Here is a 144,179-nt window from a genome sequence, read left to right as displayed (position 1 = left end):
ATATATGTTTGTATGCATGCATTCATGCAGTTATCTACAAATGGTAAATGGATATATGTTTGTATGTCTGCATACATGCATTTATCTACAAATGGTAAATGGATATATGTTTGTATGTCTGCATACATGCATTTATCTACAAATGGTAAATGGATATATGTTTGTATGCATGCATTCATGCAGTTATCTACAAATGGTAAATGGATATATGTTTGTATGCATGCATTCATGCAGTTATCTACAAATGGTAAATGGATATATGTTTGTATGCATGCATTCATGCATTTATTTACAAATGGTAAATGGATATATGTTTGTATGCATGCATTCATGCAGTTATCTACAAATGGTAAATGGATATATGTTTGTATGCATGCTACATGCATTTATCTACAAATGGTAAATGGATATATGTTTGTATGTCTGCATACATGAATTTATCTACAAATTATAAATGGATATATGTTTGTATGTCTGCATACATGCATTTATCTACAAATGGTAAATGGATATATGTTTGTATGCATGCATTCATGCAGTTATCTACAAATGGTAAATGGATATATGTTTGTATGCATGCATTCATGCAGTTATCTACAAATGGTAAATGGATATATGTTTGTATGTCTGCATTCATGCATTTATCTACAAATGGTAAATGGATATATGTTTGTATGCATGCATTCATGCAGTTATCTACAAATGGTAAATGGATATATGTTTGCATGTCTGCATTCATGCATTTATCTACAAATGGTAAATGGATATATGTTTGTATGTCTGCATACATGCATTTATCTACAAATGGTAAATGGATATATGTTTGTATGTCTGCATACATGCATTTATCTACAAATGGTAAATGGATATATGTTTGTATGTCTGCATTCATGCAGTTATCTACAAATGGTAAATGGATATATGTTTGTATGCATGCATTCATGCAGTTATCTACAAATGGTAAATGGATATATGTTTGTATGTCTGCATACATGCATTTATCTACAAATGGTAAATGGATATATGTTTGTATGCATGCATACATGCATTTATCTACAAATGGTAAATGGATATATGTTTGTATGCATGCATTCAAGCAGTTATCTACAAATGGTAAATTGATATATATTTGTAGGTCTGCATTCATGCATTTATCTACAAATGGTAAATGGATATATGTTTGTATGCATGCATTCATGCAGTTATCTACAAATGGTAAATGGATATATGTTTGTATGCATGCATTCATGCAGTTATCTACAAATGGTAAATGGATATATGTTTGTATGCATGCATTCATGCAGTTATCTACAAATGGTAAATGGATATATGTTTGTATGTCTGCATACATGCATTTATCTACAAATGGTAAATGGATATATGTTTGTATGCATGCATTCATGCAGTTATCTACAAATGGTAAATGGATATATGTTTGTATGCATGCATTCATGCATTTATCTACAAATGGTAAATGGATATATGTTTGTATGCATGCATTCATGCATTTATCTACAAATGGTAAATGGATATATGTTTGTATGCATGCTACATGCATTTATCTACAAATGGTAAATGGAAATATGTTTGTATGCATGCATACATGCATTTATCTACAAATGGTAAATGGATATATGTTTGTATGCATGCATACATGCATTTATCTACAAATGGTAAATGGATATATGTTTGTATGTCTGCATACATGCATTTATCTACAAATGGTAAATGGATATATGTTTGTATGCATGCATTCATGCATTTATCTACAAATGGTAAATGGATATATGTTTGTATGCATGCATACATGCATTTATCTACAAATGGTAAATGGATATATGTTTGTATGTCTGCATACATGCATTTATCTACAAATGGTAAATGGATATATGTTTGTATGTCTGCATACATGCATTTATCTACAAATGGTAAATGGATATATGTTTGTATGCATGCATACATGCATTTATCTACAAATGGTAAATGGATATATGTTTGTATGTCTGCATACATGCATTTATCTACAAATGGTAAATGGATATATGTTTGTATGCATGCATTCATGCATTTATCTACAAATGGTAAATGGATATATGTTTGTATGCATGCATTCATGCAGTTATCTACAAATGGTAAATGGATATATGTTTGTATGTCTGCATTCATGCATTTATCTACAAATGGTAAATGGATATATGTTTGTATGCATGCATTCATGCAGTTATCTACAAATGGTAAATGGATATATGTTTGTATGCATGCATTCATGCAGTTATCTACAAATGGTAAATGGATATATGTTTGTATGTCTGCATTCATGCAGTTATCTACAAATGGTAAATGGATATATGTTTGTATGCATGCATTCATGCAGTTATCTACAAATGGTAAATGGATATATGTTTGTATGCATGCATTCATGCAGTTATCTACAAATGGTAAATGGATATATGTTTGTATGTCTGCATTCATGCAGTTATCTACAAATGGTAAATGGATATATGTTTGCATGTCTGCATTCATGCAGTTATCTACAAATGGTAAATGGATATATGTTTGCATGTCTGCATTCATGCAGTTATCTACAAGTGGTAAATGGATATATGTTTGTATGCATGCATTCATGCAGTTATCTACAAATGGTAAATTGATATATGTTTGTATGCCTGCATTCATGCATTTATCTACAAATGGTAAATGGATATATGTTTGTATGCATGCATTCATGCGTTTATCTACAAATGGTAAATGGATATATGTTTGTATGTATGCATACATGCAGTTATCTACAAATGGTAAATGGATATATGTTTGTATGCATGCATTCATGCAGTTATCTACAAATGGTAAATGGATATATGTTTGTATGTCTGCATTCATGCAGTTATCTACAAATGGTAAATGGATATATGTTTGTATGCATGCATTCATGCAGTTATCTACAAATGGTAAATGGATATATGTTTGTATGCATGCATTCATGCAGTTATCTACAAATGGTAAATGGATATATGTTTGTATGCATGCATTCATGCAGTTATCTACAAATGGTAAATGGATATATGTTTGTATGTCTGCATTCATGCAGTTATCTACAAATGGTAAATGGATATATGTTTGTATGCATGCATTCATGCAGTTATCTACAAATGGTAAATGGATATATGTTTGTATGCATGCATTCATGCAGTTATCTACAAATGGTAAATGGATATATGTTTGTATGTCTGCATTCATGCAGTTATCTACAAATGGTAAATGGATATATGTTTGTATGTCTGCATTCATGCAGTTATCTACAAATGGTAAATGGATATATGTTTGTATGCATGCATTCATGCAGTTATCTACAAATGGTAAATGGATATATGTTTGTATGTCTGCATTCATGCAGTTATCTGCAAATGGTAAATGGATATATGTTTGCATGTCTGCATTCATGCATTTATCTACAAATGGTAAATGGATATATGTTTGCATGTCTGCATTCATGCATTTATCTACAAATGGTAAATGGATATATGTTTGTATGTCTGCATACATGCATTTATCTACAAATGGTAAATGGATATATGTTTGTATGCATGCATTCATGCAGTTATCTACAAATGGTAAATGGATATATGTTTGTATGTCTGCATTCATGCATTTATCTACAAATGGTAAATGGATATATGTTTGTATGCATGCATTCATGCAGTTATCTACAAATGGTAAATGGATATATGTTTGTATGCATGCATTCATGCAGTTATCTACAAATGGTAAATGGATATATGTTTGTATGCATGCATTCATGCAGTTATCTACAAATGGTAAATGGATATATGTTTGTATGTCTGCATTCATGCAGTTATCTACAAATGGTAAATGGATATATGTTTGCATGTCTGCATTCATGCATTTATCTACAAATGGTAAATGGATATATGTTTGTATGTCTGCATTCATGCATTTATCTACAAATGGTAAATGGATATATGTTTGTATGTCTGCATTCATGCATTTATCTACAAATGGTAAATGGATATATGTTTGTATGCATGCATTCATGCAGTTATCTACAAATGGTAAATGGATATATGTTTGTATGTCTGCATTCATGCAGTTATCTACAAATGGTAAATGGATATATGTTTGTATGCATGCATTCATGCAGTTATCTACAAATGGTAAATGGATATATGTTTGTATGTCTGCATTCATGCAGTTATCTACAAATGGTAAATGGATATATGTTTGCATGTCTGCATTCATGCAGTTATCTACAAATGGTAAATGGATATATGTTTGCATGTCTGCATTCATGCAGTTATCTACAAATGGTAAATGGATATATGTTTGTATGCATGCATTCATGCAGTTATCTACAAATGGTAAATGGATATATGTTTGTATGTCTGCATTCATGCAGTTATCTACAAATGGTAAATGGATATATGTTTGCATGTCTGCATTCATGCAGTTATCTACAAATGGTAAATGGATATATGTTTGTATGCATGCATTCATGCAGTTATCTACAAATGGTAAATGGATATATGTTTGTATGTCTGCATTCATGCAGTTATCTACAAATGGTAAATGGATATATGTTTGCATGTCTGCATTCATGCAGTTATCTACAAATGGTAAATGGATATATGTTTGCATGTCTGCATTCATGCATTTATCTACAAATGGTAAATGGATATATGTTTGTATGCATGCATACATGCATTTATCTACAAATGGTAAATGGATATATGTTTGTATGCATGCATTCATGCAGTTATCTACAAATGGTAAATGGATATATGTTTGTATGTCTGCATTCATGCAGTTATCTACAAATGGTAAATGGATATATGTTTGTATGCATGCATTCATGCAGTTATCTACAAATGGTAAATGGATATATGTTTGTATGCATGCATACATGCAGTTATCTACAAATGGTAAATGGATATATGTTTGTATGTCTGCATTCATGCAGTTATCTACAAATGGTAAATGGATATATGTTTGCATGTCTGCATTCATGCAGTTATCTACAAATGGTAAATGGATATATGTTTGTATGCATGCATTCATGCAGTTATCTACAAATGGTAAATGGATATATGTTTGTATGTCTGCATTCATGCAGTTATCTACAAATGGTAAATGGATATATGTTTGTATGCATGCATTCATGCAGTTATCTACAAATGGTAAATGGATATATGTTTGTATGTCTGCATACATGCATTTATCTACAAATGGTAAATGGATATATGTTTGTATGCATGCATACATGCATTTATCTACAAATGGTAAATGGATATATGTTTGTATGCATGCATTCATGCAGTTATCTACAAATGGTAAATGGATATATGTTTGTATGTCTGCATACATGCATTTATCTACAAATGGTAAATGGATATATGTTTGTATGCATGCATACATGCATTTATCTACAAATGGTAAATGGATATATGTTTGTATGCATGCATACATGCGTTTATCTACAAATGGTAAATGGATATATGTTTGCATGTATGCATTCATGCAGTTATCTACAAATGGTAAATGGATATATGTTTGTATGTCTGCATACATGCATTTATCTACAAATGGTAAATGGATATATGTTTGTATGTCTGCATTCATGCATTTATCTACAAATGGTAAATGGATATATGTTTGTATGTCTGCATACATGCAGTTATCTACAAATGGTAAATGGATATATGTTTGTATGTCTGCATTCTTGCAGTTATCTGCAAATGGTAAATGGATATATGTTTGCATGTCTGCATTCATGCATTTATCTACAAATGCTAAATGGATATATGTTTGTATGTCTTCATACATGCATTTATCTACAAATGGTAAATGGAAATATGTTTGTGTGTATGCATACATGCATTTATCTACATGTGGTAAATGGATATATGTTTGTATGCATGCATACATGCATTTATCTACAAATGGTAAATGGATATATGTTTGTATGTCTGCATTCATGCAGTTATCTACAAATGGTAAATGGATATATGTTTGTATGCATGCATTCATGCATTTATCTATATTTGGGAAAAAGGAAAGTAAAACGGCTCAGTTATCCTTTTCAGCCATGGCCCAGGTGACACAGGCAGATGCAATAAATAAAACAGACATAGATAGATAGATAGATAGATAGATAGATAGATAGATAGATAGATAGATACATAGATAAATTGTGTTACAAATATAAGAATACAACAAACAGCAGGATATAATCATCACTAATGCATGGTAGTAATATGAAATGCAGCAGTTTTCCATGGTATGCATCTACAATACATAATTAGAGGCAGAAAAAGAACAAACCTCACGGTGATATTAGGTTTTACAAACTCTTAAGTTGGAAAGAGGTGTAGAAATAGAAATTCCCATAACTTGCTGTATTGCACATCGCATGTGAACAGTACATATTTATATACTCGAGAAACATTAAAAATATTATTTAGATGTTGATGTTCTTTTCAATATGCTTTGACCTGAGCTGAACAAACTGCCCACGGTATGTGCCTTAGAATTTCAAATGCTAGATACTTCTGTAAAAATAAGCTGCACAGCAGAATCACTCTCCATAAACATGCACATGAAAAATATCAAATGTAGGAAAGGCCAGGGCATCTCACCCATTAAGCACTGCAATAACAGTGCCAAATTCAATACAGTCAAAAATACAAGCTTTGTCAATTCTACAGATGTAGTGCAGAAAAAGTCTTTGCAGAACAAAATGTACTGCATCTGAGGCCAACTATTATGAGGACAGATTTTTAACATTCTACAACTGCAGAAAGACAAACCGAGTATACAAATCCTTGTTACTCTTACTATGGAGAAGAACTGAGCAGCAGCAAATTCTAGCATTACTGCTTATGACAAGAAATCGTAAACATAAATTAGGAACCGTAACACATATTAAATGTGAACTACAATAATTCATTCATTAATGAAAACTGCTTGTAACTTTTATTAAAGTTAAACTGCATTCATTAATGAAAACTGTTTTGCCTGCTGGTAGGAAATGAAATAGAAATTCCCGTAACTTGCTGTATTGCACTTCGCATGTGAACAGTACATATTTATATACTCGAGAAACATTAAAAATACTATTTAGATGTTGATGTTCTTTTCAGTATGCTTTGACCTGAGCTGAACAAACTGTCCTCATAATAGTTGGCCTCAGATGCAGTACATTTTGTTATGCTCCACACCGGAAGTATATCCCTCATTGGTGAGATCAGACCATAAATTAATCTCACTGGAGATCCACATCCCGCCCCCAACCCCAGCAAAAAAGACCACAGTGAAGAACTTCTCAAAAGCAAACTTCACACTTCTTAAGACTGGAGTGGTATCCTTCAAGGCCCCCGAGCGAGTGAAAACCACAACCCACGCTGCTGAAACCCTTACAAATGCCTTCTACGAGCACCTCCAGGAATGTATGGATCAAGCAATCCCTAATAAAATCAAGACCCTTTCCACCAAAGGCAGGCGCCTGGTCTGGTGGACCCCAGCCATAAACAAACTCTACAACAAGAGGAGAAAGCTACTACATGACAGAGCAAAACCCCTAAAAGGGAAGGCATCTCTGATCAATACTAGCAAAAAACTACGATCACTCATAAAATCATCCAAGGCCAACTTTGAGAAAAAAAATCGCTAAAGACACAAAAGACAATCATAAGGCCTTCTTTAGCTATGTTAGAAACCTGGGTGGAAACTCCCAGATATGCTCAGAATTAGTCCAAAATGATACAAAAATCACTGAACCCACAGACATTGCCAACATACTGGCAGACAAGTTCAGTGCAAATTTTTCCCCTCCCTCCCCCCCAAAAGGAGAAATATCTATCCCACCAGAGTCTAGCCTCCCAAACATTTCAGATGCCCAGGTGAGAGCTGCTCTCTCTAAAGCAAAAAACACAGCATCAATGGGACTGGACGGTGTCCACGGCTGTGTGCTACACGAACTCAATGAGGAACTAAACCCACACATAAGGCTGCTGTTTAATCTTAGTCTTACTACAGGATACGTACCCAAAGAATGGCGTACGGCAACTGTGGTCCCACTCCACACCGGCCGTGCTTCTACGGACCCTGGAAATTACCACCCCATAAGCTTGACGAGCCTTGTCTGCAAGGCTATGGAGAGGATCATAATGGAACTCATAAATAAAGACATTGGGGACCTACAGACACTGGATCCTACCCAATTTGGCTTTGTCAAGGGCAGATCCTGCCTCTTGAACTTGGTCGACTTTTTCGAAACAGTCACTAAGGCCATTGATGAGGGTAAGGCAGTTCACACAGCCTACCTTGACCTAGCAAAAGCGTTTGACACAATACCCCACTCGGGCATCATAGAAAAGCTCACCAGCTTAGATGTAAACCCCTATGTCACAAGATGGGTTGCAAACTGGCTCAAGGACAGAACCCACAGGGTTAGAGTTGCTGGTGCCATGTCAGAGTCTAAGCCGGTCACGAGTGGTGTCCCACAGGGCTCAGTCCTGGGCCCCCTATTGTTCGGCATTTATTTTTCTGAAGTGCAGGCAAACATAGGGGGATTGTGGCTGACAAAATTTGCAGATGACTGCAAACTGGGCACCATAATTGACACTCCATCAGACACAGACATCCTCCAGAGAGGTCTCATAGAAATGGATAACTGGTGCCAGAGCCATGGCCTTAAGCTAAATGCCAAAAAATGTATAGTCATACCCTTTGGGAAAAACAAGGTAACCCCTAATTACCACATAGGTGGTAATCCATTAAACACGGAAGAAGTTATTAGGGACCTGGGGACCCAAGTTGACAGTAACCTCTCTTTTGACACTCACATTGCCAAAGTGGTTAGGAAGACCTTCTACATTGCCCACCTGATCATGAAGGGATTCACATCCAGATCAGGAGAGGTCATTGTACCCCTGTACTCTTCACTTATCAGACCAATGATTGAGTACAACGCCCCATTCGGAATGTACCTTACCCGACACCTGCAGCAGTTGGAAAGACCCCAAAAGTTTCTCACCAAAAGGATAAAGGGACTCAAACATATGTCATACGCTGCCCGACTGAAGAAACTCCAGCTCTATTCAGTTGCATACCGTCTGCTCAGAGGTGATCTGTGCCTGACATACAAGGCCATGTCCAACCCGGAATTAATGAACATGCTCCACCTCAAAAAATCCAAATCCACCAGAGCCACGAGAGCAAGAGACTTAAACCTCAACACGGATATAAATAGGACATGCTGGAGGGACAGATTCATCACCCAGAGACTCCCTACACTATGGAACAGAATCCCAGTCCATGTGAGGCAGAGCCCCTCACTGACTCTGTTCAAGAGAAATCTTGACGAGTGGATGGGAGATCGTAGGTTTACCCCAGGAATCATCTCTGTGTCACTGCTGGACAGAGGCACAGCAAACTAATGAGTATAGTATTCTCATCCTAAAGGGTGGTGAAAGCCACACACACTCTGGCTAGGCTTATAAATGCCCTAGGGCAGATAGCCTAGTATGAACCTATGAACCTAATAACAGTCATTTTGAAACAATGAAAAAAAAAATGAAATAGTAGTAAAAAGAATCGTAAAAGAGCTAACCCACCAGCTTCTTATAAACTGCAGCTAGTTATAGTACAGAAACAAATATGCAAAATTATACACACATGCACATAAATAACAAGGGAAGCGCTGCACAATGAGTCCTGCTTAAAAGATCTACCCACAAAATCTAACGGGACTATCTAATAGCAAAGAATAAACAGTTATACCAGTGTCTGGTAGAATAAACAATACATATCAATCAGAGATTTTCATTACAAATTAAACTTTATGGACCATCTTTATGAAATATATATCTGTATAGGGTTCCCCTTCATAATATCGAATTAATGAATGCTCGAAAGTCAGTAACTTGAAATTATAAAGTTGAACCAACAGAAATCCTGAAACCCACAGGCACAGAAACAAAAAATCCTGAACATACAGAACACATACACCATACAACACACACACCATACAACCCACATAACATAAACTACAAGAACTGCACTACATGTACACAGGGGGGAAAACCCCCCTGCACCCCGCACGTGGGGGGCTGTGCCCCCACACCCCCCTACTTATATATTCTAACTCCGAGATCGCACTAATACACAAAAAAAAACACCACCCAGACAATTTAATCTACCTCGCACACACACAAACACATCACACATACACAAACACATCCAACACTCACACTCATACTCCCACCTCCCTACCCTAACCCAAACGCACAACTTACAAAACACACACTTACACTCACTTACCTTCACTTCTGTAAAACATCCCAACTCACACACTTCCTGTCCCGTAGCTAACATGCATAAGTGAGAATTTGAGATATTTGAATTCGAGCTTATGCAGATTCGCGCTTCTGCATTTTCAACTTTACAGTCTCGAGTTACTGAATTTCATGCATTCAGTAATTCGGGATTGTGAAGGGGAACCCTGTATAGATAGATAGATGCTATAGATACACACACACACACACACACACACACACACACACACACACACACACACACACACACACACACACACACACACACACACACACACATATATATATATATATATATATAGAGAGAGAGAGAGAGAGAGACAGAGAAAGTTTGATACAAAGCCCAGGGCACCTCTACCATTAACACTGCAATAACAGATATATAAATGTATATATGCAACTGTAATACCATGCCAAACATCCAGAACATCCCACTGCAGTGTCAGTAGTTCTTCACAGATAGCAAATATAAGACAGTGTTATTATCTCATTGTAATATTAACAGAATTCATATTGTGCCACTCACTGCCCATGCATAGTATACTTCACTCTGAGAAACTACTAATTCAAGTACTGTAGACAATACTTCTGTAAATGAAAGAAGAAAAAAAAACTGCCTAAATCACCTGTCATAAAAAGTGTGGAGCTGACTGCAGCCATGCAGCCATCTGACTTTAACATGAAAGGATAAAACAGCATATGTTCTAAAGACCCTGTTGCATTATGTTTTCAATGGCTGCCATCCCAATATCATTCCTTTGCAACCCTGTTATAGGCATACACCATTAGGGATATTGTTTGTGACAGCTATAGTTTACGAAAGTCATGCAAATCATATGAAGTGGCAATGCTGCATTAAAAATGTATGTATTCTATTGAGTTTGTATTGCTTATAAATATACCCTAAATGTTTAAAAGTAAACAGAAGGCTTGGACAATAAGTTGGCCTCATGGCCACCCATAATATATGTTAGCGTTACTCCAGCAAGAACTAAATCAGAACAATGCGTCTAAGTTTCACACCTACTTGCCGTGAGTTAAATTAGACTGACACTGCTAAGGTTCACATCAACATTGTCTTCTGTCACCTTAGAAAATCTTGTGGAATATTAGAAGCATGCCGAAAAGCTGTCACATTAAATAAGAAGAAATGCAGCAACACAGACCATATCTCAGGAGTACAGATGTAAGTTGCTTGATCCTTCAGTAACACAGTTTGACTCCTGCCTACAAATTTTAACAAGCACCAGAAATGTGTCTAATTACTTATCTGCAGATTACCTTCTCTTACTGACCTCCTCTGTCTACAGGACTTTTGCATCTGCACTCATTTCCTTATAACACAATATTAAATTAATCTTATATTAGACTAGGTACCCTTTCAATTTCCCTTGGCAAAAATCCACATGACTGGTCTTGCTGTCAGTTTGTTCAGCCCACTCAAGTTTATTTCAACCAGTGTAGCTGTATAAAAAATATTACAGAACACAAACAGAGAGACACTGGAATCATTTAATTTTGCTGTGTTCCATTTCCCCAGGCATGTTAATTTGTTTGATTGTAGATCCTTACTACTATACCTTTGATCATTCTGACTTATACAAAAACATACTTGTCTTTTAAAAGGCAGGCCCTGGGATTCACTAATCCTCCGTGTAAGACTAAATAAGTCTTACACGGAAACGGCAGCCTAAGAGTATGACATCAGTGTGCCATGCATATTCATGAGGGTGTGCTGACTCAACTATAAGGCTAACGCGGAGCATGCATAAGTGCAGGGGGCATATCAGACTGCCGAGCAGTCCAAAAATCCACGCCCCTGCAAGTCCCACAATCGTCAAATGTAAATGACATGAGCGAGTCCGCTCAAATGTGTATATACACAACACTACACTCCCCCACATTCTAAACCCCTGTACAATTATAAAATGTAAAACTGTTATATATTTTTTTTATTATTCCCAATATAGCTGCCCGTATTTGCGCGTGTTTGCATGGGTTTGCCCATTGCTTAGCTACAGTTAGCAGTTTAGACATCGAAGAGGATAATAAGACACTTATATGCAAATTAAGCCAAATAGCAATAGCGTAGTGGTAGAGCGTTCGCACAAAGAAGAGGCATTCCCGGTTCGAGTCCCTCCACTCCCCTTTCTATTTTCTGTATGAAATCTGTATAGAAAAATAATTCCTGACATTTATCTTTTAAAATTTAGTAAAAAGCATTGAAATGGCCTATGTAGTAGTGAACGATATTTTATACATATATAAGAAGGTGAATTGGTTATGCATACTGATGAATGCATAAGTAACGTATCTTAAGCAATGTGAAGCACTGCTAAGCAAAGATTACCAGTATTAAGCACATTTAAGTATAATTGCTCATAGCTTAGCACTGCTTTAACTAGCACAATAGCTTTGCGCAGAGCTGCGCATCATGTCAACTAGCGCAAACAAAACATGTTTGCGTGAAGCTGTGCACCGCAACACCGGGCAATGTAGAGCAACATTGGGCAAAGTTGAGCAAAGTCGGCTAAACACAGCCACACCTCCTAGCCGGTCAGGCCAGTCGTAAAATAAAAAGCAATGACAGGCTTCGAACCCGGGATAGTGTGCACCATAATCACACTACTGAACCACTAAGCCATGACAGAATTTGATGTTCATGCACTGTCAACACACATATACATATTAATCAAAGTTTACCCAGTGCTAAGCAGGTGTGCACTCAGCTGAGAATTTTCAAATCTGGCCAATCAAAAATAAGTGTGGGAAATGAGGCATATTTAGGCTCCATAGGTGAGAATATTTGCCATAACTGGTTGTAGCTCTCATCTGCAGGCAGCATGGCTGGTGTTAGAGAGGGCTCTCGCTTTCGAGCGCAACGGTGGGGCATTGAGGAGTCAAAAGTGATGGTTTGCCTCCTCGTCCATAATCATGATGCCAGACTCCTGCAGGGCCAGTTCCAGGGCACTGAATACAAAGCAAAAGCCTGGAACCGTCTCGCACATGATCTCACCAGTGCCACAGGAGTCCCTCGGACTGGTGAGCAGGTCAGACACCAGCACGTAGACCTGAAGAGATGCAAGCAGGACCAACTGAACCAGTGGATACAGGAGGCCCATGGGATGCAAAATGCCCCACTACTGTGTAGGTAACCATGGAATGTAGTATGTAAGAATTGCTATTGTAGTCGATATTATGGATAGGTATATGTCTCAATATCACTTCATTTACTTCACAGCTGCAGGTGTCCGTGCTGCGAATCAGCAAGCCTATGCAGATAGGCTGCTAAGGCTGTGCCACCAGGCAGGTTAGTAATTATTCTGCATGTATTGTTATATAAAATAAGTGAGAGAGCCTGAAAAAAAGTGTTGTAGCCCAATAATAAATGTCTAATAAGTCTTGAATAACCTTTCTTCATGTACTGTTATGTAAAATAAGTGAGAGAGCCTAAAAAAGAGTGTTGTAACCCATTAATAAAGGTATAATAGGTCCTGAATAATTCCTCTGCATGTATTGTTATATATAATAAGTGAGATAGCCTGAAAAAGAGTGTTTCAACCCATAAATAAAGGTATAATGCATCTTGAATAAGTCGTCTGCATGCACTGTAATATCAAATAAATGAGAGAGCCTCTAGAAAAGTGTGTAATGTAATTAATAAAGGTATAACTCCTGGAGTGTGTCCGTGTCACTTTCTTCTAAATGTTGTTGTACTCTTGCAGTATAGAAATAGTAGTGTTGTATTAAGTGCTGTCAACCCACACTTGGGTAGGCCCATAGAAAGTGGATGAAGGGAGTGCCAGTAGCTGTTAAACATATATACAGTCCTCAACTGTTGTTTCATGGCTGGAATGTATAGGTAAATCTGGCACATGAGTAGCTTTTTATTGTGTTCCCCAGAAATGTCAGTGTGCTGCCAGAAATGTAGGGGGCTGTTAAAATATAACTGATAATGTCACCTGAACACATCCAGAGATATATATATATATATATATATATATATATATATATATATATATATATACATATATATATATATATATATATATATATATATATATATATATATATATATATATATATATATATATATATATAAATAAAATATATAAATACATAGCAGTAACATCTGCATACTGGACAGTTTGCATGTCAGATACAGGTCAGGTATATAAGGAACTAGCAAAACCCATTTCCCAACTTAATGGAAATTGCCTAGTGTAATAATACATGTAGGGGATATATACCTGTAGTCAATAGTAATGCAGTGTAAACTATAAGTACATATAAGTTGTTAATGGAGGTATCTTTTTACACCCTACTGTATGTGCATAAACAATGCAATTCCACACCTCAATGGGTATGTCTAATCTCAAAACATTTGTTGGGCATATGTCCTATTGGTTTATAAATATTTGCATTTACTTTGATGCATGTGCCCTGTTCAAACACCACAATCATGGTGGCCTGTTGCCAACAATCAATCCTGCATGCTGTTGGAATGTCCATTGTTGTTCTATATATGCATGTGTTATGCTTGCTGTTCAACTGTTGGAACTCTGGTGTGTTGGGTTAATGGGAATATTACTGCATGCTGTTACAATTAATTTGGAATGCTGTTGGCTGTTACCAACCCATAATGTCATTAAATCCTCCTAAACATAGAATGTATGGGAAGGCTGGTTCCAGCGGACCCACCTGTCCCACCTCAGCTGGCGATGGCACCTGGCACCAGCAGGTCCGGTGCCCAGCCCGGGACCTCCTCCTCCATTGGCCCTGTGCCACCTTCAGGTGGAAGCGCTGCAGGGGATGGGGCTCATCCCCCCCACAAGCATGGCCAGAAGAGGGCCACCTATCACCCTCCGAATGGTCCGGGCTGTGGTGTGTAGGGAGAATGAACGTTCAGTCGCTGATCCTCTATGCCAGCTTGAGGCATGTGTGACATGACTCACGGGTGAGCCTGCCCCACCTATGCAGCCCCCAGCCCAGCCACCCTCTGGGCTGTGAAGGTACAGTGGTGACTGCCCATGGGTGGGGATCTCAGTTCCACTGTTTCCATCTGTGGGCTCATGGGCTTGCGATTTCCAGACATCCTTCCCCGTCAATGGTGTTCACCCACCACATGTGTCATATTCCACCCCTGTATGTGTCTTGTTTGTCTTGTCTGTTTACCTCCTCAACCTTCCTCCCCAAATATACCTACTTCCTTTACCCCACATTCTACTCTCACCTGAAAAAAAAAGGGCAATCTGCTCCCACAAACAAATTGCGCCCCATACATAGCTGCCCATTTTGCACACATGTCCGCTGGACACATAAACTGATATTTAATTGGCAGTACAACATACTTTGTTGTCCTCACCCCTCTCTCAGGGGTGGAAAGTTTCAAATTTCCCTCCAAATGTCTAGCATATGCACAGCTGTTTCTGTTAAAGAAATGGGCAGCTATGGACCTTCCCTACACCTGCCCTGCACATCCAGAGCTGTTTTCCCTACTGTCTTTCCCTCTTTGTGCCCCTTTTTCACCACTTTCCTATCTCGCCATTTTCTTTTCTTTCAAAGAAATGAACGCGGGGGTTAGAGGGAGTAAGCACTATTAAGCAGTAGTTAGCGGGAGTGTGCGCTTATGTGCACTTAGCTAAGTATTGCTAAGCTTCACACAAACCCACGCAAACCCGCTTACAACTGCTTAAAAGTGCCTTAGTCACCCTGCAAGTGAGGGCCCTTGTTCTGCTCAGCAGCAAAATAAAACACCACTGTCAGTCTCAAACCCTGAACCTTAGACACACTAGACTGCATGAAGTACCACTAAGCCACAGTAGATATACAGCAGGTTGTTGCTGAAATATATATATATTCCACAGAACAGGTTTTGTGTTATGGCATTCCTATCTTTCATTTACATTCACTCATTCTGATGCATGATATATATATATATATATATATATATATATATATATATATATATATATATATATATATATATATATCATGCATCAGAATGAGTGAATGTAAATGAAAGATATGAATGCCATAACACAAAACCTGTTCTGTGGAACTTTACCAACAGTTGTTGTGGAATTGCATTACATGACTGTGATAACAGAACCAGACATTCTAGCAGTAAATGATGTTACAGCAGCACTTTACAACCCCCACACAGTATCATAGCAGGACAATCCCCACCCAAACGTACAAAATGCCTGTGTGTTCAGGGTCCAGCAAGGATGTGGGGGGGGTAGCTTAATGGTTAAGGTGTTTGCCTTACAAACACAAGGTGCAGGGTTTGAGTCTCACAAGGGATAATTGGCTAAGCTTAAAATAGCTCGGAAAAGCAGTTAGCTTAGTACTAATCTAGGAACCTATGAACCTATGTAGGTAGGCATACTCAGTACTGGATTTGTCCAGTTTTCATGAGCATCCTGTGCTAATGTCAACAATAAAAAAGCACCAACTGTGCAGAAGTGAGTACATTAATATTCTCAGTATAGCAGTTCACAAACAGTTCATGTGCCAAATGAATACATTTCAATAACTAAGTATGTATGACAGCTAAATGTATAAGTAGAAAAGAAACTACATGCTCCCATGTATCTTGTGTTAGCATTTGTAGGGGTGAGTACAATTCTACACTGACAACTGTGTACTGGAAGTGGCAACATTCAGGTCTGAGTACAACATTCAAATCACTGGCTACACCCCTAGCTTCAGATATAAGAAGTATACCAACCTTCTGACTTACACAACGATGTCCACAGCAAACAAGCATGGGCCCCACTTTGGAAAGCTGAAAGGGCTACGCCTACCTGACCTAGCAATTTATAGCATTAGGTTGCTATGACAGTGAGTACTACAATTACCACACAGCAGGCTGTATGCAATTACCAAATGGTGGCCACCAATTGGCGCAGAGGCCATCACATGCACATGTGCAGATACCTATAAAAGCAGGCTGTGTGTGGCTCTGGACAGTCCCAGCAGGGACCTGGGTCCAGTGTACATCTGTCCACCTCTGAGGATAGTACCCTGTCTGGCTTAGTACCTGATACTCTCAGTAGCACACCTGCCAGGCACAGGTACCATGTCTGTGGCCAGAGATGGTGATCTGTAAAGCCTGGCAGGTACAGTCTGTGGCTGTCCCACAAATCCCCATATATGGCAGCCACATGGTGGAACTGTGTGCATGCAGACACACACACACACACACACACACACACACACACACACACACACACACACACATAAAACAGACACCTAGGGCAAACACATACCCGCACACATTACATCAACATTGGCCCATAGCAGTACTCTTGGCCCTCACACACACACACACACAAACACACACACACATATACATGTTGATTGTATGGCTCATTGTAGGCCTCTGGCAAACCAATAACACACCCTGTGCATATGATGAAACCTGTGCCACCTCCTGTCATCTGTAACATTGATGCAGGAACAGGCTACCATGGTGCTGATGCACAGGGTGACTTTACAGCAGTATAGTCATTTTAGCATGTTGTCAGCAGTAGAGTGTAATGGTATCCTTGAAGATGTAGCTGAGCAGGCATGATGCATTAAAGCTATGATTGTCAATGTAGTATTGTTTACACCAGTGTTAGTTCCAAGAGTGTATTGTCCGCCCACGTGCCACTTGGCTGATGTGTGTAGTATTGTCAGCATGTGTTAGAGAGTGGACAGTACGTGTGGGATGTGTGTAGCACAGATTTGCAGGTGTACATTTGTGAACGTGGTGGAGGTGCACTGTCTGCATGCACATGCATAGTGGACACATGGGCAGGGTGACATGCCCTGTGTTACACAGTAACACTCCATAGTTTCTATTGGTGGCCAGTATGCATTGTACTACACACATTTTGGAACTTGGGTACATGTGTGTATGACATGGTTTGACACTGTGCTGTAGGTGATACTGTTACTATCTGTCATTGATTTGCATTCTGGTAGTATACATAACCTCAACAGCCTGACCATAAACAATCGATAGATGATGTCTTGACAACTGACACACAGATGTAGGACACACAGTAACATTTGGATCTTTCAGGTACTGTACTATGCCTGTAACCAGTGGTATTCACCTGCATCCATTCCTCAGACCACTCCTGTTTGCCATATAGCTCTCTTAGGTACAAGCAATCACAGTAGGGATATGTCCATCCATGTCTGGAAATGCATACTGTGGCCTATAATGCATTTTCCAGATGACACACACATCCTCCACAAGGGTATCATACAGATAGATACCTGTTGTCAAACCCATACTGTAAAGCTATAAGCCTACCAGAGCATAGTCATCCACCTTTACGAAACATAGTATCCCCACAGTACCACATAGGTAGTAGCCACCAACATGTTGAACAGGTACCGATGTGTACATGCAGCCAAGTGTTACATCATCTCTACTTTGGTAATCACATTTCCAAAGGTATTTAGAAATCCCTTGCTGGATCACATAAACAATAAGGGGTCTGCATGCATATCCACAAAGGTTGTTGTACACCTATAATGAATAGCCATCATTAACAGACTTTGCTGCATTTGAACAGGTCTGTAATATACCTCAGCCATAAACCCTCACTCACACAGTTCAATAGAAACAGTAATGAGTGTGTGTGCCATGGATGACCTAGGCCAGGGATCTCTGCAGTGGCTGGCCTTGTCACAGGCATACAGATGTGACCTAAGGTCTGGAAAGTGGCAGCACACTCTGGCAAAGATGACAGATGTGTTCATAGAGAAAGCAGGGTTCCCACCTATGAAATAATTGAGGTCACATGTACGTATATGTATTTGCCACACAGCTACCTGACATGTGCAATGCACATACTGTTGTCATACTGATATGTCATACAGTAGTAAAAACAAAACCCACAACACATTGACAAACAGTGTCACACACACACTCATCAAGTGCAGGATTCAAACCCCTACCTAACTACTTCATGATACTAGAGAAGTACGCATTAGGATGACGTGCTATACACATTACTGGGAGGTCTCTTTTCCACAGGTATATATGTAGGATGGTGACATCATCAGACTTGACAAAGATAAGCATACCACTTTTAAGGTGTTCTATTACTCTCCAAAGAGGTTGTTTCTCTCCAAGGTGATTACACATGCACACAGTTGTCAAGTGGAGGATTCAAACCCCTATCTAACTACTTCATGATACTAGAGAAGTACACGTTAACATAACGCGCTATACACATTATTGGGAGGTCTTTTTTCCACAGGTATATTTGTAGGATGTTGACATCATCAGACATGACAAAGATAAGTATACCACTTTTAAGGTGTTCTACTACTCTCCAAAAAGGTTGTTCCTCCCCAAGGAGATCACACACAAACACACACACTTGTCAAGTGCAGGATTCAAACCCCTACCTAACTACTTCATGATAATAGAGAAGTACATATTAACACAACGCACTATACACATTACTGGGACGTCTCTTTTCCAAAGGTATATTTGTAGGATGGTGACATCATCAGACTTGACAAAGATAAGTATACCACTTTTAAGGTGTTCTACTACTCTCCAAAAAGGTTGCATTTCTCCAAGGAGATCACACACACTTGGCAAGTGCAGGATTCAAACCCCTACATAATTACTTTATAATACTACAGGAGTACGAATTTACACAACATGCTATACACATTACTGTGAGTTCCTTTTTCCACAGGTATATTTGTAGGATGGTGACATCATCAGACTAGACAAAATGGGTTACATTAGATGACATTAGGTGGGCTACATAGAAGGAATGTCTAAACACTTTGGCCATGTGATCATCAAAGGAGAGTTTACTATCTACCCGTGTCCCCAGGGCCATAATGACTTTCTCCGTACATACTGGATTGCCACCTATGTGGTAATTTGTGTGCAGTTTGTTTTATCCAAAGGGGATGACTATGCATTCTTTTGCATTCTGCTTGAGGGCATTGTTTTGACACCAGGTATCTGTCTCTGTAAGACCCTTCTGGAGGATGTCTGTGTCAGCCATAGAGTTGATTATGGACCACAGTTAGCAGTCATCTGCAAACCTGTTCTGCCATACTCCTCCCATGCTTGCCTGTACCTCTGAGCAGTATCTACTGAACAGGTGGGGTCCCAGGACCAAGACCTGTGTGATGCCATTTGTGACTGGTTTAGAGTCGGACATGGCACCCACAACCCTGAACATGTGTGTTTGATCTGTGAGCCACTTGGCCACCCATCCTGTGACATAGCTGTTAATGTTCAAGCTGGTAAGCTTGTCCATGATGACAGAGTGAGGAATGGTGTAGAAAGTCCTTAGAGAGGTCTAGGTGGACTGTGTGGACTACTTTCACCTCCATCTATGTCCTTGGTAACTGTTTCAAATAAGTCAACTAGGTTTAGGAGGCAGGATCTGCCTTTAACAAGGTCAAGTTGGGTAGAGTCCAGTGTCTGGAGGTCCTCAATGTCTCTGTTTATGGGTTCCATGATAATTTGCTCCATAGCTTGGCAGACCAGGCTGAGTAGGCCTATAGGGCAATGGTTTCCAGGTTCTGTTGTGGCACCCCCTTTGTGGAGCTGGATGACTGTTGGTGTATGCCATTCTTTGGGTACACAGCCTGTGGTACGATTGAGTCTGGACAGTGAATGCAGGTGAGGGTGTAGTTCCTTTTGGGGCTGGTTTAAGACACAGCCTGGGACACCATCCAGTCCCATTGATGCTGTATTCTTACCTTTGGAGAGGATTGTCTTTACCTGCATGTCCATGAAGTTGGGGCTCTGCATTCTTCTGGGATGGACACAGGCCCTTTTGGGGGTGATGGGGGGGAGTTTGCACTGAACCTGTTCCCCAGGATGTGGGCAATGTAAGTTGGTTCAGTGTATTTCTTACCATTTTTCAGTAGCTGACAGCATATTTGGAAGTTGCCACCTACATGTTTGGTATAGCTAACAAAGGCTTTGTGGTTGTTATTCTCACATTCCTTGGCGATTTGTCTTTAGAAGCTGGCCTTGGATTATTTTATGAGCGATCATTGTTTCTTCCTAATAATGATCAGTGATGCCTTTCCTTTTGTGAAGTTTTCTCTATCATGTGTTTGTTTCCTCCTGCTGTTGTCTAGCTTATTTATGGGTGACGACCACCAGATTGGTTTCTTATTTTTGGAGGAGTGCATCTTGGTTTTATTTGGGATATGTCTTGATCAATGCATCCCTGTAGATGCTCATAGGATGCACTTGTAAATGATTCAGCAGATTGTATAGCATTAGCCTATAGCAAGGGGGCTTTGAAACTTTACACTTTGGTCTTGGGAAGTGTGAAGTTTGCTTTTGAAAATGTCTTCACAGTGGTTTCATTGACTGGGGGGGGGGGTAGGATGTGGATGTTCAGTGTGATTACCTTATAATCTGATATTACCAGTGAGGGGTTTATCTCTGTTGTGGCACACTGGTACCCCATGTTGGTGATGATCAGGTCCAGTATGTTGTCACCTCTAGTGGGTGTGGTGACCAGCTGTTCCACGGTGTTAGAGTTTTTAAACTCTAGGAAACATTGGGCAAAGGACGTTGTACACGAGTAATTCTCCCACTCAATGTTTGGCTAGTTGTAATCTCCTCATATAATGGTGTTTGATAAGACCTTTGTATTTTCCACTGTTCTCAGGAATACTGAGTGAGGTTCCTGAGACAAGGTAGGTGATCTGTCACAGGCTACAATCCCATAAGCAGCTTTGCCCAAGTTTAGTTGCACTTGCCTGGTCTCCAAGGCCTCATGCTGTGCCACTAACCTAAAGGTGTGGGTATCCATAAGGTAAATAGATACACCCCTTCCTTTGGTATTTCACTCATGGTTTTGGGTCTGAAGATCAGAGGAAATGTGAGTGTTTTACGTGGAGCATGTCCAACAGCTCTGTGTTTGACATAGCTTTGTCTGTTAGGCAGAGAACACCTCTGAGTAGGCGATATGTAAGGGAGTATGGTTGGATCATTTTGAGATTGTTTGTGTATGGCATGTATTTCAGGCCGCTAATGCTCTTTGTGAGGTATTGCTGCAGGCTTTCCAGTTGTTGTAGTTGTCTTGTGAGGTACATATCAAAAGGGGTGTTGTACTCTATTATGGTTCTAGTTAGTGATGAGTAGAGGGGAACAATGTCCTCTTCTATTCTGCATGAGACATTTTTTGTGATCAGGTGTGCCACATAGGAAGATTTCCTGACTACTGTGGGGATGTGATTATCACAGTTGTGTCCACTGTCCACCTGTTCATAGGTTCATAGGTTGATACTAGGCTATCTGCCCTAGGGCATTTATAAGCCTAGCCAAAGTGTGTTTGGCTTTTGCCACCCTTTAGATTTGTAGACTGTGCCTATGAATAGTAGGTCACAGAATATAGTCCCTTTACAGTTAGTTTATTGTGCCTCTGTCTAACAGCGACCCAGAAGAAATCTCTGGGGTATGCTTATGATCTCCCATCCACTCATCAAGATTTCTCTTGAAGAGGGTCAGCGAGGGGCTCTGCCTAACCTGGAGTGGGATTTTGTTCCAGAGTGATGGGAGTCTCTGGGATATGAATCTGTCCCTCCAGCATGTCCTATTTATTTCTGTGCTCAGGGTTAAGTCTCTAGAATGTGTAGCTCTAAGGGATTTGGATTTCTTGAGGTGGAGCATGTCCATTAATTCTGGGTTGGACATGGCTTTATTTGTCAGGCACAGATCGCCTCTGAGTAGGCGGTACGCAACTGAGTAGAGCTGGAGTTTCTTTAGCCTAACTGCATAGGGCATAAGTTTGAGTCCCTTTATTCTCTTGGTGAGGTACTTTTGGGGTCTTTCCAGTTGCTGCAGGTGTCGGGTAAGGTACATCCCAAATGGGGCATTGTATTCAATTATGGGCTTGATGAGTGATGAATAGAGTGGCACAAAGACCTCTCTTGATCTAGATGAGAAACCTTTCGTGATGAGGTGGGCTATATAGAAGGTCTTTCTAACCACTTTGGCAATGTGATTGTCAAAGGAGAGATTACTATCTATTTGGGTCCCCAAATCCCTAATTACTTCCTCCGTACTTAATGTGTTACCTCCTATGTGGAAGTCTGTTGGCACTTTGTTTTTCCCAAAGGGGATGACTATGCATTTTTTAGCATTTAGCCTCAGGCCATGACTTTGGCACCAGTTATCTGTCTCTGTGAGACCCTTTTGGAATATGTTTGTGTCAGCCGGAGAGTCTATTATGGCACCTAGCTTGCAGTGATCTGCGAACTTGGTCAGCCATAGTCCTCCCATGTTTGCCTGTACCTCAGAGAAATAAATACCGAACAAGAGTGGTCCCAGGACTGAACCTTGTGGAACTCCACTTGTAACTGGTTTAGAGTCTGACAAGGTGCCTGCAATTCTGACCATGTGGGTTCTTTCCCTGAGCCAGTTTGCAATCCATCTTGTGACATAGGGGTTGATATTTAAGCTAGTGAGCTTATTTATGATACCTGAGTGGGGTATTGTGTCGAAGGCTTTTGCGAGGTCCAGGTAGGCTGTGTGGACTACTTTCCCTTTGTCTATGGCCCTGGCAACTGTTTCAAAGAAGTCAACCAGGTTCAAGAGGCAAACTGGGTAGGATCCAGTGTCTGAAGGTTTCCGATATCATTGTTTATGAGTTCCATGATGATACACTCCATAGCTTTGCAGACCAGGCTAGTCAGGCTTATAGGGTGATAGTTGCAGGGGTCTGTTGTGGCACATCTCTTGTGGAGCGGGACCACCGTTGCTGTATGCCATTCCTTGGGTACATATCCTGTGGTAAGACTGAGCTTGAACAGGGACTTAATGTGAGGATTAAGTTCATCTTGTAGCTCGTGTAAGATGCATCCCGGGACATCGTCAGGTTCCATTGATGCTTTGTTGTTTGCTTTGGAGAGGGCAGCTCTCATCTGATCATCTGTGATGTCTGGGAGATTACAATCTGGTGGGATGGAGATTTGCTCTTTTGGGGGGATGGGGGGAGAAATTTGCATTGAATCTGTCTGCCAGGATTTTGGCAATGTCTGTTGGTTCAGTGTATTTTTTGTCATTTTGCACTAACTCGGAGCATATCTGGGAGTTGCCGCCCAGGTTCCTGACATAACTAAAGAAGGCCTTGTGATTGTCTTTAGTATCTTGTGCAATTTTTCTTTTGAAGCTGGCCTTAGATGATTTTATGAGGGATCGTAGCTTCTTGCTAGTACTGATCAGAGATGCCTTCCCTTTTTGTGATTTTGCTTTATCATGTAGTAGCTTCCTCCTTTTGTTGTATAGCTTATTTATGGCCGGGGTCCACCAGACAGGTCTCCTGCCTTTGGAGGAGTGAGTCTTGGTTTTATTTGGGATGGCATGATCCATACATTCCTGTAGGTGTCCATAGAATGCATTTGTGAAGGATTCTGCGGTTTGAGCCGTGTTTTCCACTGGCCCCAGGGACTTTGAAGGATAGCACCTCAGTTCTGAGAACTATGAAGTTTGCTTTTGAGAAGTTCTTCACCGTGGTTACCTTGGCTGGGGGTGGGGATGGGATATGGATGTCCAGTGAGATTAATTTGTGGTATGACCTTACCAGTGAGGGGTATACCTCTGGTGTGGAACATAGAGTCCCTATGTTTGTGATGACCAGATCCAATATGTTTTCCCCTCTTGTGGGGGTGGTGACCAGTTGTTCCATAGTGTTTGAGTTTATAAATTCTAGGAACCATTGGGCGAGGGTGTGTGGGCTTGAGTAGTTAACCCAGTCAATGTTTGGGTAGTTGAAGTCACCCAATATGATGGTGTTTGGAGAGACCTTCATGTTCTCCAGTGTTTTCAGGAAGGCCGAGTGGGGTTCCTGAGTTTGGGAGGGTGGTCTGTAGCAGGCTATAAACTGAAAGGCAGTTTTGCCTACTGTTAGTTGCACGTGGATGGTTTCCGTTGCTTTGTGCAGTGTTACTAACCTGGAGGTGTGGATATATTTTATGTATATGGATACTCCCCCTCCTTTTGTGGTTCGGTCTGAGTTTTGTGGCCGAAAAGCATGGTATGAAGTATAACCTGGTAGTGCTGGGGTGCTTTTGGGAGCCTTGAACCAGGTCTCTGTTACTGCACAGACATTGATGTTCTCCATACTTAAGAGAGTCTCGAGTGCGTGCATTTTGAGGTTTAGACTTCTGGCATTGAGCAGCATTACCCTTAGTTTCTTTTTCGCTGTATTGTCTATGAAGGTGGGTTTGTCTTTTGAGCCTTGCCTAAAAAAGGCACTATGGGGGTGGCAAGAGCCTTAGCCAGTAGTCAAAAGCCCAGGGGTGACAGGTGCAAGCCATCCCTAGTGAAGCAGCATGGCTTGTCGAGCATGTCATCCCAGGCTGACAGACACTGGATCCCCCTTGAATGACACCAATGTTTTAACCAATTGTTAAACTTATCATTTTGTCTTTATACTGTGGCATCATTCTTGGTGAGTGTAAGATGCTACTCAAGGTCAGGGTCATACCAGCCTGGGCTAGATGATCAGAGAGCTCCTCTGTCTCTTTTCATGTAGTCCAGGGAGGTACGTCTCAGGTCATTCACACCAGCATGGACAATGATGGAGTCATATTTGTACTTGCTTTGGAGTGACCTGAGTGCATGTGTTATGTGGTGGATCCTGGCACCCGACAGACAGCTTACAGTGACCCTCTCCTTGTTCAGCCTGGTGAGTGGGACGTCAGTGTGTCTGACTATAGAGTCACCTATTATAAGTGTATTTGGTTTGTTGTTTAGCCTTAAGGGCTGTGACTGTGTGGCACACTGACTTGTGGACTATGTGATACATGGGTATTGTTGTGGGGTAGCAGTTGTTTGGGTGTCTGCTTTGGAGGTCTCTGCTGCTTAGGCAGATTTTTATTTAGAGCCTCCTAGTGTGTTTTTGTGTGTTTATGTGCTTGGTTCGTTGTTGATATAGGTCTATGTGAGACTGGATTTGTGATGTGTGCGTTTACCTTCTTCTCCTGATTGACTGTGCCAGTCATGGGTCGAGAGAGCTCAGCCTCCAGTTTGGCAATATAATTGCATCTCTCACATATATTTGAGCTTGTTGGGAGGAGAAGACATCCCTTGTCACACTTTCAGTGTTAAGTATACTACCGTCTATGTTGTAGTTCATGGTTACAGAGTTTTTAACAAAGGGGATGACAATGCACTTTTTGGCACTGAGTTTGTGCCCATGGCTTTGACAACAGCCATCTGTCTCAATGAGGCCTTTTTGTAGGATGTCCACATCTTTAGTGTTTACAGTTATAGCTCCTAGTTTGCACTCATCTGGAAACTTCAGTAGCCACAGACCTTCCATGTTAAAGTTTACTTCAGGGAAGTAGATACTAAACAGGACAAGACCCAGGACTGGACCCTGTGGTACTGCACTCGTCACTGGTCCAAAGTCATACATGGAGTCTGCTACTTTCACAGTGTGTGTTCTATCAGTAAGCCTGTTGGCTATACCTCGTTTAGTGGGTTTATCTGTATTTACAGAGTGTGGGGTGGTGTTGTAAACCGTGGCAGGATCTACATAGGCCGTGTGAACCACTTTACCCTTGTCTACGGTTCTGGTGACTGCATCAATGTCATCTATCAGGTTTAGGAGACATGATCTGCATTTTACAAACCCAACATGGTTGTGGTCCAGAGTTTGGGGATTACAAATGTATTTGTTTATAAGTTGTATGATGATACATTCCATGGCCTTGAAGGGCAGGCTCATCAGGCTAATGGGCCGCTAGTTCCTGGGGTCCGTGGTGTCTCCACTCTTGTGTAGTGGGATAACCGTCACTGTGCACAAAGCCTGAGGTGTGGCTATGACTGAACATGGTACATTGGTGTGGTGCCTGTTCATTCTGTGGTTTGTGTAGAACACAGCCTGGGAAGTTATCTGGTCCCATGGCTGCTGTGATACTGGCTGTGGAGAGTGTTTTTTACCTGTGCAGCCGTGATGACAGCAATTTTGCAGTCTTCCATTATAGTGATGTGCTCTTTCATGGGTGAGACGGGGGTAAAGATAACACTGATCCTATCTGCCAGGATGTTGGCAATATCAGTTGGGTCTGTATATTTAGTGCCATTGAGCTGTAACTCAGAACAGATCTGAGTGTTGCCATGACATGGACCTGTCTGTTGTGCAGAGATCTCCTGAGTAGACAGTATGCAACAGAGTACAGATTGGGTTAAATTCAGTCTTGTTGCATGGGGCAACTGTTTGAGGCCAGTAATCCTCTTGTTGAGGTACTTCAGTGGTCTTTCCAGCTGCTGATGGTGCCTAGTCAGATTCATCACAGGTGTGTTGTGGTAGTCTCTGACGGGTCTAATGACTGATAAGTAAAGGGAACTTCTTTGACCTGCATGCACAGACCTTTGCAGGTTGTGTGAGCACATAGCATGATTTCCTGGCCACTTTGTGAATGTTTTTCTGGAAGTAGAGATGACTAACCACATTTGTCCATAGATCCCTTATTATCATCTCCATATTTAGCCTAAGTGTGTGAGCATGCCCAGTATGACCTTTCAGTATGTTGTTGCCTGACATTTGCTTTGTTTATTTAAGTGTGTGAGTATGCCCAGTATGACCTTTCAGTGTGATGCTGAATGAAATCCACTACATTTGTTGAAGTGTGTGAGCATGCCCGCTATAGACATTTATACAATATGTGTGAGGAAAATCAAGTTGTATTTTTACAGCAGGCTCACCTTTGTGTCATAAATCAACAGGGATCATGCTGTGCCTGCAGCGCTTCCATGAGACACTTTGCATAGACTTATCAACATTTCTACATACAGGGGGGCAGCTATTCTTTGTCAATTTCTACCCGGTGGCACACCTGATTGTTACTGTGGGTGTACATAGGATGAGGGGTTCACATGACACTTATACACATTTGCTAGGCCTGCATTGCTATGTAAGGTACTCCATTTCAGTCTGTACTGTTGCCTATCGTACTGGCTTGAGGCATACTACTGTAATACAGATCTTGGCATCCACTGTCACATATATTATATTGCGACTTCATAGCCTACCCAACCCACATCACACCACCTGGCCTGCTGTTTTCTGTCTGCATAGGCCTGTGGGGGAGGTTACCCATATGCCACTTTAGAGGCATGCTACAGCATTTCTTTGTGTTTGCATTAGTGTACAATTGTCCTGCTGTGTCTGTGCCGGTGAAATGCTGTCATGGCTTAGTGGTTCAGTACTGTGACTATAGTGCACAGTATCCTGCATTCGAGCTTTGTCACTGCTTTTTATTTTCATGCTGGGAAGACCAGACTGCTTAAGGAACAGTAAAGCAGATATGAGCACGTTTACCTGAATTTCCTCAACTTTGCCCGACTTTGCCCAACCTTGCCCAACATTGCTCAACGTTGCCCGACGTTGCGCTAGTTGGCGCGAGATATTTTGTTTACATATACTAATTAGTGGTAAAAGCTGCCTAGCACTGCTTTATATTGCTTAAAACATAGCAATCATGCCACAGGTGGTGCTGCAGGGCTGCCTATGTCGGATGCACATAGTACACTCCCTATATATGTGTGTAAACAAGTAGTGTCAAGTTAGGCATCCCTTTTATTTTATGTGTGAGTCAGAGAGAGGTATAATTTCCAGGGTTCCTACTGAGCCAGTGTGTGTGCAATGCATTGCCTCTTTGCCAAGGCCAAGGCATACTGGGCATGCCTCCTTCTGCCTACTGGGGCAGGCTCAGGTTGTTCCTCCTCTGAGTCACGCTGTGCCTGTGCAGGCCTTGGCAATGGTGGGGACTGTTTGGCCCTGCCCCATGTTGTTCCTGCTGCAGCTGTTTTCCCAGGATCATATTGTGTAGCATGGCACATACCATGACAATTTGGGTACATGTAGATGGTGAGTACTGCAAGGCTCCACCAGATGTGTCCAGGCACCGGAACCATGACTTGAGCATCCCAAACACACGCCCAATTACATTTCGTGTGTGTGCGTGTGCCTCATTATGGAGTTCTTGTTCAGGGGTGTGTGTACATTTCTGATGGGTGTCATCAGCCATGGCTCCAGTGCATATCCAGCATCCCCCACTAGGTGACCATCAGGGATGTCCCCATTGGCAAATGTCTGGTACAGCTGCATCAGATGCCAGATATGGGAATCGTGGTAGCTTCCAGGGCAGCCAGCACACACATTCAGTATTATGCCCTGGGCATCGCACATGACCTGGCAGTTGATGGAGTGGAAGCCCTTGCAGTTGATGTAGGCCCTACCCCGCTCACCGGCTGGTGCTTTGATGTGTATGTGCATGCAGTCAATTGCACCCACTACCTCAGAGTACTCCGCTATTTGCTGGAAGAGATGCGTATTGCTGGCCAATACCTCACGGGAATTGGGGAAATATACATGATCACTGACATGTGCTGACATGGCATTCAGGAACTGGTGCAGTACCCTGGATGCTGATGCCTGTGAAATCCCCATCATATCACCAGTTGGTCTCTGGAAGGTACTTGTTGCTAGTATTCTTAGGCCAATACATACCTTGGTTTCCACTGGGATGGGTTCCCCTCTGTTGGTTCTGTGTGTGAGGCGTGGCCTGCACAGCTCAACAATTTTCTGCAGGAGGTCTCTGTCCACTCTATAACGCTCCACTATATCCAGCTCATGTAGCCCCTGGTAGGTTACCCTGGGTCTGTGCACTCTTCTCCGTCTCCTCACTGTGGGATGCTCAGCAGCATTCACAATGGCACCACCCTCAGCATCTTGCACATGTTGCCTTATAATAGCAATGGCAGCCCCTAACATTTTTTGTCTCAGTTAAGCTTTTTAAGTTTTCACTTCTCTTTGTATACTGCAGTGTTGCTGTGTTTCTGAGAAAAACATGGGGGAATGTTGTTTGCAGAGTTTTAAGTGCTGGGCTGGGCTGGGCTGGTCTAGTGTACTGCCTGTGTAATAGGCAGATTCTGATTGATTTCACCTGGCAGCTCTGCTAGTTCTCCTTGGCTAACTTCCTCCTACTTCTTTTCCTTCCTTTTCCCTTTCTGTTTCCACAGGGGGCAGTGATGCGCAAACAAGAGCAAACATGCGCACACGAGTGCACACGCGTGCACACAGGCTTAGGCAGGCGCACATCCATGCACACAGGCTTAGACAGCCTTACACAGGCTTACACGGGCGCACACACGCACACACAGGCTTAGACAGGTTTACAGGTGTGCGCACACAGTGTAAGCATCTTTGCAAGAAACATTAGTGATATCCACGGCGTACACCTTCGGTTTCTGGGTTTCAGTTAAGACAACTGTAGACATGCCTCTTCCAGTCCTGAGTAACTCACAGCAAACACATGCCACTCCGCTCCAATAAGCTTACAGTCTTTGATACATAACCCCTTATGATGTCACCTATTTTCTACTCTACTACTCCCCTAATCCTACACTTACACTTTAGGGACATGGTTCACATGGCAGGGAAAATTGGGATTCACTATCCTTATCCTCATTTGCATAGGATTGCCTACTAATGCTTGGTTACATCTCTCAAACGGAGCTTCCCCCCTTAGCAACCACTACTCAGTAGCCATGTTGTCTCCAGCCTGCCATTCACCTGCATGGCAGAAGAATATTTTTAATAAAATGCCTATTTTTGGCTTTTTTGTTTTTATTTTCTGGTTTTTAGAGCGCTGCACGTTTCACCGCAGTGCGCTATGCATAAACATCTGAGATCGGGGAAAAAAAATATTTTTTTTTATTATTTTGCAACAGATAAAAATGCCAATGGCCTTATATTTAGCCATTGGCATGCTTCCTCAACTGGATGCATCCTTTATTTGGAGCTGTCATAGCTCCGTTTTGCTATTTGCAGAACGGTACTCCGTTACCAACGGAGTACATTTCTACAAGTAACTCTACTCTTACTCAGACAGGATAGTGTTTCCTGGATCACAAATTTTCCTCATTTGTATAGCTTTCAGCAGCAAATTAGGTAAATTGCATAACATAACACTGTCCGTGCAAGAGTAGTTTTAGGAGCTCTCATGCATACCCCTGTCGGTTGTTCTTGGATCGCTCGGCAGACATATTGGCTGTCTGGAGTCTTACTCTACTCTTAGACTCCATGCAAGCCTTCGTGAATCCCGCCCAGGCTGTGAATGTTGTTTTTCAGTTACTGAATTGGCCAAACAGCTATCTTTTGCTTACTCTACATAACTGATAAGTTAAAATGTTAGCAAATTATGTGTCGTGTTATGGATAACATCACATGTAAGCTATTGTTGCATTGTTTCTCTTAGAGTTCTCTTAGATTTGGAACGTTGCTAATATTTTGGAAGACAGCTGTGCTTTTACTTTAAACCCTTTTATGCTGACCTAAGCTGTGTATAAAATGTAGACCCACACATGCTCATTTTCAGATTCTTCCTGTTTCATTGTAAATTTTTAGTTTCTTGACAGCTATGTTTTTCCCCCCACTGGATGGTTATATGCACTAAAATTGGAGACCAAGAGATACAATTATTATTCAAGACTAACTCTAACTTTTAATTAAGTTATCTTAAGAATACATGCATAAATAGTCTGATGCCATGTTTGTCTTAAAATCTCTTTTCTACATTTCATCAGTAAGATTCTACAGGAAATAATTCTAAGTCTGAATAGACAGATGATAAAATCGCCAAGTAAAGGGCAGTAGTATTGCTAGAATTGAATTTATCCTCAAGTCTTGGTGACTGCCTTCACTAGGTTGACCCTGTTTGTTTAAAATCTCAACAAAATGACACTAATATGTAGACTATATTTTAAACTGCATATATCATGGACAGAAGTAGGTTAAAAAATAAAGAAGGCAGCTGGGTGCACAAGACTCAAGATAAAGTGTCCAACCCTGATAGGCGCACTGGTGCCAGGACTGGAAAAATGACAATGCACAATCCTCAAGACACAGAAACATTCTTACAAAGGGGTTATAAAAGGAAGTAGTAGTCCACAAAAAAAACAAAAAAACAAAAAACTGAAAGGTCAAAAAATAGTAATAATGACAGAGTAGACTATTGAGGAAAATAAAGAAATTATGTATTGTTACTATTATGCAAGAAGCACAGAATTTCTTCATAGAAAATAATCAAAAAGATTAGGAGAGAAGTTAGAGGAAAGAAAAATATCTGCGAAAGAAAAACTGACAAAAGCTTCAAATGCAAATTTATGTTGATTAATACAACAGATTTATAAAAAACAGACCAAGAAATCTTGGGCCATTTGGAAAAAGAAGCAACTGAAGAAGTTTGAAAATGTAAAGAGCAAAACCTATAGAGTTTTGAAAGGTATAAAAAAAGAAACATGGAAATGGGAAAGAAAGAGAAATCTGATATGGTGCAATATTTACGCAAAGGAGAATACATAAATAAATAAATAAATAAATAAAACAGCTCCAAAGATATTTGAAGAGTAATACAGGCAAAGCATCCATATCATTATACCATACCATTTTACAATACAAAAATTAAGATCACAAAGGGGCGATGTAAAATAGAAGGTTTTTAAAGTAGAAGTTAAACAAATGGAAGCTGAAGTTATGGAATACCTGTTAAGGGAAGAATTTAGTGTAAAAAGTCTGACACAGGTTATGCCACAGCATAATGGAATAATGAGTCCCCCAAGTAAGGAGAAACAGGAGGAGCAGGAGACATCTGAAGAAGAAATATGGACATGGGAAAGAAAAAGTGATTTAATATGGTGCAATATTTATGCAAAGGAGAAAACAAAACTAATCAATACAAAAAAAGGCAACACCAAAGATATTGAAAAGAAACACAGGCAAAGGCATGCAGAAATAGAACATTTTACAATGCAAATAATAAGAAAACAAAGTGGGAATGTAGAAGAGAGGATTTATAATGGAGAAGCTAAAGAAATAGAAACTGAAGTCATGGACTATTCTCTGGGTTTTACTAATCTTTTGTGCAGGACTAGCTTAGACCTGCATGGAAGCGGCCATTTAGGAGCAGGACGGCAGCGCACCATGCATATTAATGAAGGTGCGCTACCTGAGTTCCGAATCTTACACGGAGCATGTAAGAGTGCAGGGGGCATGCCTGAGAGTAGAGCTCCCAGAATATACACACCCCTTCAATGAAGAACAGCAGAAAGCTCAAAAGAATGAGCAAGACCACTCATAGGTGTCCGTATACCCCCAGCAACATCCCCCATGTGTACAAGAGCAATAGTAAACACAAGCAATATAAAGATCCTTTTAATTTATTTTATGAAGCAGATTAAATTTAACTGCAGGTGCGTGGGTTTGCCCATCGCTAAGCTATGGTTAATGCAGCTGAAATGGCAGAAGAGAATAAAGAGGAAGATATTTGCAAATGAAGCAGTATAGCAATAGTGTAGTTCGGAAGAGCAGTCATTCCCGGTTTGAGTCCCACTGCAGCACATTCCATTTTTCATGTCAAGTCACTTTATGACCAATATTTTAGTAGCATAACCTACTAAATAACATGTATTTGTGAACTGGAGTACTGCATTAAATGCAGATGTGAGGTGTTAGCGTCATAATGTTGCAAAGTCTACAGATAATCACATATGCCCCATACAGTATATGTACACAGGAATCAGGGATATAAATGAAAGGTAAAATGTGTAATGGATGATAACTCCATGCAGCTTCCAAATCCCCCACCTTCCCAAGAACCATTATACATTACTGTCTAAATTAGTGCAGTGGTAAGTGGGAGTAAGCACTAGTAAGCAAGTGTAAGCACTATTAAGCAGTAGAAAGTGGGAGGAAGCATATGCAAGCACTAGTAAGCGGGTTTAAGCCCATTTGCGCAAGGGTAAGCAATGCACACACAGGTTAAGAAATATTGAAGCTAACTCTCTGTAAGCATCATTAACCAGAGGTTAGCAGTGCTTACCCTCCCGCAAACCCATGCAAACCCGCTTACAAGTGCTTAAAAGTGCCTTAATCATTCTGTATCCAACAGCCCTTGTTCTGTCCAGCAACAAAATAAACAGCCTTGCAGGTCTTGAACCCAGGACCCTATACGCTATCGTCACAGTAGTTAACCACCAAACCATCACAGCAGTACATAAGAATGAGGTATCACCAAACAAATCCTCACAATAGTAAAATAAAACTGAACATGTGAAAGGAATCAGTATACAGTCATATGTTCTATAACCTACTACATAACATAAATACGTGAACTGGAGTACAGACGTAAGCCCAGATGTGAGGTGTAATTGTAATAGAGTGTTAAAGTCCCCTATTACACAGAAGACCCCATACAGTGTATGTACACATGAATCTTGGATACCAGACATATATAGAAGATGTCATGAATAATAAATCAATGCCAAAAAGCAGATAGAATGCTAAGTAAATATTAAGCAATGCTAATCATTTCACAGGCTAGCTTAGTTGGTTTAAGCAATGTGTAGGCCAGCTAACTCAATTTTCCCAGTGGTATACCACTTTAAACAATGCCAACCTTAGGTAAGCAGGTTTGCCCATACCTTAGCCTTTTCAAAACTGGCCAATCATGGTAAAGTGTGGGAATTCAGCCCTACTTAAACCCAAAAGGCAGGAATACATCTCATGACTGGTTGTAGCTTCTCCATGCAGGCACCACGGCAGAAAGGGGAGAAGGAGTGCACTTTCAGGTGCAACGCTGGGGCATCCAGGAGTTCAGAGTCATGGCAGGACTCCTTGTCAAAGACCATGAGCAGAGATTGCTGCAGGGCCAGTACCAGGGTTCCCAATATAAGGCGGAAGCCTAGGACCGTCTCGCCCGTGACCTCACCAGTGCCACTGGCATACACCGAACTGGTGAGCAGGTCAGGCATCACTATGCCAACGTGAAGTGGTGTAAGGGGGATCTCTTGGATCAGTGGATCCAAGAGGGTAGGATGGCAGGGGTTGTCCCAGCTGTGTGCAAGTATCACTCCACTACATGTTTAATAATTACCAGCTCATGTATATTATGGATAGGTATGGCTAAACATTCCTCTTATGTTCTTCACAGTGGCAAATGAGCGGGCCACAAACCAGGAGGCCCATGGATGTTGCCTGCAGAGGTTGTGATGCGAGGCAGGTTATTAATACTTTTGCATGTACTGTCATAGGAAATAAATCTAAAAGCATTAGTAAGTTAATTGCCAATATAAAACTTGTATTGTTTAAGGCAAGTACTTCTTACACCGGAGAATATGGCAGGAAGAGTATCATATAGTTTTTATGTAAATAAAAGCATAATAGCCTGACAATAAAGGTCTAACTGCTGGACTGCATGTGTATACCTTGGTAACATAAGGTAATGTAGATTTGCAATCACTTAATAGTACTGTTGTATTAAGCACTGTTAGCCACATTGTGCAACATAAATAGAATGTGTAGGAATGTCTGTGTATGACTGGTGAAATCCCCAGAGGTCATTTAGTACAATTGAGAGAGACATAGACATATAACAGTGAAAAGACAGACAAAATCTGAATAGCACACACAACTGAGATGTGAACTGTTGTATTTTTAGCACACACAGGCATGGTTTGAATCCTGGGAGTGGTAGTAGTCTGCATACAGAATCATACCCCACAACTGTACAGATATGTCCATAATATCCAGTAAATTGGCCCATACCTGTTGCCTGTCACTCTGCCCCCCCCCTGGGAAATCAGTGGGATTATCCCAGACGTATAGGCAGCAAACAAGAAATACAGCTGATTGTCACACATCTACAGGAGCAAACCTGTCACTCTAGCAACTCCCCAAACTGTTATGAGAGTAATAAGCCATGTATGTCCTATCTACACCCCCATGCTTTCAAGCTGTGACCAGAGTGTGTACAGTAACAGAGTGAGATGTATGTGCATAATACTAATGTGAAATCTGGTACTTGTGTGGCAACATTCAGGTATTGCTAACAAACATTGCTCCTACAGGTATGTCAGATACGAACACTGTGCTGAGAAATAAAAGCATGCTACCCTGTACTGCTACTGTTTAGTCTGGTATTGTATGGAATTGTTAGTGTTGCTCTGAATAATAAGGTGTCACGGATCACTGTCACCCACAATGTGCTACATAATATAACTGTGTAGGAAATCCTGTATAAGAGTGTTGTAAGTCACTAAAGGTTGAAGTGGGCAATATTCTATATATGTCTCGGTTCACCTGCATGTGGTCAAGACATGGCCAGAGTCTGTGCAAAAAGAGATGGGCAGGTATGTGCATAACATCTACCTGGAATCTGGGAGTATGTGTAGAAACAGTTAGTTAGTGCTAACAAACACTTCCTCCACAGGTATACCAGGTAAGCGGTGTATACTGCAGGTAAAACCAGTTCATGTATAAAGATGTTGACAGCCATATCACTGTCCAAACTAAAGCAATAGGGCAGTGTATTAATACTTGTAAGGTACAGATTACAGCACTAACTAGGAATGTAATGTGAACTACAGGAATATACTAGTTGTTAAATGACATCTTTCTCTCCCCTCCGCCATATCTCTAACAATACACTAAATACCCACCTCAACTGGTACGTGATGACTCCACTGTTATGTTGGGACACATGTCCTATTGGTTGATAAATATTTAAATCTGTTTCTATGCATGTGCTATGTTGAAATACTCCAACATTGGTAGCATGGTGCCATCAACGTACCTACATGCTGTTGTTATTAGCACTGTGGTCCCATATATGCATATGTACTGTTTACTATGCAACTGTTCCGTATCTGGTGTCTGGGTTAATGGGAATATCTATACATGCTGTTATACTTAACCCTGGAATGTGTTGACTATTACTAACCCACATATGTTGATACATCATAAACACCATAGCACGTATGGGAATGCCGGTCCCAGTGGACACACCTGTCCCACCACTGCTGCCCATGGCACCGGGCACCAGCATGTCTGGGGCCCAACCCTGGACTTCCTTGCCCATTGGTCCTGCACCACCTTCAGGTGGGACTGCTTCAGGGGATGGGACATTCCCCCCCGGGAGCAGGCACAGACAGGAAGCTGTCACTCATCGCCAGGTCTGGGTCATGGTGCATAGAGAGCTCACTCAGCAGTTTGGAGATCTTCTACACCAGCTCGATGGTCGTGTGTCATGACTAGAGGGTCGGCCTGGCTCTCTGACTCAGCCCCTTGCACAGCAACCTTCAGGGCTGTGAAAGTGCAGTGGTGACTGCCCATGGGTGGGCATCTTATTCCTACTGTTTCCACTAGGGGTCTCATGGGCTTCTGATTTCCCAACACCCCTCCCCATCAAGGTGTTTACCCCCCACATGTGTCATATATTACCCCTGTATGCATCTTGTTTGTCTCATCTGTTAACATACCCAACCTACCTCCCCAAATATACCTATGATCCCTCCCCAACATCCCACTCTCACCTGAAAAACAAAATGGGCGATCTGTTCCCAAAAAAAAATCTCGCCCCATACATAGCTGTCCATTTCGCACACATGTCCACTGGACACATGTAATCTGGTATAATTGGCATCACAACATATTATTGTTGTCCTCATCCCTCTCTCAGGGGTTTTAGTGTCTAAATCTACCTCCAAAGTCAGTGTATATGCACAGCTGCTGCTGTAGAAGAAATGGGCAGCTATGGGCCATCCCTACACCCTCCTGCAAATCCCTAGCTATTTTCCCCACTGTCTTTCCTGCTTTGTGCCCCTTTTTCATCACTTTTTTATCAACTCTTTTTCTTTTCTTTTAAAGAAATTAGTGTGGAGGTAAGTGGGAGTAAGCACTTTTAAGCAGCAGTAAGCGGGTTTAAGCATTTGCGCAGGGGTAAGCAATGCCTATCCAATGGCCCTTGCTCTGCTCAGCAACGAAATGAACAACCCTTGCAGATCTTGAACCCAGGACCCTGTACACTAAAGCATAACATTTAACCACTATGCCATGACCACTGTGATGACAGCTGTTGTTTATTTATTTTATTTATTTAACATTTGTTGACTGGGAAAGTCCGACTAGGTTCCACAGATCCTGTTTTCAGCAGAGGCCCAGGGAGAAATGCTCCAGACGCATGTCTTTAGAATGTGGGAGGAAACCGGAGTACCCGGAGGAAACCCACACGAACACAGGGAGAACATACAAACTCTGCACAGAAGGCACCCCGGCCGAGAATCGAACCAGAGAACCTCTTGCTGTGGGGTGACAGCATTAACCACTGCACCACTGCGCCGCCCAAACTTTCTACCCTTTCCATAGCATAGGATGGTTTCAATCCATCGACTTCTGGGTTATGGGCCCAACACGCTTCTGCTGCACCACTCTGCTGGTTCTTCCAAGATATATGTCAATACACATATTGATTAGTATTGAACAATTGCCTTTACTTCCACAATTGTGTAGTACTTGTTATTAACATGACTGTTGCATCACATATGTTGTTTTAACATAAAGTGCACAGAGCAGATACATATGGTGAGATACATCTGGGAGAGTATACACTACTGTGAGGTGTACACATGACGGGGTTATGGATATATACATATAATAGGTTGATATGTCTACATGTACATACATATGTATAGTCATACATATGTCTATATATACACCTGTATAGTGCAACATATATATGAGCATGTGTACATCTTTTTGTATGTACATATATATATACATATATATATATATATATAAATATATATAAATATATATATATATATATATATATGTATATATATATATATATATATATATATATATATATATATATATATATATATATACATATATATATATATGCACATCCTATGTGTACAGATATGCCTATTTATGTAGATATATATGTAGATATCTATAACTATATCTGCATACATATCTATTCTGATTTACCTATTACTGTCAATATATATGTATCTATCCATAAGTATATGTGCATATGTATCTCTAGCTGTATATGTGTAGAAATATATTGCTGTGTATATGTATATATATATATATATATATATATATATATATATATATATATATATATATATATATATATATATATATATATATATACATATACATATCCAGCTATGTATGTGGATATGTGTATGTGTATATATCTATATAGATATATGGCTAATTATATATACATATATATCCACCATATATCCTGACCACAGAGTGGAGCCCTACCTCAAACCCAATAGTTCCAACCTCATAGTGCAAGGGGATGTCAGGTATGTAGTGCAGGTATATATGTAGAATATTGCTACTGTGATAGGGGTTGTCTTCACAGACATGTGGTGTGTGGGAGGTCACATCTGCTTTTAACATGTGCACCACTGGCTACTGACAGACATCCTTAAAACATCATAGTACATTACCACTGCTAGCAAAGTAATCATCCTGTGAACTACAACAGAGATATGGCCAATAAATGTGGACAGTCTGACACACTCTGGTCAGTCCAGAGGTATACACAGAACCTCGTAGTGCAAGACATGTGGACCAAGCCTGACAATGTGGATGTTAATAGCCATGTAGATGGGCATATCACGTAAATACTGGTATACATTTGCCCCATAGGTTATGCATTCACACACCTCTGTCTGTCCTGACACATAATAGCCACTGGTACACTGGTGCCATGGCCACATACTACCCACTAATTAGTGACATACATCTGTACAGCATCCCACTGCTTTGTTAGACATACATGACTGTTATGGTGGCCTGGCAGCAGTACATCTGGCAAGTATCTGGACATAACATCACACTTTTTAAGTACACTAAGCTGCTAGGCATGTAACAAAGCACTGTGCAGGCTACAGGCAGACTGTCACAACACTGGCCTACATTTCTTATGGGGGAATACACATGTACCTGCATATATAGCAGGCTCTACAGGCATGTCACAGCACAGAGTAACAGACACCTGTGTGAAAGCGCATAAGCACAACCATGTGAACACAACCACAGCCACATATGGCAGCTAGTGTAATATTACAGTTTATGGACTATCTGATCAACACCATTCTCATATGTGCCACTCACATACTGACCCTACATATACTGGGCAACTACACATTGTGGTCCAATGCCTGTCTGTGGTATGGGATATGTGTGTGTTTAGCCCTACAAGCACATATGCCGATAGGGTAACATACAGTGGAGCAGCATGTGACTTCAGCTAGAGCAGGACCAAGGACAATGACATCTACCACATTCTGTACACAGACCAAGATACATATTCAAAATGCACACACTGTTGACAATCACCATAACTAAACAGACCTCAGTACTGTACAAACAACCACAGAATACCCAGGTTATGTCCTCAAAGAGAACCCCTACTATACATAACATGTGTCGCAGTCTGATGTCTCACTGGCTTGTTATCAGATATGATGTCAATAAATTATGGTGTACAGGACATATGCACCTCTTACTGCATGATATATGTATACAGGCTGACAAGGTTGTGGCTGGAGGCACAAACACAGGGCCAGTATTGACATGTTGCTGTGATAACTTCATACATTTACTGGTGTAACAAGGTTTGTTGCAACATATGTCCTATGAGGGATATGAGGTCAGTAACTCTCATGTCTGTCACCATGTACTGACTGTAATCCTCACACTATGCTTCTTCAGTTCACAGATAGGTGCTCTGTGAGTAACACAAGAAACAAAAGTTACCACACACTTCCCAGTCTGCAGGTAACCCTTCAGAAACATAGCACTGTCATGACAGGTATTAAAAAATGTAGACCAGCCATATCCCCACACACCCTGTTAAACCAACATTACCCCAAATGCAGAATAGCAACACTTACATTCTGTAGCCATGTCAGGCACATCCCCCTCCTGTGTGTTGGCCTGTTTACACAATGTATGTTGTTAAAGGTAACTCTCCAATCCATCTGAGATGCTGTTTACAAAATAACAGATCTAGGTCCTGCTCACAGTGATTGAAAAGGCCCATCACCAACATGATGTTCCTAGATATTGGAGTGTGTTTCCATGCAATTGGCTATGGGAATGTTACCACAGCTGTTCCACATGCAATCAGCTAGAGGAGGGCTGCAATTCGTGTACAGGCCATCAGCTGATCATGAACATCACTTAAAAAATACATGCTGCTGCCTAAGCAAAGCAGGTGTAGGTCTCCACATCCACCAGAAAGGGAGTGAGAGAGCAGACAGAGGCAAAGATAAGTCAGGGAGGGGGTGGGAGAGTAAAACCTAAGCATGTTTGTGTCACACACCTACCAGTACAGGGTATCAAACCCCTGACTGGCTATGTATTGCAATCACATGTCTATGCAGTTATTGGATGCGTCACATAACTTACATGTTGAGCAGCTCTCCAAATGTTAATGTGATGGTGAGTGACATCTGCAACAATGATATGGTAGCTATATGGTAGGTGCAGTACACATGCCTGTCCGCATTAACAGGTGTCAGCGTCAACACAGCCACACTCTCTCAGGGACCCACACACATTGACACACTTGTCAGGGTCAGGCATACACCTCCTCACAAGTTAGTTTGCCACAATACAGTACTGTGCAGGTATCACATGCCCCATGCCCCATAGGGGTTATCCGAAGGTTATATGGGCAAAGGGTATGTGCAGGTGTCTGACATCAGACAGCATACTTCAGTATGCCAATGGGGGTTGTAGTGAGTGTGAATATGGTCAAAGGCATCATACACCACACACACAGACACAGGGTGCCAGTACTGACATGCATGGGTTGCCATGTATGTGTTCATTAGTCCATGACATGGATGGTGTCTGGGATGTGCACATCCCACATGCATGTACAGTGACATGTGGAACTGTACCTGGGGTGTCTGGCCCATGTTGTGTACACAGATTGTTATCATCAGATGTGCCAGTCCTGGCCTCATGTGGCTGGAACTGGTAATGGACAGCAGGTTGACCCTGCACCTACATTGATAGCATGATACAGGTATTCCCTGGTGTCAGTGGCATCTGTCCATACAGGGCATGTGTTTAAGGGATGGTATGTCCTTTGTGGGTCACATTTGATGGCACCACAGGTGTTGCAGGTGTCCAGTTGGGAACATAGTGAAGGTGCACTGTCTGCATGTACATGCCTATTGTACTGATGGACAGAGTGCCATGCCCTGTGTAGTCCATTGCAATCACACCATGGTTACTATCTGTGGGCAATATGCAGGGTACTACCAACATATCGGTTGTTGCCTAGGCAAGTGTGTTTGTGTATGAAACATGAGTTGAGAGTGTTCTTTGGGTAATACAAGGGTTGCTAACTTTGTTTGCCAGGCCTTGATGTCACATGTAGGGGTTTGGATTGGCACCCCAACCTCTCGGCTATTTCACATCTGTTATCCCTGTAAGGTGGATATTGTGATATATAACAGGGCCACCATATAAGAAATTTGCAAAACCCATTCCACAATGCTTTTAGTTGTTATACACTCACAGCCAACTCCACACAGGATACAAATGACAAAGACACACACACACACACACACACACACACACACACATACACACACACACACACGCACACACACGCACACACACACACACACACACACACACACACACACACACACACACACACACACACACACACACACACACCTGTCATGTCTGGGATTAGAACTCCTACCTAACTAGTTTATTACACTACACATTTATAGGATGCACCACAGAGATTACTGGGCTACACCTTTCCCAAAGGTGTATTTCACAGTGAATGGCATCAGTAGCCTTGTCAAAGTAGGGTATTTGAATTGTAGTGAGGTTGACTACCTTAAAAGCATTGCTCCCTACACAGAGAGAGAGAGAGAGAGAGAGAGAGAGACACACAGTTGCCATGTCTGGGATTAGAACTCCTACCTAACTAGATTATCACACTACAGCACTACACAGTTATAGGATGCACCAGGGAGGATACTGAGGTACATCTTTCCCAAAGGTGTATTTCACAGTGAATGACATCAGCAGCCTTGCCAAAGTAGGGCATTTGAATTGTACTGAGTTTGACTAGCCTAAAAAGCATTGCTTCCTATGCAGACAGAAACACACAAGCACACACACACACACTCACACACACACACACACACACACGCACACACGCACGCACACACACACACACACACACACACACACACACACACACACACACACACACACACAGTTGCCATGTCTGGGATTAGAACTCCTACCTGACTAGTTTATCACATTATAGCATTATGCAGTTTTAGGACACACCACAGCGATCACTGGGCTACTCCATTCCCAAAAGTGTATTTCAAAGTGGATGACATCAGTAGGCTTGTCATAGTAGGGCTATGGGGATGGCAGTGTGTGTGCATGGGGCATAACTCATTCATCTAGAGGTTAACACACCACATGCAGGCACACGCAGGGTTATATTCTGCAGGTACATGTATACAGCTGCTATATGACTACTGTCTTGTACAGTCATGTTGCACAGCCAGCACTTGCACCACGTAGTCTGTAATACTGATGGATGTCAGTAGCTAATTTCTACAGTGAATGACATTTACACATCATGTGGTTGCAGCCATTTGGCCGTGTGCTGGGTGGGACATACCTCATGATGGATGGCTCTTTGTCACAGTCACTCTCTTCCACACATCTATGTATGTCTACTTTTGGCTTATTATAGTGTGTTGTCCTTGGATATATGTCTGTATTCCTATCCAATGTGTGTGCAAAGTATGACTGGTGCATACTGAGGAGTGTATGCACTAACATCTGCAACTGTCAGATATGTATGGTCCACTATTGTTTGCAGACATGGGCTTTATTTGTTTGTGTGTGAGCATGCCCAGTATGACCTTTCAGTATGTTGTTGTCTGACATTGCCTTCATTTCTCCAAGTTTGTGAGCATGCCCAGTATGTCCTTCTGTATTGAATGCGTGGATCCAGTCCAGGTAGTTTGTACTCCAGTGCAGACCTATGTCTTGTACATCTACAGGTAGCAAACTGTTTCTGCAGGGTATGCATAGATCATTTGGCAATATGGGGACAAATTGTGCAAGGGATAGTGTGTATTATAGGTGAATGTGTCTGTGCTGCTTCTGCTACATGGTACCGGTGTTAGCAGAGATATTCAGACATGGGTGCTGTTATACACTGCGATGTTTTATGTCCTCAAGTACTGTCAGGTGGACATTCGTGCTCAAAGTGATGTCCTGGGGGACAAGGGTGACTGCAGCTGTGTCCGGTATTGTGGGCAGATGCCTACATGTTCATGGTAAGTTATACCATTCTGGAGGGGCAGCTGCAGACACTTGCTGTTGGGTCTGTCTATCTGGTTTAGCACCTTGGTACAGTGCTGGAAGAGGGTCCCATAATTGTACATCCATCAACATGACAGTATGGCCTTATCTTGCTGTGGTAATACTTCACAGCTGTACAGATTCACACAGGTTACCCAGAGGCAGGGGCCATGAGTCAGGACATTACCCCTATTGTTGTGTGCAGGCAGGTTTGTAGCCATCCAGTTATGTGTTTGCAGCCAGGGATAGTTTGTGCACACAGCTGTGTGTCAGACCTTACACATTCCATGCTGGCCATGCTTCCACCTCCCCTCTATCATTCTATCCTCTTCCATACATTATGCATACATTCTCTGATACTTTACCTAAGGTTATCACCTCATCACAGCTGTGTTTTGGTGTTGGTCCACAGATCATGCAGTGGGACATGGTGAACATGTTACTGTGGTTTGTCCACATGGCCTTGATTATGGCTTATGTGTAGTGTGTTATGTTGTTATTTGGGTGTCCATGACATGACATGCATTGACAGTATGTGTGAGGCAGAGGCCTGTAGGCCATTTGGTGTTGATGCAGGCCAGCTGTGGCAGGCCATTGCATTCTGTCAGTCCAACAGTCTCAGGCTGCCATACAGTATATTACCCTGAGGTTACAGGGTAGGCGTGCTAGGTGTTCATGCCAATACTGTCTATCAGTCTTGATCAGGTGGTGTGGATGCTGGCAGGGTGCTACCTACAGCTAGGGACACACCTGTATGGGACACCCACACTGCATGCAGCATTCTTTCGCTATTGCCATATACAGATGGGGTCATATTGTACCCATTCCCAACAGCAGGGATACAACCAAAGAGGTACCTGTGGGTGGTGTTTTGGTGAGCTGGGTGCATGTGTGCTATAGACTCTACTTGCATCTGATGCACAGATATGCATGGGGCATTCCAGTTATGCTGGCATGTGCAGGTACATCAGCTGTTTCCCAATTCATAAGTCCTAACACCTTTGTGATCTGCAAGTGTTTGGCCAGATAACACTGGTATCCCCTACTACAGGCCCAGATAATGTGATGCATACCCGAATGTACAATTTCAAGGGTGTGTCCATTTCACAGTTACACCTTATGTACTGTATGTCTGGGGTACTTTCCTCTGTGTACTGCTTGGATATCTAGCTCAACAGCCATGTCATATCAATCTTTCAGGTGGTGACACATATTACCACCACACATTTACAATCATTTACTGCTAGCATGTGTTATAGTAGTGGGGATTGGCTTGGGCACTGCAGTTGTGATAACCTGGTCCTGTCATCAGCAGTAGTGAGCAATGGCCACCAGGTCATACCACAATGAACCTATGAACCTACAACATGCATACATACTGACCACTCATACACAATATGAAACACAGACCAACCTGACACACACACATATCTGCATATTGTAAAAATGCTACAATCTATCCTGCTACCTTGGTCACCTCTGGGCATCTGTGCTCCACTGCTGTTATACATACGCATACATGTTACTACATTTCTACATAAGACTGAGGGGGGCACACCTAACTGTTACTACTGTCTACATAGGATATCTGGGGGGGCACACCTGACTGTTTTTACATTGCTATACAGGATTGAGGGGGCACACCTGACTGGTACAACATGTCTACATAGGATTGGGGGGCACACCTGACTGGTACTACATGTCTATATAGGCTGTGGGGGGCACACCTGACTGTTTCTACATTGCTACACAGGATTCAGGGGGCCACACCTGACACTTGTACACATGTTTTATGACTGTACAGGTATGTCAGGTATTCCATTTCATTCTGTTTTCTAACCTATCATGCTGACTAGAGGCATGTCAGTGTACTACAGGTCTTATGTTTGATTGACTTACATATTACCTTTTGACTTCCTACCCTTCAGAACTAACATCCCACTGCCTGACCTGATGTAGTCTGTTTGTGTAGGCCTTTGGGGGGTTACCCATAGGCATAATTCAGCGGCCTTTGCACAGCCTTTGTTTGTGATTGTCTACACCTGTCATGCTGGCTGTGACTGTTGTTGGGTATGTGACCCTCCCTGACTGGAATGTGTGTGTCATATGGACACACATGTGGCCCAGCACATTTTTGCAGTGGGTTTTGTCACCATGTGTAGTTCTGGCTACTATGGTGACACCCGTATTTGTTACAGATCTCGTGCTGCCACTATAGGTGTCTACTATCTGCTGGCATCCCATTCAGCCACCTGATTCCCTTGCATTCTCATATCCATACCATAGAAACAAGTAATAACACATACTACTCCAATCACAATCAGTAAGGGGAGTGACTTACCTTATGGGTGGGCCAGTACTGAGGAGGGTGCTGGAGGCTGCCTATGTCAGATGCGCATAGTACACTCCCTATACATGGTTGAGCACAGGTAGGGTCATGTTTGGCATCCCTTTTACTGTATGTGTGAGTCAGAGAGAGGTGTCATTCACTGGGTCCCTACTGTGTCAGTGTATGTGCTATGTGTTGCCTCTTTGCCAAGGCCATGGCATACTGGGCATGCCTCCATCTGCCTACTGGGGCAGGCTTAGGTTGTTCCTCCTCTGAGTCACTCTGTGCCTGTGCAGGCCTTGGCATTGGTGGGGGGCTGTGTGGCCCTGCCCCATTCTGTTCCTGCTGCTGCTGTTTCTGCAGGATCATATTGTGTAGCACGGCACATGCGATAACAATTTGGGTACATGTAACTGGTGAATACTGCAAGGCTCCACTGGATGTGTCCAGACACTGGAACCATGACTTGAGCATCCCAAACACATGCTCTATTATGATTCTGGTCTGTGTGTGTGCCTCATTATGGTGGTCTTGTTCAGGTGTGTGTGCATTTCTGAAGGGTGTCATCAGCCACGGCTCCAATGCGTAACGAGCATCCCCCAGTAGGTGACCGTAAGGGATGTCACCATTGGCAAATCTTTGGTACAGCTGCATCAGATGCCAGATGTGGGAATCATTATAGCTTCCTGGGCAGCCAGCACACACATTCATTATAAAGCCCTGGGCATCGCACATGACCTGGCAGTTTATGGAGAGGAAGCCCTTGCGGTTGATGTATACCCTACCCCACTCATCAGGTGGTGCTTTGATGGGTATGTGCGTGCAGTCTATAGCACCCACTACCTCAGGGTATTCTGCTATTTGGTGGAAGAGGCACATATTGCTTGCCAACACCTCACCAGTGTTGAGGAAATATATGTGCTCACCAGCATGTGCTGACATGGCATCCAGGAACTGGTGGTACCTTGGTATCCACTGGGATGGGTTCCCCTCTGTTAGTTCTGTGTGTCAGGCATGGCCAGCACAGCTCAACAACTTGCTGTAGGAGGTCCCTGTCCACCCTGTAGTGCTCCACTATCTCCAGCTCATGTAGCCTCTGGTAGGTTACCCTGGGTCTGTACGCCCTTCTCCTTCTCCTCACTGTGGGTTGGTTGGCAGCATTCTCATCCTCACCACCCTCAGCCTCTTCCACATTTTGTTTGTTAAAATTTCCCTGCTTGTATATACTGGTGCTGTAGAGTATGTGGGAAAAAATAGAGGGAAAGGTATTTGCATAGTTTATAGCAGTGTTTTGAGCTGGGCTGGTCTGCCAGCTGTGTAATTGGCTGATTCTGATAAGTTTCACCTGCCAGCTATGCTAGATCTCCTAGATTACCTTCCTACTGCAGTTTTCCCTTCCCATTGCCTTCTTGTTTAAGCCTGGGGGCGCGCCGCGCAAACACAGTGCTCAAATGTGCATAGAGCTCCTATTTCCTAGTTTACTTGTTTTCCTTTAAAACACGGTGCACGACACACGCACCCACTTAAGCAATGTAATGAGTGCTAGGCAACCTCAGACACATCTTCTTGCTTAGCTGTACTATGCTAAGGGCAAACACAAGCCACAGGGCTCCATTCTGCTTACAGTATGCCTGACACACCCTGCTATTATGTCACCTAACTCCTAGACTTGCACCAAGCTATTCTTGCTCTTACACTGTTGGGTGCTGACTAGCATGCAGGGGAAATCTGGGATTCAGTATCATTCCCCTCATTTGTATAGGATTGCCTGCTGTTCGGGTGTGTGTGTTACATGTCCCACACTGAGCCTCTCCCGTTAGCAACCACTATTTACTGGCCATGTTGTCTTCTACCTACCATTGAGTATAATGGCAAAATAGTGATTTTGGTTAAAATGCTTATTTTAGGGGTTTTTTTCTTATTTTTCACCCGGCCTCGTTTGCTCTCCGCTGCCCTACTCTTAAGCAGCCGAGATCGGCTAAAAAAAATAAAAAGTTGATTTTTTTTATTTTTGCAACTGTTTTCCATGCCAATGGCCTTATATTTGACCATTGGCATGCTTTCTGCATAATATCCACCCTTTATTTGGAGATGTCATGGCTCCGTTTTGTAGTTTGCAGAAATATACTCCGTTACTGGCAGAGTACATTTCTGCAGATTACACTAGTCCTGCACGGCCAGCTTCCAGCTTCTTGGATCACAAATTCACCTAATTTGCATGGATTTCTCCTGCAAATGGGGTAATTTGCATACACCATCTGTGTCCGTGCAGGCCTAGTGCAGGAGCGCTTTTGCACATCCCTTCAGCTTATTACTGGAATGCACGGCAGACATACTGCCTGCTGGAGCTCCTGCACTAGTCCTGCACACCGTGCAGGACTTGCTGAATCCAGGGGTATGTGCAAAGTGAAGGATTTAGTATGGGAAATCCAACTATGGTAACAACCCAGCATGATAGAACAATGAGTCCCCAAATTAAGGAGTGACAAGTGGAATGGGAAGCATCTAATCAGTTGCCATATGAAGATAATCTGGAGCCTTCAGAAAGGAACCAGAACAAAAGTCTAGTTGGAATTGCAAAGAAAGGGAAGGAGCAGTAAAAGTGACAACTCTGATTCAGTCAGTGTTGTGGAGTGATAGGCCAGTGAGTTCACATATAAAAGAGCAATGGATGGCACAGGATACAGCTGAAGAGAATATATCACAGGAAGATATTCTGGACCTTTCTGTAGAATGGCTGCAAGAAATAGAGAATAAAGTATGCACCCTCAGTTTATGAGAAAATATGTAAATGAAGAGATGTTTGAATTAATAGAGATGGATAGACATGTTAAGATCATAAACAAATGCTAGTACCATACCTCTCAGCTGTTAAGAAATTTTCAGAATGTCCAGATTTTTACCCAGTATTTTGTACTGTTACTCATTAAATTTCTGGGTTTCTGGCAGATCATTGAGAATGGAGGAGATGGGATGGGATGGATAATGAAAGGGTTGTAGCCCCACAAGTATGTCCTAAATTGGGACACCATCTTGATAAAGTTCCCACTGGGTTCAAAAGTACAAGCAATTGGGGATTTGATTAAACCCTTCATCTCATGCAAGCATCATGTGGAAATTGCTGTAAATGAAATAATTCAGCATCTCTTTGGGGTTAACATACTGATGCCAAAATTTGAAAACATCATGCTAAACATTCCACTTAACAGCATGCCCAATGCTGCTGTTCCATAGACTGTAATCAATAATGCCTGTACTACAAGAGTGTCTCTGTAAAAAAACATGGACATAGCCACAATCTTACTAGCTGATTTGATATTCAAGTCTTTTATACCATAAGTGCTGTTCCTGCTAGGGGGCAGGTTAAACATCCTTATCCATCACTGTCCTGTCAGCACACAAAACCATGGAGCCTTAAAACTCAGATGAGTAAAGTTGTGGATACTCACTGATGTGATGGCATTTGGTAACACTAGACCTGCTGTGTGCAACACTTTGCTTCAGCAAATCAGAAATTAACAAAACATTGCTTTATTTAAACCTGCTGCAACATTAATGTTCTACTTATAAATGTCATGGGCTGACAGAATCCTGTCCAATATTGAACTGTTCCCTCATTTAGTGTTGTCCTAGTAAAATTCAAGTATGGACTTTTTCTCAAGTAGGGGATTATGTATTTATTTATTTGTTTTTGGTCCTGTGGCCTCTGAGTGAGGATTGCTGTTAAATAAAATAAGATTTTAATACACAGGAGGTTCAGGTTAAAAAGTTTACTAGTGTACACCAGGAGGCAAAAAACGTACAAGTACAGAATTTTGTCTGACATGAAACAGGAAGCACACAATTTTATATAGGTTTAACATTTAAGCTATGCCCACCTTACTGACATGATATGTCACAGGGCATCTACATCACTTTAGCTTACAGTCTTCTATTCATAAAGCTGCCGATGCTGTATATTTAAAAAAAAACGTTTCCTCTAGATATAATATGGCCTTGCTATCCAGCTGGTCAGACATAATGTCTTTCTGTAAAGTTACTTCTTCAAGGTTTCATATCAGTTCGAATACAATAGCAGATTCAGTCTTTTAATACACGTCTTTGTTCTCTGTTACACTTTCTCACACAGCTGCGTGCTATCTCAGTAACACATATACAAGGCCAAATCATTCCAACAGGAAAGAGCAGAAGATTTCATTATTTCACACATTTAATTTCCTGACCCAGCAGATAATCACTTGTGAAAAGCATAAACATTAAAACTTGCTAAGCTAGCATTCTGCCAGGGTCAAAGATCAGCTTTGCTTCAAGCCACACTGCAGTTTCAAAACTACTTACATTTATACATGAATTAATCCTTACTGTTATATGATTAATAGAATAAAATGCATTATATACTACTTTGCATTTAAACTAGCATTTCTCATATATTCAAATACACATTTTTCTAACAATGTCCGCTCTATTAATACTTTTTATTCTATTTTGAAGTATGCATAGTGTCATTTCATCTCCTAGCCTTTTCCACTTAGGATTTTCAGCTAGGTGAGTCATTCAATCTATACTTCAGAAAGAATGTCATCTGAGATCAATCTTTCAATCTCAATATCTTGGTACAAAGTTTCAGTAACAGATACATCAATAAAATCTTTGATTAATCTTTTCATGCAGGGAATTTCACAGCAAACACATGCCCCTATTAGGAGTATACCCACACAAATGGCAATCAGAATATTCATTAGGATGGAAACCCACCCCCCAAACAGATTCTGGAAAAAGTCCATCAGTGGGTTTGGGCCTGGTTCAGTCATGGCTGATACTTGCTGAATTACCTCTAGGTGTCATTGATCTCATGACGATTGTCAGGAATATAAGCACAGCATTCTTCTTTGATAAGCGCGCACGTACCACCTCTCGCCACTAGGGTGAAGTCAAGAGCCATTTGACTTTGTAGCACAACAGTTCTCATTGCATTCAGTTCATCAGTCACCAGTTCTAGGGCGGAAAAAGTTGCATTACTCATTACTTCGAGAAGTTTTGACAACTTCCTCAGCTCCCAGATCGATTTGACTGCTCCATAGGCTGGGAATATTCCTGCCCAGGATATAACACTGTCACTCAAGTCCATATGAGTCAATTTGCTTTTGTCTTTCATGGCATTATGATCTTTCCAGCCAGCTTTGATCTTTCCGACTGGATTAGCAGGTTTTTCAACTGGACCTTCAGGTTTTCGAGCTGCTTCTCTCACGTTTCGTATCTTACCCAAAGGTAATTCTGCAGTATGTCTTATTGCTGGGACCAAATAACCCAAAAAACAACTGCCGGACCAGTTCTCAGGTAACCATTTATACGCCTTTTTCCCACAAATAAAATAACAGTTTTCTACTTTAGTACTAATACGCATCAGCCCTGCATGAAACATTTTCTGATCTATAACTGACAATTGTTTAAACAAAACTGGATTTTTGCAAATGTCATTCATAGTTGTTTTCAATGAGTTCAAATACGAGTCATAATTAGTATTGCAAAAAGTATTGCCATTACCATTCTTAATGTAACATCGGTAAGATATGGTTATATTACAATTGCTCCAGCCCACCTGGAGGTATCATTTTATAAAACATACAACTCCTTTTTGTGTGACAGGTAAAAATAAAGCTATTTTGTCCTGTGATCTCACAGTTCCTGTATCGAAAAGTAAATTCTCCCAAGTCTCATTTATCCCCAAAGGGACAGCGGACATTATCAGTCCTCCATATGCTGTTGATATAGCTGTACAAACCCAGCAATTTGAAATGTTCATAGTCTCTGCATATACACGTTTCATGGCTAGGTATGTGTTAAAATTTGGATGCCAGTCTATAGGCGTTTCATCACGCCTTCCCACTTTCACTTGTGTGGTTGTGTGTAGGATAAACCACAACAAGAGGAAAATTGTCACAATTACAGTCAATAAATGTACACTCAACAAAATGATTATGCAACATCTCTGGGGGTGATCTAAATTTCTATTCGCTTTGTTTTTGGCCATCTCGGTCTGGTTGTGTATCAGTCACAAAGTTTTTATCAAGTTGAAAGTTCTTTACCGGTTTACAATGTGTCAAATGAACCCAGGATGTCCTCTCGGCCACTCTGACTGCAGTAGGCATTGCCAACAGAACCTGGTACGGTCCCTCCCACTTTGGACTTGCCCAATTCTTCCTTTTTGTCACACTTTCAGCCAAACGTATGTCCCAGGAGCCAAGAATGCTTCCACCGGTCTGGTCCGTTCCTTATCTGAAAAAGAGTTAAACTGCAAAACAGATTTATTTGTTAACAGTTTCCTCATATAACTAGCTAATGAACTGTCAGCCTCTTGCTCTGCAGGCATGAGAGCTTTCCACTGAGGCACATAATATGCTCTCCCAAAAACCATTTCAAAGGGAGTCAAACCCTTTACATTTGGAACCGTTCTCATACTCAGCAGTGCTAAAGGCAGACAGTGTATCCAGTTCTTTTGGGTCTCCTCAACTAGCTTCCTAAGTTTACTTTTTTGGGTACCATTGTACCTTTCCAACAGTCCTGCTGACTGTGGGTGGTAGGCACAATGGTTCTTTAAGGAGATACCAAAAAATCTCCCAAGTTGGTGGATTGTCTGGTTTACGAAATGTGTGCCGTTGTCACTATAAATTCTTTCCGGAATGCCAAATCTAGGGATTACTTGTTTTATCAGGGCTTTCGCCACTGTTGCTGCATCTGGGTTTTTGGTTGGAAAAGCTTCTACCCATTCAGAAAACATGTCTACAATAACTTTCCCTTCACATTTATTCAATTCTATGAAATCCATACAAATAGTATGGAACGGGTATGGTGGTATAGGAAAACTTCCTTGCTTGGTTTTAAATGCTCCTTGTGCATGGTGCTTGTTACAAGTATGACAAGCTGCACAAAATTTTTTTGTGTAGTTTGTGTATCCATATGTCTGGAATATTCGATTTACTAGCTGTACCATCCCCCCTGTTGTGACATGGCACTGCCCATGGCTCAACAAAGAAGCATATCTAAATAAATTAGACGGCAATATCATTTTTCTTTCTTAGGAAATGTACAGTCCATTCTCAAGAATTGCACCTCGTTTTATCCATTTTTGTTTTTCTGCTTTTGTAGTAAGCGTCTGCATTGTTTTTAACATGTCTAAATCTAAAATCTCAGAGGGTTGTAATTTCTCATTTAAAAGTAAAGTTTCTGAGTCTGAGGCTGCTTGCTTTTCAGCTGCATCAGCTCATACATTGTCTTTTGAAATCTTATCCTGCTGTTTCGTATGAGCTACTCATTTACAAATAGCTACTTTGGTAGGTAACTGAATAGATTCTAATAATTCCAAAATAAATTGCGCATGATTAATAGGTTTTCCACTTGATGTCATCATTCCTCTATTTTTCCATTGTTGTGCAAATACATGTACTGTAGAAAAAGCATACTGACTATCAGTATAAAGTAGAATTTGACTACCTCCCGGTGGGATAAACTCTGCCAGGTTGCTAGCCATTTCTTGTGCAAATATTGTTGGGCTCTCACAATATCCCTGTGGTAGTCAAGTATACGTATACCTTTTATCCTGAAATGTAAATGCAAACCAATATTGACTATCAAGATGTATAGGTATTGAAAAGAAAGCATTGCTAATATCTACCACAGAGAAATACTTCTGTTGCGGTTCTAAATCGTTTAACAAAGTATTTGGGTCTGGCACCGTAGGTGCTCTAGGTATTACTGCATTATTTACAGCCTGTAAATCTTGTACCATCCACCATTCCCCGTTTGCTTTTTTAACAGGCAATAGGGGTGTATTACATGGTGAATCAGGAGATTCTACCAGTACTCCTTCTTTTAGTAAAGCTGCTATTATAGGCTTAATTCCTATTTCTGCATCCTTTCTCAAAGGGCATTGTCTTTTCTGTGGTCTAAAAGCTGACTTTGGGGTTATTGTAACTGGTCCTGCTGTTCGAATAAGTCCTACATCTGACTTGCCTGTTGACCAAAGAGTTGTTGGAATTTCACATAAGGCCTTTTCTTCTTCTTCTAATAAGAACGCTAATCAGCTGTCCTTGCTAGATTGCAAGTGTACAGCTGGATGTGTCTTTGTCAACCAATTCAGTTTTTGGTTTTGTATCCCTTGTTCTGATAGTTCTAAATCAGTCTGTTTTTCCCATCTTGTTACTTTTTCTCCTAAGTCTGCCCATTTGACACTTTTGTTCTTTGTCAAGCTGACATGTGGTAATCGATTTGATCTATAGAATGCAAGGAATTCTTGAGGTAATGAACAGCTGACTACACTGTTCCCCTCAGTATCCCAGTACAAAGTACGCAATACTAGTCTAGTTGCACGATTTCTGAATAGTTCTTGCTCATATTCTCTATCAGGTCCTGGTGTAGTACAGTAGTATAGAGTACAGTGTAACAAATGCTGTTGATCAGTGTCGAGGGAGGGGGCTTTACTGATGGCTACGTTCATCAGTTCCTCGGTTACTGCCCCTGGACCAGTCGTGACTACGTCCTGGCTATACCAGTAAAAAGTTTCACTCTCCGATCACACTACAAAGGTATCCATTTGTCTCTGTGCCTCCATACCTTGTACAGTTGGAACTACTGCTATGCCAAATATCTGCATAAGGTCCCTGCCCAATAGGCTTACTGGACACTTTGCAGAAACAACAATTTTACTTCTCTGGGTCATACCTGAAACAGGGTCAGTTATTGCTATATCATGGGAAAGTGGCTCCCTGTATAGCTGTCGATTTACGGCTTTTACTAGTATATAATCAGGTGATTCAGAATGTTCTGGTAACTTGGAGGGGTGTATCAAAGTCCGTGACGCTCCTGAGTCACACAGGAATTTGACTTCCCTTCCCTCCACCAGAAGTGTAACTTCCGGTTTCGTATCTGCTAAGTAGAGCTCTAAACTCAGTAATGCTAAGTCCAAAATTTCACTTTCTTCATCCTCCATATCTACTTGCACTTCCTCTACTCCTTCTATCACATTTACATTTGTTTTTTGTTTATTAACTTTTCCTGATGATTTCTGACTTTCACATGATGTATCTTCACTATCATATAGTCAGTCCTTATCTCCCTTATCTTCTGTAATTACCTTTTTGTTTTGCCTACAATCCCTTGCTAGATGTCCCTTTTTCCCGCACTTGAAGCATTCACCTCTCTTTTTTTTCTCTCTTCAAAATCTTCTGATCGTTTGTCAGACTGTTTATTTCCCTGGGCATTCTTCTTGCCCTTTTTACCTGACTGCAATACAAATACTTCAGCTCCGTCTTCAGCAGTGAAGACTTGCTCCTTCTTTTTCTTTTTACTATTAAAATGTCTTTCAGCATGTCTAGCGTATTCGAGTAAGGCTTGTAGCCTCCCTGTTCGATGGTCTATCATATGCTTCGTAATGAAGCTACTAATAGGTGCAATGCAACCTTTCAAAAATGCATTTTTTAATTGTTGTTCATACGGGGAATCATTTGTTTGGTTCTCAGGAACCGACATACCGCTATGATTATTAAAACATTCTAATAATCTAGCATAGTACCCATCCATTGTCTCATTTTCCTGTTGTATGCATTGATTAATGCAAGTCCAGTCTGCTCTAGGTTTCCATTTCTCAGAGATTCAGTCTGTCAGACCTTTCACTCTGTTGTCTAACTCTGCGTCACTATGTGGGAGTGGTCTAAGCTCTGCATTACGAGGATTCCAGGTGCCACAAATCATGTACCAATCTGGACTTATAATTTGTCTTACTACTTTTTCTACTTCTTCGCCATTCATGTGGTAACTCAACCTCATGCCTTGTAAATCTAAAAATTTCGTAAAATTAACTTTCGGATGGGGGATTCCCTCAGTAGCCTTCCGGATATCTTCCGGTGTCCATGGTCTATATACTAAGAGTGTTGGGTCCTGCCCTTCCTGTCCTGCCTGAGGATTTGGAACTTCTATAAGTGGGCATATTTCTTCCTCACTCTCATCCTGTAGATTTCTCTCTATTTGGTATGATTCTGTGTCCCTATGTGTTTTACGTGTTCGGGACCTAGTTTCAATAGGATCTCTAACAAATGGTCGTGGTCTTGCTGAAACTTCAGGATAACGCGGAGGCGGACCAGCCTGTCCACTCACTTCATATCCTGAAAAGGGTAAGGGAGGGGGCAAGGGAGGAGGAGGAGGAGCTGTTGCTATTACCAAGTTATTATCCTCTTTGTCTAAAAATAATGTTTTTGAATTTTTCAACTTCTGCTCTCTACGATTTGCTTCCTCAATCCACCTGTGTGCCTGAGGAATACCTAATTGGCGTTGCTTTTTTGCCTGACCTCCCGCATCAGATTTAAGCTGTTTAAGGAGTTTAACTAGTGAAGTTTTATCTAGTTTACCATCAAATTCATATTTGTTAACCCATTTCGTATAATACCTAACGTTATCGGAACGTTGTGATTGCATGTATTTTGCGTCTTCGGTTAGGGGCGGATCTCGCGATGTTTTAGTGCACTGATTACCCATGTCAAAGAAAATGTTACGTAACCCTTTTTATCACGTGATATCAAGTTCTCAGTTCCTGTTCACAGTTTATCTAGAATAACTGCCTACCTTATTCTGTTACCCTGATCTATGACCAAATATACAGTACTTCCTTTTGTCCCTGATCTGCAAAACAAATCTTGACAACAATATACTGTAACCTAGTCCCTGATCTAAAACAGAAAAAAGGCAAATTCTTCCTACCTGAGCCTCCGGTATTGAGAAAGTCCAAGTTCCGCTTTTCGGCCACAGATCAGAAAGTGGCCAGCCTCTTTACACGACAATTCAGTCGGAGGTCTTTTCACTCAAGAAGAACCATTTCGGTAACTTCTCCTGCGCAGTATTCGACCACTGATATGCTCTGATCTGCAGCTTACCAAGGGAATTCCATCTGCGAAGGACCAAACTGTTAAATAAAATAAGATTTCAATACACAGGAGGTTCAGGTTAAAAAGTTTACTAGTGTACACCAGGAGGCAAAAAACGTACAAGTACAGAATTTTGTCTGACATGAAACAGGAAGCACACAATTTTATATAGGTTTAACATTTAAGCTATGCCCACCTTACTGACATGATATGTCACAGGGCATCTACATCACTTTAGCTTACAGTCTTCTATTCATAAAGCTGTTGATGCTGTATATTTAAAAAAAAACTTTTCCTCTAGATACAATACGGCCTTGCTATCCAGCTGGTCAGATATAATGTCTTTCTGTAAAGTTACTTCTTCAAGGTTTCATATCAGTTCGAATACAATAGCAGATTCAGTCTTTTAATACACATTTTTGTTCTCTGTTACACTTTCTCACACAGCTGCGTGCTATCTCAGTAACACATATACAAGTCCAAATCATTCAAACAGGAAAGAGCAGAAGATTTCATTATTTCACACATTTAATTTCCTGACCCAGCAGATAATCACTTGTGAAAAGCATAAACATTAAAACTTGCTAAGCTAGCATTCTGCCAGGGTCAGCTTTGCTTCAAGCCACACTGCAGTTTCAATACTACTTACATTTACACATGAATTAATCCTTACTGTTATATGATTAATAGAATAAAATGCATTATATACTACTTTGCTTTTAAACTAGAATTTCTCATATATTCAAATACACATTTTTCTAACAATTGCGAATGGGTCTTTTATCATAGCCAAAGTCTTGCATTCTTGACACATGGATGCCAAGAAACTCATGCCAACACCGGGTCTATATTAGGAAGTTGAATGTTGAAAAGAGTGAATGTTCTTACATTAACCCCTAATAACCGAAACCACAGAATGTCGAACGGCCAGAACAGCGATTTTTTTCCCCAGGGAAAAAAATCACTGGGCCATTGCAGGGACTTTTCTGTTTCTTCCACTGTGGTGCAATCTCTGAGTTGGTATATTTAAGTAGAGGGGTTGTGGGGGCATGGGTGAAGCCCCCCCCACTTCATGTTGTGTTTGGATTTGGGTTTTTTTTGGTGTGTCGATTTAAGAGCGTTTGCTCTTTTCAAACTTTATTATTTTATTTTATATAGACGCGCCAACACCAGAGAGAATCAATACTCAGAGGTTGTACCTTGGCATCCTTATTGAGGATATATAACAGATGTGTTCTGACTGCAGAAACCTGATTATAAGTCTTTGTAGCATATGCATTTTTTTCTGTTTATCAAACTACCATTTACAGAACTAAAAATTTAGGATTGCAATGCGCTTAAGACTACCAATAGACACAGTGGGCAGAAGCAGTGTCCCAGTGATTTCTGAATGACTTTAAAAGCTTTTAGTCACTTTACTCTGCCACATATCTGTTTTTTTATGTAACAGAAAAGTTTATAACAACATTTTAAAGTTGTAAAACCACGTCAGATCCTGTCTTGGTTGCTCTTATGCTCTGGCATGAGATTAGAGCTTAGCATTGGCTAGAAATGCTTAAAAAAAATGTGTTTAGCACCTTTCTTCATTGGAACAGTACACTCCAAAGCTTTTTTTCCTAAATTTGGAGCAAAATGACAACTGTCCCTGCACAACAAATGTCTTCAGGATAAAGTAATAATCCAGTTTTGTCATGAATTTCATGAAAAATCATATTATTGTCAGTGCAAGTAACTGCCATTTTCATTTCTTTAAGTCTTTAATGCTGGAAGTTTGGGAACAACAAGAATCATCAGAAAAGAAGACCTAAGCTCAAAAGGCCTACACATAGGTAAGTGTGACATAGGTGACTCTATAGTTAGATATAAACAACACACAGCAGACTAGACAGGATAACTGTAAACTGTTTTCCCCAAGATCCCTTAAACCAAATAAAAATGAATATAACCTAGTGGTGTCCCATGTTCAAATAAATGACTTGATGTGCTCCACCAGAAAAACAGGATAGAAATAACTATGTATGTGTCGATGTAGGAAATATATTGGTTTTGAATAGTATCCTGCCTTCACCAAGAATGATGGCCATATACCACGTGTTGACCTGGGATTAGATGGTAAATAAAACTTCCTGCTTTACCATAGATGGTTTACACGTCTTATTTCAGGGCTTCTGCATACCTTTGTTAGGGCTACAGACCCTAATGGACATTTCATCATTTCAAGCTCAAACTCAAATTTGGCCAATACCATACTGACACTCTTCCATGGTAGGAATGTAAATAGAAAATTGTCAGAAACTGTGGCCCATCTATAACTAGAACATGTTTATATGTATGCAGTTTCTGAAAATGGTTTCAGATCTCTCTATACCAGGGCTTAACACTACTATGCCTTTAAGCCCTTGGGTAACTGTGGGGGACTATATGCCAGAAATTCCATCACCTCATGTTAAATTGGCCATGATACTAATTTGGAGATTGTGAAGCTCCAAACCACCATTAACAAATCTAACTCCTCTCTACTAGTTACTGATCCTTATCAATATTACCTAATGGTCATGGAAATTACCTTAAATTATCAAGCAGTTTAATGTCAAAACAAAATGTTTTTTCCAGGGAACTTCAGTTACCAAGTTATTAACTGGCATGCTTACACGTCTATAAACAGATACGCTCAGTGTCTGCTAGACTTTGTTAATACTAATGCACTGGGGCAAATTGTAAAAAAAAATGTTTTTTTACCCTGCATCCCTCACACCCTCTGCTAATTATGTATTCTAACACCAAGATCACACTACAGGAGGGAGATGACAAAACCTTAGTCTGTAAACCTTCCTCCACTGACATCCTGCTGGTAAGCTTTTATCCTCTCCTTCCTAACAGACACTGACATTTACTCATACTGCTCTTACTCAAACTGTTTTTTTCTCTTACATTTTCTTCACTAATTCTAGACTTACTATTCCCATTATTTATATCCTCCTGTCTTTCTTTAGTGGATACTGTATAAATTTGATAAAGTCACCCTTGGTTTCCACCCTTCCTTTCTTATTTCTCTTCACCCAAGACAGTTATTCAACCAATTTCAGCTCTGAGCTAGTATTTGTGCACAGCCAACATTGACTCAGTGCACTCAACTGTCTGTTTAATGTGTTTTTATTTTGTTATGAAAGTGTCCCTGCAAGCAAATAGATTTGTAACAGTGAATTCTGCAATTTGAACATCAGTATGCGGGCTATATTTTTATGTAATTTATAAATATTATGGCAGCCTAAAACAAAGAACTTTGTCCACTACAATAGCTTCATTTTCTTAGACCACGGCAGTCCCATTGGTACATTTTCCTTTAAATGTGCTCAGTTCATTGTTTTTAGCAGTCCACTGTCTCCCTTCCTTAAGCTTATTTCTCTTCTTGTGTAACAACTGAGTTCTGGGTATCACTGCATTCTGAATTACTTTTTCTCATTGTTTTGCTGATCTCTGTGGGTTGGGGTAGCCTTTGGACTTTGTATTTCAAAGTCCATAGAAACCTCCTTGCATTATGCAGTTGTTCAAACAGTCAAGTGCAATTTTTTACTGTTATCACCATTAGTCAAGTCAAGATGATATTGGGCAAACTGTCATACTGTGTCCTAGAACAACAAAATCAAAACTTTCATCTAATACCTCAGACTTTTTAAACTGTATGGTTCCTTTTACATATTTTTTTCAGCAGACTTGTGGTGGTTTAAAGTTAAGTCACTGATTGTTTTCTTTTTTCTTTGTCTCTTTGCCAAGTTTTTAACCCATTTCATTTGTTCTCGCTAACACTTGGGCCCACTCCAGTTCCCTACTCTACCCCCAATTCCCACTCACCCCCTCTTACTCTACATTTACACTTCCATGTCACCACCCACATAGTCCTCAAGCCAATACCACCAGTCACTTCCAGAAGAAAACGATCAAGAGAATTGCTCCCAATAGTAACACCAACTCTCGTTTACCACCCAATATTTTCTCTCAAATTGTTTTAATTCTTGCCCCCTATAACTATCAAATTACATCTCTTCAGTCAACCCAGTACCCTTCTAACATTTTATAATCCTTATTTACAACAAAGATAAAGCCCAAGTTAAATAAGATGGACAAAACTCAGATTATTTTACTATTACTCCTCACTATACCAGCCTTCATCACCAGTTATCAAATCCACCTCCTTCAAATGCATAGGACTTCTATCAATCCTCATCAAGAATATTAACATCTACTCAGCCTGCTTCTCTACATAACATCTTATCTCTACAAACAAGCCATATTTTATTTATTTATCTATACATATATGAAAACGAATGATCCAAATTTACGATTAAATACGAAACCAAGACAAAACTATAACTGACCACAGTCTTCCCTCTGTAAAATATCAGTTAAAAAATAAGCAGAAATTTTCACCGCAACCCAGGGCCCACTGTTCATAAAATATCATTTCCAACACCAAAGTAAACCAGTCATCTAATACCTCTCAGCACAAAAAAATACAGAACCCAAACTCACCTTACTAAGCATGAACATAAGAAGTATGTGCAATAAAACCCATGACATGCATTCCTACCTTGCCACATACACTCCTTATGTAATCATAGATACTGAAACCTGGTTATAAAAGTAATAAAAGAAGATGAAATCACCCCTCCCAGGATACAATATACTCAGGCATGACAGACAAAACAAGTGTGCAGGTGGTAATAAAGGATGATGAGATCACCCCCCCAGGATACAATATACTCAGGCATGACAGACAAAACAAGCATGCAGGTGGTAATAAAGGATGATGAGATCACCCCCCCAGGATACAATATACTCAGGCATGACAGACAAACAAGCATGCAGGTGGTAATAAAGGATGATGAGATCACCCACCCCAGGATACAATATACTCAGTCATGACAGACAAACAAGCATGCAGGTGGTAATAAAGGATGATGAGATCACCCTCCAGGATACAATTTACTGAGATATAACAGACAAAACAAGCATGCAGGTGGTAATAAAGTATGATGAGATCACCCACCCCCCAGGATTCAACATACTCAGGCATGACAGACAAACAAGATGCAGGAGGTAATAAAGGATGATGAGATCACCACCCCAGGATACAATATACTCAGGCATGACAGACAAACAAGCATGCAGGTGGTAATAAAGGATGATGAGATCACCCCTCCAGGATACAATATACTCAGGCATGACACACAAACAAGCATGCAGGTGGTAATAAAGGATGATGAGATCACCCCCCACCAGGATACAATATACTCAGGCATGACACACAAACAAGCATGCAGGTGGTAATAAAGGATGATGAGATCACCCCCAGGATACAATATACTCAGGCATGACAGACAAAACAAGTGTGCAGGTGGTAATAAAGGATGATGAGATCACCCCCCCCCCCAGGATACAATATACTCAGGCATGATAGACAAAACAAGTGTACAGGTGGTAATAAAGGATGATGAGATCACCCCACCCACCAAGGATACAATATACTCAGGCATGACAGACAAACAAGCATGCAGGTGGTAATAAAGGATGATGAGATCACCCCCCTCCAGGATACAATATACTCAGGCATGACAGACAAAACAAGCATGCAGGTGGTAATAAAGGATGATGAGATCATCCCCCAGGATACAATACACTCAGGCATGACAGATAAAACAAGCGTGCAGGGGTAATAATAAGGAGGAGATCACCCCCAGATATACATACTCAGGCATGCATGTACATGAAAGCCCTCTCCTCCTCCCAACAAACACAAATACATGTGAGAGATGTAACTATATAGCCAAACTGGAGGCTGAACTCTCTCAACTCAGGGCTGGCATGACCAGACAGGAGGAGATGGTAACCACACACACAACAAACCCAGTCCCACATAGACCTACGACAACTGCAAACCAAACACATAAAAACACAAAGACATACTCAGAGGCTCTAATAAATAACTTACCAAAACAACAGAGGCTCCCAAACAGACATCCAAAAATCCACCACCTCAAAACAAAACACATGCAACACATACTTCAATAAATCAGTGTCAATCAATCACAGCCCTTAAGGCCAAACACCATGCCTGATACACTAGTAATAGGTGACTCTATAGTCAGACACACTGATGTTCCGCTTACCAGGCTGAACAAGGAGAGGGTGACTGTGAGCTGCCTATCGGGAGCTAGGATCCGCCACATAACACACACACTCAGGTCACTCAAAAGCAAGTACAAATATGACTCCGTCATTGTCCATGCTGGCATGAATGACCTGAGACGTACCTCCCTGGACTACATGAAAAGGGACATAGAGGAGCTCTCTGATTATGTAGCCCAGGCTGGTATGACCCTGACCCTGAGCAGCATCTTGCTCTCACCAAGAATGATGCCACAATACAAAGACAAGATGATCAGCTTTAATAATTGGCTCAAGTACTGGTGCCATTCTAAGGGTATCCAATGTCTGTCTGCCTGGGATGACATGTTGGACAAGCCACGCTGCTTTGCAAGGGACGGCTTGCACCTGTCACCACTGGGCTTCCGGATATTGGCTAAGGCTCTTGCCACCCCCATAGTGCCTTTTTTAGGCACGGCTCAAAAGACAAACCCACCTCCTTAGAAAACAAAAATGGAAAAAAACTAAGGGTAATGCTGCTCAACACCAGAAGTCTAAATCTCAAGATGCAGGCACTCGATGCACTCCTCAGTATGGAGAACATCGTTGTCTGTGCAGTAACTGAAACCTGGTTCAAGGCTCCTGAGAGCACCCTAGCACTACCAGGCTATACCTCGTATCATGCTTTTTGGCCCCAAAACCCGGGCCAAACCACAAAGAGAGGGGGATTGTCCATATTCATCAAAGACACCCACACCTCCAGGTTAGTAGCAACACATGAAGCGTCAGAGACCATACAGGTGCAACTAACCATAGGCAAAACTGCTATACAACTGGTAGCATGTTACAGACCACCCTCCCAATCTCAGGAACCCCACTCAGCCTTCCTGAAGACATTGGAGGATATGAATGTATCACAAAATACCATCATACTGGGAGACTTCAACTACCCTAATGTAGATTGGGTACATTATTCTAGCCCTAACACCCTAGCCCAAAGGTTCCTGGAATTCATAAATTCAAATGCACTGGAACAACTAGTCACCTCTCCCACTAGGGGAGATAATATACTAGACCTGATCATCACAAACATGGGGACAAAATGCTCCACACCGGAGTTATACCCCTCACTAGTGAGATCTGACCACAAACTAATCACCCTGGATATACATATCCCACATCCACCCCTAGCTCAAAAGACCACAGTGAAAAACTTCTCAAAAGCAGACTTCATTCTTCTTAAGACTGAGATGGTATCCTTTAAGCCCACTGGGCCAGTAGATACCCCATCCCACAATGCTGAATCCTTCACAAATACTTTCTATGGACATCTCCAAGAATGCATGGATTATGCAATCCCAAATAAATCCAAGTCCCTCTCCACCAAAGGCAAGTGTCCTGTCTGGTGGACCTCCACCTTTAACAAATTGTATAACAAAAGAAGGAAGCTACTGCACGACAGAGCAAAATCCCATAAAGGGAAGACATCTCTGATCAACACTAGCAGAAAACTACGTTCTCTCATAAAAACATCCAAGGCCAACTTCGAGAGAAAAATCGCTAAGGACACTAAAGATAACCACAATGCCTTCTTCAGCTATGTTAGAAACCTGGGCAGAAACCCTCAGATATGCTCAGAGTTAGTTCACAACAACAAAAAATACACTGAACCCACAGATATTGCCAACATTCTGGCTGACAGGTTCAGTGCAAATTTCTCCCCTCCCTCAACCCACAAAAGAAGAAATACTTATCCCAGCTGAATGTAATCTCCCTGTCATTTCAGATGTCCAGGTGAGAGCTGCCCTCAGCAAAGCTAAAAACACAGCATCAATGGGACCTGACAGTACCCCGGGTTGCATGCTACGTGAACTCCAAGAGGAGCTAAACCCGTACATGAAAATGCTATTTAACCTTAGCCTTACTACAGGATATGTACCTGAACACTGGCGTACAGCAACAGTGGTCCCACTCCACAAAGGGGATACCTCTACAGACGCTGGGAACTACCGCCCCATAAGCTTAACCAACCTGGTCTGCAAAGCTATGGAAAGAATCATTATGGAACTCATAAACAGAGATATTGGGGACCTACAGACACCTGACCCCACCCAGTTCGGCTTTGTAAAGGGCAAATCCTGCCTTTTGAACCTGGTTGACATTTTCGAAACAGTCCCTAGAGCCATTGATGAGGGCAAAGCAGTCCATACAGCCTACCTGGACTTGGCTAAGGCCTTCATCACAATACCCCACTCAGGCATCATAGATAAGCTCAATAGCTTAAATGTAAACCCTTATGTCACTAGATTGGTTGCAAACTGGCTAAAGGACAGAACCCATAAAGTTAAAATCGCTGGAGCAATGTCAGACTCAAAGCCAGTCACAAGTGGTGCCCCACAGGGATCTGTCCTGGGACCCCTCTTGTTCTGCATTTTTTTCTCAGATGTTAAAGCAAACATGGGAGGGTTGTGGCTGACAAAGTTCGCAGATGACTGCAAACTAGGCGCCATAGTCGATACACCAGCGGACACACACATCCTACAAAAAGGCCTCATAGAAACGGACAACTGGTGCCCAAGTCATGGCCTTAAACTAAATGCCAAAAAATGTATAGTCATCCCCTTTGGGAAAAACAAAGTACCCACAAATTATCACATAGACAGCAACCCACTGAGTACGGAAAAAGTAATCAGAGACCTAGGGACCCAAGTCGACAGCGAACTCTCATTTGACACCCACGTTGCCAAAGTGGTTAGAAAAACATTCTACCTTGCACACCTTATCATGAAGGGATTCACATCCAGATCCAAAGATGCCATTGTAACCCTATACTCCTCCCTCATCAGACCCGTGATTGAGTACAATGCCCCATTTGGTATGTACCTCACATGGCATTTGCAACAGCTGGAGAGACCACAAAAGTACCTCACCAAGAGGATCAAGGGTCTCCAACATGTCTTATTCTGCCAGACTAAAGAAACTCCAGCTCTATTCAGTAGCATACCACCTGCTCAGGGGTGATCTCTGCCTGATGTACAAGGCCATGTCCAATCAGGAACTGATGGAAATTCTCCACCTCAAAAAATCCAAATCCATCAGGACCACGAGAGCTAAAGACTTAAACCTCAGCACAAGTATGAATAAGGCATGCTGGAGGGATAGATTCATAACCCAGAGGCTTCCCATGCTCTGGAACAATATCCCAGTTCAGGTTAGGCAGAGCCCCTCACTGACTCTCTTCAAGAGAAATCTTGATGAGTGGATGGGAGATTGTAAGTTTACCCCAGGGGTCACATCTGAGTCACTACTAGACAGGGGCACAGTAAACTAATTCTATTATATAAAGGGACCATCACTGTGTCACTACTAGACAGAGACACAGTAGTCTAAATCTATTCTGTGCATTCTGCACCATTTTATGGGGTGGGGAAAGCCACATCACTATGGCTAGGTTTACAAATGCCCCAGTGCAGATAGCCTAGTACTAAACTATGAAACTATGAAACTATGATGAGATCACCGCCCCCCCCCAAGGATACAATGTACTCAAGCATGACAGACAAAACAAGTGTGCAGGTGGTAATAAAGGAAGATGAGATGACCCCACAAGGATACAATATACTCAGGCATGACAAACAAAACAAGCGTGCAGGTGGTAATAAAGGATGATGAGATCACCAACCCCCAGGATACAATATACTCAGGCATGACAGAAAAAACAAGTGTGCAGGTGGTAAGAAAGGATGATGAGATCACCCCACCCCCCAGGATACAATATACTCAGGCATGACAGACAAAACTAGCATGCAGGTGGTAATAAAGGATGATGAGATCACCCCCCCCCCGGATACAATATACTCAGGCACGACAGACAAAACAAGCATGCAGGTGGTAATAAAGGATGATGAGATCACCCCACCAGGATACAATATACTCAGGCATGACAGACAAAACAAGCATGCAGGTGGTAATAAAATATGAGATCACCCACCCAGGAAACAATATACTCAGGCATGACAGACAAAACAAGCGTGCAGGTGGTAATAAATGAAGATGAGATCAAACCCCCCCCACCAGGATACACTATACTCAGGCATGATAGACAAACAAGCATGCGGGTGGTAATAAACGATGATGAGATCATCCCCCCAGGATACAATATACTAAGGTATGACAGATAAACAAGCATGCAGGTGGTAATAAAGGATGATGAGATCACCCCCACAGGATACAATATACTCAGGCATGACAGACAAACAAGCATGCAGGTGGTAATAAAGGATGATGAGATCACCCCCACAGGATACAATATACTCAGGCAAGACAGACAAATAAGTGTGCAGGTGGTAATAAAGGATGATGAGATCACCCCCCAGGATACAATATACTCAGGTATGAGAGATACAACAAGCATGCAGGTGGTAATAAAGGATGATGAGATCACCCCCAGGATACAATATACTCAGGCATGACAGACAAAACAAGCATGCAGGTGGTAATAAAGGATGATGAGATCACCCCCAGGATACAATATACTCAGGCATGACAGACAAACAAGCATGCAGGTGGTAATAAAGGATGATGAGATCACCCCCCCCCAGGATACAATATACTCAGGCATGACAGACAAACAAGCATGCAGGTGGTAATAAAGGATGATGAGATCACCCCCAGGATACAATATACTCAGGCATGACAGACAAACAAGCATGCAGGTGGTAATAAAGGATGATGAGATCACCCCCAGGATACAATATACTCAGGCATGACAGACAAAACAAGCATGCAGGTGGTAATAAAGGATGATGAGATCACCCCCCAGGATACAATATACTCAGGCATGACAGACAAAACAAGCATGCAGGTGGTAATAAAGGATGATGAGATCACCCCTCCAGGATACAATATACTCAGGCATGACAGACAAAACAAGCATGCAGGTGGTAATAAAGGATGATGAGATCACCCCCCCAGGATACAATATACTCAGGCATGACAGACAAAACAAGCGTGCAGGTGGTAATAAAGGATGATGAGATCACCCCCCAGGATACAATATACTCAGGCATGACAGACAAAACAAGCATGCAGGTGGTAATAAAGGATGATGAGATCACCCCCAGGATACAATATACTCAGGCATGACAGACAAACAAGCATGCAGGTGGTAATAAAGGATGATGAGATCACCCCCAGGATACAATATACTCAGGCATGACAGACAAACAAGCATGCAGGTGGTAATAAAGGATGATGAGATCACCCCCCAGGATACAATATACTCAGGCATGACAGACAAACAAGCATGCAGGTGGTAATAAAGGATGATGAGATCACCCCCCAGGATACAATATACTCAGGCATGACAGACAAAACAAGCATGCAGGTGGTAATAAAGGATGATGAGATCACCCCCCAGGATACAATATACTCAGGCATGACAGACAAAACAAGCATGCAGGTGGTAATAAAGGATGATGAGATCACCCCCCCAGGATACAATATACTCAGGCATGACAGACAAACAAGCATGCAGGTGGTAATAAAGGATGATGAGATCACCCCCCAGGATACAATATACTCAGGCATGACAGACAAAACAAGCATGCAGGTGGTAATAAAGGATGATGAGATCACCCCCAGGATACAATATACTCAGGCATGACAGACAAAACAAGCATGCAGGTGGTAATAAAGGATGATGAGATCACCCCCCCAGGATACAATATACTCAGGCATGACAGACAAAACAAGCATGCAGGTGGTAATAAAGGATGATGAGATCACCCCAGGATACAATATACTCAGGCATGACAGACAAAACAAGCATGCAGGTGGTAATAAAGGATGATGAGATCACCCCCAGGATACAATATACTCAGGCATGACAGACAAAACAAGCATGCAGGTGGTAATAAAGGATGATGATATCACCCCTCAGGATACAATATACTCAGGCATGACAGACAAAACAAGCATGCAGGTGGTAATAAAGGATGATGAGATCACCCCCCAGGATACAATATACTCAGGCATGACAGACAAACAAGCATGCAGGTGGTAATAAAGGATGATGAGATCACCCCTTCCAGGATATAATATACTCAGGCATGACAGACAAAACAAGCATGCAGGTGGTAATAAAGGATGATGAGATCACCCCCAGGATACAATATACTCAGGCATGACAGACAAAACAAGCATGCAGGTGGTAATAAAGGATGATGAGATCACCCCCCCAGGATACAATATACTCAGGCATGACAGACAAACAAGCATGCAGGTGGTAATAAAGGATGATGAGATCACCCCCAGGATACAATATACTCAGGCATGACAGACAAAACAAGCATGCAGGTGGTAATAAAGGATGATGAGATCACCCCCAGGATACAATATACTCAGGCATGACAGACAAAACAAGCATGCAGGTGGTAATAAAGGATGATGAGATCACCCCCAGGATACAATATACTCAGGCATGACAGACAAAACAAGCATGCAGGTGGTAATAAAGGATGATGAGATCACCCCCCCAGGATACAATATACACAGGCATGACAGACAAAACAAGCGTGCAGGTGGTAATAAAGGATGATGAGTTCACCCCCCCAGGATACAATATACTCAGGCATGACAGATAAAACAAGCATGCAGGTGGTAATAAAGAATGATAAGATCACCACCCCGCAGGATACAATATACTGAGGCATGACAGACAAAACAAGCATGCAGGTGGTAATAAAGGAAGATGAGATCACCCCCACAGGATACAATATACTCAGGCATGACAGACAAAACAAGCGTGCAGGTGGTAATAAAGAATGGTGAGATAACCCCCCCAGGATACAATATACTCAGGCATGACAGACAAACAAGCATGCAGGTGGTAATAAAGGATGATGAGATCACCCCCCCCCAAGATCCAATATACTCAGCCATGACAGACAAATAAGCATGCAGGTGGTAATAAAGGATGATGAGGTCCCCCCTCCTGGATACAATATACTCAGGCATGACAGACAAAACATGCATGCAGGTGGTAATAAAGGATGATGAGATCACCACCCCAGGATACAATATATTCAAGCATGACAAAAAAACAAACATGCAGGTGGCAATAAAGTATCATGAGCTCACCCCACCAGTATACAATTTACTCAGGCATGGCAGACAAAACATGTATGTAGGTGGTAATAAAGGATGATGAGATCACCCCCCTGGATACAATATACTCAGGCATGACCGACAAAACAAGCATGCAGCTGGCAATAAAGGGTGATGAGATCACCCCCCACCAGGATACAATATACTCAGGAATGACAGCCAAAACAAGCATGCAGGTAGTAATATAGGATGATGAGATCACCCCTCCTGGATACAATATACTCAGGCATGACAGACAAAACAAGCATGGAGGTGGAAATAAAGGATGATGAGATCACCGCCCAGGATGCAATATACTCAAACATGACAGACAAAACAAGCATGCAGGTGGTAATAAAGGATGATGAGACCCCCCCCCCCAGGATACAATATACTCAGGCATGACAGACAAAACAAGCGTGTCGGTGGTAATAAAGGATGATGAGATCCCCCCTCCAGGATACAATATACTCAGGCATGACTGACAAAACAAGCATGCAGTTGCTAATAAAGGATGATGAGATTCCCCCCCCCCAGGATACAATATACTCAGGCATGACAGGCAAAACAAGCGTGCAGGTGGTAATAAAGGATGATGGGATCATCCCACCGAGGATACAATATACTCAGGCATGACAGACAAACAAGCATGAAGGTGGTAATAACAGATGACAAGATCACCTCCCAGGATACAATATACGCAGACATGACAGAAAAACAAGCATGCAGGTGGTAATAAAGGATGATGAGATCACCCCATCCAGGATACAATATACTCAGGCATGACAGACAAAACAAGCAGGCAGGTGGTAATAAAGGATGATGACATCACCCCCCCCAGGATACAATATACTCAGGCATGACAGCCAAACAAGCATGCAGGTGGTAATAATGCATGATGAGATCACCCCCTAGGATACAATATACTCAGGCATGACAGCCAAACAAGCATGCAGGTGGTAATAAAGGATGATGAGATCACCCCCCCAGGATACAATATACTCAGACATGACAGATAAAACAAGCATGCAGGTGGTAATAAAGGATGATGAGATCACCCCCCCAGTATACAATATACTCAGGCAGGACAGAAAAACAAGCATGCAGGTGGTAATAAAGGATGATAAGATCACCCCCCTAGGATAAAATATACTCAGGCATGACAGAAAAAACAAGCATGGAGGTGGTAATAAAGGATGATGAGATCACCCCCCAGGATACAATATACTCAGGCATGACAGACAAAACAAGCGTGCAGGTGGTAATGAAGGATGATGAGATCACCCCCCCAGTATACAATATACTCAGGCATGACAGACAAAACAAGCATGCAAGTGGTAATAAAGGATGATGAGATCACCCCCCCAGGATACAATATACTCAGGCATGACAGACAAAACAAGCGTGCAGGTGGTAATAAAGGATGATGAGTTCACCCCCCCAGGATACAATATACTCAGGCATGACAGATAAAAAAGCGTGCAGGTGGTAATAAAGGAAGATGAGATCACCCCACCAGGATACAATATACTCAGGCATGACAGACAAAACAAGCGTGCAGGTGGTAATAAAGGATGATGAGATCACCACCACCCAGGATACAATATACTCAGGCATGACAGACAAAACAAGCGTGCAGGTGGTAATAAAGGATGATGAGATCACCCCCCCGCCAGGATACAATATACTCAGGCATGACAGACAAAACTAGCATGCAGGTGGTAATAAAGTATGATGAGATCACCCCCAGGGTACAATATACTCAGGCATGACAGACAACACAAGCATGCAGGTGGTAATAAAGGATGATGAGATCACCCCCCCAGGATACAATATACTCAGGCATGACAGACAAAACAAGCGTGCAGGTGGTAATAAAGGATGGTGAGTTCACCCCCCCCCAGGATACAACATACTCAGGCATGACAGATAAAACAAGCATGCAGGTGGTAATAAAGGATTATAAGATCACCACCCCCCAGGATACAATATACTGAGGCATGACAGACAAAACAAGCATGCAGGTGGTAATAAAGGAAGATGAGATCACCCCCACAGGATACAATATACTCAGGCATGACAGACAAAACAAGCGTGCAGGTGGTAATAAAGGATGATGAGATAACCCCCCAGGATACAATATACTCAGGCATGACAGACAAACAAGCATGCAGGTGGTAATAAAGGATGATGAGATCACCCCCCCAGGTACAATATACTCAGGCATGACAGCCAACCAAGCATGCAGGTGGTAATAAAGGATGATGAGATCACCCCCCCCCAGGATACAATATACTCAGGCATGACAGACAAAACTAGCATGCAGGTGGTAATAAAGTATGATGAGATCACCCCCAGGGTACAATATACTCAGGCATGACAGACAACACAAGCATGCAGGTGGTAATAAAGGATGATGAGATCACCCCCCCCAGGATACAATATACTCAGGCATGACAGACAAAACAAGCGTGCAGGTGGTAATAAAGGATGGTGAGTTCACCCCCCCAGGATACAATATACTCAGGCATGACAGATAAAACAAGCATGCAGGTGGTAATAAAGGATTATAGGATCACCACCCCCCAGGATACAATATACTGAGGCATGACAGACAAAACAAGCATGCAGGTGGTAATAAAGGATGATGAGATCACCCCCCCAGGATACAATATACTCAGGCATGACAGACAAAACAAGTGTGCAGGTGATAATAAAGGATCTGGGTATCTTGAGACAATGCTACAATTGTCTCATGTACACAGACAACCCTCTCCTCCTCCCAACAAACACAAATACATGTGAGAGATGTAACCATATAGTCAAACTGGATGCTGAACTCTCTCAACTCAGGGCTGGCATGACCAGACAGGAGGAGATGGTAACCACACACACAACAAACCCAGTCCCACATAGACCTACGACAACTGCAAACCAAACACATAAAAACACAAAGACATACTTGGAGGCTCTAATAAATAACTTACCAAAACAACAGAGGCTCCCAAACAGACATCCAAAAATGCACGACCTCAAAACAAAACACATGCAACACATACTTTAATAAATCAGTGTCAATCAATCACAGCCCTTAAGGCCAAACACCATGCCTGATACACTAGTAATAGGTGACTCTATAGTCAGACACACTGATGTTCCGCTTACCAGGCTGAACAAGGAGAGGGTGACTGTGAGCTGCCTATCGGGAGCTAGGATCCGCCACATAACACACGCACTCAGGTCACTCAAAAGCAAGTACAAATATGACTCCGGCATTGTCCATGCTGGCGTGAATGACCTGAGATGTACCTCCCTGGACTACATGAAAAGAGACATAGAGGAGCTCTCTGATTATGTAGCCCAGGCTGGTATGACCTTGACCATGAGCAGCATCTTGCCGTCACCAAGAATGATGCCACAATACAAAGACAAGATGATCAGCTTTAATAATTGGCTCAAGTACTGGTGCCATTCTAAGGGGATCCAACGTCTGTCTGCCTGGGATGACATGTTGGACAAGCCACGCTGCTTTGCAAGGGACGGCTTGCACCTGTCACCACTGGGCTTCCGGATATTGGCTAAGGCTCTTGCCACCCCCATAGTGCCTTTTTTAGGCAAGGCTCAAAAGACAAACCCATCTCCTTAGAAAACAAAAATGGAAAAAAACTAAGGGTAATGCTGCTCAACACCAGAAGTCTAAATCTCAAGATGCAGGCACTTGATGCACTCCTCAGTATGGAGAACATTGATGTCTGTGCAGTAAATGAAACCTGGTACATGGCTCCTAAGAGCACCCCAGCACTACCAGGCTATACCTCGTATCATGCTTTTCGGCCCCAAAACCCGGGCCAAACCACAAAGGTAGGGGGATTGTCCATATTCATCAAAGACACCCACACCTCCAGGTTAGTAGCAACACATGAAGCGTCAGAGACCATACAGGTGCAACTAACCATAGGCAAAACTGCTCTACAACTGGTAGCATGTTACAGACCACCCTCCCAAACTCAGGAACCCCACTCAGCCTTCCTGAAGACATTGGAGGATATGAATGTATCACAAAATACCATCATACTGGGAGACTTCAACTACCCAAACATAGATTGGGTACATTATTCTAGCCCTAACACCCTAGCCCAAAGGTTCCTGGAATTCATAAATTCAAATGCACTGGAACAACTAGTCACCTCTCCCACTAGGGGAGATAATATACTAGACCTGATCATCACAAACATGGGGACAAAATGCTCCACACTGGAGTTATACCCCTCACTAGTGAGATCTGACCACAAACTAATCACCATGGATATACATATCCCACATCCACCCCCAGCTCAAAAGACCACAGTGAAAAACTTCTCAAAAGCAGACTTCACTCTTCTTAAGACTGAGATGGTATCCTTTAAGCCCACTGGGCCAGTAGATACCACATCCCACAATGCTGAATCCTTCACAAATACTTTCTATGGACTTCTCCAAGAATGCATGGATCATGCAATGCCAAATAAATCCAAGTCCCTCTCTACCAAAGGCAAGCGTCCTGTCTGGTGGACCTCCACCTTTAACAAATTGTATAACAAAAGAAGGAAGCTACTGCACGACAGAGCAAAATCCCATAAAGGGAAGACATCTCTGCTCAACACTAGCAGAAAACTACGTTCTCTCATAAAAACATCCAAGGCCAACTTCGAGAGAAAAATCGCTAAGGACACTAAAGATAACCACAAAGCCTTCTTCAGCTATGTTAGAAACCTGGGCGGAAACCCTCAGATATGCTCAGAGTTAGTTCACAACAACAAAACATACACTGAACCCACAGATATTGCCAACATTCTGGCTGACAGGTTCAGTGCAAATTTCTCCCCTCCCTCACACCCAAAAGAAGAAATACTTATCCCAGCTGAATGTAATCTCCCTGTCATCTCAGATGTCCAGGTGTGAGCTGCCCTCAGCAAAGCTAAAAACACATCATCAATGGGACCTGACAGTACCCCGGGTTGCATGCTACGTGAACTCCAAGAGGAGCTAAACCCGCACATAAAAATGCTATTTAACCATAGCCTTACTACAGGATATGTACCTGAACACTGGCGTACAGCAACAGTGGTCCCACTCCACAAAGGGGATACCTCTACAGACCCCGGGAACTACCGCCCCATAAGCTTAACCAACCTGGCCTGCAAAGCTATGGAAAGAATCATTATGGAACTCATAAACAGAGATATTGGGGACCTACAGACACTTGACCCCACCCAGTTCGGCTTTGTAAAGGGCAAATCCTGCCTTTTGAACCTGGTTGACATTTTCGAAACAGTCCCTAGAGCCATTGATGAGGGCAAAGCAGTGCATACAGCCTACCTGGACATGGCTAAGGCCTTCGTCACAATACCCACTCAGGCATCATTGATAAGCTCAACAGCTTAAACGTAAACCCTTATGTCACTAGATGGGTTGCAAACTGGCTAAAGGACAGAACCCATAAAGTTAAAATCGCCGGAGCAATGTCAGACTCAAAGCCAGTCACAAGTGGTGCCCCACAGGGATCTGTCCTGGGACCCCTCTTGTTCTGCATTTATTTCTCAGATGTTAAAGCAAACATGGGAGGGTTGCGGCTGACAAAGTTCGCAGATGACTGCAAACTAGGTGCCATAGTCGATACACCAGCGGACACACACATCCTACAAAAAGGCCTCACAGAAACGGACAACTGGTGCCGGAGTCATGGCCTTAAACTAAATGCCAAAAAATGTATAGTCATCCCCTTTTGGAAAAACAAAGTACCCACAAATTATCACATAGACAGCAACCCAGTGAGAACGGAAAAAGTAATCAGAGACCTAGGGACCCAAGTCGACAGCGACCTCTCATTTGACACCCACTTTGCCAAAGTGGTTAGAAAAACATTCTACCTTGCACACCTTATCATGAAGGGATTCACATCCAGATCCAAGGATGCCATTGTAACCCTATACTCCTCCCTCATCAGACCTGTGATTGAGTACAATGCCCCATTTGGTATGTACCTGACATGGCATTTGCAACAGCTGGAGAGACCACAAAAGTACCTCACCAAGAGGATCAAGGGTCTCCAACATGTCTTATTCTGCCAGACTAAAGAAACTCCAGCTCTATTCAGTAGCATACCGCTTGCTCAGAGGTGATCTCTGCCTGATGTACAAGGCCATGTCCAATCAGGAACTGATGGAAATGCTCCACCTCAAAAAATCCAAATCCATCAGGACCACGAGAGCTAAAGACTTAAACCTCGGCACAAGTATGAATAGGACATGCTGGAGGGATAGATTCATAATGCAGAGGCTTACCATGCTCTGGAACAAGATCCCAGTTCATGTTAGGCAGAGCCCCTAACTTACTCTCTTCAAGAGAAATCTTGATGAGTGGATGGGAGATCGTAAGTTTACCCCAGGGGTCACATCTGTGTCACTACTAGACAGGGGCACAGTAAGCTAATTCTATTATATAAAGGGACCTTCACTGTGTCACTACTAGACAGAGGCACAGTAGTCTAAATCTATTCTGTGCATTCTGCACCATTTTATTGGGTGGCAAAACCCACATCACTATGGCTAGGCTTACAAATGCCCCAGGGCAGATAGCCTAGTACTAAACTATGAAACTATGAAACTATGATGAGATCACCCCCCCCCCACCAAGGATACAATATACTCAAGCATGACAGACAAAACAAGCGTGTAGGTGGTAATAAAGGAAGATGAGATGACCCCACCAGGATACAATATACTCAGGCATGACAGACAAAACAAGCGTGCAGGTGGTAATAAAGGATGATGAGATCACCCCCACCCCAGGATATAATATACTCAGGCATGACAGACAAAACAAGTGTGCAGGTGGTAATAAATGATGATGAGATCACCCCCCCCAGGATACAATATACTCAGGCATGACAAACAAACAAGCATGCAGGTGGTAATAAAGGATGGTGAGATCACCCCCCCCAGGATACAATATACTCAGGCATGACAGACAAAACAAGCATGCAGGTGGTAATAAAAGATGAGATCACCCCCCCAGGAAACAATATACTCAGGCATGACAGACAAAACAAGCGTGCAGGTGGTAATAAAGGAAGATGAGATCACCCCCCCAGGATACAATATACTCAAGCATGACAGACAAACAAGCATGCGGGTGGTAATAAACGATGATGAGATCATCCCCCCCAGGATACAATATACTGAGGCATGACAGAAAAACAAGAATGCAGGTGATAATAAAGGATGATGAGATCACCCCCCCCCCCGAGGATACAATATACTCAGGCATGACAGCCAAACAAGCATGCAGGTGGTAATAAAGGATGATGAGATCACCCCCCCCAGGATACATTATACTCAGGCATGACAGACAAAACAAGCATGCAGGTGGTAATAAAGGATGATGAGATCACCCCCAGCATGATACAATATACTCAGGCATGACAGAAAAAACAAGCATGCAGGTGGTAATAAAGGATAATGAGATCACCCCCCAGGATACAATATACTCAGGCATGAGAGACAAACAAGCATGCAGGTGGTAGTAAAGGATGATGAGATCACCCCAAAGGATACAATATACTCAGGCATGACAGGCAAACAAGCATGTAGGTGGTAATAAAGCATAATGAGATCACCCCCAGGATACAATATACTCAGGTATGACAGACAAACAAGCATGCAGGTGGTAATAAAGGATGATGAGATCACCCCCCCAGGATACAATATACTCAGGCATGACAGACAAAACAAATGTGCAGGTGGTAATAAATGATGAATAGATCACCCCCCCAGGATACAATATACTCAGGCATGAAAGACAAACAAGCATGCAGGTGGTAAAACAGGATGAAGAGATCACCCCAGGATACAATATACTCAGTCATGACAGACAAACAAGCATGCAGGAGGTAATAAAGGATGATGAGATCATCCCCCAGGATACAATACACTCAGGCATGACAGATAAAACAAGCGTGCAAATGGTAATAGAGGATGATGAGAACAACATCCCCAGGATACAATATACTCAGCCATGACAGACAAGCAAGCATGCAGGTGGTAATAAAGGATGATGAGATCACCACCCCACGATACAATATACTCAGGCATGACAGACAAACAAACATGCAGGTGGTAATAAAGGATGATGAGATCACCATCCCCCCAGGATACAATAAACTCAGGCATGACAGACAAAACAAGCGTGCAGGTGGTAATAAATTATGATGAGATCACCCCCCCTGGATACAATATACTCAGGCATGACAGATAAACAAGCATGCAGGTGGTAATAAAGGATGATGAGATCACCCCCCCAGCATACAATATACTTAGGCATGACAGACAAACAAGCATGCAAGTGGTAAATAAGGATGATGAGATCACCCCCCCAAGGATACAATACCCTCAGGCATGACAGACAAAACAAGCATGCAGGTGGTAATAAAGGATGATGAGATCACCCCCAGGATACAATATACTCAGGCATGATAGACAAAACAAGCATGCAGGTGGTAATAAAGAATGATGAGATTGCCCCCCCCCCAAGATACAATATATTCAGGCATGACAGACAAACAAGCATGCAGGTGGTAATAAAGGATGATGAGATCACCCCCCCCAGGATACAGTCTACTCAGGCATGACAGACAAAACAAGCGTGCAGGTGGTAATGAAGGATGATGAGATCACCCCCCCAGGATACAATATACTCAGGCATGACACACAAAACAAGTATGCAGGTGTTTATCAAGAAAAATAAGATCATCCCCCCCAGGATACAATATACTCAGGCATGACAGACAAACAAGCATGCAGAAGGTAATAAAGGATGATAAGATCATCCCCCAGGATACAATACACTCAGGCATGACAGATAAAACAAGCGTGCAGGTGGTAATAAAGAATGATGAGATCTCCCACCCAAGATACAATATATTCAGGCATGACAGACAAACAAGCATGCAGGTGGTAATAAAGGATGATGAGATCACCCCCCCAGAATACAGTATACTCAGGCATGACAGACAAAGCATGCGTGCAGCTGGAAATGAAGGATGATGAGATCACCCCCCCAGGATACAATATACTCAGGCATGACACACAAAACAAGTATGCAGGTGGTAATAAAGAAAAATGAGATCACCTCCCCCCAGGATACAATAACCTCAGGCATGACAGACAAAACAAGCGTGCAGGTGGTAATAAATTATGATGAGATCACCCCCCCCTGGATACAATATACTCAGGCATGACAGACAAACAAGCATGCAGGTGGTAATAAAGGATGATGAGATCCCCCCCAGGATACAATATACTTAGGCATGACAGACAAACAAGCATGCAAGTGGTAAATAAGGATGATGAGATCACCCCCCCAAGGATACAATACCCTCAGGCATGACAGACAAAACAAGCATGCAGGTGGTAATAAAGGATGATGAGATCACCCCCAGGATACAATATACTCAGGCATGACAGACAAACAAGCATGCAGGTGGTAATAAAGGATGATGAGATCACCCCCAGGATACAATATACTCAGGCATGACAGACAAAACAAGCATGCAGGTGGTAATAAAGGATGATGAGATCACCCCCCCAGGATACAATATACTCAGGCATGAAAGACAAAACAAGAGTGCAGGAGGTAATAAAGGATGATGAGATCACCCCTCAGGATACAATTTACTCAGGCATGACAGACAAAACAAGCATGCAGGTGGTAATAAAGGATGATGAGATCACCTCCCCCCCAGTATACAATATACTCAGGCATGACAGACAAACAAGCATGCAGGTGGTAATGAAGGATGATGAGATCACCCACCCCAGGATACAATATACTCAGGCATGACAGACAAACAAGAATGCAGGTGGTAATAGAGGATGATGAGATCACCCCGCCCCAGGATACGATATACTCAGGCATGACAGCCAAACAAGCATGCAGGTGGTAATAAGGGATGATGAGATCACCCCCCAGGATTCATTATACTCAGGCATGACAGACAAACAAGCATGCAGGTGTTAATAAAGGATGATAAGATCACCCCCCAGGATAAATATACTCAGGCATGACAGACAAACAAGCATGCAGGTGGTAATAAAGGATGATGAGATCACCCCCAGGATACAATATACTCAGGCATGACAGACAAACAAGCATGCAGGTGGTAATAAAGGATGATGAGATCACCCCCAGGATACAATATACTCAGGCATGACAGACAAACAAGCATGCAGGTGGTAATAAAGGATGATGAGATCACCCCCAGGATACAATATACTCAGGCATGACAGACAAAACAAGCATGCAGGTGGTAATAAAGGATGATGAGATCACCCCCCAGGATACAATATACTCAGGCATGACAGACAAACAAGCATGCAGGTGGTAATAAAGGATGATGAGATCACCCCCCCCAGGATACAATATACTCAGGCATGACAGACAAACAAGCATGCAGGTGGTAATAAAGGATGATGAGATCACCCCCAGGATACAATATACTCAGGCATGACAGACAAACAAGCATGCAGGTGGTAATAAAGGATGATGAGATCACCCCCCAGGATACAATATACTCAGGCATGACAGACAAACAAGCATGCAGGTGGTAATAAAGGATGATGAGATCACCCCCCTCCAGGATACAATATACTCAGGCATGACAGACAAACAAGCATGCAGGTGGTAATAAAGGATGATGAGATCACCCCCAGGATACAATATACTCAGGCATGACAGACAAACAAGAATGCAGGTGGTAATAAAGGATGATGAGATCACCCCGCTAGGATACAATATACTCAGGCATGACAGACAAACAAGCATGCAGGTGGTAATAAAGGATGATGAGATCACCCCCCAGGATACAATATACTCAGGCATGACAGACAAAACAAGCATGCAGGTGGTAATAAAGGATGATGAGATCACCCCACCCGCCTACGATACACTCAGGCATGACAGACAAAACAAGCATGCAGGTGGTAATAAAGGATGATGAGATCACCCCCCCAGGATACAATATACTCAGGCATGACAGACAAAACAAGCATGCAGGTGGTAATAAAGGATGATGAGATCACCCCCAGGATACAATATACTCAGGCATGACAGACAAACAAGCATGCAGGTGGTAATAAAAAATGATGAGATCACCCCCAGGATACAATATACTCAGGCATGACAGACAAACAAGCATGCAGGTGGTAATAAAGGATGATGAGATCACCCCTCCAGGATACAATATACTCAGGCATGACAGACAAACAAGCATGCAGTTGGTAATAAAGGATGATGAGATCACCCCCAGGATACAATATACTCAGGCATGACAGACAAAACAAGCATGCAGGTGGTAATAAAGGATGATGAGATCACCCCCCCAGGATACAATATACTCAGGCATGACAGACAAACAAGCATGCAGGTGGTAATAAAGGATGATGAGATCACCCCCAGGATACAATATACTCAGGCATGACAGGCAAACAAGCATGCAGGTGGTAATAAAGGATGATGAGATCACCCCCACCCCAGGATACAATATACTCAGGCATGACAGACAAAACAAGCATGCAGGTGGTAATAAAGGATGATGAGATCACCCCCCAGGATACAATATACTCAGGCATGACAGACAAAACAAGCATGCAGGTGGTAATAAAGGATGATGAGATCACCCCCCAGGATACAATATACTCAGGCATGACAGACAAACAAGCATGCAGGTGGTAATAAAGGATGATGAGATCACCCCCAGGATACAATATACTCAGGCATGACAGACAAAACAAGCATGCAGGTGGTAATAAAGGATGATGAGATCCCCCCCAGGATACAATATACTCAGACATGACAGACAAACAATTATGCAGGTGGTAATAAAGGCTGATGAGATCACCCCCTAAGGATACAATATACTCAGGCATGACAGACAAACAAGCATGCAGGTGGTAATAAAGGATGATGAGATCACCCCCCAGGATACAATATACTCAGGGATGACAGACGAACAAGCATGCATGTGGTTATAAAGGATGATAAGATCACCCCCCAGGATAAATATACTCAGGCATGACAAGCAAACAAGCATGCAGGTGGTAATAAAGGATGATGAGATCACCCCCCAGGATACAATATACTCAGGCATGACAGACAAAACAAGCGTGCAGGTGGTAATAAAGGATGATGAGATCACCCCCAGGATACAATATACTCAGGCATGACAAACAAAACAAGATTGCAGGAGGTAATAAAGGATGATGAGATCACCCATCCAGGATACAATATACTCAGGCATGACAGACAAACAAGCATGCAGGTGGTAATAAAGGATGATGAGATCACCATCCCCAGGATACAATATACTCAGGTATGACAGCCAAACAAGCATGCAGGTGGTAATAAATGATGATGAGAACACCCCCAGGATACAATATACTCAGGCATGACAGACAAACAAGCATGCAGGTGGTAATAAAGGATGATGAGATCACCCCCAGGATACAATATACTCAGGCATGACAGACAAAACAAGCATGCAGGTGGTAATAAAGGATGATGAGATCACCCCCAGGATACAATATACTCAGGCATGACAGACAAACAAGCATGCAGGTGGTAATAAAGGATGATGAGATTACCCCCAGGATACAATATACTCAGGCATGACAGACAAACAAGCATGCAGGTGGTAATAAAGGATGATGAGATCACCCCCCCAGGATACAATATACTCAGGCATGACAGACAAACAAGCATGCAGGTGGTAATAAAGGATGATGAGATCACCCCCCAGGATACAATATACTCAGGCATGACAGACAAACAAGCATGCAGGTGGTAATAAAGGATGATGAGATCACCCCCAGGATACAATATACTCAGGCATGACAGACAAAACAAGCATGCAGGTGGTAATAAAGGATGATGAGATCACCCCCAGGATACAATATACTCAGGCACGACCGACAAACAAGCATGCAGGTGCTAATAAAGGATGATGAGATCACCCCCACAGGATACAATATACTCAGGCATGACAGACAAACAAGCATGCAGGTGGTAATAAAGGATGATGAGATCACCCCCAGGATACAATATACTGAGGCATGACAGGTAAACAAGCATGCAGGTGGTAATAAAGGATAATGAGATCACCCCAGGATACAATATACTCAGGCATGACAGCCAAACAAGCATGCAGGTGGTAATAAAGGATGATGAGATCACCCACCCACGATACAATCCACTCAGGCATGACAGACAAAACAAGCATGCAGGTGGTAATAAAGGATGATGAGATCACCCCCAGGATACAATATACTCAGGCATGACAGACAAAACAAGCATGCAGGTGGTAATAAAGGATGATGAGATCACCCCAGGATACAATATACTCAGGCATGACAGACAAAACAAGCATGCAGGTGGTAATAAAGGATGATGAGATCACCCCCCAGGATACAATATACTCAGGCATGACAGACAAAACAAGCATGCAGGTGGTAATAAAGGATGATGAGATCACCCCCCCAGGATGCAATATACTCAGGGATGACAGACAAACAAGCATGCATGCGGTTATAAAGGATGATGAGATCACCCCCGAGGATACAATACACTCAGGCATGACAGACAAACAAGCATGCAGGTGGTAATAAAGGATGATGAGATCACCCCCCAGGATACAATATACTCAGGCATGACAGACAAACAAGCATGCAAGTGGTAATAAAGGATGATGAGATTACCCCACCCGGATACGATACACTCAGGCATGACAGACAAAACAAGCGTGCAGGTGGTAATAAAGGATGATGAGATCACCCCCAGGATACAATATACTCAGGCATGACAGACAAAACAAGCATGCAGGTGGTAATAAAGGATGATGAGATCACCCCCCAGGATACAATATACTCAGGCATGACAGACAAACAAGCATGCAGGTGGTAATAAAGGATGATGAGATCACCCCAAAGGATACAATATACTCAGGCATGACAGACAAACAAGCATGCAGGTGGTAATAAAGGATGATGAGATCCCCCCCCAGGATACAATACACTCAGGCATGACAGACCAACAGGCATGCGGGTCGTAATAAAGGATGATGAGATCACCCCCCCAGGATACAATATACTCAGGCATGACAAACAAAACAAGCATGCAGGTGGTAATAAAGGATGATGAGATCACCCCACCCCGGGATGACAGACAAGCAAGCATGCAGGTGGTAATAAAGGATGATAACATCACCCCCCCCCCAGGGTACAATATACTCAGGCATGAGAGACAAACAAGCATTCATGCGGTAATAAAGGATGATGAGATCACCCCCAGGATACAATATACTCAGGCATGACATACAAAACAAGCATGCAGGTGGTAATGAAGGATGATGATATCATCCCCCTCAGGACACAATACACTCAGGCATGACAGATAAAACAAGCATGCAGGTGGTAATAAAGGATGATGAGATCACCCCCCAGGATACAATATACTCAGGCATGACAGACAAACAAGCATGCAGGTGGTAATAAAGGATGATGAGATCACCCCCAGGATACAATATACTCAGGCATGACAGACAAACAAGCATGCAGGTGGTAATAAAGGATGATGAGATCACCCCCCAGGATACAATATACTCAGGCATGACAGACAAACAAGCATGCAGGTGGTAATAAAGGATGATGAGATCACCCCCCAGGATACAATATACTCAGGCATGACAGACAAAACAAGCATGCAGGTGGTAATAAATGATGATGAGATGACCCCCCCAGGATACAATATACTCTGGCATGACAGACAAACAAGCATGCAGGTGGTAATAAAGAATGATGAGATCACCCCCCCCAGGATACAATATACTCAGGCATGACAGACAAACAAGCATGCAGGTGGTAATAAAGGATGATGAGATCACCCCCCCCCCCTGGATACGATACACTCAGGCATGACAAGCAAAACAAGCATGCAGGTGGTAATAAAGGATGATGAGATCATCACACCACTATACAATATACTCAGGCATGATAAAGAAACATGCAGGTGGTAATAAAGGATGATGAGATCACCATCCCCCCTGGATACAATATACTCAGGCATGACAGACAAACAAGCATGCAGGTGGTAATAAAGGATGATGAGATCACCCCAGGATACAATATACTCAGGCATGACAGACAAAACAAGCATGCAGGTGGTAATAAAGGATGATGAGATCACCCCCCCCAGGATACAATATACTCAGGCATGACAGACAAACAAGCATGCAGGTGGTAATGAAGGATGATGAGATCACCCCCCCAGGATACAATATACTCTGGCATGACAGACAAACAAGAATGCAGGTGGTAATAAAGGATGATGAGATCACCCCCCCAGGATACAATATACTCAGGCATGACAGACAAAACAAGCATGCAGGTGGTAATAAATGATGATGAGATGACCCCCCAGGATACAATATACTCTGGCATGACAGACAAACAAGCATGCAGGTGGTAATAAAGGATGATGAGATCACCCCCCAGGATACAATATACTCAGCCATGATAGACAAGCAAGCATGCAGGTGGTAATAAAGGATGATGAGATCATAACCCCACTATACAATATACTCAGGCATGACAGACAAAGAAACATGCAGGTGGTAATAAAGGATGATGAGATCACCATCCCCTGGATACAATACACTCAGGCATGACAGACAAACAAGAATGCAGGTGGTAATATAGGATGATGAGATCACCCTAGGCTGGATACAATATACTCAGGCATGACAGACAAACAAGAATGCAGGTGGTAATAAAGGATGATGAGATCAACCCCCCAGGATACAATAAACGGAGGCATGACAGACAAAACAAGCGTGCAGGTGGTAATAAATGATGATGATGAGATCACCCTCCCCTGGATACAATACACTCAGGCATGACAGACAAACAAGAATGCAGGTGGTAATAAAGGATGATGAGATCACCCCAAAGGATACAATATACTCAGGCATGACAGACAAACAAGCATGCAGGTGGTAATAAAGGATCATGAGATCGCCCCACAGGATACAAAATACTTAGGCATGACAGACAAACAAGAATGCAAGTGGTAATAAAGGATGATGAGATCACCCCGCTAGGATACAATATACTCAGGCATGACAGACAAACAAGCATGCAAGTGGTAATAAAGGATGATGAGATCACCCCCCAGGATACAATATACTCAGGCATGACAGACAAAACAAGCATGCAGGTGATAATAAAGGATGATGAGATCACCCCCCAGGATACAATATACTCAGGCATGACAGACAAAACAAGCATGCAGGTGGTAATAAAGGATGATGAGATCACCCCCAATTATACAATATACTCAGGCATGACAGACAAACAAGCATGCAGGTGGTAATAAAGGATGATGAGATCACCCCCCACCAGGATACAATATACTCAGGCATGACAGACAAACAAGCATGCAGGTGGTAATAAAGGATGATGAGATCACCCCCCAGGATACAATATACTCAGGCATGACAGCCAAACAAGCATGCAGGTGGTAAGAAAGGATAATGAGATCACCCCCCAGGAAACAATATACTCAGGCATGACAGACAAACAAGCATGCAGGTGGTAATAAAGGATGATGAGATCACCCCCCTAGGATACAATATACTCAGGCAAGACAGACAAACAAGCATGCAGGTGGTAATAAAGGATGATGATATCACCCCCCCGGCATGACAGACAAACAAGCATGCAGGTGGTAATAAAGGATGATGAGATCACCCTCCCCCAGGATACAATATACTCAGGCATGACAGACAAACAAGCATGCAGGTGGTAATAAAGGATGATGAGATCACCCCCCTAGGATACAATATACTCAGGCATGACAGACAAACAAGCATGCAGGTGGTAATAAATGATGATGAGATCACCCCGACCCAGGATGCAATATACTCAGGCATGACAAACAAACAAGCATGCAGGTGGTAATAAAGGATGATGAGATCACCCGAGGATACAATATACTCAGGCATGACAGACAAACAAGCATGCAGGTGGTAATAAAGGATGATGAGATCACCCTCCCCCAGGATACAATATACTCAGGCATGACAGGCAAAACAAGCATGCAGGTGGTAATAAATGATGATGAGATCACCCCCCCCCCGGATACAACATACTCAGGCATGACAGACAAACAAGCATGCAGGTGGTAATAAAGGATGATGAGATCACCTGAAAGGATACAATATACTCAGGCAAGACAGACAAACAAGCATGCAGGTGGTAATAAAGGATAATGTGATCATCCCCCAGGATACAATATACTCAGGCATGACAAACAAACAAGCATGCAGGTGGTAATAAAGGGTGATGAGATCACCCCCCCATGATACAATATACTCAGGCATGACAGACAAAACAAGCGTGCAGGTGGTAATAAATGATGATGAGATCACCCCCCCGATGATACAATATACTCAGGCATGACAGACAAACAAGCATGCAGGTGGTAATAAAGGATGATGAGATCACCCCCCCGATGATACAATATACTCAGGCATGACAGACAAACAAGCATGCAGGTGGTAATAAAGGATTATGAGATCACCAAAACAGGATACAATATACTCAGGCATGACCGACAAACAAGCATGCAGGAGGTAATAAAGGATGATGAGATCACCCCTTCCAGGATATAATATACTCAGGCATGACAGACAAACAAGCATGCAGGTGGTAATAAAGGATGATGAGATCACCACCCCAGGATACAATATACTCATGCATGACAGACAAAACAAGCATGCAGGTGGTAATAAAGGATGATGAGATCACCTTCCCAGGATACAATATACTCAGGCATGACAGACAAACAAGCATGCAGGTGGTAATAAAGGATGATGAGATCACCTGCCCAGGATACAATATACTCAGGCATGACAGACAAACAAGCATGCAGGTGGTAATAAAGGATGATGAGATCACCCCCCAGGATACAATATACTCAGGCATGACAGACAAACAAGCATGCAGGTGGTAATAAAGGATGATGAGATCACCCCAAAGGATACAATATACTCAGGCATGACAGACAAACAAGCATGCAGGTGGTAATAAAGGATGATGAGATCACCCCCCAGGATACAATATACTCAGGCATGACAGACAAAACAAGAGTGCAGGTGGTAATAAAGGATGATGAGATCACCCCCCAAGATACAATTTACTCAAGCATGACAGACAAACAAGCATACAGGTGGTAATAAAGGATGATGATATCACCCCCCAGGATACAATATACTCATGCATGACAGACAAAAAAAGCATGCAGGTGGTAATAAAGGATGATGACATCACCCCCAGGATACAATATACTCAGGCACGACCGACAAACAAGCATGCAGGTGGTAATAAAGGATGATGAGATCACCCCCCAGGATACAATATACTCAGGCATGACAGACAAAACAAGCGTGTAGGTGGTAATAAATGATGATGAGATCACCCCCCCAGGATACAATATACTCAGACATGACAGACAAGCAAACATGCAGGTGGTAATAAAGGATGATGAGATCACCCCCCAGGATACAATATACTCAGGCATGACAGACAAACAAGCATGCAGGTGGTAATAAAGGATGATGAGATCACCCTCCAGGATACAATTTACTCAGGCATGACAGCCAAGCAAGCATGCAGGTGGTAATAAAGGATGATGAGATCACCCCGCTAGGATACAATATACTCAGGCATGACAGACAAACAAGCATGCAGGTGGTAATAAAGGATCATGAGATCGCCCCCAGGATACAATAGCCTCAGGCATGACAGACAAACAAGCATGCAGGTGGTAATAAAGGATGATGAGATCACCCCCCAGGATACAATATACTCAGGCATGACAGACAAAACAAGCATGCAGGTGGTAATAAATGATGATGAGATCAACCCCCAGGATACAATATACTCAGGCATGACAGACAAACAAGCATGCAGGTGGTAATAAAGGATGATGAGATCGCCCCCAGGATACAAAATACTCAGGGATGACAGACAAACAAGCATGCATGCGGTTATAAAGGATGATGAGATCACCCCCGAGGATACAATACACTCAGGCATGACAGACAAACAAGCATGCAGGTGGTAATAAAGGATGATGAGATCACCCCAGGATACAATATACTCAGGCATGACAGACAAAACAAGCATGCAGGTGGTAATAAAGGATGATGAGATCACCCCCCCCCCAGGATACAATATACTCAGGCATGACAGACAAACAAGCATGCAAGTGGTAATAAAGGATGATGAGATTACCCCACCCGGACACGATACACTCAGGCATGACAGGCAAAACAAGCGTGCAGGTGGTAGTAAAGAATGATGAGATCACCCCCCCCCCAGGATACAATATACTCAGGCATGACAGACAAACAAGCATGCAGGTGGTAATAAAGGATGATGAGATCACCCCCCCCAGGATACAATATACTCAGGCATGACAGCCAAAACAAGCACGCAGGTGATAATAAAGGATGATGAGATCACCCCCCCTGGATACAATATACTCAGGCATGACAGACAAACAAGAATGCAGGTGGTAATAAAGGATGATGAGATCACCCCGCTAGGATACAATATACTCAGGCATGACAGACAAACAAGCATGCAGGTGGTAATAAAGGATAATGAGATCACCCCCCAAGGATACATTATACTCAGGCATGACAGACAAAACAAGCATGCAGGTGGTAATAAAGGATGATGAGATCACCCCCAGCATGATACAATATACTCAGGCATGACAGACAAACAAACATGCAGGTGGTAATAAAGGATGATGAGATCATCCCCCCCCAGGATACAATATACTGAGGCATGACAGCCAAACAAGCATGCAGGTGGTAATAAAGGATGATGAGATCACCCCCCAGGATACAATATACTCAGGCATGACAGACAAAACAAGCATGCAGGTGGTAATAAAGGATGATGAGATCACCCCCCAGGATACAATATACTCAGGCATGACAGACAAAACAAGCATGCAGGTGGTAATAAAGGATGATGAGATCACCCCCCAGGATACAATACACTCAGGCATGACAGACAAACAAGCATGCAGGTGGTAATAAAGGATGATGAGATCACCCCCCCCAGGATACAATATACTCAGGCATGACAGACAAACAAGCATGCAAGTGGTAATAAAGGATGATGAGATTACCCCACCCGGATACGATACACTCAGGCATGACAGGCAAAACAAGCGTGCAGGTGGTAGTAAAGAATGATGAGATCACCCTCCCCCCAGGATACAATATACTCAGGCATGACAGACAAACAAGCATGCAGGTGGTAATAAAGGATGATGAGATCACCACCCCCAGGATACAATATACTCAGGCATGACAGACAAACAAGCATGCAGGTGGTAATAAAGGATGATGAGATCACCCCTCCCCAGGATACAATACACTCAGGCATGACAGACCAACAGGCATGCAGGTCGTAATAAAGGATGATGAGATCACCACCCCAGGATACAATATACTCAGACATGACAGACAAACAAACATGCAGGTGGTAATAAAGGATGATGAGATCACCATTCCCCCAGGATACAATATACTCAGGCATGACAGACCAACAGGCATGCAGGTGGTAATAAAGGATGATGAGATCACCCCCCAGGATACAATATACTCAGGCATGACAGACAAACAAGCATGCAGGTGGTAATAAAGGATGATGAGATCACCCCCCCCAGGATACAATATACTCAGGCATGAAAGACAAAACAAGCATGCAGGTGGTAATAAATGATGATGAGATCACCCCCAGGATACAATATACTCAGGCATGACAGACAAACAAGCATGCAGGTGGTAATAAAGGATGATGAGATTACCCCACCCGGATACAATATACTCAGGCATGACAGACAAACAAGCATGCAGGTGGTAATAAAGGATGATGAGATCACGACCCCCCAGGATACAATATACTCAGGCATGACAGACAAACAAGCATGCAGGTGGTAATAAAGGATGATGAGATCACCCCCCTCCAGGATGCAATATACTCAGGCATGACAGACAAACAAGCATGCAGGTGGTAATAAAGGATGATTAGATCACCCCCCCCCCAGGATACAATATACTCAGGCATGACAGATAAAACAAGCATGCAGGTGGTAATAAAAAATGATGAGATCACCCCCACCCAGGATACAATATACTCAGGCATGACAGATAAAACAAGCATGCAGGTGGTAATAAAGCATGATGAGATCACCCCAGGATACAATATACTCAGGCATGACAGACAAACAAGCATGCAGGTGGTAATAAAGGATGATGAGATCACAACCCCCCCAGGATACAATATACTCAGGCATGACAGACAAACAAGCATGCAGGTGGTAATAAAGGAAGATGAGATCACCCACCCACGATACAATCCACTCAGGCATGACAGACAAAACAAGCATGCAGGTGGTAAAAAAGGATGATGAGATCACCCCAAGGATACAATATACTCAGGCATGACAGACAATACAAGCATGCAGGTGGTAATAAAGGATGATGACATCACCCCTCAAGGATACAATATACTCAGGCATGAGATACAAACAAGCACCCAGGTTTTAATAAAGGATGAAGAGATCACCCCCCAGGATACAATATACTCAGGCATGAGATACAAACAAGCACCCAGGTTTTAATAAAGGATGATGAGATCACCCCCAGGATAAAATCTACTCAGGCATGACAGACAAAACAAGCATGCAGGAGGTAATAAAGGATGATGAGATCATCCCCAGGATACAATATACTCAGGCATGACAGACAAACAAGCATGCAGGTGGTAATAAAGGATGATGAGATCACCCCCCAGGATACAATATACTCAGGCATGACAGACAAACAAGCATGCAGGTGGTAATAAAGGATGATGTGATCACCCCAGGATACGATACACTGAGGCATGACAGACAAAACAAGCATGCAGGTTGTAATAAAGGTTGATGAGATCACCCAGCCCCCAGGATACAATATACTCAGGCATGACAGACAAACAAGCATGCAGGTGGTAATAAAGGATGATAAGATCAACCCCCCAGGATACAATATACTCAGGCATGACAGACAAACAAGCATGCAGTTGGTAATAAAGGATGATGAGATCACTCCCCCAGCATACACTACACTCAGGCATGACAGACAAACAAGCATGCAGGTGGTAATAAAGGATGATGAGATCACCCCCAGGATACAATATACTCAGGCATGACAGACAAACAAGCATGCAGGTGGTAATAAAGGATGATGAGATCACCCCCCAGGATACAATATACTCAGGCATGACAGACAAAACAAGCATGCAGGTGGTAATAAAGGATGATGAGATCACCCCCCAGGATACAATATACTCAGGCATGACAGACAAACAAGCATGCAGGTGGTAATAAAGGATGATGAGATCACCACCCCAGGATACAATATACTCAGACATGACAGACAAACAAACATGCAGGTGGTAATAAAGGATGATGAGATCACCATCCCCCCAGGATACAATATACTCAGGCATGACAGACAAAACAAGCATGCAGGTGGTAATAAAGGATGATGAGATCACCCCCCAGGATACAATATACTCAGGCATGACAGACAAAACAAGCATGCAGGTGGTAATAAAGGATGATGAGATCACCCCCCCAGGATACAATATACTCAGGCATGACAGACAAACAAGCATGCAGGTGGTAATAAAGGATGATGAGATCACCCCCAGGATGCAATATACTCAGGCATGACAGACAAACAAGCATGCAGGTGGTAATAAATGATGATGAGATCACCCCCAGGATGCAATATAGTCAGGCATGACGAACAATCAAGCATGGAGGTGATAATAAAGGAAAATGAGATCACCCCATTATACAATATGCTCAGGCATGACAGACAAACAAGCATGCAGGCGGTAATAAAGGATGATGAGATCACCCCCAGGATACAATATACTCAGGCATGACAGACAAACAAGCATGCAGGTGGTAATAAAGGATGATGAGATCACCCAAACAGGATACAATATACTCAGGCATGACAGATAAAACAAGCATGCAGGTGGTAATAAAGGATGATGAGATCACCCCCAGGATACATTATACTCAGGCATGACAGACAAACAAGCATGTAGGTGGTAATAGAGGATGTTGAGATCAACACCACCAGGATACAATATACTCAGGCATGACAGACAAAACAAGCGTGCAGGTGGTAATAAAGGATGATGAGATCACCCCCCAGGATACAATATACTCAGGCATGACAGACAAACAAACATGCAGGTGGTAATAAAGGATGATGAGATCATCCCCCCAGGATACAATATATTCAGTCATGACAGACAAAACAAGCAGGCAGGTGGTAATAAAGGATGATGAGATCACCCCCCAAGGATACAATATACTCAGGCATGACAGACAAAACAAGCATGCAGGTGGTAATAAAGGATGATGAGATCACCCCCCAGGATATAATATACTGAGGCATGACAGACAAAACAAGCATGCAGGTTGTAATAAAGGTTGATGAGATCACCCACCCCCCAGGATTCAACATACTCAGGCATGACAGACAAAACAAGCATGCAGGTGGTAATAAAGGATGATGAGATCACCCCCCCAGGATACAATATACTCAGGCATGACAGACAAACAAGCATGCAGGTGGTAATAAAGGATGATGAGATCAACCCCCCAGGATACAATATACTCAGGCATGACAGACAAAACAAGCATGAAGGAGGTAATAAAGGATGATGAGATTACCCGCCAGATAAAATATACTCAGGAATGACAGAAAACAAGCATGAAGATGGAAATAAAGGATGATGACATCACCCCCTCCAGGATAAAATATACTGAGGCATGACAGACAAACAAGCATGCAGGTGGTAATAAAGGATGATGACATCACTCCCCTCCAGGATAAAATATACTCAGGCATGACAGACAAACAGGCATGCAGGTGGTAATAAAGGATGATGAGTTCACCCCCCCAGGATACAATATACTCAGGCATGACAGACAAAAAAGCATGCAGGTGGTAATAAAGGATGATGAAATCACCCCCCAGGATACAATATACTCAGGCATGACAGACAAACAAGCATGCATGTGTTAATAAAGGATGATGAGATCATCCCCCCCAAGATACAATATACTCAAGCATGACAGACAAACAAGCATGCAGGTGGTAATGAAGGATGATGAGATCACCCCCAAGGATACAATATACTGAGGCATGACAGCAAACAAGCATGCAGGTGGTAATAATGGATGATGCGATCACCCCCCCCAGGATACATTATACTCAGGCATGACAGACAAAACAAGCATGCAGGTGGTAATAAAGGATGATGAGATCACCCCCTCCAGGATACAATATACTCAGGCATGACAGACAAACAAGCATGCAGGTGGTAATAAAGGATGATGAGATCACCCCCAGGATACAATATACTCAGGCATGACAGACAAACAAGCATGCAGGTGGTAATAAAGGATGATGAGATCACGACCCCCAGGATACAATATACTCAGGCATGACAGACAAAACAAGCATGCAGGTGGTAATAAAGGATGATGAGATCACCATCCCCCCAGGATACAATATACTCAGGCATGACAGACAAAACAAGCATGCAGATGGTAATTAATGATGATGAGATCACCCACCCAGGATACAATATACTCAGGCATGACAGACAAACAAGCATGCAGGTGGTAATAAAGGATGATGAGATCACCCCCCCCAGGATACAATATACTCAGGCATGACAGACAAACAAGCATGCAGGTGGTAACAAAGGATGGTTAGATCACCCCCCCCAGGATACAATATACTCAGGCATGACAGACAAACAGGCATGCGGGTCATAAGGATGATGAGATCACCATCCCCCCAGGATACAATATACTCAGGCATGACAGACAAAACAAGCATGCAGATGGTAATTAATGATGATGAGATCACCTTCCCAGGATACAATATACTCAGGCATGACAGACAAACAAGCATGCAGGTGGTAATAAAGGATGATGAGATCACCCCCCCAGGATACAATATACTCAGGCATGACAGACAAACAAGTGTGCAGGTGGTAATAAAGAAAGATGAGATCACTACCCCCAGGATACAATATACTCAGGCATGACAGACAAACAAGCATGCAGGTGGTAACAAAGGATGATTAGATCACCCCCCCCTGGATACAGTATACTCAGGCATGACAGAAAAACAAGAATGCAGGTGGTAATAAAGGATGATGAGATCACCCTCCCAGGATAAAATACACTCAGGCATGACAGATAAAACAAGCGTGCAGGTGGTAATAAAGGATGATGAGATCACCCCCCCAGGATACAATATACTCAGGCATGACAGACAAAACAGGCATGCAGGTGGTAATAAAGGATGATGAGATCACCCACCCACGATACAATCCACTCAGGCATGACAGACAAAACAAGCATGCAGGTGGTAAAAAAGGATGATGAGATCACCCCAGGATACAATATACTCAGGTATGACAGACAAACAAGCATGCAGGTGGTAATAAAGGATGATGGGATCACCCTCCCCCCAGGATACAATATACTCAGGCATGACAGACAAAACAAGCATGCAGGTGGTAATAAAGGATGATGAGATCACCCCAGGATACAATATACTCAGGCATGACAGACAAAACAAGCATGCAGGTGGTAATAAAGGATGATGAGATCACCCCCAGGATACAATATACTCAGGCATGACAGACAAACAAGCATGCAGGTGGTAATAAAGGATGATGAGATCACCCCCCAGGATACAATATACTCAGGCATGACAGACAAACAAGCATGCAGGTGGTAATAAAGGATGATGAGATCACCCCCCCAGGATACAATATACTCAGGCATGACAGACAAACAAGCATGCAGGTGGTAATAAAGGATGATGAGATCACCCCAGGATACAATATACTCAGGCATGACAGACAAACAAGCATGCAGGTGGTAATAAAGGATGATGAGATCACCCCCAGGATACAATATACTCAGGCATGACAGACAAAACAAGCATGCAGGTGGTAATAAAGGATGATGAGATCACCCCCCAGGATACAATATACTCAGGCATGACAGACAAACAAGCATGCAGGTGGTAATAAAGGATGATGAGATCACCCCCCCAGGATACAATACACTCAGGCATGACAGACAAAACAAGCATGCAGGTGGTAATAAAGGATGATGAGATCACCCCCCAGGATACAATATACTCAGGCATGACAGACAAACAAGCATGCAGGAGGTAATAAAGGATGATGAGATCATCCCCAGGATACAATATACTCAGCCATGACAGACAAGCAAGCATGCAGGTGGTAATAAAGGATGATGAGATCACCCCCCCAGGATACAATATACTCAGCCATGATAGACAAGCAAGCATGCAGGTGGTAATAAAGGATGATGAGATCATAACCCCACTATACAATATACTCAGGCATGACAGACAAAGAAACATGCAGGTGGTAATAAAGGATGATGAGATCACCATCCCCCCAGGATACAATAAACGGAGGCATGACAGACAAACAAGAATCCAGGTGGTAATAAAGGATGATGAGATCACCCTCCCCTGGATACAATACACTCAGGCATGACAGACAAACAAGAATGCAGGTGGTAATATAGGATGATGAGATCACCCCCCTAGGATACAATATACTCAGGCATGACAGACAAACAAGCATGCAGGTGGTAATAAAGGATCATGAGATCGCCCCACAGGATACAAAATACTTAGGCATGACAGACAAACAAGAATGCAAGTGGTAATAAAGGATGATGAGATCACCCCCAGGATACAATACCCTCAGGCATGACAGACAAAACAAGCATGCAGGTGATAATAAAGGATGATGAGATCATCACCAGGATACAATATACTCAGGCATGACAGGCAAACAAGCATGCAGGTGGTAATAAAGGATGATGAGATCACCCCAAAGGATACAATATACTCAGGCAAGACAGATAAACAAGCATGCAGGTGGTAATAAAGGATCATGAGATCACCCCACCCCGGCATGACAGACAAACAAGCATGCAGGTGGTAATAAAGGATGATGAGATCACCCCCCAGGATACAATATACTCAGGCATGACAGGCAAAACAAGCATGCAGGTGGTAATAAATGATGATGAGATCATCCCCACCCCGAATGCAATATACTCAGGCATGACAAACAAACAAGCATGCAGGTGGTAATAAAGGATGATGAGATCACCCCCCAGGATACAATATACTCAGGCATGACAGACAAACAAGCATGCATGTGGTAATAAAGGATGATGAGATCACTCCCCAGGGTACAATATACTCAGGCATGACAGACAGAACAAGCGTGCAGGTGGTAATAAATGATGATGAGATCACCACCCCAGGATGCAATATACTCAGGGATGACAGACAAACAAGCATGCATGCGGTTATAAAGGATGATGAGATCACCCCCGAGGATACAATACACTCAGGCATGACAGACAAACAAGCATGCAGGTGGTAATAAAGGATAGATGAAGTCACCCCCCAGGATACAATATACTCAGGCATGACAGACAAACAAGCATGCAGGTGGTAATAAAGGATGATGAGATCACCTTCACAGGATAAAATATACTCAGGCATGACAGGCAAACAAGCATGTAGGTGGTAATAAAGGATGATGAGATTACCCCCAGGATACAATATACTCAGGCATGACAGACAAACAAGCATGCAGGTGGTAATAAAGGATGATGAGATTACCCCCAGGATACAATATAGTCAGGCATGACAAGCAAAACAAGCGTGCAGGTGGTAATAAAGGATGATGAGATCACCCCCTCAGGATACAATATACTCAGGCATGACAGACAAACAAGCATGCAGGTGGTAATAAAGGATGATGAGATCACCCCCCAGGATACAATATACTCAGGCATGACAGACAAAACAAGCATGCAGGTGGTAATAAAGGATGATGAGATCACCCCCCAGGATACAATATACTCAGGCATGACAGACAAAACAAGCATGCAGGTGGTAATAAGGGATGATGAGATCACCCCCGCAGGATACAATATACTCAGGTGTGACAGAAAAAACAAGCATGCAGGGGTAATAAAGGATGATGAGATCACCCACCCAGGATACAATATACTCAGGCATGACAGACAAACAAGCATGCAGTTGGTAATAAAGGATGATGAGATTACCCCTCCAGGATACAATATACTCAGGTATGACAGACAAGCAAACATGCAGGTTGTAATAAAGGATGATGAGATCACTCCCCCCAGAACACAATATACTCAATCAAGACAGACAAAACAAGCATGCAGGTGGTAATAAAGGATGATGAGATCACCCCCCAGGATACAATATACTCAGGTATGACAGACAAACAAGCATGCAGGTGGTAATAAAGGATGATGAGATCACCCCCCAGGATACAATATACTCAGGCATGACAGACAAACAAGCATGCAGGTGATAATGAAGGATGATGAGATCACCCACCCCAGGATACAATATACTCAGGCATGACAGACAAACAAGCATGCAGGTGGTAATAAAGGATGATGAGATCACCCCCCAGGATACAATATACTCAGGCATGACAGACAAACAAGCATGCAGGTGGTAATAAAGGATGATGAGATCACCCCCAGGATACAATATACTCAGGCATGACAGACAAAACAAGCATGCAGGTGGTAATAAATGATGATGAGATCACCCCCCCAGGATGCAATATACTCAGGCATGACAGACAAACAAGCATGCAGGTGTTAATAAAGGATGATGAGATCACCGCCCCAGGATACAATATACTCAGGCATGACAGACAAACAAACATGCAGGTGGTAATAAAGGATGATGAGATCATCCCCCCAGGATACAATATATTCAGTCATGACAGACAAACAAGCATGCAGGTGGTAATAAAGGATGATGAGATCACCCCCCAGGATACAATATACTCAGGGATGACAGACAAACAAGCATGCATGTGGTAATAAAGGATGATGAGATCAACCCCCAGGATACAATATACTCAGGCATGACAGACAAACAAGCATGCAGGTGGTAATAAAGGATGATGAGATCACCCCCCAGGATACAATATACTCAGGCATGACAGACAAACAAGCATGCAGGTGGTAATAAAGGATGATGAGATCACCCCCCAGGATACAATATACTCAGGCATGACAGACAAACAAGCATGCAGGTGGTAATGCATGATGAGATCACCCCCCAGAATACAATATACTCAGGCATGACAGACAAACAAGCATGCAGGTGGTAATAAAGGATGAGATCACCCCAGGATACAATATACTCAGACATGACAGGCAAACAAGCATGCAGGTGGTAATAAAGGATGATGAGATCACCCCCAGGATACAATATACTCAGGCATGACAGACAAACAAGCATGCAGGTGGTAATAAAGGATGATGAGATCACCCCAGGATACAATATACTCAGGCATGACAGACAAACAAGCATGCAGGTGGTAATAAAGGATGATGAGATCACCCCCCAGGATACAATATACTCAGGCATGACAGACAAACAAGCATGCAGGTGGTAATAAAGGATGATGAGATCACCCCCCAGGATACAATATACTCAGGCATGACAGACAAAACAAGCATGCAGGTGGTAATAAAGGATGATGAGATCACCCCAAGGATACAATATACTCAGGCATGACAGACAAACAAGCATGCAGGTGGTAATAAAGGATGATGAGATCACCCCCCAGGATACAATATACTCAGGCATGACAGACAAAACAAGCATGCAGGTGGTAATAAAGGATGATGAGATCACCCCCCAGGATACAATATACTCAGGCATGACAGACAAACAAGCATGCAGGTGGTAATAAAGGATGATGAGATCACCCCCAGGATACAATATTCTCAGACATGACAGACAAAACAAGCATGCAGGTGGTAATAAAGGATGATGAGATCACCGCCCCAGGATACAATATACTCAGGCATGACAGACAAACAAGCATGCAGGTGGTAATAAAGGATGATGAGATCACCCCCCAGGATACAATATACTCAGGCATGACAGACAAAACAAGCATGCAGGTGGTAATAAAGGATGATGAGATCACCCCCCAGGATACAATATATTCAGTCATGACAGACAAACAAGCATGCAGGTGGTAATAAAGGATGATGAGATCATCCCTTCCAGGATATAATATACTGAGGCATGACAGACAAAACAAGCATGCAGGTTGTAATAAAGGTTGATGAGATCACCCACCCCCCAGGATACAATATACTCAGGCATGACAGACAAAACAAGCCTGCAGGTGGTAATAAAGGATGATGAGATCACCCCCCAGGATACAATATACTCAGGCATGACAGACAAAACAAGCATGCAGGTGGTAATAAAGGATGATGAGATCACCCACCCCCCAGGATACAATATACTCAGGCATGACATACAAAAAAAGAGTGCAGGTGGTAATAAAGGATGATGAGATCACCCCCAGGATACAATATACTCAGGCATGACAGACAAACAAGCATGCAGGTGGTAATAAAGGATGATGAGATCAACCCCCCAGGATACAATATACTCAGGCATGACAGACAAACAAGCATGCAGGTGGTAATAAAGGATGATGCAATCACCCTCCCCCAAGGATACAATATACTCAGGCATGATGAACAAACAAGCATACAGGTGGTAATAAAGGATGATGACATCACCCTCCCCCAAGGATACAATATACTCAGGCATGACAGACAAACAAGCATGCAGGTGGTAATAAAGGATGATGAGATCACCCCAAAGGATACAATATACTCAGGCAAGACAGATAAACAAGCATGCAGGTGGTAATAAAGGATCATGAGATCACCCCCAGCATGATACAATATAGTCAGGCATGACAGACAAACAAACATGCAGGTGGTAATAAAGGATGATGAGATCACCCCCAGGATACAATATACTCAGGCATGACAGACAAACAAGCATGCAGGTGGTAATAAAGGATGATGAGATCACCCCCCAGGATACAATATACTCAGGCATGACAGACAAAACAAGAATGCAGGTGGTAATAAAGGATGATGAGATCACCCCCAGGATACAATATACTCAGGCATGACAGACAAAACAAGTGTGCAGGTGGTAATAAAGAAAGATGAGATCACCACCCCCAGGATACAATATACTCAGGCATGACAGACAAACAAGCATGCAGGTGGGTGGTAATAAAGGATGATGAGATCACCCCCAGGATAAAATATACTCAGGCATGACAGACAAACAAGCATGCAGGTGGTAATAAAGGATGATGAGATCACCCCTCCAGGATACAATATACTCAGGCATGACAGACAAACAAGCATGCAGGTGGTAATAAAGGATGATGAGATCACCCCCAGGATACAATATACTCAGGCGTGACAGACAAACAAGAATGCAGGTGTTAATAAAGGATGATGAGATCACCCCCCCAGGATACAATATACTCAGGCATGACAGACAAAACAAGCATGCAGGTGGTAATAAAGGATGATGAGATCACCCCCAGGATACAATATACTCAGGCATGACAGACAAAACAAGCATGCAGGTGGTAATGAAGGATGATGATATCACCCCCCCCAGGACACAATACACTCAGGCATGACAGATAAAACAAGCGTGCAGGTGGTAATAAAGGATGAGATCACCCCCCCAGGATACAATATACTCAGGCATGACAGACAAACAAGCATGCAGGTGGTAATAAAGGATGATGAGATCACCCCCCCAGGATACAATATACTCAGGCATGACAGACAAACAAGCATGCAGGTGGTAATAAAGGATGATGAGATCACCCCCCCAGGATACAATATACTCAGGCATGACAGACAAAAAAGCATGCAGGTGGTAATAAAGGATGATGAAATCACCCCCCAGGATACAATATACTCAGGCATGACAGACAAAACAAGCATGCAGGTGGTAATAAAGGATGATGAGATCACCCCCCCCAGGATACAATATACTCAGGCATGACAGACAAAACAAGCATGCAGGTGGTAATAAAGGATGATGAGATCACCCCCAGGATACAATATACTCAGGCATGACAGACAAACAAGCATGCAGGTGGTAATAAAGGATGATGAGATCACCCTCCCCAGGATACAATATACTCAGGCATGACAGACAAAACAAGCATGCAGGTGGTAATAAAGGATGATGAGATCACCCCCCAGGATACAATATACTCAGGCATGACAGACAAACAAGCATGCAGGTGGTAATAAAGGATGATGAGATCACCCCCCAGGATACAATATACTCAGGCATGACAGACAAACAAGCATGCAGGTGGTAATAAAGGATGATGAGATCACCCCAGGATACAATATACTCAGGCATGACAGACAAACAAGCATGCAGGTGGTAATAAAGGATGATGAGATCACCCCCAGGATACAATATACTCAGGCATGACAGACAAAACAAGCATGCAGGTGGTAATAAATGATGATGAGATCACCCCCAGGATACAATATACTCAGGCATGACAGACAAACAAGCGTGCAGGTGGTAATAAAGGATGATGAGATCACCCCCCCAGGATACAATATACTCAGGCATGACAGACAAAACAAGCATGCAGGTGGTAATAAAGGATGATGAGATCACCCCCAGGATACAATATACTCAGGCATGACAGACAAAACAAGCGTGCAGGTGGTAATAAAGGATGATGAGATCACCCCCCAGGATACAATATACTCAGGCATGACAGACAAACAAGCATGCAGGTGGTAATAAAGGATGATGAGATCCCCCCTCCAGGATACAATATACTCCGGCATGACAGACAAACAAGTATGCAGGTGGTAATAAAGTATCATGAGCTCACCGCCCCCAGGATACAATATACTCATGCATGACAGACAAAACATGTATGCAGATGGTAATAAAGGATGATGTGATCACCGCCCCCCAAGGATGCAATATACTCAGGCATGACAGACAAAACAAGCGTGCAGGTGGTAATAAAGGATGATGAGATCACCCCCCAGGATACAATATACTCAGGCATGACAGACAAAACAAGCATGCAGGTGGTAATAAAGGATGATGAGATCACCCTCCCCCCCAGGATACAATATACTCAGGAATGACAGCCAAAACAAGCATGCAGGTGGTAATAAAGGATGATGAGATCACCCCCCAGGATACAATATACTCAGGCATGACAGACAAACAAGCGTGCATGTGGTAATAAAGGATGATGCGATCACCCCCCCAGGAAACAATATACTCACGCATGACAGACAAACAAGCATTTAGGTGGTAATAACGGATGATGAGATCACCCCCAGGATACAATATACTCAGGCATGACAGACAAACAAGCATGCAGGTGGTAATAAAGGATGATGAGATCTCCCCCCAGGATACAATATCCTCAAGCATGACAGACAAAACAAGCATGCAGGTGGTAATAAAGGATGATGAGATCACCCCCCCCACCAGGATAAAATATACTCAGGCATGACAGCCAAACAAGCATGCAGGTGGTAATAAAGGATGATGATATTACCACCCCCCCAGGATACAATATACTCAGGCATGACAGACAAAACAAGCATGCAGGTGGTAATAAAGGATGATGAGATCACCCCCCCAGGATACAATATACTCAGGCATGCTAGACAAAACAAGCATGCAGGTGGTAATAAAGGATGATGAGATCACTCCCCCAGGATACAATATACTCAGGCATGACAGACAAGCAAGCATGCAGGTGGTAATAAAGGATGATGAGATCACCCCTCCAGAATACAATATACTCAGGCATGACAGACAAAACAAGCTTGCAGTTGGTGTAGCAATCAGCCATACAAATCCCCTAACCATCCCCTTACATCCACAGGAAATATGTACATTTAACAATGCTGAACTTCTTATAACTCTCGTAAAACTTAGCAACAGGAAAAATATATGTTCAACAGCAATTTATATACCACCAAGCCATAACACTGATACTGCTGAAAGCATCCTCTACTGGATATCCCAACAAATTAACCATGAAACTATAATACTCTGAGACTTAAATACAGAGAGGCATCTCATAAATTCCACTATCTCCACTGAATCCATAAACTTGTTCAACTTCAGACAATTCATAACCACACCTACTAGCATCAATAAAACTTCAGGTTGACCCTCAACATTAGACTGGATTCTTACAAACAAAGCAGACAAACTGACAAAAGAAGGCTTCCTCTCAGATAGCAAAATTGACCGCATGACAGCATATGCTATTAGAACTTACCATAACCTAGATAAACATATTATCTATAATCAGATGCAAAATATAACCAATTTCAGCAAAGATATTTTCAATGAGACCCTAAAACAAAATAACTGTAATATACTTAGAACAATACTACTAGACAGTGCTGTAGAACACTTTTGTAAAATATTCTTGCACACCTTAAATAATCTAGCCTAGCACCAGTATGTGATACAAGAGTAAAGTCCAACACTGCACCATGCTAATAAAAGCAACCATGACAAAAGGGATAAATCCTAAAAAAATTGGTGTAAAAATAGAACTCAGAATGCCTTCCATCAATTTAGACATCTTAGAAATCTTACAAAACTCCATGTCAAACAGGATGAGCAAAGATACTATATCCACCCTACAAGAAAAACATAAATACAAGCCAAACATTTTTTGGTTGCCACTAAGTGAACCACTCCACCCTGGCAAGACCACACTCTCTCTTCAAAAACAGACAATATGGCAGACTCTATCCCCACACAGTTTAATTTTTACTTTATACAATCAGTATTATCTCTCCTAGGTACTAATACATCTGCCACCTTCTCTCTACCCCTGACCATTTAAAAACACCCACAGATCTTCACTTGTAGTCCAGTACCTTCCCAACTCATAAGAAAGTTGATCCTTAAACTAAAAACTACTTCTGTAGCTGTAGAACAACTACCATCAGATTACATAAAAAATGGCCTCATAAGTCATATCCTTCCCTGTGTCCATACTAATTAATAGGTCCATAGCAGAAAGATAAGTCCCATCATTATGGAAAAATTCTATATCACACCACAGCACATCTACAGAGCTTAATTACAGACCAATAGCAATAGTCTCTCCCCTCTCCAAAATTTTAGAGAAATGCATACAACTGCACTGTTAGAAATTCTACATCTAACGAAATCACAATCCCTCCCCACCACATGCTCCAGAGATCTCAGCCTCATTACCACAATCAACAGAACATGCTGGAGAGACAGGTTCATAACCCAGAGACTGCCTATGCTATGGAGCAGACTTCCTGTACATGTCAAGCAGAGCACCTCACTAGCCCTCTTTAAGAGAAATCTTGATGAGTGGATGGGAAATAGAAAATCACCCTGGGGATCACTCCACTGGCTCTACTCGACAGAGGCAGTAGGAACTAAGGTTGAGTGGTATGATCCCAGGGTAATCCTATGGGCTAGGCTCCTAAAGGCTCCAGGGCCATTAACCTAGTACACACCTATGAACCTATATGCAGCTGATACAATACTTAACCTCAAATAACCTGCTCTCAGAAACACAACATGGCTTTAGGCCCCAGCACAGCACCACTACTGCTCTACTACAGTTTACCAGTATAATAAACCAACCTAGAAACAATGGTCTGCTTGTGTCCACCATGTTCTTAGACTTGCCAAAGGCATTTGATACAGTCTTGAACCACCAACTGCTCATTCGGCTCTCCTCAATAGGACTTTTACAATACTCCTTGTTGTGGTTTCTTGGTTGCCTATTTGGAAGGCAACAAGCTGTTAAACTGCAGCAAATCTACTCATCCTTTCAACTAGTTACTACGGGGGTCCCTTTGGCTTTATCATGGGTCCTCTCCTATTTAATAAATTTATTAAATGAACTCCACATCTCCACTCACCATGCTAGTTTAGTTCAGTATGCCGACAATTCAACATTAGTATGTGCAAATTCAACAACAAATAAGCTCCAAGACATTACCCAAAAATCTTTCTCCTCTGTAAAAACCTGGCTCAAAGAATCAAACCTCCTACTCAACTTCAGGAAAACTAACTTAATGCTTTTTACCTCACAAAGTTGCCAAAATCAAAAGTAATTTAAAGTCATCAAATAATACTGTCATTGAAAATGTAACTCACAGTACACTTCTAGGTGTTATAATAGATGATGACCTCATATATGACCAGCATATACTGCACACCATTAAATTTAGTCAGCAGAAACTAGGCTCCCTTTATAGGATCAATGGATTCCTTACAGATACTGCATGAAAAATTCTAGCCAACACCTTCTTATTGCTAACTCTGTTATATGCTGCTCCTATCCTAACAAACTTAAACAATACTCAAAGAAAGAAACTTGCCTCCTGCTACAATGAAGTAGCTAAATTTACCAACAGTCTCTGTTATAGGACCCCCCAATGTCATAACTTAAAGCAATTAAACTGGCTTCAGCTACATAATTACCTAACATTTTCATAGCTGACTACAGCACACAAGCTCAGTCATCATCCAGAAAAATGTCCTGCACTACATAACTTATTATTGACCTACTGTCCAGCAAGGGACTTCCGCACTATTAATACATTTTTATTACTTACAAATAAGTCAAATAATGTTGCATGTGACTTGCACTAATCTCATTATGTTGATAAACTCTGGAATGGTAACTCCACACAAATAAAACTCAATAGTTTTAAACCACTGCTTAAATAACATCTTAACCAGTCTTGGTCCTGCACATGCTCATCTCAAGGTTAAGACTTTGTGCTCACCATACAATACTGTCCAAATACTATCCTTAAACAGATTACTCTCAACCTCTCACTGAACTGACAAAACAATTTTTATACATAACTGCTGCCTATACATTCAACTAAGTTTTATGTGGGCTTTCTCTTTAGTAACTTTCAAATCTGTAAAATATTAAAATGTATAAATATAACTACTGTTTGTGTATAAATAAAAATATAAATGTGCCTACTCTGTGTTTAACTGGAATTTAGTATAATGCAATGTGAGCAAATGCAACTTTTCTTCCTGTGCAGCTGTTGAAAATGGATATTACCCAGTTAAACTTTCCTGGTAAACAAAGACAAATAAATAAATAAATTGTATACTTACTTTTTGTGTTCATTGATATTCGGGGGATTCAATGTTTCTGGTTCAATAGTGGGCATGTCAACTACTTTTCCAGTCAAGAAAATAAGGTAGACCACCCACCCCAACATATCTTCATCACTGGTTAAATCTGACCACAAATTGGACATCTTCGTTGTTACTCCTAGTGGTAGTAAAACTGCCTTTAGAGAGTTATCAAGTTCAAACCTAGGGGATTCAGTCAATCTATCAATAGCTATTTACTTGCCTGCTGATAGACTGGAGAAATTTTGACAGAACACCTTTCAGCAACCATGGAGTTTTCCCTTGACCTCATAATGTGTGTGTGTATATATATATATATATATATATATATATATATATATATATATATATACAGGCAACAGAAAACCAAATTAAGTTGGGGGCTACACCCCCCAATGTGGGGGCCTGTGCCCCCCACAACCCTCCTAACTATATATACTAACAGCAAGATCGCACTTCACTGGGAAGAAGGACATATACCTTTGACTTGCCTTAGAGTACTACTTGTCAGTGAAATGAGTTTTAGGTGAAATGAACTTTAGGTGATTTGTTCTCAGTGAAATGGGTTCAGTGAATTGGTCTTTCAGTGAAGTGATATGAATCTATATATATATATATATATATATATATATATATATATATATATATATATATATATATATATATATATATATATATATCACTTAAAACCACTAGGTAAAGAACACTAAACTTAGAACAAAACATTTTGCACAAAGGCTCACATCTCTGGTAAAGAACCACACAATCATTTTAGTGGATTTGTTCCTTTCTAATAAAGTAGAACTGCTTCAGAAAAAACAAACACTTAAACCTCCACATTTAAATAGCTCTCCAAAATGTTACATTACTTTATTTTAAAACACTTCCTTTTAAATCAGTTCCTTTTAAAGAAACATGTTAAGTCTATTAAAAATCCTTAAAGTCACATACCAATCTCCCATGATAAAAAACTCTGACATACAAAAATAGAAACGATGCATCAGTCAATTAAATACAAAGTTAATAACAATAAAAATATTGTTGCCAATGTTTTGTCATATTTAAAACGATCATGCAACTTTTAGTTTTAACAAACATTTCATATTTAAATTCCTGTTTAACCCTGATGCTTGGTCAGCCCTCAGAAACACTTGCCGTTTGCATCCTCTTGCTTCTAGCACAATATTACAGCTGAATACAAACGTCTCCATCATCATTTGATCAAGTACAGTAAAATTAAACTTTTTAAATCCTGAACACTCTACACTGTGCTTGGCCAGGGTATTGGAAAAATCTTTAGTCTTGATGGTTTTAACATGTTCCTGTACTGTAACTTCCTAACACTTTTGCCTACATAGAAATGGGAACATTTGTCACATCTAGCCATATAAACAATATCACTGCTGTGGCAATTAAATCTCTTTTTGGCCTCAAAAAACAAACCCAATATGTTCATATGTGATGGAACTAACATTAGTTATAAACCAACATTGCTTTCAGCTGGTACATGTAAATGTACCAACTGTTCTACTTCCAAGTCTAAACTCACTAATCAAATCCTGTTCAATTAATAATTTAAGCTTTACGACATTTTTTAAACACAAACTACGGACCTTCAACTATGACTTTAGTAATATCAGGATTCTCTAGAACAATCTTCCAATTATTTTTAACAATATTAATAATATCTGAACTGTCTATAGTAAGTGGAATCGGTAATGCACACTTCATTCCATCATTCACTTTACATAACTGGACTGCATTAACAAAATTCCCTTAGCCAAAATGGAAGGAAAAGAAATATCCTTTTTACAAAAGACTTTGTTTTTAATTTTGTGAAATTCATCAATAGGGTAGCATCTTTCTAAAAATAAACTAATTAACACTTCAGCTTCCAGAGTATAATTCAATTTCATTACTAATCAAGTAAAATAGCATAACAACTTGTCAGCTGAAAATGTTCAGTTTCATTTTTTTTGGATAGTGGATAGTATAGTAAAGATAATTATTAGTAAAAATCTCCTTACTATGTAAATCACTATCAAACTTAGACTTTTCATAATCCATAGTGTAGATCAGAGTGTGTGTTGTACCTTTAAAAGCCAATGCAGTCAGTGGGCATGTGCATATAAGTACTGAGCATGTGCAACCGAGAGTGCCATTTTGAGTGAGCACCCAGAGTGAAAACATGTATGTGTGTGGCAGTCAGTCAGTTAGTTTAAGTGCCTGTTTTTAATTTTAAAATTAGTTTAAGTTTAATGTTCCACTCCTCCATCTAGATATGTTTGTGTGTAATAAACTACTTAAACAAACACCCAATCTTCATCATCTTATTTGAATATACAAGATGAGTGACATGGTGTCAGAAGTGGGATGTAAAGTCAAAACCATGAGGTGCATAATCAGTAATAGAGGAATATACACAAGTGGATCATCTGAAGCTCAAATGACTCACAAACAGGTCAGAAATGAATTTACAGGTACTAAAACTCGCTTAAATTATGTTTTACTCAACAGATATAAAGCAAAGCATTCAAAATGGCCAAAACAAATGTCTAATTAAACAAAATGAAATTGGAATGTATTGATAAAAATATTTGAAATACTTATAAAAATGCTCAAAATAACTTATGAATCACATAAAATGTATAAAAAGGGAACATGACCATATTTTTTCACAATGTACTACTTTTTCACATTAACTAAAGCTATTTGAAGTATCCAACATGTGCAAAATATTGGCAAGTGTGTGTAGTATTGCAGTACAGTTATTTTGCAAAGTACAGTAATTTTAAAGAGATAATTGTGCATTTGAATATTATTAGAAGTACCTCGTGTGTGTGTGTGTGTGTGTGTGTGTGTGTGTGTGTGTGTGTGTGTGTGTGTGTGTGTGTGTGTGTGTGTTTGAACATAATTACAAGGGCCATGTTCGCACTGTGTCTAAAAGTAATTTGTTGGCATGGCAGAAGGATTTTGCAGACCCATTCCACTTGTGTTTGATAATATTGGAGAAAATTGGAGACTGTTTAAGAAAGAGTATGATATTTTCATGCTGGTTGCTTTTTCTGACAAAGACACGTATACAAAGGCATTTATTCTGTTTAATTTAGCTGGTTCAGAAGCCAGTAAAAGAGAGCATTCATTTGTGTATGCATCTGCTGTGTTTGCAGGTTACAGGGAATACCACCATATTGTGTTACAGGCTGAAATGCAGTTTGCTTCATTTGCTGAAATGCAGGAAGAGCCTGAGTGCTTAAAACTTAAATTTTGAGAAATATGCAACCCCCAAATGAATGTTACAATAGAAACACACTTAGTTTACACAAGAGCTCAAATACCTGGTGAAACTTTTGCAGCATATATAGCTGACTTGAGAAATAAGGCAAAAATGTGCAGATTTGGTGATCTGAGAGATGAGTTGATAAAAGACAGGCTTGTGTGTGGTGGTTAATAATGATGATGTAGTGAGAATGATTTTGCTTTGAGACAGTGATTTAACATTGAGCAAGGCCATAGAGATTTGTCAGATATACGAGCTCACAGAAAAGCACGTGAATATTCTTACAAATGAAAAAAGCATGCTTGCAGTACCTTCCAGTGCTAATGGTGATAGTATGCAGCACAAGGCTAAATGCTACAGGCATAAGGGTGGGATTCCTATAAAACCCAGAGCAGCTTTAGTAAGACCCAGGGCACACTCAGTAAAGCAGAGGGGTGGCGCCGCAAAACTCAAGGCAAGCCTCATAGTCAACTGTCATAATTGTGGAGGAAACCACAAGCCCAAATGAGAAAAGTGCTTAGCTTTTAGTTAGCAGGTCCACACATGTAAAACGTGGAATCATTTTGAAAGGGTTTGGAAATCAAAAGGGGCACATTCTTTTATCAACAAAGAGCATTCAAAGAGGCATGTTGATCAATTAGAAAGATGCAAACCTACTTTTTATGTTGATGATGTGTCTGTGCTTGGTGAAACAGTCAATGCAGTAAATTTATGGGCAAAGAGTGAAATATTTTGTACTGTTTGGATTGATGGGAGTCTTGTAGATCTCAAAGTAGATTCTGGTTCAAGGTGCAGTGTTATGTCAGCAGAAATGTTTGATAGAGTAAAAGCTAGAGGACAACTTGATTTGGCAAAGTGTGTGAAGCTTGTTGCGCATGGTGATGAAGATCTTCAAACCGAAGGCTCAGTAGTGCTTTCACGTTATTCTGTTGGGAACACCTATGACTTGCAGTTTTACATAGTCAAGAAACATGCAGTAATTATTAGGACTCAAAGACAATTTGAAAATGGGACTGATTTTATTTAATAAACATGTCCAGCATGGAAGCATGAAAGATAACAGCTCAAATTTCACCCAAACCATTTTTTCTGACTAGGATGATATTTTGAAGCCAAACTAGGCAAGCTCCCAGTTGTATACTCCATGAAGTTAGACCATGAGGTAAGCCCAGCCGTCAGACCAGCACAGAAAGTTCCAGTGGCTATGCAGAACAGAGTCAAAACTGAGTTAGACAGAATTGTGCAGCTAGGAGTAATTTGTCCAGTAGAAGAATCAACTGAATGGGTATCCTCCATGGTAGTAGCTCATAAGAAAAGCTCAGATGATATTAGAATATGTATTGATCCAAGAGATTTGAACAAAGTGCAAAAATGACCTCATCATCCAGTGCATACAGTCAAAGAAGTTGCTGTCCTCATGCCAAATGCCACTGCTTTTATGGCAAATATTGGTTGATCCAAAATCTTCATTGCCAACCACTTTTAGTACACCATCCGGAAAGTACAGATTTTTGAGAATGCCATTTGGGATAAATGCTGCCAGTTTAGTCTTTCAACATGTGATGGAACACATTTTTTCTGGTTATCCATGTTCTATTATAGTTGATGATATTCTTGTAGGAGGCAATGGTGAAGTCAAGCATGATAGAAACCTGAGAAACTTCTGGAACATGCTCATGAAGTGACTCTTAAGCTGAATCCTCAGAAATGTAAGTTCAGGCTACTAGAAGTTACTTATGTGGGTCATTTGTTTACCCTTTAAGGCTTACAACCAGATCCTTCCAAGCAAACAGCAATTCTTGAGATGCTAGCTCCAGACAATGTCCAAGCCTTACAATGTTTTCTTGGTATGGCCAACAATTTGGGAAAGTTCATTTCAGATTTGAGTCAACTTTCAGTACTGCTAAGAGAGCTGACATGCAAAGATGTAACCTGGTCCTGGTTTGAACAACACCAAAGAGAATTTGATATCCTGAAACAGAAAATTGCCAGTCCACCCACTTTAAGATACTATGATGTTCATAAACCAGTAACTCTTTCCTGTGATGCTTCTAAGTTAGGTCTCGGTGCAGTCATTCTTCAAGAGGGTAGACTAGTAGCCTATGCATCGAGAACTCTAACCCAAACTGAGATGCAGTATGCTCAAATAGAAAAAGAGCTTTTGACAATTGTGTTTGCATGTTCAAAGTTTCATGACTATCTTTATGGCTGACCCATCCAAATCGAAACTGACCACTATCCTTTTGCCACTTTTTTGAAAAAGTCAATGCACACAGCTCCTGTGAGATTGCAATGCATAATGCTCAAATTGCAAAAGTACAATTTCAATCTTGTTTACACAAAAGGCAATGTTCTTTATTTTGCTGATACTTTATTCTGATTGCCAGATAAACCACTGCACAACATGAAAATGAAAAACCCGATTTTGAAGTCATGGATGGCTTTCAAAGCAATCTTGTTTACCACTAGATGTGCACAAGTATTTTCCCTACAGAGATGAGATTTTGATGGAAGTTGGTATCATCATGAAAGGTCCAAGAATGATTGTTCCAAAATCCTTACAACAAGAGTATATTAAAATCTTGTATCGTGGCCACCCAAGAACTAATTCTACCAAAAGAAAGGTGAGAGGCCTAGTATTTTGACCTATCTCAAAAGATATCGAGAAAAAGATTTATTCTTGTTCTATTTGTAACAGTATTAAACTGCATCAACAAAAAGAACCAGTTCAGTTAAGCCAGATTCCTGAACTACCTTGGCCGACAGTAGCCACATATATTTTTAAATGAAATGGTCAACATTACCTGGTGTTAGTAGACTCGTATTCAAATGGGTTTGAAATTAACCTACTGCCTAACCTAATGTCCAGTACTGTCATTACAAAATTCAAGAGATATTTTTCTGTCCATGGTAGTCTGTACAAAGTCATTTCTGACAATGGTGCACAGTTTACAAGTCAGCAGTTCAAAAGATTTTTTAAAATGAGGGACTTTGTTCATGTTACTAGTAGTCTTGAATAGCCACAATCAAATGGCTTGGCTAAACATGCAGTTCAAAGTGCAAAACAGCTGTTAGAGAATTCCAAATGAGACAGTACTGATGTTTTTCAAAACCTGCTTAATCTCAGAAACATTCCTTGTGATAATTTACTTGGTTTACCTGCTCAGAGATTTATGTCGAGTCAAACCAGAATCACACTACCAATCAGTAAGAATTTATTGATTCCATGTGCTAAAAGCAACAAAGCAGTCAAAGCTCAACTCCTAAAGAAGCATTTGTCCTAAAAGCCCTACTATGACAAAATCAGCAAACCTCTGAAACCATTTAAAGAAGGAGAGATAGTGAGGATGCAGACTGCAAAAGGATTTGATCAGCTCATACTTGTGAAACATTTGTGTGAAGAACTGAGATCATACATCATTAAATCACAAGAGATGGAATTCAGGCAGTATTGGAAACATTTATTACATGTGTTTGAGCCAGTGTTATAGCAGCTTGTCTGTAATGGAGACTCCAATTCTCAGAGTGATTTGTCCAATGTTTCTGTTTCAGAGAACATTTCATTATCTGTTCCTGTTCCTGAAAGTACCTCTGAAAATCCTGAAGCAGAACATTCCACAGTGACTGTCCCTGTGTCTAAATCCATTTCTAATTATTACATTCAACCTGGACATGATTGTTCTTGTTTATATATGTCTGTATAATTTGCGTGCCTAGTCAATTGTCATTTTTTCATTGCATGAGAGACTAGTCAAAGAGGGAGGATGTAGATCAGGGTATGTGTTGTATCTTTAAGAGCCATTCCAGTCAGTGGGCACTTGCATATAAATACTGAGCACATGCAACCAAGAGTGCCATTTTGAGTGAGCAGCCAGAGTGAAAGCATGTATGTGTATAGCAGTCAGTCAGTTAGTTCATTTAAGTTTAATGTTCCAGTCCTCCATCCAGATGCATTTGTGTGTAATAAACTACTTAAGTGAAAACCCAAGCCTCACTGTCTTATTTGAATACACAAGACGAGCGACACATAGTAACTCTAACGGACAGATAATTAATAATAGGACCAATTCCACTAATAGTGAATTTTAACCAAGGGACACTATTATTAAGTTGATCAACAAATTCATAAAATAATTGTTCATTATTTCCCCAAATAAAAACCAAATCATCTATATATCTTTTATAGTATTTCACATATTGGAACAAAGGAACATTGTTAAAATTTGCTATTAGCGGAGTTGGTCCTATGAGGCTTGCTCCCACATCATGTGTGTAGACGTAGGGAGTTGGACCTACAAAAATAAAATGTTTAACATCTACTGAATGGTGTTTTACAGAATTGTTTTGATTTATCAGCAGTCAAAGAAATGTCTGTTGATAGACTAATATGAAACTCAATTTACTTCTTGTAGGACATGTATGCACATTTCACAACAACCTCCCACAAATGGACCAAATATGTGAGCTGCTGCATTCACCTCCAACTTTGACCAACACCTAAAAGTCAGTTCCCATCTGTCCTAAATACAATGGTAAATCCAGGAATAAATCTGTGTGATTTAACTTCTATATTGATAAAATGCATAAAAAAGAAGGAAAATAATTGAGTTGTAAGAAATCCCCATGCACCTACCTCAAGACTACATTGAATCACGCCAGCAAGGATTTAACAGCACTAGTTGATAAAGTAGTGTGGAATACTCATTTAGAGTTGAGACAGATGTCTAAGAAAACCACAGATCTGAAGTAGTTAACTTCATTTGCTCAGCAACCTGTGGGTATCGGATCCGACTCGGATCCAAGCCGGCAGCTTTCCAAGCTAATAGATCCGAGCTCCAAGCTCCTCCCCTACCCACAATGCCCTGCCATCTCCCTCTAACCCTCAGATCTCGTTTGCCGTGGCTTCCATAAGCTTCTCTAGAATGAGCTCTGAGCAATAGTACTGTAAGTCAGTCTAAAAACTTCAATTTCTGTCAGATTTTTCTTTTTCTTGGTGTGTGCGAACTCCCCCTATATTTTGTAGTCTTTTTTGGGTAGTTCTCTTGAATTTTTAGTTAAGTTAGTTTTATTCCCCTCCCCCCTCTGCATGTGTGAAGGTGTGTGCTTGTGGGCCTACTATCCTTTCTTCTTTTACAATGGCTGAAGGCCCTAAAGCCATTTTCTCAAAATGTACCGAGTGTGGCCATAAGATGTTTCCAGCGGATGGTCACACTCAGTGTGTCCTTTGCCTGGGGGTTGACCACCTTTCTTTGGGCTGCACTATCTGTGCAGCCTTCAACCCCAGGGCTTTAAAGGATAGGAGGTCGAAGCTCATTCTGGCGGGCCTTTTGCCCCCAGACTCTGCTTCCTCCACCTCGGTGGCGCCGGCCGTGGCTGCGGCTGCCCCACCTATCGCTCCTGATCCCCTGGCCAGGACTCACCCTCCCACCTTGGCCCAGGAGGAAAGGGACATCAGAAAAAGAGACAGAAAAGATAGAGAAAGAGAGAAGGAGAGGCACTGTAGTCATAAAAGGCGGTCCGATTCCACCCCTTCGGCACCGCCGTCTAAACAGCTTGCCTCTCCCCTTAAGGTCTCCAGGTCTTCCCCCTCTCAGCTCCGTTCTCCACGATTCTCCCCGGAGCCGGAGGAGGAGACCCGGTCACCTTTGAGGTCATCCAGGCGGCCTTCCCGGCCGGCTTCGGTGGCCTCATCTAGATCTACCAGAAACTTGTCAGACGCTGATATTGTCCGGATGATGAGTCGATTTCTTCAGGCCCAGATGCAGATGGGAGTGCTCTTGCCTCCCCCCCCCCCCGCTGGGGGGAGATCGACACCCTTTTTTTCCCCCATTGCTCCTTTTCCGACCCGCTTTTAGGGCTCGGAGCTATCGGATCCGACTAGCTTCAGAGCCGGGGTAGGGTCGGCGCTGACAGTGCTTCCTACTTTGGCGCCAACTGTACCCTCGAGTCTGTCGGATCCATTTTCGGATCCGAGCTCTCGGGGCTGTGAGCTGAACGTCAGATCCGAGAGGGCCAGTGGACCTTCGGCTCCATCAAGGTTGGGGCACACTACCCTTTCGGATCTGGTCAGGTCACCTTCGGCACCGATCCGCATGTCGGATCTGAGGGGAATGCTTTCGGATCCAAGGGAAAGTAGTTCCCCCTCAGCATTCAACGTCATGGAGAGGATCCTCTCGAGGGATTCGAGGCCCCAGGCTCTTGCTTTGGATCCACCCACCATTCCCACTCAGATGGGCCTGTCCTCCATCATCCGGCCCCAGGGACAGCCTGCGCCTATGTCCCAGATCATTCCCGTAGGGGAACAGGACATTGTTGTTGAGGCCTCTTTGGACAGCCCCCTGAGGAAGTCCCTCACAAATGGAAGTGCAAGAGGAGGCACTTGGACTCACCCGAGTCCCTCACAGAGGACACTGACTTGGAGGAAGGGGAAGGTTCCCCAAGGTCACCCCCCCGAAGACGTCTCCTTTGGAGACATCATGGAAATGTTACACATTAGAAGGGGGTGGTCTGCCCAAAAACCTTCCTTGGATGAGTCTGTGTTTCTGGAGGCATTTGACGCAGGCCCATCTACCTCTTGGGTGTCCCTCCCACCAATCCCCTGGTAGACCTCATTACTACCAGGGCATGGAAGAAGCCGGACACTGTTGAACCAATTCCTAAGAGACTGGACAGGATCCTCAGCCCTCCCACGGACAGGACAGTTTGGAGCAAGGGTGCCCCAGTGGATGCCATGGTGGTGGTGACTGCCACTAAAAAGGAACTAGCACAGGAGAGTTCCTCAGTGCATCCTCCAGACAAGGAGTCTCGGATGATGGACCGTTTGGGAAAGCGGATGTTTTCTTCAGCGACCTTCTCTGTAAGGTCACTGAATTAAATGGCACATGTGATTAGGCTGCAGCGACACCTGATTAAAAAGTATGCTGCGTCACCCCAGAGTCCATGTCGGCCGAGGACAAGCGGACCTTCTCAGCTTGAATGGCCACTCTCAAGTCAATCACCAACACGACTATGCGGCTCCTCTCCCATGCTATGGAGGGAGCGGCTAGAGCTAGCGGAACAGGTGTTGTCTTACGTAGACAAGCCTGGCTCCATCTCTGCGACTTTGCGGAACCCTTCAAGGCGTCCTTCACGAACCCCCCCTTTGACGGTTCTACACTCTTTGGCAAAACCATCCGCGATACGCTTCTCCAGAGCAAGAAAGACAGGAAGATGTTGCCTGCCATCAGGATCCGCTTCTAGGCTCCTCAGAAGTCCTACTCCAGGAACCAAAGAGGTCAAAAGAAGATATGGTTCCGAAAAGCTCAACAATCCCGTTTCGCTCCGGATCCCTCATCCTTCAGAGGCAGAGGAGGACAGGGTGGACGCCGGCCCAGGGGCAGAGGGGGCCTGAAAAATTTGGGGTCTAGAGAACCTTTTTCGGATCGACCCATGCAACAGCCCTGAGGAGTTGCCTGACTGCTCCTCTCTGGAGGCAGTCGGGGGGTGCTTCTCGGAACACCTAGCGAAATGGGTGTCCATCACAACAGATCGCTGGGTGCTCCGAATCATATCCAGAGGATATTCAATCCCCTTCCTATCTCACTATCCCCGAGCAACAAAACTCCCCAATGTCCCACCCAATCAGAGCGAGGCAGCAGCATCAGAAATCTTAGGGCTGCTAAGAAAAAGAGCCATCCAGTACTTCCCCCCTGAATAATCCAGATCAGGCTTTTACTCCAGGTTCTTTCTGGTGCCCAAAAAGATGGGGGACTTATGACCCATCCTCGACCTGTCAATGCTGAACCTATCAATTGCCAAGCAAAAATTCCGGATGGTCACTATTCAATCCATTCTCCCACTTCTGTAGGAGAATGACTGGATGTGCTCAATAAACCTCAAGGATGCGTACCACCACATTTTGATGGACAGACCATTCAGAAGGTTCCTCCGCTTTTGGCTGGGAGCCAGCCATTATCAGTTCAGGGTCCTACCCTTCGGTCTCACCACAGCCCCCAGGGTGTTCACCAAGGTCATGGCAGTTGTAGGGGCCCACCTGAGGCTTCAGGGAATACCTGGATGACTGGCTCCTAACTGCCCCCACCAGGCATCAACTCTGCTCAGGCAGGGACTACTTCTTACACCTAGCCCACCACCTAGGGATCACGATAAACCTCCAGAAATCCTCCCTTCAACCCACTCAAATTTTGGAATTTATAGGGGCCAGGATAGACTCTACTCAATCCAGAGTCTTTCTGACTACGGACAGGCTTCGCAATCTGAGCCTTCACATTTTAGATCCCTTATAATCATCAGCTCCACCAGCGGAACTAGTCCTGAGGGCCCTGGGATCTATGGCAGTTGCCATCAATCTGTCCCCCTTCACTCGCCTCAAGATGAGGATCCTTCAGTGGATGTTATAAGTGCAATGGTCCATCCCCTGTCAACCCTGACCACACCTATTCCTCTCAGCAGGATTTGCAGGGAATCGCTTCTTTGGTGGCTCCACTCCAAACATCTTCGAGAAGGCCGCCCCTTTGTTATACCCCCTCCACAAGTCACGTTGACCACGGACGCTTCTCTCCTCGGGTGGGGGAGCATTGCATGGGCAGATCTGTCCAAGGCACGTGGACTTTCACAGAGACCTCACTGCATATCAACATCCTGGAGATGAGGGCAGTGCTTCTAGTGTTGCAAGCTCTCCATCCCCTTCTCCCTCCAGGAACTATTGCACTTCAAACAGACAACATGGTGGTAGTCTGGTATATAAACAAATAGGGGGGAACCAGATCTTATCCACTTTGCAGGGAGCCAATGAGAGTATGGGAATGGGTGATTTCCACCAACCACTTTCTCATAGCAACGCACATACCGGGTCGGTCAAACATCTTAGCGGACAGGTTGAGTCGGATGATCCTCTCACCTTACGAGTGGTCTCTGAACCCTGCTGTAGTGAAACAAATCTTCCTCCAATGGGGTCAACCTTGCTGCGATCTCTTCACCTCGCCTTCGAACACAAAGTGCAGCGAGTTCTTCGCTCTGATTCCCCCACCAGGGGAAGCCCCCAGAGATGCTCTAGTTCATGATTGGCCATCCGGTCTTCTGTATGTTTATCCTCCTCTTCCCTTGATGACAAAATTTTTGCAGAAAGCTCGTCAGTTGGGGAGCAGAATTATCCTCATAGGCCCCATTCTGGCCTCGCCAAACCTGGTTCCCTTACCTGCGGTCTCATCAAGTACACCCTCCTTGGATTTTGGATCCCAAACCGGATCTAATCTCTCACCCTTTAGGATTGAAGACCCCCAATCTGGACTACCTCAAACTCTCAGCTTGGTTGATCCAGTTCCCTTAATGGCTAGGACTCCCGGTATATCATCTTCAGTTAAGGCCATCCTGGTGTCCGCCCATAAACCATCCACCAGGAAGATCTACAACAGTAAATGGAAACGTTTCTCGATCTGGGCGGAGCACAGGAACTTAGATCCCTTTACGGCTCCAATTCCAGCAGTCCTAGACTTTCTTTCACATACCTTTGATCAAGGAGCCAGTGCTTCTACTATTAAAGTTCAGTTGGCAGCTATCTCCCACTACCATGTTGGTATCAGCTCAGGGCTGCTAGCGTCCTCCAAAATATGCAAGGCTTTCTTGAAAGGAACTTTTTTGTTAAGACCTCCCATTAAAGATCCAGTCCCCCCATGGGATCTTACCCTAGTTCTTCAAGCTTTGACTGGGCCTCCCTTTGAGCCCGCGGCTTCAGTGGATTTGAAATATGTATCATGGAAAATGGCCTTTCTGATTGCCATTACCTCTGCGAAAAGAATATCGAAGCTTCATGCTCTTTGCAGTAAACCTCCCTATATCATTTTTCATAAAGACAGGGTCTCCCTCAGTACTAATCCCTCCTTTCTTCCCAAGGTGGCTTCGGAAGTCAACATCAATCAGGCCATCAATCTGCCTGTTTTCTTTCCAAATTTTCAGAATAAAGGACAATACAGACTTCATTGTCTGGATGTTCACAGACAGCTGCGCTTTCACTTAAACAGAACAGCAGACCTTCGAAAATCTGATCAACTTTTTGTTTCCTTTGCAAAATCTTGTCTGGACAAGCCAGTTACTAAAGTAACCCTAGCTAGATGGATTTCACAGTGCATTCTCCTAGCTTACAAAATCTCTGGTCATCCTCAGCCCCTGAGAGTACGAGCCCATTCTACCTGATCCATGGCCTGTTCTGCTGCCTTCTGGTCAAAGATTTCTTTGGATGACATTTGCTCAGCAGCTACTTGGGCTTCCTCTCATACCTTTATTACACACTACAAATTGGATTTGATATCCAGAGGATGTGCATCGTTTGGCTCAGCAGTGCTCCGGAATATCCTTCCATAAGGGCCTCCCGAGTTGTCGGTAGCTGAGGACTCTGTCCCACAAATGAAGTTAACTACTTCAGATAAAGAAGTTATGTACTCACCATAATGTTCCATCTGAGTAGGTAACATCATTTGTCTGCAACCGACCCGCCCTCCATCCCTCACACCCTTAGTTCGTTATCTAGAGTCAGGATATGGCTTCATTTCATTGACATCATTGGAACAGATTGGAACCACTCCTAGGTTATGGAATTCCTTATTGTCTTTTGGCAAATTGGATCTGAGGGTTAGAGGGAGATGGCAGGGCATTATGGGTAGGGGGAGGAGCTTGGAGCTCGAATCTATTAGCTTGGAAAGCTGCCGGCTCGGATCCGAGTCTGATCCGATACCCACAGGTTGCAGACAAATGAAGTTACCTACTTAGATGGAATGTTATGGTGAGTACATAACTTCTTTATCTTTATTCACTTATGTCAGGAAATGAATTAGTAATGCAGAATGATGCAGACTTCATCTATAATAATAACACATATTAGAATTCCAAGGATACAGTCAATATGTTAGCAGATGAATGTGGTAATAACTATACCCCAACTGCATACATTGTTAACCCACTATCTATGAAAATTTAGTTTCTCCTGAAAGCACTTTGCAATAAGTCTTACAATTCCTGCCAAAAGCTTATAATAATACTTGTATGGGACAGTATACTATATGTATTCTAGAAAAATTCAGTAAAAATTATCTAAATTCTTGCATTAGTCATTGTATTGCAAATTAGTTATTCAACAGATCCAAGGTTGTGAAAGTTGCTGCCAGACTCTATAAATACAAAATTGTACCTAGTTGGGTATCACAGAGATCGATGCTGGACCTTCTTCTGTTTGTCATTTATATTGCAGATAATAATATACTCATCAAAGTGTAGTTGATCAGCTTTTCTAGTGATTGCAAGCTGTGTGCTATTCTTTGTTCATTCTCTGAAATTAATCAGCCCAAACAAGGTTAGAATATGTGCATGCTGAGAGTACCTAATTTATTCTCAAGATAAATGCAAAAAAAATGCAGCATTGTTATTGTCATATGTGCTCCAGCCATGCCTCATACATTAGTGACAGTACTCCTTTTCAAGCAGAAACTGCGGTGGTGGTGCTGCGGTAGCGTTGTCGCCTCACAGTAAGACATTGTCCTGTTTGACTCTCAGCTAGAGCATCTTTTGTGTGGAGACATGCGTGAATGGGCGTACCTTCGTTGAAGGTTGTGCATCAGGGCCAGCAACTCGGAATGTAAAAATCTACTGCCAATCACTAGCGAACCGGAGTTCCGCTGTGGCGACCCCTAACCGGGAAAAAGCCGAAAGACACAACAGCAACTCCCTTTCAAGCAGACTCAGTCATAACATTCCTGAATATTTATGTGGATAACTAATCTTATTAAACAATAAAGCTTCCACTATAATCAGTAAATCCTTCTATATTGCCCAGTTAATATCCGAAGGAATATTGTCAAGATCCAAATAAGACATCCTAGTGCTGTACTTTAACTATCCTAATAGATTTGCATGATTCTTCTTATAATCTCAACCCAAGACTGGACCAGGCAGTCAAGAGGAGAAGGGAATTACTTGGATCACACCACCAGTCTTACATAGACCTATGAAACCGGCACTGGCAAAAAACGCATATAAATACATGAAAACATACTCAGAGGCTCTAAATAAAAATCTGCAAAAGCAACAGAGACCTCCAAAGCAGACATCCAAGCAACCTCCACCCCCCAGCACAAATCATGAAACAAATACTTCACAAAACCAGTGTGCCACACAATCACAACCCTTAAGACAAAATAACATACCCAACACACTAGTAATAGGTAACTCTATAGTCAGGCACACTGACATCCCACTCACTAGGCTGAACAAGGAGAAAGTTACTCTTAGCTGCCAGACAGGTGCCAGGATCCGCCCCATAACACAAGCACTCAGGTCACTCCAGAACAAGTACAAATATGACTCTGTCATTGTCCATGTTGGTGTGAATGACCTGAGCTGTACCTCCCTGGACTACATGAAAAGAGACATGGAGGAGCTCTTTGATCACGTAGCCCAGGCCGGTATGACTCTGACCCTGAGTAGCATCCTGCCCTCACCAAGAATGATACCATGGTATTGAGAAAAAAATATCAATTTAAACAATTGGCTAAGCTTCTGGTGTCATTCAAAGGGGACCCAGTGTCTGTCAGCCTGAGAGACATGCTCGATAAGTCACGCTGCTTCGCTAGAGACAGCTTGCACGTGTCACCCTTAGGCTTTTGAATACTGGCCAAGGCTCTTGCCACCCCCATAGTGCCTTTTTCAGGCAAGGCTCAAAGGACAAACCCATTGGCGTAAATAGCACAAGTAACAAAAAACTGAGGGTAATGCAACTCAGTGTCAGAAGTCTAAACCTCAAAATGCACGCACTCGAGGCACTCCTCAGTATGGAGAAAATTGATATATGTGCAGTAACAGAAATCTGGTTTAAGGCTCCAGAGAGCACCCCAGCACTACCAGGCTACAACTCATACCATACATTTCGGCCTCAAAAGCCGGACCGAAATACAAAAAGCGGGGGAGTATCCATATTCATCAAAGGTACCCACACCTCCAGGTTAGTGGCAACAACACAATGCTTCAGAGATCATCCACGTGCAACTAACAACGAGCAAAACTGCTATTCAAATTATAGCTTGCGACAGCTCACCCACCATGTCCCACATTCCTGGAAACACTGGGATTAGAATTCCAAGGATACAGTCAATATGTTAGCAGATGAATGTGGTACTAACTATACCCCAACTGCCCACATTGTTAACCCACTATCTATGAAAATTTAGTTTCTCCTGAAAGCACTTTGCAATAAGTCTTACAATTCCTGCCAAAACCTTATAATAATACTTGTATGGGACAGTATAATATATGTATTCTGGAAAAATTCAATAAAAATAATCTAAATTCTTGCATTGTCCATTGGATTGCAAATTAGTTATTCAACAGATCCCAGGTTGTGAAAGTTGCTGCCAGACTCTATAAATACAAAATTGTACCTAGTTGGGTATCACAGAGATCGATGCTGGACCTTCTTCTGTTTGTCGTTTATATTGCAGATAATAATATACTCATCAAAGTGTGGTTGATCAGCTTTTCTGATGATTGCAAAATGTGTGCTATTCTTTGTTTATTCTCTGAAATTAATCAGCCCCCAAAAAGGTTAGAATATGTGCATGCTGAGAGTACCTAATTTATTCTCAAAATAAATGCAAAAAAATGCAGCATTTGTATTGTCATATGTGCTCCAGCCGTGCCTCATACATTAGTGACAGTACTCCCTTTCAAGCAGAAACTGCAGTGGTAGTTCTGCGGTAGCATTGTCACCTCACAGTAAGACATTGTTCTGTTCGACTCTCAGCTAGAGCGTCTTCTGTGTGAAGACATGCGTGAATGGGTGTACCTTCGTTGAAGGTTGTGCATCAGGGCCGGCAACTCGGCATGTAAAAATCTACTGCCAATCATTAGTGGACCGGAGTTCCGCTGTGGCGACCCCTAACTGGGAAAAAGCCGAAAGACACAACAACAACTCCCTTTACAGCAGACTCAGTGATAACATTCCTGAGTATTTATGTGGATAACTAATCTTATTAAACAATAAAGCTTCCAGTACAATCAGTAAATCCTTCTATATTGCCCAGTTAATATCTGAAGGAATATTGTCAATATCCAAATAAGACATCCTAGTGCTGTACTATTTCCATATTAGATCCAGATACAATGCTGCTTTGGTACTTACAAATCCAAGCTTATTGGTAAACTGGAAAGACCTCAAAAATTTCTAACCAAGAAAATTAAGGCCTTAAATCATTTAACTATCCTAATAGATTTGCATGATTCTTTTTATAATCACAACCCAAGACTGGACCAGCCAGTCAAGAGGAGAAGGGAATTACTTGGATCACACCACCAGTCTTACATAGACCTATGAAACCAGCACCGGCAAAAAACACATATAAATACATGAAAACATACTCAGAAGCTCTAAATAAAAATCTGCAAAAGCAACAGAGACCTCCAAAGCAGACATCCAAGCAACCTCCACCCCCCCCAACACAAACGATGAAACACATTCTTCACAAAACCAGTGTGCCACGCAATCACAGCCCTTAAGACAAAATAACATACCCAACACACTAGTAATAGGCAACTCTATAGTCGGGCACACTGACATCCCACTCACTAGGCTGAACAAGGAGAAGGTTACTGTTAGCTGTCTGACAGGTGCCAGGATCCATCACATAACACAAGCACTCAGGTCACTCCAGAACAAGTACAAATATGAATCTGTCATTGTCCATGTTGGTGTGAATGACCTGAGCAGTACCTCCCTGGACTACATGAAAAGAGACATGGAGGAGCTCTCTGATCACGTAGCTCAGGCCAGTATGACTCTGACCCTGAGTAGCATCCTGCCCTCACCAAGAATGATACCACGGTATAGAGAAAAAATGATCAATTTAAACAATTGGCTAAGCTTCTGGTGTCATTCAAAGGAGACCCAGTGTCTGTCAGCCTGAGAGACATGCTCGATAAGTCACGTTGCTTCGCTAGAGACAGCTTACACCTGTCATCCTTAGGCTTTTGAATACTGGCCAAGGCTCTTGCCACCCCCATAGTGCCTTTTTTAGGCAAGGCTCAAAGGACAAACCCTCCGGCATAAATAGCACAAGTAACAAAAAACAGAGGGTAATGCTACTCAATGTCAGAAGTCTAAACCTCAAAATGCACGCACTCGAGGCACTCTTCAGTATTGAGAAAATTGATATATGTGCAGTACAGAAACCTGGTTTAAGGCTCCAGAGAGCACCCCAGCACTACCAGGCTACAACTCATACCATACATTTCGGCCACAAAACCCGGACCGAAATACAAAAGGCGGGGGAGTATCCATATTCATCAAAGGTACCCACACCTCCAGATTAGTGTCAACAACACAATGCTTCAGAGATCATCCACGTGCAACTAACAACGAGCAAAACTGTTATTCAAATTATAGCTTGCTACAGATCACCCACCATGTCCCACATTCCTGGAAACACTGGGATTAGAATTCCAAGGATACAGTCAATATGTTAGCAGATGAATGTGGTACTAACTATACCCCAACTGCCCATATTGTTAACCCACTATCTATGAAAATTTAGTTTCTCCTGAAAGCACTTTGCAATAAGTCTTACAATTCCTGCCAAAACCTTATAATAATACTTGTATGGGACAGTATAATATATGTATTCTGGAAAAATTCAATAAAAATAATCTAAATTCTTGCATTGTCCATTGGATTGCAAATTAGTTATTCAACAGATCCCAGGTTGTGAAAGTTGCTGCCAGACTCTATAAATACAAAATTGTACCTAGTTGGGTATCACAGAGATCGATGCTGGACCTTCTTCTGTTTGTCATTTATATTGCAGATAATAATATACTCATCAAAGTGCGGTTGATCAGCTTTTCTGATGATTGCAAACTGTGTGCTATTCTTTGTTCATTCTCTGAAATTAATCTGTTGAATCTAAATGGTAATGCTCAGATCTGCTCTGAGCTAAAACAGAATGGCATTAAATATACTGATCCGAAGGATATTGCCAATATCCTGGCAGATCGATTCAGTGCCAACTTCACCCCCTTCTCACCCCCTAAATGGCCCATCTCAATACCAGCAGATTGCCAAATTCCAGTAATAACGGCCACACAGGTACAAAACGCACTCTCTAAAGCCAAGAATACAGCATCCATGGGACCAGATGACATCCCGGGCTGTGTACTACATGAACTACAATATGAACTGGCACCTCACCTAAGTGTCATGTTTAATCATAGCCTCACCTCAGGTTTCGTGCCCACTGAGTGGCGCAGAGCTACAGTTGTCCCAATCCACAAGGGGGGATCCACCTTGGATCCCGGAAACTACCGTCCCATCAGTCTGACAAGCCTTATCTGCAAGGCCATGGAGCATATTATCATGGAACTTATAAACAAAGACATTGGCAACCTTCAAACACTGGACCCCACCCAGTTTGGGTTTGTGAAGGGCCGATCTTGTCTCCTGAACCTGATTGACTTCTTTGAATCAGTCTCCAGAGCCATGGACAAGGGTAAGGTGGTCCACACAGCCTATCTAGACCTTGCCAAGGCCTTTGACACCATCCCCACTCTGGAATCATAGATAAACTTACTAAGTTGGGCATTAATCCCTATGTCACCCAATGGGTTGCTAAATGGCTTACTGATAGAACCCACACTGTAAAAGTAGCCGACTCCAAATCCAGCTCCAGACAAGTGACAAGTGGAGTACCTCAGGGTTCAGTCCTGGGCCGCTCTTGTTTGGCATCTACTTCTCTGGAGTACAGGTCAACACTAAGGGACTCTGGCTAACAAAGTTTGCAGATGACTGCAAACTGGGAGCCATTATTGAATCCCAAATGATGTGGATACTCTACAAAAGGGCCTTACAGAAACAGATGCTTGGTGCCAGAACCATGGGCTCAAGCTCAATGCCAAGAAATGTATTGTTATCCCTTTGGGAAAAAAACATGTATCCATGAATTACCATATAGGTGGCAGTACACTAAACACAGAAAGTGTGATAAGAGACTTAGGGACACAGGTGGACAGTGGTCTCACCTTCGATAACCACATCGCCAAAACAGTCAGGAAATCCTTCTATGTGGCACACCTCATCATGAAGGGCTTTTCATCCAGAAAAAAGGAAGTCATTGTCCCACTGTACTCATCCCTCATTAGACCCATTATAGAATACAATGCCCCATTTGGTATGTACCTCTCAAGACATCTGCAACAACTGGAAAGGCCTCAGAAATACCTCACTAAAAGAATCACAGGCCTAAAGCAGATGCCCTATGCTGACCACCTTAAAAAACTCCAGCTATACTCTGTCGCATATCGTCTACTCAGAGGCGATCTCTGCTTAACATACAAGGCCATGTCAAACCCAGAGCTGTTGGACATGCTACACTTAAAGAAATCCCAATCCCTCAGAGCTACACGCTCCAGGGATCTAAACCTTGTCATCACAATAAACAAAACATGCTGGAGGGATAGGTTCCTGACCCAGAGACTCCCCAGACTCTGGAATAGATTGCCCATACATGTCAAGCAGAGTGCCTCTTTGGACCTCTTCAAGAGGAACCTTGACAATTGGATGGGAGAAAGGAAATTCACCCCAGGGATCACGTTAGTCGCCCTGCTAGACAGGGGTCCAGGAAAGTAAATAATGCTGTAAGAAATAGCCAGGGAATTGTTATGGCTAGGCTTCTATAGGCCCTAGGGCTGATAGCCTAGTACCAACCTATGAACCTATGAATCAGCCCCAACAAGGTTAGAATATGTGCATGCTGAGAGTACATAATTTATTCTCAAGATAAATGCAAAAAAATTGCAGCATTGTTATTGTCATATGTGCTCCAGCCGTGCCTCATACATTAGTGACAGTACTCCCTTTCAAGCAGAAACTGCGGTGGATGTGCTGCGGTAGCGTTGTCACCTCACAGTAAGACATTGTTCTGTTCGACTCTCAGCTAGAGCGTCTTCTGTGTGAAGACATGCGTGAATGGGCATACCTTCGTTGAAGGTTGTGCATCAGGGCCGGCAACTCAGCATGTAAAAATCTACTGCCAATCATCAGCGGACCGGAGTTCCGCTGTGGCGACCCCTAACCAGGAAAAACCCGAAAGACACAACAACAACTCCCTTTCAAGCAGACTCAGTGATAACATTCCTGAGTATTTATGTGGATAACTAATCTTATTAAACAATAAAGCTTCCAGTACAGTCAGTAAATCCTTCTATATTGCCCAGTTAATATCTGAAGGAATATTGTCAATATCCAAATAAGACATCCTAGTGCTGTACTATTTCCATATTAGATCCAGATACAATGCTGCTTTGGTACTTACAAATCCAAGCTTATTGGTAAACTGGAAAGACCTCAAAAATTTCTAACCAAGAAAATTAAGGCCTTAAATCATTTAACTATCCTAATAGATTTGCATGATTCTTTTTATAATCACAACCCAAGACTGGACCAGCCAGTCAAGAGGAGAAGAGAATTACTTGGATCACACCACCAGTCTTACATAGACCTATGAAACCAGCACCGGCAAAAAACACATATAAATACATGAAAACATACTCAGAAGCTCTAAATAAAAATCTGCAAAAGCAACAGAGACCTCCAAAGCAGACATCCAAGCAACCTCCACCCCCCCAACACAAGCCATGAAACACATACTTCACAAAACCAGTGTGCCAAGCAATCACAGCCCTTAAGACAAAATAACATACCCAACACACTAGTAATAAGTAACTGTATAGTCAGGCACACTGATATCCCACTCACTAGGCTGAGCAAGGAGAAGGTTACTGTTAGCTGTCTGACGGGTGCCAGGATCCGTTAACATAATACAAGCACTCAGGTCACTCCAGAACAAGTACAAATATGACTCTGTCATTGTCCATGTTGGTGTGAATGTCCTGAGCCGTACCTCCCTGGACTACATGAAAAGAGACATGGAGGAGCTCTCTGATCATGTAGCCCAGGCCGGTATGACCCTGACCCTGAGTAGCATCCTGCCCTCACCAAGAATGATACCATGGTATAGAGAAAAAATTATCAATTTAAACAATTGGCTAAGCTTCTGGTGTCATTCAAAGGGGATCCAGTGTCTGTCAGCCTGGGAAGACATGCTCGACAAGCCAGGCTGCTTCGCTAGAGACAACTTGCACCTGTCACCCTTAGGATTTTGAATACCGGCAAAGGCTCTTGCCACCCCCATAGTGCCTTTTTTAGGCAAGGCTCAAAAGACAATCCCACCACTGTAAATATCACAAGTAACAAAAAATTGAGGGTAATGCTACTCAATGCCAGAAGTCTAAACCTCAAAATGCACGCACTCGAGGCACTCCTCAGTATGGAGAAAATCGATATATGTGCAGTAACAGAAACCTGGTTTAAGGATCCAGAGAGCACCCCAGCACTACCAGGCTACAACTCATACCATACATTTCGGCCACAAAACCTGGACCGAAATACAAAAGGCGGGGGAGTATCCATATTCATCAAAGATACTCACACCTCCAGGTTAGTAGAACAGCACAATGCTTCAGAGATCATCCACGTGCAACTAACAACGAGCAAAACTACTATTCAAATTATAGCTTGCTACAGCTCACCCACCATGTCCCACATTCCTGGAAACACTGGGAAACATAAAGGTCCTACCAAACACCCTGATATTGGTTGATTTCAATTACCCAAACATTAACTGGGAGAACTACTCAAGTACAAACTCCCTTGCTCAACATTTCCTAGAATTTATAAACTCAAATACCCTGGATCAACTGGTCAACACCCCCACCAGAGGTGACAACATATCGGACCTGGTCATTACCAACATGAGCAACCGGTGTTCCACACTGGAGGTCAACCCCTTGCTGGTTAGAACTGACCATAAACTAATCACTCTGGACGTCCCGCTCACCAGACTGCGTAAGGAGAGAGTTACAGTAAGCTGCCTGTCGGGCGCTAGAATCCGCCACATAACGCAAGCACTCAGGTCTCTCAACAGCAGGTACAAATACGACTCAGTCATTGTCCACGCTGGTGTAAACGACCTGAGATGTACCTCCTTGGACTACATGAAAAGAGACATTGAGGAGCTCTCTGATTATGTAGCCCAGGTAGGTATGACCCTGACCTTGAGCAGTATCCTACCTTCACCAATAATGATGCCACAATACAGAGATAAGATGATCAGCTTTAACAATTGGCTTAAACTCTGGTGTCATTCAAAGGGGATCCAATGTCTGTCTGCCTGGGATGACATGCTGGACAAGCCACTCTGCTTCGCAAGGGACGGCTTGCACCTGTCACCCCTGGGATTCCGGATATTGGCAAAGGCTCTTGCCACCCCCATAGTGCCTTTTTTAGGCAAGGCTCAAATTCTAAGCCTACCACCCTAGAACACAAAAAAGGAAAAAACTAAGGGTAATGCTGCTCAATGCCAGAAGTCTAAATCTCAAAATGCACGCACTCGAGGCCCTTCTCAGTATGGAGAACATCGATGTCTGTGCTGTGACAGAAACCTGGTTCAAGGCTCCTGAGAGCACCCCAGCACTAACAGGTTTTACCTCATATCATGCGTTCCGGCCCCAAAATCCGGACAATACCAAGAAAGGAGGGGTATCCATATTCATCAAGGACACCCACACCTCAAGACTGGTGGCAATGCATGATGCATCGGAGACCATCCAGGTGCAATTAACCATAGGCAAGACTGCTCTGCAAATTGTAGCATGTTACAGGCCACCCTCACAAACTCAGGAACCTCACATGGCTTTCCTGAAAACACTGGAGGGGATAAATGTATCTCCAAACACCATCATACTAGGTGACTTCAATTACCCTAATATAGACTGGGAACACTACTCAAGCCCAAACACCCTAGCCCAAAAGTTCCTGGAATTCATAAACTCAAATGCCATGGAACAACTAGTCACCATCCCCACAAGAGGAGAAAACATACTTGATCTCATCATCACGAGCATGAGAGCACAATGTTCAACACCGGATGTATACCCCCTCACTGGTGAGATCAGATCACAAACTAATCTTGCTGGAGGTCCTCATCCCACCCCCACCTGAAATAAAAAAGACCACAGTAAAAAACTTCTCGAAAGCCGACTTCACACTTCTAAAGACTAGTGTGGTCTCCTTTAAGGCCCCCGAGCCGGTGGAAAACAGTACTCAAGCTGCTGAATCACTTACAAATGCCTTCTACCAGCACCTGCAGGACTGCATGGATAAGGCAATCCCAAGCAAAACAAAGACTCTTTGTACCAAGGGCAAGCGTCCAGTCTGGTGGACCCCAGCCATAAACAAACTCTACAACAAAAGGAGGAAGGTACTACAAGATAGAGCAAAATCCTTAAAAGGTAAGACACCTTTGATCACTATAAGTAAAAAACTAAGAGCTCTCATAAAATCATCCAAAGCAAATTTTGAGAGAAAAATAGCTAAAGACTCAAAAGACAATCATAAGGCCTTCTTTAGCTATAGTTAGAAACCTGGGAGGAAACTCCCAGATATGCACAGAACTAGTTCAAAATGATGTGAAGATTACTGATCCTACAGACATTGCCAACATACTGGCTGACAGGTTCAGTGCAAACTTCTCCCCTCCCCAAAAGGAGAGATATCTATACCAAATGGTTGCAGCCCCCCAAACATCTCAAACGCCCAAGTGAGAACTGCTCTCTCCAAAGCAAAAAACACAGCATCCATGGGACCTGATGGTGTCCCAGGCTGTGTGCTCCACTAACTCAACGAGGAATTAAACCCACAGCTAGGACAGCTGTTTAATCATAGTCTCACCTCTGGATACGTACCCAGGGAGTGGCACACTGTGACTGTGGTCCCACTTCACAAAGGCGGTGCCTCCACAGACCCTGGAAATTACCGGCCCATTAGCTTGACAAGCCTTATCTGCAAAGCCATGGAGAGGATCATAATGGACCTCATAAATAAAGACATAGGGAATTTGCAGACTTTGGATCCAACCCAGTTTGGCTTTGTCAAAGGCAGATCATGCCTTTTAAACTTGGTTGACTTTTTCGAAACAGTCACCAAAGCCATTGATGAGGGAAAGGCAGTCCATACAGCCTACCTCGATCTGGCGAAGGCCTTTGATAAAATACCCCACTCGGGTATCATTGAAAAACTCATCAGCTTAAATGTTAACCCATACATCACAAGATGGGTTGCAAACTGGCTGAGTGACAGAACCCACAGGGTCAGAGTTGCTGGCGCCATGTCAGACTCAAAGTCTGTCACAAGTGGTGTCCCACAGGGCTCAGTCCTGGGCCCACTCTTGTTTGGCATCTACTTTTCCGAAGTACAAGCAAACATAGGAGGGTTATGGCTGACAAAGTTTGCAGATGACTGCAAACTGGGCGCTGTAGTCGAAAACACATCTGACACAGATATCCTTCAGAAGGGTCTCACAGAAACGGATGACTGGTGCCAGAGCCATGGCCTAAAGTTAAATGCCAAAAAATGCATAGTCATACCCTTCGGGAAAAACAAGGTTACCCCTAGCTACCATATAGGTGGTAATCCTCTGAGCAGAGAAGAAGTTATCAGGGACCTGGGGACCCAGGTTGACAGTAGCCTGTCATTCAACACCCATGTAGCTAAAGTAGTTAGGAAGACCTTCTACATTGCCCACCTTATCATGAAGGGATTCACATCTAGATCAAGGGAGGTCATAGTCTCCCTATACTCATCACTCATCAGACCAATGATTGAGTACAATGCCCCATTCGGAATGTATCTGACCTGACACTTGCAGCAGCTGGAGAGGCCACAAAAGTTCCTCACCAAAAGGATAAAGGGTCTCAAAAATCTGTCTTATGCTGCCCGACTGAAAGAACTCCAGCTCAATTCAGTCGCTTACCGCTTGCTCAGAGGTGACCTTTGCCTGACATACAAGGCCATGTCAAACCCAGATTTGATGAATATGCTTCACCTCAAAAAATCTAGATCCGTCAGAGCCACAAGGGCGGGAGACTTAAACCTCGACACGGCTATTAATAGGACATGCTGGAGGGATAGATTCATCACCCAAAGACTCCCTATGCTGTGGAACAAAATCCCGGTATATGTGAGGCAGAGCACCTCGCTGGCTTTGTTCAAGAGAAATATTGACCAATGGATGGGAGATTGCAGATATACTCCAGGGATTACCTCAGTGTCACTGCTAGACAGAGGCACAGCAAAATAATGGGTATAGTTCCCCATACTAAAGGGGTGGCGTAAGCCACAAAAATATGGGCTAGGCTTATAAATGCCCTCAGGCAGATAGCCTAGTATGAACCTATGAACCTATGAACCTATGATATCCACATTCCGCCACCACCCCCGGTCAAAGAAGCCACTGTGAAAAACTTTTCAAAAGCAAACTTCACGTTACTTAAGACCGAGGTGGGAAGTTTCAAAGCCCCTATGATAAAGGATAATGCTGTCCAAGCTGTAAAATCCTTTACTAATGCACTCTATGGGCACCTACAAGAATGCATGGATCATGCTATCCCAAACAAAACCAAGACTCACTCCTCCAAGAAAAGGAAACCAGTCTGGTGGACCCATGCCATAAACAAGCTATACAATAGAAGGAGGAAACTAGTACAGAAAAGAGTAAAATCCCAAGAAGGGAAGACATCCCTGATCAGTATCAGCAAGAAACTACGTTCCCTCATAAAATCCTCCAAGGCTAGCTTTGAAAGAAAAATTGCCATGGACTCCAAAGATAACCACAAGGCATTCTTTAGCTATGTCAAGAATCTAAGTGACAATTCTCAGATCTGCTCAGAGTTAGTGCAGAATGGCACAAAATACACTGAACCAACTGATAAAGCCCACATCCTGGCAGACAGGTTCAGTGCAGACTTCACCCCCTCTCACCCCCAAAAGGGCCCATAACTATACCAGAAGAATGTAGTGCCCCTGAAATCACAGACACTCAGGTTAAAACAGCCCTCTCCAAAGCCAAAAACACAGCATCAATGGGACTGGATGGTGTCCCAGGCTGCGTCCTACATGAGCTCAAAGATGAACTAACCCCTCACCTAGACACACTGTTTAAACTCAGCCTCTCCACAGGATACATGCCCACAGAGTGGTGCACAGCAACAGTTACTCCACTCCACAAAGGTAGAGCCACAACAGACCCCGGGAACTATTGCCCTATAAGCCTGACTAGCTTGGTCTGCAAAGCTATGGAGTGCATCATCATGGATCTCATTAATAGAGACACTGGAAACCTCCAAACACTGGACCCTACCCAGTTCAGCTTTGTTAAGGGTAGATCATGCCTCCTAAACTTGGTAGACTTCTTTGACACAGTTACCAAGGCTATAGACAAGGCAAAGGTGGTCCACTCAGCTTACCTAGACCTTGCAAAGGCCTTTGACACCATTCCCCACCCAGGTTATAGACAAGCTCACCAGCCTGAACATAAACCCCTACATCACGAGATGGGTTGCCAACAGGCTCATGGACAGAACCCACATGGTAAGAGTTGCGGGAGCTAGTCTGACTCTAAACCGGTTACAAGTGGCATTCCCCAGGGCTCAGTCCTAGGACTCCTCCTGTTTGGCATATACTTCTCAGAGGTACAAGCAAGCACAGGAAGACTATGGCTGACCAAGTTCACAGATGATTGCAAACTAAGGGCTATAATTGACTTTCCAGCTGACATAGACATCCTCCAAATGGGTCTCACTGAGACAGATACCTGGTGTCAAAACCATGGCCTCAAGCTAAATGCCAAAAAGTGCATAGTCATCCCCTTTGGAAAAAACAAAGTACCCACAAACTACCACATAGGTGGTAGCCCCCTAAATATGGAAGATGTAATAAGGGATCTGGGGACCCAAGTAGATAGTAACCTCTCCTTTGATAATCACATTGCCAAAGTGGTTAGAAAATCCTTCTATGTTGCCCACCTAATCACAAAAGGGTTTGCATCCAGATCAAAAGAGGTCATTGGGCCCCTCAACCCATCATAGAGTACGATGCCCCATTTTGGATGTACCTTACAAGACACCTGCAACAACTGGAAAGACCACAGAAGTACCTCACCAAGAGGATCACTGGCCTCAAGCAGATGCCCTATGCAGCTCGACTGAAGAAACTCCAGCTGTACTCGGTTGCATACCACCTACTCAGAGGTGATCTCTACCTGACATACAAGGCCATGTCCAACCCAGAATTGATGGACATGCTCCACCTAAAGAAAACCAGAGCCCCTCGAGCCACACACTCCAGGCACATAAACCTCACCACAACAATAAATAGGATGTGCTGGAAAGATAGATTCCTGTCCCAGAGACTTCCCATGCTCTGGAACAAGATTTCAATCTACATTAGGCAGAGCTCTTCATTAACCCTCTTCAAGAGAAACCTTGATGAGTGGATGGGAAACAGAAAGTTTACCCCAGGGATCACTTCAATGGCTCTGCTGGACAGAGGCACAGGGAACTAATCAAAGGGGGTGGCAAAAGCCAACACATTCTGACTAGGCTTATAAATGCCTTCTGGCAGATAGCCTAGTACCTACCTATGAACCTATAATAAGTAGCCTATGGCTGCAATGAGGCAAAATATGTCTCATTTTTTTTTGAGTCATAAAAAAAAATCCTATTTCCTTTACAAAATGAGTGGATGTATAAACACACACACATTAGGGATGTAAATCTTTTCCAACAGATAAAGAAGACTTAGTGACAGTCAGTTTCCTAACTCAATGTATTCTCAGTGTATGGAATATGGCACCTGTACAGCTCAAACAAAGTCTTTAAGGCTACTCAATGATTGGATGGGTAGACACAAATTTACATGAGGGTTGTTATATACTGTCCAGGCCTATATCATATCATATCATCAAAACCTCCATCCTCTTCATTGACCTGTTTTATCGAAAGCTAAATTTGTTGAAAGAACATTCAATCAAAGTTTTTCCCATGGTAAGTAACCAGTGGGTCAACCTGATGACTGCATCAAAAACAGAAAAATGTAATATCCACCCTGGTGGGGGCTGCCCCTCACAACTCCCTAACTAAATATACCAACTCTGAGATCCCACTACATTGGGGAATAGGATAAAGTCCCAAAGATGGCCCACTGGTTACTTATCATGGGAAAAACTTTGATGGAAAGGTTGTTTGATGAATTCAGCTTTCAATAAATATGGGTCGATGAAGAGGTGTTCAATTGATAGAGGTTTTGATAATATGATGTAGTCCCATATGACCCTGCTCAATTTGGGAGGAGAACACTAATAAGTGCTAGTAAAGGGTGGCAAGAACGTTAAATTTGTTGATACAAATGTGCATATGGCTAGGCATCTTATGGCCCTCTATGATCACTGGTCTGGCACTGTTGCAGTGTTCCTTATAATTCATGATTGAATGTAACACTGCTTGGGATACTGCTTATAACAACACATTTTACCATTCTGCAGTGGTTATTGCTGAAACAGGGCCTTTAGGCTAGCTCCCTGTTTCTATTTTTATTGTTATTTTTATTTTAAATTTATTTTATTGGGTTTAGTGCATTGAACTCAGTGGACCATTTTCAGGCACAGCCCAGGTGAAAATATCAAAGTGTAAAGAAGAGATAAGGTTAAATAAAGTGCAAAACAAAGACAGAGAATTATGTCTGTACAACCTTCATAAATGTATTTACTTATTCATCCATTCATTCATGTATTTGTTGCTTTTGTTTATTGGGGAAGTCTGAGTGGGCACCAGTTCCATTTTCAGTGGAGCTCCAGGGAGAAATGCTCCATTTTACAGAATGAGGTATACATGATTTATGTAATACATGTACATACATACATATATGCATAGACTTGTAATGATATGACAGTTAATCAAAAAATGCTAAATGTACATACACAGACTAGTAAATGTTCATACACAGTAATGATATGACAGTTAATGAAAAGATGACAGTTAAATGAAGAATACAGTAAAATAGTAGCTAATAACAAGCTTATAAGAGTCTAGATATTTTCAAATGGAATCAGCTGTAAACAGATACTGAGTAGGAGACAATTAATTATTTAATTATAGGATAAAGATGGTTACAAATTATGAAGGAGTATTGAGGAGGTCCAGGTAAAAGGGAGACAGAGATAGCAGTAGAGAGGGACAGATGATAGACAGTTATAAATTGTGAAGACATAGCTGTATTATGGTCAGTTACATAAAAGAGTGGTGACATGCTTATTTAATTTCTCCACGTCTTTTGGATTTCTAATACCATGACGGGGATAGATCCCATTCCTAAGTCAAAGTTTGATTAAAGTTAATGAAATTAGTATTGTTTCAATCTTTGATGTCAGCCAGTAGTCCTGTTTGCAGCACCTGCAATGTGCCCAGTAATGACTCCTTCTGCAGTTTATATGGAGTTACATGTATTTGTAAGATATCTAAATATGATTGTAGACTCTTTTTTATAAGACCCATTGCTCCTACTACTATTGGAACTGTCTGGGTATCTTTCTTCCACATTCCTCTCATTTCTGCCTGCAGATCCTGATATTTTATGACTTTGTGTCTCCCTGTATACAAGACACTGTAGTCACTGGGTGTGGTGATTTCAATGATCAATGCTACATTTGTCTTCTTTTCTTGGACCACTATAGCTGGTTTTCTAGCATCTAACTTTTGAACTGTTGGCAATGGGTGATCCCATGTGATGTAGACTTCATCATTTTCTATGATGCTTTGTGGCTCATATTTCCAGTGTTTGTCAGCCACTTCAGTACCATAATGTCTGCACAATACCCAGTCAACAATCTCACCACATTATTATCATTTCAGTATACAGTCCTTCTGCCATTAGTATGTCACAATCAGCAACAAGGTGTGGAGCTGTTTCCAATTCAGTTTTACAAAACCTACATTTGTCTGTTTCTCCCACATTTTCAATGGACTTAATAACCCAACGTGTACGCAGCCCACTATCTTGGGCTGTCAATATTAACCTTTCATCTCTTGGTTTGACTTTGCCTCTCCTTAACCATTCCTGTGTTCACTCCTGATCAACATGAGGTTCTTCCAGGAGTTTTCTATACTTGCAACTTTATTTATGCTTTTTCTACATTTCTTGCCTTCTCATCTGATCTTTCACCTTATATTCTTTCATAGTTTCATCGGTTCCTAGGTGTATACTAGGCTAATGGCCCTGGAGCCTTTACAAGCCTAGGCCATAGAAGTGCCCTGGCATCATGCCACTGTTAGTTCCCAGTGCCACTATCAAGTAGAGTCACTGGAGTAATCCCCGGGGTGAACTTTCTATTTCCCATCCACTCATCAAGATTTCTCTTGAAAAGGGCCATTGAAGTGCTCTGCTTGACATGTATGGGAAGTCTATTCCAGAGCATGGGCAGTTTCTGGGTTATGAACCTGTCCCTCCAGCATGTTCTGTTGATTGCTGATTCTTTGTTTCTTAGGCACATTCAGTTGCTGCTTGATTTGTCTCTACTTCTGGTTTGATTTCCACTCCTGCTTGATGCCAATAAGCTTCCATTAGATTAAGCTGAGAAGTCATCTTAAATTTGTTCTCCTCATGTTTCAAAACTTTCACTATATTTGGGTCTTGTGATGTCAGCAGATATATGTGGAGTCCCACAATTGCAGATCTGTACATATAATCAATTTCAAGGAGGCCCATCCCTCCTTCAGAACGGGGAATATATAATCTTGGTATGCACTTATTTTTATAAATCATTTGGTGAGCCTGAAGCATCCTTCTTGTTTAACTATCTAATCTATCCAACATGTTATGGGGTCAGTCAATCACTCCAAAACTATAAGTCAGGACAGGAAGACCAAATTGGTTTATAGCTTGGATTTTGTTCCTAGATGTCAGTGCTGTTTTCAGGATTAATTTAAGTCTTCTGAAGTATTCCGTACTAAGTTTTATTCACATTTGTTTGTGTTTTATTGCTGTTCCTTCATAGGTTCATAGGTGTGTGCTAGGCTAATGGCCCTGGAGCCTTTACAAGCCTAGCCCATAGAAGTGCCCTGGCATCGTGCCACCCAACGTTAGTTCCCAGTGCCTATATCAGGTAGAGCCACTGCAGTGATCCCCGGGGTGAACTTCCTATTTCCCATCCACTCATCAAGATTTCTCTTGAAGAGGGCCAGTGAGGTAATCTGGTTGACATATATGGGAAGTCTATTCCAGAGCATGGGCAGTCTCTGGGTTATGAACCTGTCCCTCCAGCATGTTCTGTTGATTGTGGTAATGAGGTTGAGGTCTCTGAAGTGTGTGGTGTGGAGGGATTAGGATTTATTTAGCTGTAGCATTTCTAACAGAACTGGGTCAGACATGGCTTTGTAAGTCAAGCAGAGATTGCCTCTTAGTAGACGATATGAGAGAGAGAATAGCTGGAGTTTTTTTGAGTCTGTCCATGTAGGACATGTGTTTAAGGCCTATGATCCTCTTTGTGAGGTACTTTTGTGGCCTTTCCAGCTGTTGCATGTATCTAGTTTGGTACATGCCAAATTGGGCATTATACTCAATAATTGGCCTCATAAGGGAAGAGCAGAGAGAGATGATGACCTCTTTCTTCCTGGATGCAAAACCCTTGGTAAAGAAATGTGTCACATAGAAGGACTTTCTGACCACAGTGGCAATGTGGTAGTTGAAGGAGCGATTGCTGTCAACCTGTGTCCTCAGATCTCTTATAATGCCTTCAGTGTTCACTGGGCTCCCATCGATGTGGTAATTAGTGTGAACTGAGTTTTTCTCAAAGGGGATGATGACACATTTTTTTGGCATTAAGCGTAAGGCCATGGTTTCGACACTAGTCATTAGTCTGAGTCAGGCCTTTCTGTAGGATGTCTACATCACTTAGGGAGTTAATAATGGCTCCCAGCTTGCAGTCATCTGTGAACCTGGTCAGCCAGAGTCCCTCAGTTTTGGCCTGAACTTCTGAGAAGTAGATGCCAAGCAGGAGGGGACCCAGGATCAATCCCTGTGGGACTCCAGTCATGACTGGTCAACAGTTTGACTTGGAGTCGGCTACTTTCACAATGTTGGTTCTATCCATGAGCCAATTTGCAACCTACCTAGTGATATAGGGTTTGATACCTAGTTTGGTGAGTTTATCAATAACTCCTGAGTGAGGAATGGTATTAAAGGCCTTGGCCAGATCTAAGTAGGCTGTATGAACTGCCTTGCCCTCATTCACAGCTCTGGTGACTGACTCAAAGAAGTCAACCAGGTTGAGCAGGTATGATCTATCTTTCACAAAATCAAATTGCGTCGGATCTAGAGTTTGAAGATTCCCTACATCCTTGTTAATTAGGTCCATGATGATGTGCTCTATAGCATTACATATCAGACTCATCAGACTAATGGGGTGATAATTCCTAGGGACTGTAGTCGCTACCCCTTTATGAAGAGGGATGACTGTAGCAGTGAGCCATTCGGTTAAGACAAAGCCTGAGGTGAGGCTGTGATTGATGTGGTGCCAGTTCACTTTGCAGTTCATATAGAACACATCCATCAGTTCCCAAATATTTATACACATTTTCTTGCTCAAGTTCTTCTACATCACATTCTTGCCCCAAACTGATGTTTTCCTGGTGCTGCTGTTTTCCTGCTTTAAAGGTTGTTTTTACACATTTATCAAGACCAAATGACATTCTTATATCATCTGAAAAAGTTTTGACAACTTGCAGTTGTGCTTTCGGTTCCTCATCTGATGAGCTATACAGTTTTAAATCATCGACAAAGAGAAGGTGAGAATTCTTTACACTTTGTTGTTTTCTAGGAGCCAGATTATAGCCATGACCTAAGCTGTTGAGTAAACAGCTTAATGGATTAAGGACAAGACAGAATAATAACGGTGACAGATAGTCATGCTGGAATATCCCCCTTTGAATTTTTATCCCTGGGATAACAATGTGTCCTTTATCATGGCTTAATTGCAAAGTGGTCTGCCACTGTAATGTAGTCGATCAGTGTGGGGTGTATCTTATACATTTTTAAGCACTCTTTTATCCATTAATGAGGGATGCTAGCAAATGCTTTTTTGTAGTCAATCCATGCCATACTTAGATTCTTCACCTTTTTACAGTTCTCCACTACAATTTTATTTAACAACAAATGATCCTTTGTTCCATATGACTTTCTTTTATTGCCCTTTTGTTGTACTGCCATAATTGAGTTTTCTTCTAAGTGACTATAAACTCTGTCGGCATCAATTCCCATGTATAGTTTATACATCATCGGAAGGCAAGTTATGGGTCTATAGTTTTTAGGATAGCTTGCAGGTTCACTCTTATGTAGGAGCATTGTTTTTCCTGTTGTTAGCCAGATTGGTGCCTGTTCTGGGTGTGCATATAAATAATTCTTACTCATGGCTAAATCTTTGTACAAAGACGTTAATACTTTTAACCAGAAATTAGGTACTGCATCAGAGCCTGGGGTTTTCCAATTAGAGGGTTTTCTTAACTTTCTCCCAGATTTACTATACTTCCATGCAGGACTAGCTTAGTCCTGCATGGAAGCGGCTGTTTAGGAGCAGGACGGCAGCACACCATGAATAGTAATGAAGGTGCGCTGCCTGAGCTCCTAAACAGACGTGGAGTGTGTACGAGTGCAGGGGGCATGTCTAAGAACAGAGTTCTTAGAATATACATGCCCTTCAAGCAAGCAAGATCAACAGGTTAGCAATAAGAATGAGCAAGACCGCTCACAGGTGTATTCATACCCCAAGCAACATCTTCCCAAGTATATAAGAGCAATAGTTGAACTATAAAATATATACAAGTTATTTTCTTTTATGAAACAGATAAAATGTAACAGTAGGTGCGCGTTTGCCCATTGCTTAGCTACGTGTATTGCAGTTTAAGTGGCACAAGAGGATAAAAATCAAGATATATGCAAATAACGCCATACTGCAATAGTGTAGTGGGCAGTGCATTCACCTTACAAGCAGTCATTCCTGGTTCAAGTCTCACTCCAGTACATTCCATTTTCCACATCAGATCACTTTATGAACAATATTTTATGTTGGATAACCTACTGAATAACATATATTTGTGAACTGGAGTACTGCATTAAATGCAGATGTGAGGTGTCATTGTCATAATGTTGTAAAATCCACAGATAATAACAAGTGCCCCATACAGTATATGTACATATGAGTCAGAGATACAAATCGAAGGTACAATGTGTAATGAATGATAAATCCATAGAGTTTCAAAAATCACCACCTTCACAAAAACATTTTACATTACTGTCTAAATTAGTGCGGGGGTAAGTGGAAGTAAGCAGTATTAAGCAAGAGTAAGCATATATAAGCAGTAGTAAGTGGATTTAAGCCCATTTGTGC

This window comes from Protopterus annectens, chromosome 15.part0 (genome assembly GCF_019279795.1).
Source record: "Protopterus annectens isolate FY-2018-M chromosome 15.part0, PAN1.0, whole genome shotgun sequence".
Taxonomy (NCBI): Eukaryota; Metazoa; Chordata; order Ceratodontiformes; family Protopteridae; genus Protopterus; species Protopterus annectens.
Note: the sequence above shows the minus strand (reverse complement) of the source record.